The sequence below is a fragment of the Indicator indicator genome, chromosome 9 (assembly GCF_027791375.1).
Source record: "Indicator indicator isolate 239-I01 chromosome 9, UM_Iind_1.1, whole genome shotgun sequence".
NCBI lineage: Eukaryota > Metazoa > Chordata > Aves > Piciformes > Indicatoridae > Indicator > Indicator indicator.
The window spans coordinates 18,309,194-18,453,372 of record NC_072018.1 but is presented as its reverse complement, the minus strand read 5'-3'; the positions used below and the strand labels follow the sequence as shown (position 1 = coordinate 18,453,372).

The window sequence follows — 144,179 nt, the reverse complement described above, 5'->3', positions numbered from 1 at the left end:
TACATATCCTAAAGTCTAAGCAGCTCAGACTGTATCTCCCATAAGGCTGGTGCATGCACAGCTACCCTTCTTCCTCATAACTGCCTCCTAGCTGTCAGAGACCCTCAGTCTCTAAATCACCCCCTGAAGATGTGTCTGCTCTCCGGAGTTTTGTTCTCTATGCCTCTGGGATCAGTACAAACTTCAGGAATTAAGCTTACCTTCGTTTTCCTCTTCGGGTCCTTGGGCTCACCCTGGCCATGTGGCTGAATGCCTCATGGCTTTTAGCCCCAGTACAATGAAGCCATTCTGCACTTCAGACTTCAAGCCCATACAAAAAGGGTTAAATAGTCATCTCTGTCTCACTCCCTCCTGGAGACCTGGGCCATCCTTTAGCACATGAACCCCCTGCAGAGCTGGCATTGAGTTGCTTTTTCCTTGCCGTTCTGCAGGATCTTTGGCTTCTTGGTTTCCTGAGCGTACCCAAGTTATTTGTCCGTACTGCAAGCCTCCCAGCCATCATTCACTCCTTTGCTTGGCAAGCTGCTCTTCTGTTCCCAGCTGCAGCTTTTGCCAGTGCTGTGGGTAATTCAGGAAATGGAGCCCAGGGCAGGAGGTACTGCTGTACCAGAGCAAGAGCCCTGGCTGCCTCCCTCACTGTCCTTGGCCCTGTTGGACTATTACTTGCCATACAGATAAACTCCATATTTTTCTGAATAGAACCATGCTATGTTGCCCAAGCATCCAACAAATGCAAAATGTGACATTTCTATGTGATTTTTGGGGCTTCTTTCTTGGCTCTCTGAGCTGTTTATCAAGATATAGTTGTACCTAGAGGGCTTAATCTCTGACCACAGGAAGACTACAAACCACCTTTGCCCTACCTTTGATAATACTTCTTGTTTTGTTTTCTATACCCAGTCATGTGAATAGTTATGACTGAGAGACTCTCAGCAGATATTCTGTGCTTGTTCCTGGAAAATCCCAGGTAGAAATATAGGTAAGTCTATGATGTCAGAGTTATAGTAGCCATTGCATTCAGATTTTGCTTTATGTTGTCTGGGCCTACCAGACATGCTATGTGTTCCCTGATGAACTTAAAATCACATACTTGGTCAATTAACTGTATCCCAGGTCAGAGCTGTTGCTACAAGTAAGCTGCACACTTAGTGAAACTATGGAACTAAAAATGAGAAATAAAAAAGCAATGAGTCAGTTGCAGAGGTGGAGGCAAGGATCTGGGAGAAGAGAAAAGGGCATTATTTCATTTGCCTGTATTTTTGTATAAAACGGAATTAATCTAGTGGTTTAAGGCAAGGGAAATAATAGGCAACCAGGCCAGGCAACAGCCAAGACAGGGACACCTCAATATGCTATAGCCAGGCTTCCAGCTGTAAGGAAACTGCGTTAACACTTATCCTGGTGGTATAAATGTTGTGTGTTTTGTCAAGGGTGAGTGGGAGCTCCTGACGCTTTAGTGTGCTTGGTGCTCTAAAAGGGCCAGAGTTAAGCAGGCAGGGATGGGCCTGTGAAAACTAACAGGAGCTTCACAGCAAAAGCCAGAGGGAATAAGCTGTAAGCAGGACAAGGCATTTCCTCCAGCCCCTACGGGAAGCCCGCAAGCCTGGAAAGGAAAGACCAGCTCAAGTGTTCAGTGTCTTTCGGACAACCTTGGTGAGACGGTTCAGTCCCAGGGAGCTGGGCCCCTGCGATGTTTTTTAGCAGCTGTGAACCTGGTTATTGTGTGCACTGAGCCACTCCTTCTCTTTGCTATTGTTTCACTTTTCCGGCTTTGTTCCTTTCAACATCTCCATCCAATCAGGCTCCACTGTAATTAATACCACTGTAAACAACCGCTTAAGACAGCTCCATATGCTTTAGAAATAATGTAGATGTTTTTTAGTTGAGAATGACTGCATTGGATGAAACTTGCATGGGTTGTCCTGTTCTTCAGCAGGCCTTCCTGACCTTACAAGCACTGCACAATCTGGACAATGATTCAGTTAATCTGTGCATACTGCAAAACAGAGCAGTTTTCTTTTGCAAGATTTCCGTTCTGGTGCCAGCACTTGCTCTGTGAGCACTGTATTTTCTGTAATTACATTTACTGCAGCATGTGCCAGTGAAAACAACTTGCCAGAGCCAAGTGCGAGCATAAAGTAGAATTTATATGTACCTAGAGGTACTTGGTGTATCATAACAAGTCAAGGTGTATTCTACATAGTTACATCCTATCTAAGCTCCTATCCTTATGTATAGCACATACAGCTCCAAGAGGAAGCTGGTAATTTGTTTTATATTGAAATATCCTACTTTAGCAGTTTATTAATTTAGGAATAATGCTTCATAGTATTCTGCTTCCCCACCCAGTCAATGTGATTTCCTTTTTGAAATCCCAGCTCATTAAGAGATCTCCTGTCTCCTTTGTATTTTCACTGAACTAAAGAATCAGCTGCAAATATTCTGGAGCTGGCTGTATGGCAAGTCTACCTGAAAGCCTCAGTAGCTTGCTGTGTCCCCCCCACTGGAGTTCTTGCTTTCTGTCTCAGTTCGTCTGTTCTGTTGCACAATGATTTTTTTTTTTTAGCTTTCACTGTCTGCACTCAAGTATCTACAGTACCAACAGCTGTCAATATCTTTTTGAGAAACATAACAAAACCCTTTCTGTTTCTGCAAATTGCTACACTTGCTCTGTCTTGAATTTCCAGGGGTATAATTGGGAATAACTTATTTGGCTTTTACCTACAGTCCATTTTGTGGTTCTCCAGTGTACTCATTGCACTATCTAAGCATTTGTTGATATATACCTGCATCCAGCTACCTAGTAGCTCTTTGCCTCAATTTACAATTGAAAATATTGAATTTTGCCAGGAAAAAATCCATGTTTAATTCAAATTTCTCTCCATTGTTTCCAGTGTGCACTCCTCAATATTTTAGCCTGAGCTCCTGAATGGACTGCTTAAAGCCAATACCAGAAGAACAACAGTTGTCACCCTTGGGATGTTGGCATCTGTTCCCCTCCCCTGCCAGGGTGAACTTTGGAGTCATAGCTGCTCTGCAGCACAGGTATTGCCAGCTCAGTCTAAAGTGTGAGCAGGTGCTGGAGGCATAATGCAGCTGCCCCTGCTCCCTTCCTGACTCCAGACTATTCTGTGGTCCTTCTTTGTTCTGCCTTCTGCCTTGTTCTCATAAAAATCAGTGGGAAAGCTCATTTCCAGGAGGATGCTCCAAACATGTGATGAAGAGACTGAGTTTTTTACAGTCTATAAAACACATGCACACTTCTTAGTTAAAGACTTTTTACAACTCCTGTGACTCAAAATGCAGTCTTTTAGACATGCTGCATTTTATTCTCAGCAGTCTTTCTGCGGTCAGTCTGTCCCTATGTGGAAGGTTATTATCAGTAGCTTTTCACTGAAAATCAATGTAAAAATAATTTTTTGCTATTCAGATTATACTAAAGAGCATTGTACAAAGTCCATTAACAGATGCATTAAAATACTTTCCTTTTTAAAAATTTGGCGTCCAGCTTAGGACACAGTCTCCAAAGTATTCTATTAGTACTGCTGACTCCCCTCTATATTAAACTAAAAGCTGAGATAACGTGTCCTCATAGCAAATGAATGATGCAAGATGATCAGCATGCCAATACAGCTGTGCTGGAGTTATGCAGTTGGATTTAAACCACTAGTAAATTTACACAAGATTTCCACAGTACAAACTATCTGGTCTTGAGGCAGAGCATTAGTACCCTCCTCCTATTGATATGGATTCCATTAGCGCTGGAAAGAATGGGATCACCAGTTATTTATGCAGCAAGCGTTGTTCGTTTTAATGCAGAATCTCTGGCGTGAAAAAATAATTTCAAATTATCTAAAAACTTATTTCTAACTAAAATAAGCAAGTAAGTAAAGTCTTGTAAGCCGAACAAAGGAGTACTTAACTATTCCAAGGTTTCTTTGAAGGCTTTTGTTGAGACAACTCGGTGATGAAGACATTACGAACTATTTCTTTAGTCAGTATTTTGCTGCCCTCCTCTGGACCCGCAAGAGAAAATTCCCTGCTAAGACGTGCAGTGGGCTTCCTGCTGCTTCAAACGTGTCTGAGGCATGGTGTTCTACCTGAAGCAAGGATTAGATGCTTTTGATTTTTAAACTGTAACACATTAAAGCTCTGCCTGGTAAATCCGTGATCCATCTGCTATCTGGGAAGGTGTGGGCTTGGAGTTACGTTCAGGCTATAGAGGTGCTTACTCTTTCTGCCACAAACAGAAGAGGGATAAAGACGTAGGGTTTTATAGACACCTAGAAACAGGACATTTCTCCTTTCTCTACCCCTGTGATATATTGATCTATATATATGAGGAATCTGCAAGAATCTATGCTTGTGGATGGATTCTCTGCTTTTTGCTTCTAATGTCTTTTATGACAATGACAGTATGCTTATCTTGCCATTTATTCTTTAGCAACTTTGTACCGGTTGTATTCCTTGGCAGAGGACTACTATCAGAAACATTTACTATTAAAATACTTTTCTAATCTGAGTAATGTTTGAGAGGATAGCCTTGAACAACAGGAGACTGAGGCAGTCACTGGGGCTGAAGAGAAAAACATCATGTGAGAGTGGAGAAAGGACAAGTATTTGCAAAGAAATTAAAGTAGCAGCAGGCTAGCATGGACACTGGTATCAAAGTTTGTGAGGGTTGCTAAGACATCTGGAAGAGATATTCAGTGTGTACCTACAGCTGAGAATTTTCTTCTGCAGTGGAGACTTTTGTTGACCGTAGGGTTGATTCATGATAATATAGAGGATGTCCTTTGAACTCATTAGATTTCCATCCTTATAATGCAGAATATCGATACAGTTGAGCCATTGCTGCAAGGGATAGTTGTTGGGTTTGGCTATGAATGTTTGCACCATAGATTCTGTTCTGACATTTTAGTATGAAACAGAGAAAGTGGAACAAAAAATGAGAAGCGTTAAGCTGTTTGTTTTCAGTCCAAGAAATCAGGTGTGATTCTTATCAGGCAATAAAAATGAACCACATGGTAATCAAAACCTGAAGAGCCTGAAACTTGATGGTAGCTATTTCTGTGTGGATAGTCTGTTTTCTTCAAATGTTTCTGTAATTTGCAGGTTTTGTCTGAGCTACTACAGAACAGATTTCAATTGAAATCTTATTCTGAAGGCTACCTAATGGGTAGCATGCCGGATTTATTTTGTCCCAGTTGGTAGGCATGCTACTGCTCTCCTTATTCAAGCTTTACTTTACTACTTCTCCAAATGCTGTGTTTTGATATTGCTGAATTTTTGTAAGGAGTTCTCCCTGAAATGCTAACAGATCTATTAGGAAGGTACTGTACTCACAGTTGCAATAAAACTTTTGTGAAATCTAAAGCAACTTTAGACATACAGACTGAAGCTCAACTCTTCTTTGGTAATTTCAAAAGGAATAGAAGAGATCTCACTTTTGTCATTAAGGAGTCATAGGATATGAACTAACAGTCCTCAAACCTAGCCTGTGGACAAGTACACTACTTTGGAAAAAATACAGTTATAGTGTTTTAAGTCAAGAAATTAATGAAAGTTACACTGTGATTGTGCAAATGCCAGGGCTACAGTATGTGGGCAAGCATTCCATTCAAGCTTGTAAATCAGGAGTCTCAGTGTGACATTAATTCTTTAAAGTTTTGATGTAGGTGGTAAATAATAGAAGTTAATTAACACTAGATTTGCTTAGGGTAGGAGGGAAATTTCTGCTCTGGATGAAAGCAGAATAATTCTTAGGAATTTTATGTTCAAATGCATGTGGAAAGAGGTGGGTAGCTCTCACAGAAAGCACAGACTTGAGGTATCTGGTCTAGCATGAAGAAAAAATATGGAATTTTTCAGCATTTTAAATCTTGATGGAAGATGACAGTAAATGCTGCCACGTGTATTCTCTGGAATTCATTATAGAGTTGAGTGAGGAGATACACCTTAGGTACCATTAAGAGTTACCTGGTCCCCTGGGGGTGCTGCTGATAGTTGCACAGCCTAACACAATATAACCCAGGGAACACTCAAAACTGATGTTTTTGGTTGCTGGCAGCTTTTTCATGTATTTTTTTCAAGGATAATTTGATGAGGTGACTGGGGCACCACAAAAGGACACAATGGCTTATTTTAGGTTTACTCCAGTGTCAGCCATTGAGCCTTCCATTCCTCTGTCCTGATGCTCTAGGATAGCCTAAGGAGAACACCATCCTAGAGTTTCCTTACGGTGGTCTGAGAGGGAGAAATAAGTAAATGGTTATGGATGGATCGATGAGCTATAACACTGTTTGACTCTTACAGATACCATACAGAAAAAGAAACAAACAGCATCATTTGGAGAAAACTTCTGAAATCCATTCCACCCACATCTGATATATTTTTCTTGGATCTACCACGTCCTTGTAAAATATTGAACCTTGTTAGCACTCAGTGTCTCACAGGGTCCAGCAGAGTCTTACAGAGTTGCCTCAAATCAGGAGAATAATTAAGTACTGCTTTTTTTTTATGACTTCTCACTATCAGCAGAAATCAATTTTACTACAATGATTTAGGATTTTTATGAACTTCTGTTTTTTGCAACGAACAGGTAGCCAAAAATTCCATATGGAACTTTTTTGATGCATTATTCAAATTTGCTGCAACATCCTAATAGCATATTAATCACATAATCCTTGTTTTGATAGTAATTTCTGTATGTCAGTGCACACTTAGCTCTTTACTCCTCTGCCTTTTTTCTGTTTATGGCCAGAGACAGGTTGATGGGGAAGATAATAACGCAGGTTGGCTGCTGCAAAATGCAGCAATTGCAGGCTTGATGCCAGGCAGGGTGTAGCTGGGCTCAAATGCAGCGCTTGTATTCTTTTGTGTATACAAAAATCACTTGAGCAGCATCTTCATTTGGGATGCAATTAAACATTAAAGATTAAAATTGACAGGGAAAAGACAGTGCTCTGTGTCCAAAGATTACGCGATTTTATAAAGTAGACTACCAAATTTGTTTCTAAGACATGTGGGTCTTTCAATGTATTCTGAAATCATAAATCTCTTTTAGTAAATATAAGGTTGGATATTAGTATGGAAACACTCATACTGAAGGCTGTGATTAGATTCAAGATTTCTGCAGTTTATCCAACACTGACACAGTCTGCAAGCTACCAGCAGTGAGGCACTGCCTCTAAGATGACAAAACTGGAGCCCACATGTAAATTAAGTGGATGCAATTGTGTTTCATGCAGCTGGGTAAGAAACACATTTCCTAACAAAACATTCTCTTTTTATTTCTGATTTCTTATGAAATAAGCAATTGTGAAGAGCAGGTACTTTTTCCCATGGCAAGAATTCATTGTTAGAGTTGGGGAAGGAAATGTCTCATACCTTCCAAATAGTTTGTTGATTTGAAAGTGCATTTACTGCAAGAATGTGCCAGGTAGCCAAAATAAGGAAATTAGTAAGAATCACACTGAGCTTTCATAAAGGAGAAATTGAGTGATTCAGGTGCAGATGCAGAAATTGTGGGGTGTTAGGGCTTTGTGTTCTCCTGTCCAAACCATCATAAACTTACAGCTTTAGTAGGCCATAAGGAAGCAGGTTCATAATGTTGTCTTTGTTTGACTTCCGTCAGGGCAACCAATGCACCACTTTGTGAACTGCCATCAGCCAGAGCTGTGCATGCCTCTGGCATACAGATCTGTGAAAGAAGGGCAGTATTTTTGCTCCTTTAAGTTGCCCAACCTGAGGATTTTAAAATATAGGCCTGGAAATAATCACAACTATTACATTATCTACTGGCAGCATTCACAAGCCCGAAGTTTCTAGATAATCAACTACCTTTAAGGATCAATTCAATCACTGAAGTCAAGCAGATGGAGAGAGGATTCTATCTAGTGTGAATTTGTGTAGATCCAGGTTGGACAAAGGTAATAACAATATTTCCAAATTGCAGTATTTGAGCTTCTTCAGGGATTTAGATTGTGTGAAGCAAATGAGAGAAACACAGCTGAAGAATTCAGCTCAGGAATGGTAGCTGCACCACAAAAAAAATCCTACCGCACATCATGGGAAAAACTCTACATATGCCATAAATTAAGTTCTCTGGGGACTCTTTTTAGGAGATGAGACACTACTAAGCAAATAAATAGTTGTGTTAATTGCAATCAATACCTATAAAAATATCTCAAGATCACTTTGTTTGGACGTGCTGGCAGCTCACCTCAAAGGATCAGGTAAATGGGACAACCTGCTCTTGGTAGCATCAGCCTGATCTGTTCACTCAGCTGCTGCACAGATCAGTATGAACAGCAGCCCTGGTGTCTTCGGCAGAAGTTAAAAATGCAGATAGTGACCTTTTCTTCTTTGAAGTCCCCAGACACATGGTTAATTATTGTCAGGAAGCCTCATGTAGCCAAATCCTTTAAATACTGCTCTTAAAATGTATTCCCTAATGACTCTTGATGTGGGTATCTCTGCTGCATTAAAGTGCCATTAAAATAGCTATGTGAAAACCATTAGAAATGTGATTTAGTGAATAGATCTTTTCTGTGTTTGTCAGCAGGCAGGCTCTAACAGGCCTTACATGTATTTTTCTTACTGTATTGTTTATCTAAATGGCTTTCTATGTAGGTACTCTGTTATTGCAGCCTTTGAGGTTATAGAAGGCAGTCCATGGCTTGGGTAGAGTTTATGGTACATAAGCAATTCTGACAACGAAGACCACATTTACATTCATGTCCTGAAAGACAGGCAATTTCTGGGTGTCTTCTATACCATGCCAGATTAAGTGCTTATGCTCAGGACAGTCAAGCATGCAAAGCAAGCTTTTGATAGTTCTTGGCACAAGATAGCACCAAGCAAGAATGAAAGTAATGCAAACTTATTGCTCGATTGTTAGAAAGTCCAATCTATCCCAGTAAATGAGGAAAGCAACGCTTGCAGATGTTAGCATATTTTGCTACTGAGTCCATGGACCTTCTGTTTTGGTGAGTGGCTCAGGCAGACGGGTCAAATGTGCATGATGCTGACTGGCTTGACCAGTGAACCTTACTGGTGGGACTCATTAGTTGGTTGTTTCTGAGCTCAATCCACCTTCTTTTTACGAAATAAGATTTTTACAAGTCCACATTTTTCCATCATCCCTGGTGTGAACTGCTCCTTGTGTATTCTCTTAAGTCATGCCTTTTTTTCATTAAGTTTCCTTTAAATCTTGTGGGGTTTTTTTTGTGTGTATGTGTATTTGGTTTTTTTTTTTTTTTTTTTTTTTTTTAAGTCTCCCAGAAGCAATCTTTACATTTATGCTCTTCCCTTTTACTGGCAGTTTTTAATACTGTTTTGGCAGGCGCTTTTATTTTTCCCATGGGACTGGATGGGATCCATCCTAGGGTACTGAGAGAGCTGGCAGATGAGCTCACCAAGCCTCTCTCCATCATTTTCCACCAGTCCTGGCTCACTGGAGAGGTCCCAGATGACTGGTAGCTGGCCAGTGTGATGGCCATCCACAAGAAGGGCCAGATGGATGAACCTGGAAACTACATGCCTGTCAGCCTGACCTCAGTGCCAGGGAAAATTATGGAGCAGATCATCTTGGGGGCAATCACTGCACACCTGCAGGACGGCCAAGGGATCAGGTCCAGTCAACATGGATTTAGGAAGGGCAGGTCCTGCCTCACCAACCTGATCTTCTATGATCAGGTGACTCACCTGGTGGATGTGGGGAAGGCTGTGGATGTAGTCTGGACTTCAGCAAGGCTTTTGACACCGTTTCCCACAGCAAACTCCATGGCTTGGACAGGAGCACTCTGTGCTGGGTTAGCAACTGGCTGGAGGGCCAGGCCCAGAGGGTGGTGCTGAATGGTGCCACATCCAGCTGGAGGCCAGTCACTAGCGGTGCCCCCCAGGGATCAGTGCTGGGCCCCATCCTGTTCAATATCTTTATTGATGATCTGGATGAGGAGATTGAGTCAGTCATCAGTGAATTTTCAGATGACACCAAGTTGGGAGCAGGTGTTGATCTGTTAGAGGGTAGAAGGGCTCTGCAGAAGGATCTTGACAGGCTGGACAGATGGGCAAAGTCTACCATGATGGCATTCAACAAGTCCAAGTGCCGGGTGCTGCACTTTGGCCACAACAACCCCGTGCAGAGCTACAGGCTGGGGTCAGAGTGGCTGGAGAGCAGCCAGGTGGAAAGGGACCTGGGGGTACTGGGTGACAGCAGGCTGAACATGAGCCAGCAGTGTGCCCAGGTGGCCAAGAGAGCCAATGGCATCCTGGCCTGCATCAGGAATAGTGTGGCCAGCAGGAGCAGGGAAGTCATTCTGCCCCTGTACTCAGCACTGGTTAGACCACACCTTGAGTACTGTGTCCAGTTCTGGGCCCCTCAATTTAAGGACATTGAGACACTTGAACGTGTCCAGAGAAGGCCAATGAGGCTGGGGAGAGGCCTTGAACACAAACCCTACAAGGAGAGGCTGAGGGAGCTTGGACTGTTTAGCCTGGAGAAGAGGAGGCTCAGGGGTGACCTCATTGCTGTCTACAACTACCTGAAGGGAGGTTGTAGCCAGGAGGGGGTTGGTCTCTCCTCCCAGGCAACCAGCAGCAGAACAAGAGGACACAGTCTCAAGCTGTGCTGGGGGAGGTTTAGGCTGGAGGTGAGGAGAAAGTTCTTCATGGAGAGAGTTGTTAGCTCTCGGAATGTGTTGCCCAGGGAGATAGTGGAGTCACCATCCCTGGAGGTGTTCAAGAGGGGATTGGACGTGGCACTTGGTGACATGGTTTAGTAGTCATGCAGTCTTGGGTGACAGGTTGGACTTTGACGATCATTGAGGTCTTTTCAAACCTTACTGATTCTGTCTGTCTCTCTGGGTCGGTCTGTCTCCCTGGGTCAGTCTGTCTCTCTCTCTCTCTGTCCCTCTCTCCGGCTGTCCGGCTGTCTCGCTGGCTGTCTCACTCACTGTCTCTCTTCCTTCCTTCCCTCCCTCCCTCCCTCCTTCCTTCCTTCCTGGATAACACATGAAGGGAACCTCCTAGCACCAAATTTCTTTTTCCATTTGGTCTCTTTTGAGGAGAGAGTCTCAATGGAGCTTGCAGTTCTGGGCTAGCTCTTTCCTGACAGCAGTTACAGCCATGTCTAAGCACGTGGAAGAAAGGTGCTTTACAAGCCGCACAAACAAAAGCATTGGGGGCTAAGACATGAAGGGAACCTCCTAGCACCAAATTTCTTTTCCCATTTGGTCTCTTTTGAGGAGAGAGTCTAAATGGAGCTTGCAATTCTGGGCTAGCTCTTTCCTGGCAGCAGTTACAGCCATGTCTAAGCATGTGGAAAAAAGGTGCTTTACAAGCTGCACAGAGACAAACAAAATTCTTTCTTTCCTTTTCCCTTTTTTTCCCTTTTCCCTTTTTTTCCCTTTTCCCTTTTTTTCCCTTTTCCCTTTTTTTCCCTTTTCCCTTTTTTTTCCCTTTTCCCTTTTTTTCCCTTTTCCCTTTTTTTCCCTTTTCCCTTTTTTTCCCTTTTCCCTTTTTTTTCCCTTTTCCCTTTTTTTCCCTTTTCCCTTTTTTTCCCTTTTCCCTTTTTTTCCCTTTTCCCTTTTTTTCCCCTTTTCCCTTTTTTTCCCCTTTTCCCTTTTTTTCCCCTTTTCCCTTTTTTTCCCCTTTTCCCTTTTTTTCCCCTTTTCCCTTTTTTTCCCCTTTTCCCTTTTTTTCCCCTTTTCCCTTTTTTTCCCCTTTTCCCTTTTTTTCCCTTTTCCCTTTTTTTCCCTTTTCCCTTTTCATCTTACAGAAATAAGAAAATCCCCCAGATTTTTAGAGGCAGGATAACCAAGCTTTTAATAGTGCGAACTTGCTTGTCTTATTTCTTATTACGTAGTTGTCATTCTTAAGAGCTATTTACAGGAGCTACAGTCAGTTTTTTTCTCACAGATGGAATTGAACAGCATTATTTAACCAACACCTCCCTCTCGTGGTGACTGCATAGCTCAAAAAGGAGGGAAATGGGCTGCACAGTTCTGTGTAGTTGTGGCATCCTTTCTGTGTGCATCGTGGTCACTATCCAAGTATTTGTACAGGAGTTTACTGTATTAATGTTAATGGTTTTTTTTGGTAGACTCTAAATGGAAGGAATTAAGAAAGAAAGGAAGCAGTTAGATGAAACTTAGGTGTTATACTTTTAACACAAAGATGAACAACAATTCCTGAGAAAGCTGCAAACAGTGTTTGACTTGTAAATTTCAATTGCAAAAGCAAAATAATTTATTGCTGGAAAAAAAAAATCTGCAGAGCTGTAATCACCTCCTAGTCAGTATTTGATTAGACGATTGCAAGTTCTTCACAGGACCTGAAATCTTGTGCGAGGACCTGCTGGGGCTGGATAAAATAGGGGGTGAGGAAAATCAGTGGGGCAATGCCTGAGACTGTGTGGAAACAGAGGCTTCACTAGGCTGATGGGCATAGTGGCTGCTGTGCTTGCATGGTGACGAGTTGTCTGGGGGGCAGAACAGGGTAGGGGTTTGTTTTGTGGGTTTGCTTGGCTCGTGTATTTGTTTACTAATTAGTGTCATACTGTGTATAGTTGAAAGCAGTTCTTTTATGTGTCTCTCAGAGTATTAAAGCAACTTGAAATATACTGTAATGCAGATGAAGCCTGCTTGGAAGACTGCCAGGAGCTTCCTGATACAGTCAGGCTGTGCTCTCTTCCTGGTACTGTGGGCTTCCTCTCATGATTGTTTTCACTGATAATTACTTAATATTAGCTTTCCACTTCCCCCTAATTCTCCATGTTGTCTAAGAACATGCAACTTCTTTTCTGAGTGCACAGTGGAAACAAGATTATAGACAGAAAGACCAAGCTACACACTCCATTCCCTCGGCATATGAAAGGATCTGGAAACTAAGATGTTTTTTGTCAAAATGAGGAGGCTGATGTTCAGTATGTGCTGCCTGTGAAGGAGGCTCAGAAGAGAATTGTTAGCTGGAAATGGATCAGAGCTGCTTCACCCATGAGCCAGCCTGGTTCTGTATAGGTCATCTCCTGAGGAGTGCATGAGGTGACCAGCCAGTGATAACTGAGGAGGGCCTGCTTGATGTGGAAATTACAGGATCACCATTACATTGTGTCTGCCAAGAGACAGTTCTGCCATAGGACTTTACAGCCTTTCTAATGCACTCTGAGAAGCAGCAGCTTTGCAGTTCCCCCCACACAGTGAAATGACAACCAAAGCCCATTCCCAAGAGCTGCTTGTTGAAAACCCAGATGGCTACCAGTACTTGGCACAGCTGGGGGCTGTTTCCTCTCCACCTCCCTCTGCGTGTTCCCTGCCTGCTCAGGCTTTGCTCTGGAAATCATCTTTCCAGATACAGGGGAAGAAAAATCCTGCCAGCTCTCCACTTTTCCCTTCCTTGCCTGCAGCCACTAAAACTCTTTTGCTGGCAAATTTGCCTTTGAACAGAAATCAGAACTCAGAAAATAAATAACATATCTTTGCAGCTAGGATGGAAGAAGTGCTGAAGTCAGTGTCACTGAGTGCCAGCAGTGGACTGCATGGATGTGGAGAACCAGGCCACCAGGTAAACTTTAAACATAACTTGCTTTTCATGTCCATACAGAAATGCTGCTTATTCCACTGCATACCTCATCTATCTTTTAATACAACTACCAAAGGCAAAAAGGACAGTGATTGAGTTATAGTATCTACGTATTTCAGTTTTGATAATAAAACAAAGGTATCATCTGTCTGTTATGCAGCCAGCTTTGGAGTAGGATAGGAAGCAGAGCAGAAATGCCAGGGGGCAGGTGCTTTCCTCTGTCTATGCTGGGCTCCAGTAACAGTGTCATTTTACAGCTCCTTTGATGAATGAAAATCTGGCTGTCAGCACAGTTTTTGGATTGCCTGCACATTGTAATCCCACAAATACCTACAAAGGGCTTCCCACACCTCTCCCCTCTGGCTGTGGAAAAGCACCTGGACTCTAGAAATTTGGCTTGTGTAGGACTTGTTTGGCTTTCTCAGCAGGGAGGGAGCAAGGGCCATGCTCTGTTGAAGTGTGTGGTTTGAGGTGTGTGGCTGTGGGATTTGAGATTTTAACCATTCATTAAGACATCAACACACACTTAATGATTCTCTGGGGGTAAAAACAAAATTCCCAAGCCAAAGCATTCAATGGTGTTAGTCTGAGTAAGCTGTCATCTGAGCAGCCAAAACTAAAAATGCTTGGAAGAGGCTGAGAGGTTTTAATCATTGCTGTTGTGGTAGGCTCTGCCCCATTACATGACCTCATCTGTACTGTGCTGTTACATTTTGTGTATGTGTGATGTGAAGATTTGTCATGTTTAGCTGTCATGCTTGCCAGATGCCGTAGCCTGCATTAGAAGTGCTGGTTTCTCAGCCCTGAGTTTTGTCTTGGACGTAGGCTGCTCTGGGCATCACTAATGGGGTTACTAACAGCAGCATCTTTTTGCACCTACCTCCATGTCCTTAAGGACTGCATTGAGCAACAGGATAAAGCTGCAACATCTTCTGCCTCAGACTGTAACTAGAAGGTGATGGAAAGTGCCATGTTTCAGTGAAGTTATTTTAAAATATTCAACAATAATTATTTGTGTTAACAAGACATAATGCAATTATCTTGCTACTGGAGTTCTAGGTAATCCAGGAAAGTATGAAACTGTCACAATACTGGCACAACTGTACATTTGTAGTAGATTTTTATTTTCATAGGTCTCTGATTAATTTTTCTTTTGATTTTCTTAATTAAAAAAATATTTTTTTTCTTCAGGCAATACTGGTTGTTTAAGATGAGAAAGGTCTGAGAAGGTTGCATGTTGGATGGCATAGTTTTTGTTTTCTATTCTGCATGCTTTTAATTGTCTGACACATGGGAAAACCAAGCCAGCTAAACATTTTTTGTACGTTTTTAGATTAACTTTTAAAGAGAAAATTAGTACCTTAGCAAAAAACTATATCCCTTTTTCATAAAAATCTTTAGCCAGATAGTTTGTCTGTACATGGTAAATATAAAAGCATGAGAGGGGAGAGTTAACCTTTTTTTTACCAATAATATAAAGCTACATCCTTAGATGCTCCCTTTGCATAATTCCTTTAAAATCAACCAAACCATACTAAGAAACTCAGTCTGTACAATTTCCTTCAGCTATAAGTTATCAAATTTCTTCGAAAATTAGATTAAATCAGTAAAATAAAATGCTAATTTTGTTGACAGGCAAATAAATTCTGCTAATTATGGTTTAAAAGCTGAGGGAAAAAAATTGAAAATACTAGTTCTATGGTAGGAAAAATCTCGGTATGCAAGTTGTGATACCAGTGACTCAAAAGACAGCTCTCTTCTCTCTGAATGAATACTGTTATTGCAGGTTTTTAGGGAATGACACCTTTCTGGTGATGCCCTTTTCCTGATGACTTTCAGAATTCTGTTTCTGGTTACTCATGGCTTTTTAAATTCTCTTCTGCTTTTATATCCCATAAAAAGAGAGACGAAAACTTTCATTATTTTTAGATATGGAAGATTTTTAATTACTTCCCCAAAACAGATGAACTCCAACCATGGCTGTATTTTGGGTGCCTGTGTGAATTTGAAAACTCCAGAGAAGTATATGTAAAGTGTTATAGGAAGGTAAAGTTACATGCATTGCACTGAAGTCTCTACAGCAGTGTGCTGCATTAATGGTGTAGATTCCTGGGGAAAGGTAATACATCTGCATCTAATACTGATAGCTGTTATTCAATCTGTTAGGGAGATCAAGGAGAAATTGAGCTTATGGGAGTTTAGGGGCTCTAAGCTATAAAGTCTAAAACTTTATAGCAAAACATACAATGTTCACTACAAAACAATAATGTATACTAAAATTTGATGACATCCTTGTGGCAATACTGTATTTTAATACATAACATAGCTATCGATACATCCACAAAGAATGACTCCTAATTAGAGCAAATAATATCCAAGACATAGCCTCCTTTCTCAACACCGTGTTTAGTTGTCACAACTAGAAGACTTAAAATAAAAACCACAACATTTTTCTGGGACTTTTTGACTCCTGCAATGTGGTCAAACCTCCTGCAGTCATTATACCTCCAGTGCTGTGGGCTCAGATTGCTTTGCACTGTGCATCTTATTTGGATTGCATGAATAGATCATGCACAGATCTTTCTGCACTAGCAGGTTTATGCTGCCCGGAAGTGCCTGGTTTACCCATGCAGGCAATGCACACATACATGTCACGTCTACCTCACACATATATGTTTGTATGCCCTATATACAAATGCCTATATGTACACATACACATGCAAGTGTGTTTCTGTCAGGAAATTTCTAGAGAGAAATTGAGCATTTCAAAGTAGAGTGTGCTATCAACCAACATGGTTCTAGCTGAAATCATTAGACAACTGTTTATAGCACTTGGAAGCAAAATATAACAATTATACCACTTAAGGGAACACAGAATATGGATGTAGCTTCAGAAGGACAGAGATACCTGAAGCTCATTCAGGTTAATTCTGAAATTAAGAGCGACAGGTGAGTTGGCTGTATGCAAGCTGATTGGTTTTGTGGGGAAAAGCATCTGTTAGCTTGCAGGAAGCACTGTATGACTCCAGTTTCCTGCTGTGAACCTGAGTTGTTAAAGTTTATATAGTGCAGCACTGTGCCAAGAGGACTTAGCAGTTTACATCTATGCTTGTCCAAGAGCTTCTGCCCCAGAATTGTTCTTGGTGGAGCAGGGAATTACAGAAAAGGGCCTGAGGACCTGTCTTATACGAGACATTGCTCCTAGCTATGAAGATGATTAAGGAACTAGAACATCTCTCTTATGAATAAAGGCTGATGAACATGAGGCTTTTTAGCCTAGAGAAGACCAAGGGGGGTTCTTTTCAATGCCCGTTATAAAAGGTGGCTATCAGGAGAATGGTGCCAGTCTTTTTTTTTGGTGGTGCCCAGTGACAGGACAAAAGGTAATGGGCACAAACTTGAACATAGGAAGTTATATCTAAACATGAGGAGGAACTTTACTTGAGAGTGGTAGAATGCTGGCAGAGGCTGCCCAGAAAGGTGGTGGAGTCACCATCTCTAGAGTGACTCAAAGCCTGCCTGGACAGCACACTGTGCAACCTGATCCAGGAGAACCTCTGCTGGCAAGGGAACTGGGCTAGATGATCTCCAAAGGTACCTTCCAATCCCTATCATTCTGTGATTGTTTTCTACTTCTCTTATATTATCACAAGCTGAGTACCCATTAATTACTGTAGTTGATGAACATGTGATGTCTGATGAAGGTTTGAATGCAGCTGGTGGTTTACTGTGCTAAGTACAGTAATGGTGATTAACGCACAGAGTAGCATTATTTTCTTTGTTCCACTTATGCAATTATTAGTTATCTCTGTGTGCTCTGCTAAGAAAGAAGTTAAAAAAATATGCAGTAGCCCTTCCCTCACTTTTCAAAGTTTTTTTAAATTACTGATTATATTTACCAAACCATGTGTAGGAAGTTGGTTTGAATTTGTTGCAGAAGCTTGAGTGGTCAGTAGCAGAAAATCCTAATGGACGACCACAATTCTTCCTTTTGGTGCTGCAGCATATTTCACCTTCTCCTTTCCAAATCTGGATGTAATTCACGAATTTTACAGAGTTAGGAATTGCTTACTGTTCAAAACTTACTGTATGCATTTCCTAAAGTAAACTATTTAATATTAATGGCAAAATTATGTATTGCGTGGTCCCACACCTTCTTGCTGTTGCTGTTATCTTTGCTGAGTGTTCCCTAGAAGACAGTTTTAAAAATTTTAACTTTGAATTAATTATTTTTGCATTCTATACAAATAGAATGCAATCTAGGCCCACCAAATTCTATATACAGCTTAGCAGTATACAAAGAAAACAAAGACCTGGTCTTATCAAAGACCAGGCTGACTGGCCGTGTATAGTTGCTATCTTGTATGGTTCTGTCTATAGGGCATCCACATTTTTAAAACTTAATGCAAATATGCCACAAATTTGAATTCTTGCAAAGGGCAGTGGGACTGGGAAGGGCTGAGAGGAGGGCAAAGAAGGAACAGATTTGAAATCAGAGATCTGGCAATTACAGCAGCTAAAGTTAGACCTTCCTATGGAATCTGTGGCAATCTTATTTCCTGCAGTTGTGGTCAGAGCACAAAGTCTGCCACAAAAGCTTTGCTGCTCCATTTGTCTTTTCTGGATGACAACAGAACTACACTTTTTCCATAGCTGAAGCTGAAGCTCTGCTGGTGGAAAGTGGATTTCTTGCCTGTCATAAACGGAAACGCAAAAAGCAGAAAGGATTCACTGGCCTACAGGGAACATGTTCTTTTCTGTATGGATGAAAATTACTTAGGAAATAATGGAAATAGAAATTAGTGTGCACCCTCAGACCTCTTAAAGACTAGGAAAGGGTGTATATCCATGTGCAAATGCTAAGGAAACCTTGAAACTTCTTCCAATGACTAAATCTAGCTTTGACCAATCTTTGAGGCTTTTCTCTTGGAACCTCATTTTCCTAATTTGATTACAAATTCAGTAGTTCTTTTACACAAAACTTATTTTGACAGCTTGTGAAAGAGCAGGGAAAGAAGCCAATGTGTTTTCTGTTGTCAGTGTAAACTGGAAAGTGATTCATGGTCTATCGTTTTATCTCCATGACAGAAGACCAACAGTTCATCCCTGTGAAGCTGAGTTATTCTGATGGGAAACGCAGAAGTAACTGCACCACAGATTCACAGAAATATTCAGGTTGGAAAAGACCCTCAGGATCAGCAAGTTCAATCTTTACTTTCACATAGCTTTTCAGGATCATAAACAAGCTATACTGTTCTCATTAGCAAGTAAGTTCTGGTTACTGTTAACCTAGTCTTTAAAAGCTGAAATTTGCCACTGTGCATTGCACTGGGGAGCTCTTTTTTGTTGCTCGAGAGAGGGAGTTGCAGAACTGCAAACGTTCTGGATAAATTCAGCTCTTGTGGCAGTTTGAGGAAGAATTAGTTTTCACTTGTCATCTGTTTGTTGCTCATTTTTCTTGAACAGATGGTCACATTTCTTTAAGGTTTTTAAACATGAAAAGAGTGACAGACATTTTGTGATCCGTACATTAGAGTACACCTCTTTTTTTTTTTTTTTTTTTTAATGTAGATTTGAATTTTCAGTGGATGTTAGCATATGTGTGTATGTGCTAACAGATACGGGATAGCTAGTTGTCTGGTTAGGATCTTTGTAGCCCTGGCTTATAGCATGCTCTAGGTGGAGAGGTGGTCATTAGCATCTGAAAGAGCTCTTGAGAACCGCCCTTCTTAGAGCTGAATTTGCTCTACAAGAAGTGAAAGACAAGGAAAGAGAAGCAAATGGTAACTGTTTGCATGCTGGCTGGCACTGTGAGGTGGAGCACCGAAGCCACCAAAACAAGTACATCATTACCGAATACAGCAGAGAAACTCCCTAAAATCTGTGAGAGCAGGCATTTCTTTATCAAGAATCAAGAAGGTTGGAAGAGACCTCAAGGATCATCGAGTCCAACCTGTCACCCTACACCTCATGACTATCTAAACCACAGCACCACCAAGTGCCACGTCCAATCCCCTCTTGAACACCTCCAGGGATGGTGACTCCACCACCTCCCTGGGCAGCACATTCCAATGGCCAACCACTCTCTCTGTGAAGAACTTTCTGCTCACTTCCAGCCTGAACCTCCCCTGGCACAGCTTGAGACTGTGTCCTCTTGTTCTGGTGCTGGTTGCCTGGGAGAAGAGACCAAACCCCTCCTGGCTAGAGGAGGGGGTTGGTGCTGGATGCCTAGGGGATCTTTCCACCTAAGTGTGTCAATACCAGAAAAATTCAGATAATATACCTTATTCTTATATCTCATGCATTATCATAATTTTTCTAAAAAGTGATTAGTATATTTATATTATTTAATGGAATTTGATACATGTGTAATTCTCCTGCGTGCATGCTCATTATGTACTGTGGGGATCCTCTGATGGTTGTTTGGAAGTGTTCATCCTGTTCCCTTCTATGCTGTCCAGACTGCCTGATACCATTGGTGAGACAGACTGACCACAGAACTAATCTGCTCTTCTTAATTTCTTCTTTCCCAAGCCCACAGTTATAATTTCTTATACACAGTTAATGAGTCCTAGATACAACAGATACATTCTGTGAGGATTACATATTCCTGTTTGGTGAGGCTGTCCAGGGAGTTGGTGGAGTTGCCATCCCTGAGAATGTTCAAGAAGCATGTAGATGTGGTGCTTCAGAATATGGTTTAGTGGTCATGGTGGTTGGGTTACAGTTGGACTTGATGATCTTAAAGGTCTTTTCCAGCCTTAGTGATTCTGTGATTCTAAATGTTCCTAAGTTAGTATGGTATCAACACAACAAATGGTGCTTAGTAGTTGGTGATGACAGAATTGAGTCAGATTTTCAAACGTGAAACCGAACAGGCAGCAGCTGGCTCAAAAGCAACTGCAGCAGTTCCTGAAAGTCTGGGATTTACAGGTCTCTCTGGGGAAGTTGTGCGCTTAAATTGTTACTAATTATATGCAATCAAGTCAGTCAGTTTTGCAATCAACATGAATGGATGTGAGACTTGGGATTTCGTTTAACATGGGTAGCCATCAAGCAACAAAGAAATGTAAGAATAATTTTCATTTCCTGCATTCTGTGGCATAATGCATGGCTACCAGGACACCATAGACAGAAGGTAATGAGAGACAGTTTCTTATGAGGCTTTGCTTTAAATTGAGGAATAGACGTTTTGAGTTTTTTACTACAGTACAGTCAGCATAGGGCAATTAAGGTTAAACTGGAGAGGAAATACATTTCAGAGGTAAATAGATATGGAAAATAAATTAGCAGCTAGTTGGAAACATGTCCAGTTTCTAAATATAAGTGTGTGTGGCTGTAGGAAAAAAAATATGGAAGAAAATATTGAAGTGGGGTTTTTTGTTTGTGGTGGTTTGTCTGTTTTTTTTTAAAAACAATTTAATTCTCCCTTCTTAGGGAGAATTCTCCCTTCTTAGGGAGAATGAAAGCTTGGTGTGCTCACTGCCACTGCTCTTAATGGTGTCTCACAAAGAGCAGGTCAGCACTGCTGGCTGGGTCTGAGTTCCTACAGAGTTCTAAAACCCACCATTAGTCATTCCCACCTCTGTTAGGGCTGTTAAATGCTTCTGTGGAGCAGAACTGGTACAGACACACAAGGGTTGTGATTTGTTTCTGGCTCTTTTATTCTCTCCCAAGATGAGGGGAAACCTTCTGGCTCCTTTCATTGCTGGACAGATATATGTAGGAATTAAGCCGAGCCTGGCTTTTGTTATTTGACTTACAAAGATAAGAATCATAAGCCATAGAATCGTAGAAGAAAAACATAGAAGTGAAACAGAGGTTCACAGAATTTCAGTTCTTTACACATTCAACAGGTCTATGTATTTTGTATTTCTCCAGAAAACCTGGTAACAACACACATAACATGTTGTCTGCACTGACCACTTATGCCATGTTGTCAGCATGCACACACCTGTAGGCAGTGGGCTTCTGTGTTCTTGTCACCTGACTAAGGCATGGCTCAGAGTAGTGGCAAAAAGAGTGGTGGAAAGGATTATTTTCCTTGAATTGGTGATGTAAACACGCTCATTTAGCTTGTAAATCTTTTGCTTGAGGCTAAAATCTTTTACTTCTAATTTTGAATAATACCATCCTGAATATTTAACAATCTATATGTTTCAATTTGAGGTCCTCTGATGCCCATTCTCTGCATTTGTTCTTTGAAAACGTCCATGAAATTATAGACCAGAACTCAAGAACTCTTTATTCCTGCCACTCAACTATGAATTAAGAATAAATTCAGGTAAGCTATAACACATTTTGTGATTTGGGTTTCCTGTGTGTGTAACAGGACTAAACCTATTGCAAGTAGGAGGATATATTGAATACTAGGAATAAATATCTAAACATAGTATGTATTAAGATGCTATGACATTTACAAATGAAACTTGATAATTTAAAGCCAGATACTTTATTAACATGTTAAGAAAAAAAGCATTGTTTTCCAAAATCTTATTGAATAAAAGCCATCAGGATTGTTATAATAAATATCACCAGAGAACCAGCACACATCATTCGAAGTAGAAATTATCAAAATAATCAAGAATTTGAAAAAAAAATTCAAATTAATATTTATGGAGACTTTTAATGTTCTCCATGCAGGACATTTTCTTCTAGCTTTAGGGAGCATTTGATCTTCAAGGTATATATGCTAAAAGAGATGAAAAGATAGTTTGTTATGCATGTTTATAATGAAATTTAAAATATTTTTTAAACTGTTCTTGTGTTTAGAATTCAAATTTTACTAGTTTTCCACATTTGCTTTGTTTCTGTGATTTTGTAAAAATATTCTTCATGCTGTACAGCCAGAAGTTCTGAGAAAAATATTAGTGATCCTCCACTAACTTCATCATCATCACAGATGATTTGTAGGTTGGTTGGATGTCAATGATGATTGCAAAGTATTAATTACAAACACTGGAAGCTGGTGTGTAAACCAGTGAGTAGCTGGAATTTGAAATTAGATGCCCCAATATTTATATTTAATTTTAAAGGGAGACAGAGGTGTCGAAGGAACTGTAAGTAAAGAAATATTTTTGTTCCTTCCCCCTGTTGCATTCATCTAACCTGAACTCCTTGCAAAAACAATTGAATAAAGCCAGGAAGAGCTAAAGAACTCTTCCAATGGTGTTATGACAAGCCATAATTTAGTGCTACTAGAAGTGAGTTATTTGTTTACGATAGGAGACAAAGCACTGCACAAGCTTAAAGTGGCCATGCACAAAGCTGAGCAGGGAAGACTAGATGCCAAGGCCACTCCACAGAGAAAGGTGCTCCTGGAGCTGGCCGTCTGCCTGGCACTATTCCATCCATGGGACCACTTGTAGGACTTGTTGTTCTTTTTGAGCTAAAATACAACAAACCCCACCAAATAGTTAGAATGTGGAGAGGTATATGAAATAGACTGACAAAGCAGGAAATCATTATAGCGAACACATCAGAAGGATCTGAATAGGAACAAAATGGCAAAAAACTATTCCTCAGGCCAGTGAAAATGCACTAAGGAAGACTTGTGGCTCACTGAATCTGAATGTAACTTTACAAGGAAATTAGTTTATAACGATAAGATCACAGACATTTTCTTGTAAAGTTTTTCCCTACTTTTAAAAAAAGTTATGTTTAAAAATACTCACACTGGAATATTTGGACTAATGTAATTTTAGCCTTAGCTGGATACTGAAAGAAGGTAGTACAGCCAAACATTGTTAACCAGATAATTACAGGAAATTTAGGAGGTGTTTCGGTGAGATTTTTATGATGGAACTGTTTCTACTTTATTTTCCTAATGTTTCTAAAGCACTTCAACTACAGGGATGACTATTTCCAGAATGAGAAGCGTGTGAAAGAATATTCTTAGGCCAAACCTCATCTTCTGCCCACAGCATGAGGTAAAACTGTGTGAGTAACTGCCTCTTCTACAGAAACATGCTGATGAGTTCCCTGGGACCTAGGGATATTCCTGGATAACCTGGGCAAGAGGTAAATGTAGTGGGAGAAAAAATAGGCTATTTTCAGAAATCTAAATGTAGCTGAAGCACTGAATGACATGGAACTTGAATTATAAGGAACAGGAAAGACTTTCTTTGGTGTAATGCTGTGCTTGATTTTGTTCTCGCTGAACGACAGCTGAAGTGACTTTTCCATTTCTTTCAATAGGAATATGGGCATTTGCCTTCCTTCAGGGAAAACAAATACTGAATAGCTATGGAAAAAATTAGAAACCTGCAAAACAAAATACCCAAAGCAAGTGCTTGAGATGATCGTCACGATAACTTTAGACTTGAGAAACAGGCAGTGAAGTTATGGTAAAAGATCAGATAAATCCATTTTAAGGTTATTACAACCTGAGCAATAATTTAATAAACTTTTTCTAGAAATCTACCCCCAAATGATATGTAAGAGTCTTAAAATTTATTTGTGTCCATATTTTTAACAGTTCTGAAAGTAAACAGTGACTCATAACGAGAGTATTCATCTCCCACTCATCTAAAAGATCTCAAGGGACTGTAATTTACTTTTCCCTTTCCTGGACTGTTGAGGGATCATAATTTCATAGTTGATTAGTATTTGCTAGCACTTGCATCAAAGAATATCACAGAAGAGTAAATTCAGAAGTGGTTGTGTTCATTACTGTGCTGCAGCCAAAGACTTATGATACAAAAGAGGAGGGAGGGTTTAAAAAGCTTTCAGCAAAAATATCTGGGCTATTTATTTCTGCCTTTATATAAATTCATATATGTTCTTTATATATTTTTGTTACTCTGTTGCTGCCTACAGTGTCATGAACTCTAAACAAGTAAGATTTATTTTCCAAAACTTAAAATTAAATACCATGGTAATGAGGTATTTTTAGTTATGTTTTCCAAAGATAGACAAAATATTCCTGAGAGTGGAGTGAAATGGTAAGAGATCATGTGCCAAGTTTGGAAAACAACCACACAAATAACTTTCTTTCACTTTGCAAACTTTAGGTAACCACCTTATAGAGACATTAACATGTCATAACATGTCATAACCTAACTTCAGTATGTGGAGACCACAGTGCCAAACTGAAAGGACTCATCTCAGTTTATTTTTTGTGCAGTTGAATGTCTCAAGTTTTGTTATTGATTGTTGAATTGTATTGTTTTTGTTCTTTTAAACAAATGTAGAATGGCTTTATTGTATGCTATTTCTTTGCTTTAATCAGTCTTTGCCTTCCTAATCTCTTTGTTTTTCCTGAGCTGATTTTAATATTTCCTCTCTACCTCTTGCAACTGTGGTCTCTCTTCCTCCACATGGAGACGCCTCTCCCTATATCTCCACCCCTCTTCCAAGCCTCATGTGGGAGGGCAGCAGAGGTTTTGGACTAGCTGGCTTTGAAGCTAACCAAGGCCCACAAGGTAAGTTTTGTTCTTGAAATTTTGATTGTTAAGGGAATAAACAGACTTGTACAACAAGAAATTTTCTTTGCTCTGCAAAATGATATCCAAGGTAAAAGTAACATGAGAATACTAACATATATGCATTGTTAGCATATACATATGTGAATATAATAATAATAACAACAGCCTTGTATGATGGTCTTCTACCAAAGCCACAAGACGTATTCAGGTTACAGTAAAACTGGAGTTTTCGCAGATCCACCTACTCCAGCATGGCCCTAGGTATGCTGGGGCCATAAAATTGTTGGTTAAAATGTTTTGTCTCTTGTCCACTCTTTTTTTTTTTTTTTCCAGCACAGCCTGCTTCCTTAAAAAAACAACATAACAGAGATCTTTTGTTCCCAGTTAAGCTGTAGCACAGGATTGCCATTAAGAATAACAAATGTGAAGAAGTCATGCTAAGTGTGCTTACCATGGTGCTGTTTGCTATGCATTTCCCATACTGTCCTTTGTATTTCTTTGTTTGGGATGCCATGGAGATATACGATACCTGGCATCCCAACAGCAAAACTGGCTACTTGGATGACTGTTTGCACTGTTCATGAAACCCAAAGACAGAAATCTACTTTCTTGCTTGTAGTGTTTATTTTCATGGAACTGCATCACTTACACTGCTTTCTATTCTATACTTGTGGCCCAGAGAGCACTCTGGGAGACAGTTCTGCAACAGGTACATGCTAATATCTACAGCAATTTAATCTCACAAGGCTGGATGCACTTGTCTGCTGGGTCGTATATTTCCTACAAGAATATTTTTTCTCTGATGCATTCCAGTAACAGCAAAATGAAGAGCTTGTATGCTGGGTTGGAGCATTTTAAATGAGTTGGTATATATGAACAGTTAATTTCATTGCTTTATGCAGTGCAGTTTTTATACCATTGTATCCTCAAAGAAAGTGGTTTAGTGTTTTCAGCTCTGTTCATTATTTTTTTCACTTCTCCATAGCAGCTAGCTTCTCCTGCAACTTCTTGGAAAGCTCATGTCTGCAAAGCTGTTCACAGCACCCTGACCACAGCAGCCCTTCCTATGGGTGGGCAGCTGGGAGAGAAACACAGTATGTATTGGGGCAGGGAGAGAAGTATTTGAGGGAGGCTTTATAGTCTAGAACATGGGGTTGTAAACCAGACAATCTGTTAACATTCCTGATTATCATGTTATCATATGCAATCTAACAAATTGTGACTTTAGGTAAGTTATTGCTTGGCCTTCCTTTCCTTGTCTGTAAATGAAGTTGACATGATATGTTCCTATAGATCTTCATGGGAGGTAGAATATAAAAGTGTAAAAGTGCAGCACGGTTGTTTTCCCCCAGCTCTTCTATGAAGTAATGTCTTTACTCTCAGTTGCAGCTGTAAGGAGAATATGTACATACTGAATGTAATATTCTTGTACTCCAGAAGGACCAATCTATCTCTGTCTCCACTTTGTGCTCCTCAGTTGGAATTTGCTCTTCTTTATCAGTTTCTGAATCTCCCTCTCTTTTACCTACTATTTATTACATACAGAATATCAAAACTGCTCTTCCCGTTGCTCTTTGAAACTCTGCACAGCCCAATTGCTAAGATCCTGGTGTTGAACAAACCAGTAAACAAAAGAGAAAAGGTCATTCCTTGGTTGGAAAGCATCCTACACTTTACTGTCTTCAACATCTCTTGCTACCTAACAGCAGAACAGGACTCAGTTCATGCTTGTTAATACAACATGGGTATATGAGATCTAGAGAAACAAGGCCATGGGGTTCAGGAAGGGTTATATTCATGCAGCTGAGAGGCTCTTTCTTTCACTGTTTTGGCTGCCAGACCTGTTTCTGTAGAAACGACAGCTGAGATATTGCATTTTTTTGGATATATCTTCCAGCTTGAGTTAAGGTTTTCCCTGATGAACCATAAACTTGAAGCTACTTGACAAAGGGAAATGGAGGTTTAATCTTTTTAGCTGCTAGCAGACATCCCTCTGTTCTGGTCTTCTCAGCATCCCTCTCCTCAGTGAAGACTATTAAGGGAGAGAGGAAGCTGAGAATAACAACTGTTCCCAAACTTTCCCTGAGAATAACAACTGTTCCCAAACAACTTTCCCCTTGGGGATGCAAGGCAAACTGGAAATACGTGTCTGCAAGTGACATGAGATTGAGTTATGAGCATTAGAAGCAAACAGGCAAGAAGGATCAGCTGGTTTAGGAAGAAGAGGATGGCCTGCTGGTGAGCACAGGGGTTTTAAAGTTGCTTTAGCAAGGTAGATGAGGATATCCCCCATCCCCGTGAAGTTATCTGTTTGGAAGATCAATCAGAAGTCAGTGTATTCTACTCTGAACTTCTGTGTGTGTGCTGGCACTGCCCAGAACCGAATGCTATTTTTTCCAGGAATAACATATCTTCTTGTCTTAACCTCACCTCAGTAGTACTGTAGGTGCAATTTTTTCCACTTTGGAGGCACAAATGAATGAGTCAGACTGACGTGATGGTTTGCTGAAGAAAACAAGATGAAACAGTGATTGTTAACATGGATGCCCCGCATGACCTGAAGGTAAGAAGCATAATCATGGTGTTCTGAAAAACTATTGCAACCTGTTCAAATGTCTAATGATAAACAGCTAATGAAAACAGAGCTGAATTAAGCAATTCAGCTTTTGTATAAATATATGTATGTAAACAAAATGAAGGACATGCAATAGGATCAGATGCTTATCAAGGATTTCTCCTCTAAGGTTGTCCTGTATTATTCATTTGGGAAAATGAGAGTGAGAGCAATATGCATTTATACTTTCACATAACAGTAGTCTTAACACCTCCATTTTCCCATTTTAGTGAAGAAAAATTCAGTCATATACTGACCTTTGTCTGAGTGTGTAATAGGTGGAGATACAAGACTTAGAACATGCTTGCCTGTGAGTCCCTGTCCTATAAAGATTGAATTATTCGCACAACAACTGTTATGGCTGGTCTAATGGTCGAACTTCATGATCTGAAAAGTCTATTCCAACCAAAGAGATTTTATGATTCTATGATTTCAGAGCTTGACTTTGTGCAGAGTCTTTTGTAATACCTTCTGTGTTACACCTGGTCTTTCTGGTGGAAGTTAAAGTAATAGAAAGGATTGCTTCATTGATTTATATGAACTTTAGTAAGTTTTAAGAAGCTTTTTACATGGAAGAATAATTTAATGACTGTTTTAATGAAGAATGTCCTTCATAAGAATATTTTCTGTTAGTAAAGTTTTCCAATGTTAGGAAAAGCCCAGCTCAAGTCCAATTTTATTAATTATAATACAACTTTGCATTGGTTAATAACTCAAAATGCAGAATAGATAATGCTGCCTTAGGAATGGCTTTTAGAAGTTTTGTTGACTTCAGTAGTGGATCTAGCTGTTCTTACTTCATGATATTTGAGCTGCTGTTAGAAAACAAACAGACAACCCCCCCCCCCCCCCCCAACTTCCTGAGGACTTTTATCAGGCAGCTATTGTGGGAGAGTGTTCCTTGTACACAAAGTTGAGTTAGTTTTATTTCACAGTGTCACAGTACAATAGAGGTTGGAAGAGACCTCAAGAGATCATTGAGTTCAACTCCCCTGCCAAAGCAGGATCACTTAGGGTAGTTCGCACAGGAATGCATCCAGGTGGGTTTTGAAAGTCTCCAGAGGAGACTCCACAGCCTCAGGAAGTCTGTTCCAGTGCTCTGTCACCCTCACTGTAAAGAAGTTTCTCCTAATTTTGAAGCGAAATCTCCTGTGTTCAGGCTTGTACCCATTGTTTCTTGTCTTATTAGTGCTCATTATCAAAAAGAACTTGACCCCCATCCCTCAGATATTTGACAATATATTGTATGACAAAGGAATATTTTAATCTCTACTTCAAAGACATGAAACTGAGGAGTGAAAGGACCATGGTGGGGGAAAAAAGTCACTATTACGGTATTAAAAACCCACACCAACCCCCCTGAAATTTATGTTCCAGAGTGCTTGGCTGTATACAACATGTTTTCACTGTTCTGTCAATCTCAACTTTGATCTGTTACTCACACTGGAAACTCATGTTTGGTGGCTGTTCACAGAGACCCTGGTATTAGCTACCTGCTTGGAATCACACCAACATGGATATGTTTTCTAGGACATCTTTTAAAATAAAGCCTAAAGGGAGTTTTCATATGAGCTATCCACTGGGTGGCAGAAGTAGATCAGAAAAAGCTTACTCATAACATGGGCGACATACAAATCTAGCCACTGTTTAAACTAGCTTGTAACAGTGTTATAGGAATCCTGCACCTGAGCAGGACATATTTGAAAATAACATTTCTCATGGAATAATACATTAGAAAGGCTTTTTTTTGTTTGCTCTTTTTTTCTTACTGCATGTAACCAGAAGTAGACTTTTGCATGCATATTCTCATTCTTTTACATGTATATATGTTCTCATCTTTGCTCACCAACTATAGGAGAGCATTTTCAGAAGGGAGGATGGTCTGCCTTCACATTCTTTTCTTCTCACCTGTTTTGGTGGAGGATTTTGCTGCTGAAGCTGGAGGCTTTGCTGCTCTCCTGCTTCTGCCTTGTGCAGACTTTGCTAGTTTGGAAAAATGACACAAAGAATCTTTAATCTTTGTCTGCTCCAGTGTTGCTATAGCTAAACAAAACTGTTATTATTGCAGATAAGAAAATTTCTTCCCAAAGTACATGTTCCCAAGTGATCCAGATCCTTGAGATGATCACTTTTACCAGTAGCTGTCCCTTTATCTTGCCTGGATTTGCAACTCAAGGCAGATTTGCCTTCTTAAGGGAGGTGCTGGACTACTTGAAAATAATAGGTGACTAGTTAAGAGACTTAAGGGGGAACTGACAAATTTAATAGTGATTAACACCCCCTCACCCCATATGGTTAGTACCCCATAAGTTTTAGGTTAGCATAGTGAAAAATGGAGGTAAAGGGAGCAGAGATTATGGACTAGTTGACTTTGAAGGCAACCAAAACCTAAGAGGTAACTTTTGTCCTTGAAAATGTTCATGGTAAAAATAAATTTAGAATACAATCTATATGTTTCCTCTTGTATGTGTATTTCTGTCAGAAGCAGAAAAGCCTAAGCTATGATTGTGATCCAGTATGCTTCCCATGTGTGTGTGCATCCTGTTACAATAATAGCATCATTCTTCTTTGGTAAATAGTTTGACATAAATAATCTGTCCACTGTAAAGCCCCCAAGTCCTAAGACTGATCCAAGAGATATTGCAGTGTTTTGGTTTATCTTCTGGTTTTTTGTTTTTTTTTTTTTTTTTTTTAATGTCTTCAATGTATGTGAGAAAGAAATCTAAGTAGTGTTGTAACTGCTTAGGATTTTTTCTTTTTTTAATAGGGAATTTGGCCTTGTTGCCAGCACTTTTCCTTTACATCTGCCTGTGTCTGTGCCCCAAAGAGCCCTGCTTCAAAACTCCCTCTATTGCCCCTTCTTTTCCCTTTCTGATGATCCTGGTTTCTTCATCTTCCTGGGAAGATGCAATAATTAGTACAGTTAGTCTCAATGAATATTTTTATCCAATTCAACTCAAAGTCCAAGAATGTCTTTATTATGTGTTTTATCATTCTGAGGCTGCGAGGAGTGTGGCTATTTGAAAGACATACTGCCTAGCAGGTGGGCAGAGCAGGTGGAACAGGGTGAGCTCAGCATCTGGAGGATTACGTCTAACTGTGTGCAGGATGATTTATTTGGAATGCTTTTAATTTCCAAGGGTAGTTCCCAATAGTGTATTTCTAGTATTCTTTCTTTAGAGGACAATGAATGCCAAGTCATAATAACTAAAATGAGGTCAGCTATATCAGGCCTACGCTATTCAACAGCACACTGAAATCTCAGCAATGAATTGGATGAAAGAAACAAACTGTTGAATCTTATTCTGACATGACCCTTAGTCCCTTTTAAAGCTAATTATCGTGGTTTTATTGCGCTTTGAACTCCACAATACTAAGAAAGTTTACTTGTTTTTCTGATGTGCATGATACAGATTTTTAGACAAGATTTTTTTATAGCTCTATTTGATCTAATCTTAAAGATATGATACCACTGACTATACATGATGAAATACATAAAATTCTGAATTTTATACAAACGTTGTGCATCATCTAGACTTGGAGATAATAAAAGTTTCTAAATAAAAGTAAGTACTCTGTAAACAGATGTGATATGTACAAATAAGGTGCTTGCTATGTTGAGGATTTTTACTGAATGGTAATAGTCTTGGTATAAAGAGACAAGAACAGTGAGGGAAGGAAGGTTGTTCTCCAATTGTCTGTATATTTTTATGCCAGACATTAAGTAAGAAAGGTAATCTGCTGGGCACACTCACTGAAGACTTACATGTTAATCAGGTCCAGATTTACTATCATGAGTAAGATCTCCTAGCCAGTCTGAGATCAGGTTGTTGTGACACAGCATGACCATAACACCATTCAACAGAAAAAAAAAATCAAACTATTCATACATATCTTACTGGATTTATTGAATAATTTTAGATATAACTTTAATATTTTATGTCTGTACATCAATACTAGGTTAATTTATCAGGTCATCATATTTCGTGGATACTACACAGAAGGTGCCCAGTTTTAAAATCTGAATAGGAGTCAGAATATTGTTAAAGCACCTCAGAAAATTAACTCCAAGCACATCTTGTCAATATTGAATCTTGATGATCTGTAAAATACTCATAACAAAATTTGCATGAAGTAAAAGGAGCGTGCCACTTTAATGGACTTAAAAGTACATAAAGCATTAAATATGCAAGAAGAGAGCTCTAGTATTGGGATTTGATTCATTGGTTGTGGTTTTTTTAATTCTAAACATAGCTGGGGATACATGGAGTGCCCTACTGTATTTAAATATCAGACAGTCAGATATGCTTATTTTTCACCCTTGCTTTCTGTAGAATTTGAGGCAGACTACACTCAGTTATTGACATGGAAATTTTTTTTTCCATGGAACATACAACATTATTACCCTCTTTTTGTTTCCTTTACTGTTTAAAGAAACAACAGAAACTTAAGACAAAGTTTAGCCAGATTGGAATGTCTTTAATTTATGTAGAAACTGCAAAGTACCCATGGACTAATGCTTATTAGCCCAGGAGATGTTACAGTCTTAATGACATTGTATGAAGCTGACATGGACTTTGGATGTGCAGTGGTTTACAAAACTGCTTCTAGTAACTTGAGCATATACATTTTCCAAGGAAGCAGTCCAAATTTTCCAAATAAAAATTGAGTGGAAGGACATGCTGGAATTGGAGAAATAAGCCAGGGTGTGGGAAATGTTAGCTTGCAGAGCAATTGAGTAATGCTGGTTGGTTCTTGTCCCGTTCCCCACTGACCTTTCAGTAAATGAACCCTGGGATGATCACCCTGCAGTCCCACCTCAGCACCTTGTCTCTTTTCTCTCCCTTTGGGGCTGCTGAGACATTGCAATGGCAGTCACCTTCATTTGGCACGTTTATAACAGCATTTTGCTGTTTGGAGGATTTTTTTTTTTTCCCCTAGTTCCTGTGCAAAACCATCCATTCCCCTTCCTTGATTTAAGGTAGAATTCACTGTATTACAATGTAAAATTACACTCCTTAAAAAAGAAGCTCCTTTTCACTTCTGTTCTTCTCTAAGGTTCATCTTAACAGGTGTTTTTTTTGTTTTGTTCTGTTTCTTTAAAGTTCTTCAACTGAGTTTTGACTTCTCATCTACCATCCTTTTCCTTATTTGATGCCAGTTTACTGTGATGCATATACTACTAAAGAAAGACAGCTTAGTGTCACACATAACATCTTAGTGTTGCATATACTACCAAGGAAAAACAGCTTAGTGTCACACCTAACATCTGCTGTCTTTTTCTTGTACAGCAAAGGGCAGTAACCAGTGATTATAAGAACATTCACGCTGATCTTGAAGGAAAGTACTGTTGTTTCACTTCCTGAGTTTCCAGAAATCAAGTTCCCAAAGACACTAGGATCAGATTTTATGCAAGAATTACACTTTTATTGCACTAGTTTACTGCTGAATCTTGTGTAATAACAGGATGGACTTGATTATGCTTCAAGTAGTAGCACTTGAAACTACAGAACTGAGAAGAAAATTGATGCCTATTCTCTGAACTACCCAAGGTCCAGCAGGCTTGGAAAGGAGTCAGAAAATCATTGAGATATTGCAGCAAAGCATTAGGGAGCCAGGCAAGCTTTGCTGCACTGAGTCAGCATGTCATTTCAGGCGTCTGTATTTCCTCAAATGCAATTCAGTGCTAAGTACTGTTCCCTGATTTATTTTTTTTCCCCCTCCTTCCCCCATGCTATCCATGTTTTTCTGGCTCTGTGTTCACATTTTAGCTCTTGAAGGAGAAAGGGGAATAATCCGTTTACATAGTGGGAATTTGCGTGTGTTAGGCAGACTAAGGGGGAAAAGTTGCCATTTTTAGAGATGCCACAAGTTTGATATGGAGTTGTTCCAGGTATCTGTGTTAAGTATACCCACTGAATTTTAGACTGACTTTGAGCATTTCTGATGAACTCAAATTGATGACATCCTTTGAGAAAAACCTCCACTACCTGATCTATATAGTTATTCCTCTTTCTATTGCACTTTGACAGATGTTTTTATGTTGATAAATTGTTAGGAAGAGAAGTATTCAGTACAAAATTAACTTACAGTGGCTGTTTCTTGGAATTGGCAGGAGGAGCCTGATAAAAACTGTGTGCCTAAATGGAATAAGAATTAAAAGTCTGTGTTTCAGTTTTAAAATACTTTACTGGAAAATAATGCAAACTTCAAATCCCCTACACTATTGTTTATTGTACCGGAAATAATGATCTGTACTTTATTTAATATAAACTTAGGGATATAGAATCACAGAATTGCTTTGCTTGGAAGTTACCTTTAAGATATTCAAGTCCAACCATTAACCTAGCACTGCCAAGTCACCACTAAACCATGTTCCTCAGCACCTACGTGTCTTTTAAACATCTCCAAGGATAGTAACTCCACTGTTTCCCTGGGCAGACTCTTCAGTGCTAGACAGCTCTTTCAGTGAAGAAACTTTTCCTAATATCAACCCTAATCCTCCCTTGGCACAATGTGAGGCCATTTCCTCTTGTCTGTCATTTTTCACTCAGGAGAAGATACCAGCCTGCATCTCACTATAGCCTCCTTTCAAGTAGCTGTAGAGAGCCATAAGGTCTTCCCTCAGCCTCCTTTTCTCCAGGCTAAACACCACCAGTTCCCTCAGCTGCTCCTCACAAGACTTGTGCTTTAGACTCCTCACCAACTTTGTTACCCTTCCGTGGACATGCTCCAGCACCTCAATATCCTTGTAGTGAATGGCCCAAAACTAAGCACAGTATTTGAGATGCAACCTCAACGATGCTGAGTACAGAGAGACAATCCCTTTATTAGTCTTGCTGGTCACATTATTTCTAACAGTATAATGCTGTTGGCCTTTGTGGCCACCTGGACACACTGCCAGCTTATATTCAGCTGGCTGTGGACCAGACCCCTATGTCCTTTTAGCCAGGCAGCTTTCTAGCCACACTTCCCAGTGCATGGGGTTGTTGGGATCCAGGTGCAGGACCCAGCACTTAGCCTTGTTGAACTCCATGCAATTGGCCTTGGCCCATCAATCCAGCCTCTCCAGATCCACCTGTAGGGCCTCCCTAACCTCAAGCAGATCAACACACCCACCATCTTCAAACTTATGAAGGGTGTCCTCTGTCCCCTTATCCAGATCCTTCATAATGATATTAAACAGAACAAGCCCCAACACTGAGCCCTGGGGAACACTGCTTGTGACCAGCCACCATCTGGGTATAACTGTTCACCACCACTCTTCAGGCTCAGCCATCCAGCCAGCAAAGTGTACATCCATCCAAGCCATGAACAGCCAGTTTCTCCAGGAGATTTCTGTAGGAGATAGACTTTAATAAAGCTTTTGAACTAGGCAGACAACACATATATGAATTTTCAGTAGCAAATAAATACATGACATCTTAATCTTACGGATTGTACAATGTGGTGGGGATACTTTTCACAAAGTTCTGTTATACTTTCGTAATTTAAGAACTTTCATATGGAAGGCTAGAACAGGAACCAAGGAGTTTACTTAGGTAACAATGTCATTTTTAGAACTTAAAACTTTAAAACCTGAAAAAAGGCAAAAGCAGGAAAATAACACACAAAGAAGAGGGGCTTCCTGAAAAAACAAACAAACAAACAAAACCCCCAAACACTGGAGAGGGAGGAAAGAAAATGAAATACAAACCTGTTTTTAAATCAAGTAATTGACAGGTAAATACAGCTCCTTCTTGAAATCTTAGCCCTAAGAAAACCTATGGTATTTCTGTCACTGATTTTCAGGACAAGATTTCATCCATAGCAGTTCTTTCTCTATGTCAGCAAAAAAATTCTAGTATTGACCAGGCTATAGCATAAATGCAGTATTTTTCAGTGCCTGACTTGGATGTTACTCACTTTGATTTCCATAGCACTGATGACAGTGATACATAGGTTATGATAAGAACTTAAATGTTATTAATTCTTAATTAACATGAAAAAGACGGTGTTGCTTTTAAAATGCAAACCAGGATTTTTTTACTTGATATGTGCAAAGGCACTTTAGGTGACTGCCTCATGGAAATGACTTAGGACTGAGAGTATGATTTCCTGAGGTTCCCACCAGCTTCTTTTTCTTTTTTGACTCCTTGTACTTATTGTTCATGGACTTCCATGCCCTCAGCTTGCCTTAAGCTGTCTTTTTTTTTTTTTTCAGGAATTAACAGTAGTGGATGACTATTTAATTAACTTTCACTAACCATTTTAATAATTAGCTGAAATTTAGAAGTCCTTCCCTCCTTCAAGATGCATCTTTTGACTATTCCTCAGTCCAGAAAAGTAGTTTGTATTTTCTGCTCTGTAAAAGTTTTGTACAAAGCTGCTGTAAAAGTCACTGTGCCCTCCTCACATATGTAGGAACTTTCCATTATTTTATTCTCCATTTGGACACAAGGCTTCAGCCCACCATCACTGACTTTTTTTTTTGTACCAGGAAAATTGTGTGATCCTTTGTAATGTGCATTATTTCTTACAAATTTAAGTCTTGGCTCTTAAAGAGTTGGAGTACTTTCCACTTCTACCAGATGTTCCACCCATGTTTTATGGGAACAGATGAAGTCATTCAAGGATGTGAGGATGTTTTTTGATCCTAAGAACTTGGGTTTTACTTTTAACTAACATCTGAAATGTCCCTGGTGCATTCAAGAGTCTGAGAGGATCCTTTAGGATCTTCCATAGGTTATCATAACAGCTCTTTCTGTTACCCCATTTCTGAATGACAATTCAACTTGAAGAATATCCATGTATTGGATTAATTAAAATGAAACATATTTTGCTACTTGCCTTTCCCCCAATGTGTCACTTGTATAACAAGATGGATGATTTTGGCCTTTCTGTGAATGATGACTTTTGTAAACAGAAATTTTTACGTGCCTTCATGTCTCTATCTGATGTTTGATACAAGCATGGAACATCACAGTGATTGCTGCTTCAAGCTATCCTCTAGCATGAATTTATTAACCACTATGTGATATACTAGGAAATCAAAGGGGAGTGGGACTGCTGCAGCCAGCAATATTCACAAATTATGCATCGCTGCTGCTCCTCATTATATGTGTCTGGCTCTTAGTTATGCTTAGAATCATAGAATCAAGAAGGCTGGAAGAGACCTCAAAGATCATCGAGTCCAACCTGTCACCCTAAACCTCATGACTATCTAAACCATGGCACCAAGTGCCACGTCCAATCCCCTCTTGAACACCTCCAGGGATGGTGACTCCACCACCTCCCTGGGCAGCCCATTCCAATGGCCAACCACTCTCTCTGTGAAGAACTTTCTCCTCACTTCCAGCCTAAACCTCCCCTGGCGCAGCTTGAGACTGTGTCCTATTGTTCTGGTGCTGGGTGCCTGGGAGAAGAGACCAACCCCCTCCTGGCTACAACCTCCCTTCAGGTACTTGTAGACAGAGGTCTCCCCTGAGCCTCCTCTTCTCCAGGCTAAACAGTCCAAGCTCCCTCAGCCTCTCCTCATAGGGCTTGTGCTCAAGGCCTCTCACCAGCCTCTTTGCCCTTCTCTGGACATGCTCCAGCAATTCAACATCTTTCCTAAACTGAGGGGCCCAGAACTGGACACAGTACTCAAGGTGTGGCCTAACCAGTGCTGTGTACAGGGATACAATGACCTCCCTGCTCCTGCTGGCCACACTATTCCTGATGCAGGCCAGGATGCCATTGGCTCTCTTGGCCACCTGGGCACACTGCTGGCTCATGTTCAGGCGGCTGTCAACCAGTACCCCCAGGTCCCTTTCCGCCTGGCTGCTCTCCAGCCACTCTGACCCCAGCCTGTAGCTCTGCATGGGGTTGTTGTGGCCAAAGTGCAGCACCCGGCACTTGGCTTTGTTGAATGCCATCCTGTTGGACTCTGCCCATCTGTCCAGCCTGTCAAGGTCCCTCTGCAGAGCCCTTCTACCTTCTAACAGATCAACACCTGCTCCCAGCTTGGTGTCATCTGCAAATTTACTGATGATGGACTCAATCTCCTCATCCAGATCATCAATAAAGATATTGAACAGGATGGGGCCCAGCACTGATCCCTGGGGACACCACTAGTGACAGGCTGCCAGCTGGATGTGGCACCATTCACCACCACTCTCTGGGCTCTGCCCTCCAGCCAGTTCCTAACCCAACGCAGAGTGCTGCTGTCCAAGCCACAGACTGACAGCTTGGCCAGGAGTTTGCTGTGGGGGACGGTGTCAAAAGGCCTTGCTGAAGTCCAGGTAGACTACATCAACAGCCTTTCCTACGTCCACCAGGCTGGTTACCTGATCACAGAAGGAGATCAGGTTGGTGAGGCAGGACCTGCCCTTCCTAAATCCATGTTGGCTGGGCCTGATTCCTTGGCCATCCTTCAGGTGCGCAGTGATTGCCCCCAAGACAATCTGCTCCGTGATTTTCTCTGGTGCTGAGGTCAGGCTGACCAGGCCTGTAGTGAATACAAGGTAGTTGCTTGATGAATACAAGGTACAAAAGAATTGCTCTATTCAATTCCTTTCGCTGCTTTCAATGGACATTTCTGTTGGATCTGTTCCTATACTTTTTTTTTGATTCTCGTGTTGCTCTACCACTTTTGAGATCTGTCTTTTTATGAAGCTCTGAACCACCATCCTTGTTTCATGCTCCCCATGACTGCCTTTTGCTTTAGCTGCACTTCCTCCTAGACACTCTTTTCCCTCAGAGCTCAATCCTTCAGCTAGCTTCAATCAAAGTTCTGCAAAATAGCAGTCCCAGTTTCAAGGAGCAGTTCTTAGCCTTATGGAAGCACTTGAATGATGATTTATTATCTTTCTATATCTATTATGAGCCCTTGCTCAGAATGAGAGTAAGAAGGGAATGCCCTCCTTGTCACCCTGCATGGAAGCCCATTGTTTCAGGAGGCCACACCTCTTGCTACTGGCATTTAGCACCCAAATATTCAGAAACCACTTTTTTCTATTCACCAGATTTTCTTCCCCTATAAGGTGGCACTCCTCAGCATAGGCTCTTGTACCATCTGATGCCTGTGAAGCCTACTGAACCTGTAAATACCATGTAGCTTGGAGACAGTTGAGAAACATTTTTTTCTCACTCATCTGGACAGGGACATTTTTAAAGACCTCTGCACCTTACAGTCCTTCATTAATTTCCAATTACACTGACAATCACTCAAACAACTATGCCTCTGGAAAAGAAAATTGCTTCTCTGAAGTTTCCATGACAGTTTCTGCTCAATGCTTGCAACTCTTTATCATTGTTTTATGCACTGTATTCTCTCTCTTCCCCAGAAGCTGTTTACAAAGTGACTTTTCACTCAGGCTTCAGAGTCCATCTCTTGAACAGACTGTGACAGGAATTGCCCATCAGCCAGTTGCACTCCTGGACACCTTGTCTTGTCCTTGGAGTAATAACGGTAAGCTAGCCAGTTATTAAAGTTACAGCCTTCCCATATTAAGAATCATCTATAAATTAGGATTTAGAAGAGCTAGTAGTTAAACACACACCTTATATAAAGTACTTTGTAATTGCTGTTCATTGCTTCAGTCCTTTTTGAATGTGCTAGATCCAAAATCCTAGTCTCACCCGATTTACCTGTTTGTTTCTTTTCTGTGCAGAAGTTGCTATCCATAACTGCTGTAAATGGCAGGACAGCACTCTGAGGCAGCACTGCTGAAATCAGAGTGATTTTTATCCAGGAGAAATTTCTGTATGACTATATGAAAATTGTGTTTGTCAGACCAGATTGTGTATCCTGAGTCATACTGAGTGTGGTACTCTGAAAAGCTGTAAGGGTGTAGATAAACCTACTGAATTAACATAACACTATGCAGTGAAAAGAGAGGACACTACTTACTTACTTTTCCTGTGTTGATAAAAATCTGTAAGATTTCTGTAAAGTCCATGGAGTTAATTTTTTTTCCAAGTTCAAATGTTTTTCTGTGTTTTAAAGACTCTTGCCTTCTGTGTTACTAACTACAGATACTGAAAAATCAAATGTATTACCCCCAATTTGAAAGGCCTATTTCGTCCATGAAAACTGTTCACATTTTGTAATTTCATTTTGTATTTGTATTAGGACAAAGACCTAGTCTAAATGTTCTTATGTGTATCTTGGAGCAGTCTCTCTTTAGTGTTTATGTAGAGAGACAGTGTTTCTAAAGTGGACACCCAACTTAGTTTGTATTTATTGCCCAGAGTGCCTACATTACCACCATCAAATCATGAAACACAACTTTCCAAACATCAGGCTTTTGAAGCAATGGTTTAAGAGACAGGGACAGGGATTGTGGAAACTTCAGATTTTCAGCCTAGGCTCCAACTACTATTTTCCAGTTCTTCTCATGCATTATTTCTAGTTTCTCTTTTCCCATCCTCAGTTTCTGCTCTCATCATGATAACGCAGCATTCACTTCAGAATCTTGGCTTTGCCAATATGATAAACTAAAATATATTATTGAAGAAGTGAAGTAAAACACAAAAAACGTTAGTATGTAATAAGGTTGTTGAACTTCTGTCCCTTAAAAAGCAACCTGATCTTGTAGGATGGTTTAAGAATGTGGTGTGCTTGCTGACAGCACGATTAAGTAAATGTCTTGCATTGCCATTTCTCTATAGCATAAATTCTAAATGGTGTGATTACTACAGCTCATGTATCAGCTTAAAGTTGTCTAGAATGCACCTTCATTAGGGTGTGTGATGTGATCCTGGTGTCCTAAACATAGCCTAAATTTTTAGTAAATACTGCCATTCAGTCAAACATATGTTCATCAGAAGTGTACTTATGTACGCTTTATTTATTAGACATCTGCTAATGTGAAAAGAAGTATGGCTGTTTACCAGGAGTGTGATTGGTCTCAGGAAAACTATCTGTCATACACAGGTGTAAATTGAGCTCTTTCAGGCTCAATATTTATCCTGAGCTCATTGCTAACCTGCTCAGTTTTCTGAATGTGTGGTCAGAGTGAGGATGGGAAACAAGGAATTGCTATCAAAGATGTTCTTTTCAGGTGTTCTCAAATAGTGACTTTCTGGGATATGATGATTTAGAATGAAAAGCATCTTTTGATCCTTTGATGTGTTGGGATAGGCAGAAAACATCAGGGTTGGTGTTTTTTTTGGTTGGTTTTTGATTGGTTGGGTCTTGGTGTTTGTGTGTGGGTTTTTTTGTGTGTGTGATGTGGGGGTGGTTTTTTGTTGATTTCTTACTCACACTTAACTGGAAGGTGATAGGTCTTTCTGTCAAGTGTGGAGATGTTTGCCTGAACTTTGTCTGTATATTTGCACACACAAACATCTGCTGCTGTTCAGCAATCCTCCAAAGAGGATACATGTCAAAGCATGAACCCAGATTTGTCTCCTGGCTGAATGAACTATGCGAACACAAGCTTGTACATAGGCATTAGGTGTAAGGCAAGCTGGAAGGGTGTGTGGGAGAAGCGGAGATCTTTTAGTAGTGTGAACCCTGACTACAAAATAGATGAACTGGTCCTGTGTGCTGCTGCGCCCACAGTTCAAATAGGCCATGGTATCTTGGAAAAGTGCATTTACCATTAAGAAAACAAGCTGGCCCCAGATCCTGAAAATGATAGCCAAACCTCAGATCTGATGAAACCTGTCATTTCCACTTAATTAATGCTCTTTTCCATATGCATTCCTTCACAGAAGGCAGGGCCCACATGGCACAGCTCTGAGGTTCTGTCAGTGCCTTTATGGACATGTAGTGGGAGACATGATAGAGGTGGGATAACATCATAGAGGTACAATCTGTGCATAAAGAAAAATCAGAGCACGGCCCTAGAGATCTTAAATACTGCTCTGCCTGTGCCAGGCTTGTCACACCTCTGTCAGGTGTAGGAGTGCTTGAAGTTTGTGTAAAGGCAGCGAATGATGCCAGCACCTGGCTCGGGTAACACCTTTCTACATATGACCCTGGCTGGTCATCCACTTCCCAAAGGTGAAGTGTTCCCATCAGCCTCTCTCACAGGCACAGAGCAGTCAGTGAGGCCAGGGCTCACAAATGTCATTCTATTCCTTCTCCTACAAGAATAAGTGCCAGAAGAGGAGCAGGAATGTATTCAACTTTTGCACCAGCAGGGCTAGAACTATTCCTCCATCACAGCACCTTGCAACCATGTGATATCTGAGGGAGGCCTTCAGGTAACAAGTGCCGGTAGTTTTGTATGGATAGAAAAAAGGCTCCTGCAGCTGAGCTCTGGTATGGGTAGTGGTAGTGCAGATGTGGATGGAAGGGTCATACGGTGACTACAGGAGGTTTGTGGTGCAGCTTCACTTGAGATAATGTGAAACTGCATCTACAACAGGTCATTCAGGTGTATGGACAAATAATGTCTAACGTAGCAGCAAGCTCCCCCAAACAAATATTTCTGCAATGAATGGTATGTCAGCACCAAGTTACTTCAAACTACAGGTCTGCCTCTCTTTGTATCACACAATTTCCAAATCCCAGATGCCGTCTGGGTACGGGATGCTCTCCCAGACGGGGAAAGCCTGTCTGAACTCTTATCGGGGACAGAATGGGATGGCAGGGGACGCGCACTTTCGGGGGCAGGAGTGCATAGGAGGTGCAAAACCGGAACGGCGAAGTGGTGGGCTCGACTCGGTTCTTGCACCGGCCAACAGCCAACTCGCGGCCGTGCCAGGCTGTGGGGCCGGGTGAGGGGCAGACCCCGTCCGGGAGGCGGGCGGGGGGCGGTGCTGCCGGCGGGGCGGGCTCCAACTGGCGACGGGGGCCGGGGCGCCGCCGTCGAGCTGGCGTGGGGTAGAGCTGCGCGGCAGCGAGCAGAAGCCGACGGCTGGCAGGGCACGGCGGCTGGCGGAGGGAGGGTCTGCGGCCGCCGATAGGTCACCGGGGGCTGCCTGTGGGCATCAGGGAGAGAGGCAAGTGGCGAGCTCCCGGGTTGCCCTCGGTCTGGAGGGTGCGGCTGGAAGGGCAGGCAGGGGCGGGAAGGGGGGAAACGGGCAGGTGCAGCAGCCATCGAGGCGGACTCGGCCCCCTCCCACAACCAGGTTGCCCCGAGGGACCCCGAGCGTGGGGATGGTGGGCTCCAGAAAGCCGTGGGTCTGCCTCGTTTTAACGGCGAGCTGAGAGTGCGCGGTGTCACTGATGTGGGATTTTGGCAACGTGATTCCAGTGCGTGCAGGCAGGTTGTACTGGCTTGAAATCCTCGCTCGTTTATTGGCACAAAATGAAACTATTTATATCGCACTGTGTCCTTCTGTGCCATACAGAAATCTGTTTTATTCTCATGCTGCGGGTGAAACAAGTGACGGATTTTGTGTATTAACTTTGATAGTTTGTGGCATGGAAGGAAGTTCAGGCTTTACAATAGTAAGTAGACGTATTCATAATAACTGCAATTATATTTATTTCTGTACCTGGAAAGAAAAATTTGCTCTGTGGGCCACTTTTGATTGCTACTCTTCAGTTGATTAACGCTTTGATGTATGTGATACTTACTGTGCTGAAAGGATGTGGTCTTCAAGGATTTCACAGGTTGGAAAACAAATCCACTGGTTGATTCTGAAATACTTCCAGATTTAAGGCATTTGAGAAAGTGTTGTGGGTTTATTAGACTTAATAAATGTACTTTGAAGTTTTCCCTAAACCTTATTAATTGTGGGGGTGCTTATATATTTCTCATGCATTTATTGAAATGCATAACAGTGACCAAAAGAACAAGCAAAAAATACTTATTTGAAGAACTGTGCTAAGTATTTTCCTTAGGAAATGTACTTTTCAGCCTGAAAGTATACAGCACAACAAAGATGTGCAAAATCAAGCCAAACATCACCCTGGGATATGTAACAGGAATGTTGCAGATGTGTGATGGCATCTCTTGGTAGCTGCGACTTTGGGGTCTGTGTCTGGTAGCAGTACTGTCTGGGATTTTGTGTATAGTTCCATCAGTCTTGTCTGTTAGGCAGGAGATGAGTAGCAAAGGTGATCAGAGATCTAGAAAACATAATCTATGAGAAAACAGTGAAATAACTGGAATGCTACAGTGTAGGTAAGCAAGACTGATGAGAGATGTGATAGCAATCTTCAACTGGGTAATTGGTTGCTGTAGAATAGTGGGAAACAAATGTCTTCACGTCCAGTGGAGATGTAACAAGAACCAGCATGCTGAACTGAAAAAGGAGACATTAGGTTAAACGCGAGAAGTCTGTCTAATTGTATAGGTAATTGAGCATTGGATTGTCCAGGTAGAATGTGGAATCTCCTTCCCTGGAGCTTTTTAAGATGATATCAAACAAACATTTACCATAAAGGCTTAAAACAAGGTGACTGTACTTTCCTGTTATGATAAAGACTACATGACCTACAGGCTCCAGGATGGGCAGAGGCTGGAATGAGACTTCCTTTTCCCTTTCCCCCTTCCCCTTCCATTTCCCCCTTATTTGCTCAAGTTTTATTCTTCTGTGTTATTCTTTGTGTTGTTATTATCAATTTACATATTACTTCTTTTTACAATTATACTTCTTTTATTTTTCTTCCAGCACTGACATGTACCTTGTAAAATATGTTGTCTTGCACCGAGTTTTTCTGATGTGAGTTTGCTGCTCTTTGTGCTGTCAGTTTTTCAGGGCACAGTGGTGAGGGCTCCTCATGGAAAGGGGGCCAGGGCAGGGCCTGGGATCAAGGGTCCATCTCACCACCCCAGACATGAGCAGAGTGGCTGGGGGGCTGTGGGGCAGCCCCAGTCCTGGCATCAAGCACCTTCCTGAGGATGGACATCTCCCAAGCTGAGATTGTGGGAAGGACCCATGGCTTGGTAGTGCAGGGCTGCCACGAGCTGGAAACTGGCCTTGATGTGGCATCATGGGGAGAGGCTGATGATCCTGGAGGGCTGATGTAGGATCCTGGGCTGTGGGAAGAGGTAAGTAAAGGCTTGTTAGTGCCATGAGGGCCCTGACTCATTTCAGAACTTCACTCATACACATTTTGTATTGAAAATGTGTGAAATTACCCATTGGCACCCACATCAGTAGTAGGTATCTGAAGTATCTGAAGATGTGGTTTTAGGAAGAGTCATCCTACAGAGACTGAAAAGCCAGCTTTGCTATCTATCCCAGGGAGGCAGTCACAAGGAGATTTGCAGAGAGTTCATGTCCCCCAGTTACACAAAACAGCAGCATCTCTAGAAGCTTTTTGCAATAGAGATGTGTGTGTTTCAGCACCTTGCCCTTCCGCAGCACATGCCTAGCTTGCCTGTGTAGAGGCGTAGGATTTGATGCTCCCTGTGCATCCTCTGCCTGGAGAATCCAGTGCACTTCCCTCAGTGCTGCCAGCAGCCACACATGGATCTTTGCATTGGAGATGGCTCCATCAGTCAGGGTCTGCTTCTATGTAGCCAACACTAGGGATAAGCAGAAAAATTTAAGGAGGTTACTACACCACAGCAGTTCATACTGCTTTTTTAAATTAAAAAAAAAAAAAAAGTCTTGGCATTTCTTCCCAGCCCATGAAAATAGGCTGAACAGTGCAGGGCTTCTGTGTTGCTTCATTTAGAACTGGACTAGCTGTAGAAAAAAGCAATATAGGGTAGAAAAAAACAGACCTGTGGGTACACAGACAAAATGTGTTGAGAGGTATTTTTCCTCTCTAGTTTTTATGGTATCATGGTACTGTGAGACATACAAAAGAAATATTTCTAAGTTGCCATTAATCTCCTCAGACATTGTTTTAAAGCAGTGCTGATTGATTTAACTTTCCAGGGTAGGTGTCAGGCACACTATTTGTGAGTAACAGCAGATAGAAACCAGAGAGATGAGCGGTGTTGATCATAATGCTAATATGAATGGAACTAAGAGTACAAAATAAACAGATGTCAACCTTTTTGGAATATTGTGTGATTTCTATAATTTCAATGTTGGATTGAGTAATTGATGTTTTTTATCAGTGTATTTTATGATGGATCCTGCTTTATACCAGGGTTGAAATTGTGAGACGTTAATAGCTGTTCTAAGTCAAACACACAGGCACTGGAATGAGATGTGTTCTCTGTAACTAAGAACATGCAAAAATTACAGGGAAGTTTGTTTGAACTTGGTGTGGTGAAAAGTAAAACTATCATTCATGCCAGTGAGAGGTTTACGTTTTTTCTTGAATTCTCTGTCAGTTCAAAGGATGTCAAGAGCACTGCATTAGCACATAGGAAATCTAAATTTCTGCCTTTTTCATAATTCAGACTTCTATATTCCGAGGTTTTTCTCTCTCCCATCATTAGTTCTGGTAGCTTGCTCTGAAGCTCTGGTTTGAGGCATGAGATGCTAGACCAGTAACAAAGAGAGGCTGGAGACTTAGCAGTGTAGGCAGAAATAAATACTGATATGGCAAAATGAATGAGTTCTGGAGATTTTGAGGGGAAGACAAGGCAGGACTTTCAGGTCTGCTGGGATGTAAGGAGTTGAGCAGACATTGTAAGGTTCTTCTGAGAACTGATGTGGAGACAAAGGTATGAGGAAGGTTCAGGGCATTTTTTAGGATGGGAAGAGTTTGGGGGAGCTTTGTGGCAACAAGATCTCTCTTACTCCCTCAGGATTTTCCTCCACACCAGCTCCCCTCATTGTCTCCTTCACTGTCCTATGTTGTGGGTGCCTCTGCCACCTGTGCAGCCATTCATTTTTTCTCAGGCTCTCTTAAGCTTTCTCCCCACCTTACCAGGCTTTGGGAAAAGACCTGTGGATGATTAGGTGAAGTATGAAGAACGATTAGGGCACAGGTGAAGACAGCACTTCAGTCACCTTGAAGTGCAAGGTTTGCTTTTCTTGCAGTGATGTGAGTGAGCTGTATAGCAGAGGGGTGTCAGGTCCTGGTGCTGCCTCATGGACACACATTCCTGTCCTTAGAGGTGGTGGCAAAAGTACTGTGTAAATAGGTACTAATCAATGGTTTGGGATGTAGCTCTGTCATCCCCATCTTTGGCATAGGTATAATCTGCTTGTAGAAGTGGCCTATTTGCTTACAAGTGTGCAGGTTTGTGGTGGGCATAAAAGACCTTGAACAGTGAAGTGATTGTTGGGGTTTTGTACAAGTTAAGGTTGTCTGGGAGAGCTCTACATGTGTCTATCTGGATATGGCATACCACAGAAGAACTGTCTGTAGAACACTGATATGTCAAAACTGCTAGGATGTAAAAAAATATTTTATCTGCAGAACATGCTAGAAAAACATCTTTATCCAAACTGTCTTTGGAAAGGAGAATTGAGTTGGAATGAAGTGTCTCAAATTCTGTGATTGGAGTGTACATTATGACTTGTATTTGGCTACCTCAGAAAATTTTTGTATATTTTAAAGACCATATGCTCTACCTAAACCTCTGTATTTTTTTTTATATTTAGTTCAACTTATCAACTGTACATTACAAATGTGCATTATCCAAACTGACAGTTCTTTTCCCTTTTATTTTGTCTAAATATTCAGAGCCTTGGTGATGATAAAACGTAATCTAACTTGCCTAAACTAACTTATATTCTGCATGAACAAGAAATTGGACAAAAATCCCCTGAGCTCTAGTTTGAGATCAAGCCAACAATTTTTAAAGCATGCCAGCTTGTATTTTCCAGAATATTTTGTGAGAAGCTGTACTTTCTTCATTAAGTAGAGTTAATGATTTCCAGAAGTTTTCTTTTTAGTCAAAATTGTTGCATCATATAAAAATGAGCCCAGTTGATGGGATTTGAAGACACTTAAGAGTTCTGCAGTTGGTGTAACAGCAGAAGTCTAGGCTTAGCCTTTGACAGACACTTGAGAAGTCTTTATTGTTGGGTACTTTGTGCTTCTTTTGATCTCAGTAGGCAATTCCAATTTTCACCCCCTTATGAGTTGCTAATTCCATGACAGCTTGCAGTATTGTATGTGCAGAGGTCAAGACAACATTACACAGTTGTATCAACAGACCAGTTTATTAAAATACCAGATTATTGAGCTCAGTTTAAAATCTTGTGGTATAACCCTTGTTTCACTAAAGTGTGAAAAATTGCATGAACTTTTGCCAGACTAGCTGGAAACCTGCCAGGGAGGGACTGCATTATCCCTTGATGAGATTTCTAGACTATCACTTTAATGCATATATTTGAAAGAAAACGTATGAGTGGTACTCCAATTCCTTTCCTGATATCACACACTTAAAAGGTTCAAATTGCAGGTGCAATGAGAAAATTATGTACTGCCTTCAGTGTCCCCAAATGTAATAACTGATTTTTCGTAGTCTTTTATCCACCTGGGATCTCCTGGGTGGTCCTCTTGGTGCGCTGCCCCAGATAGTCTCCGTTAGACAGAGACTCAGGTAGAGCTGTTTAAATGATGTCTTTCTGTAATGACAGTTCTCTTTGACCATATCAGAATGTTCCTATGTACTTGTACTTGGGATCTGACATTGCTTTCCTACTATTTCTTCTTTCCTCATTGGAAGTAGAGAAGAGAGAATAATATGCTCAGTTAAATAAAATGGCAGAGGAGAAAATAAACACTTTTGATCTGGATTCACGTAAGGTATCTACCCTCAGAAGAGGTGTTTCTAGCAAAGGAAAAATTCTTCTTTGTGTATGCATGAGTATGCCTATTTAAGATAAGTACTCACTATACTATGAGGATGATTAAGGGACTGGAGTATGTGCCTTATGAGGAGAGGCTGAGAGACCTGGGGCTTTTTAGTCTGGAGAAGAGTGAGACGGGATTTAATAAATGTTTATAAATATCTGAAGGGTGGGTGTCAAGAGGGAGGGGACAGGCTCTTCTCAGTTGTACTCTCTGATAGGACAAGGGGCAATGGATATAAAGTACAGCACAGGAAGTTCTACCTCAATATGAGGAAAAACTTTCTTACTGTAAGGGTCATGGAGCACTGGAACAGGCTCCCCAGAGAGGTTGTGGAGGCTCCTTCTCTGGAGACTATCAAGACCTTTCTGGATGTGTGCCTGTTTGACCTGCATTAGATTGTATGGTTATGTGGGCCTGGGGCTTGGACTTGATGATCTCCAGAGGTCCCTTCCAACCCCTAACATCCTGTGATCCTGTGACTATAGGTAGACAGGAGTTCATGGTTTGATGGTACCTGACAGCAGGAAGAAGGTGGCATTCAGCAAAACTGTTGTGGAGCTGTCCAAGACAGAGCATTTCCTTTGCAAATGTTTTGGTGCTTTACACAAGAACTGGATTCTCTCTGCTCCTCAGAATGTGGCCACATGCAGTTTTGGATTATTTTCTTGGTTCATGCTCTCTAATTTTTAAATAGAGCTCAGATAATGTATGTCTTCTGCTCCTGCAGAATTACTTACAAAGTGCCTTCAGAAAGTTGGGCAACTGCAGGCAATTAAATTTTGCTCAAAAACTAAAGTGATCTGAAAACTCTGTTACACTAACACCAAAACTAAAGCACGGATGATTGACACCTGGAATAAGTATATAATCACTTTAAATCATTACCCTGTTTTCTTGTTTGAATAAAGAGGAGGCAGTCTTTCTTTCCTGAAAACGAACAGGCTAAGATGTAGAGAACATTTTGATACCAAAGAAAGTATTCGTAATTGTTACGATAATTATTATTCTCTTTTGTGACATAAACATTTTGCTGCTCTTTTCCTGAAGTGATTGTTTTCTAAACTCATTTGCTTACACATTTTCACTGGTTGGTATTTTAGATCTATTTTCATTGTCATGGAAGGGTATTTTTTAATATGGTTGAAAAGGGATTGATTTTCTGTCTTTTTTTCACCTTCAGTACTATTTGAGAACCAATAACCCTGTCTCTAGATACAGAGTTCACCTTTAATAAGTTATTTCCAAAAGATACATGACAGCATTTGATTTTAAAAACTTATATTATGAAGCAGTGCTTATGCATTATGGCATAGTTACTATGGCTAAATTATAGCTGAATTCTGTTATTTGCAAATTGCTTGTGAATTCTCGTAAATGCCCATATAAGAGCAGAGAATATAATCATACATCTTGGAATAAGGCTTAGATGAAAGGAAATCCATTTTATTCAAACAGTGCATCAGTTTCTTATAGTTTAAGTATCTTTGGCTATTGATAGTGCATCCCCAAGATTCCTCTGATGTGACTTTTTTTTTTTCCCCAAGAAGATTATGTTTTTATGCAGTCATTCTGAAGTGACAATACTTGCCTAATCATAGTAAATAAACATGATTTTCAGGTTTCCATGGGAAGCATGGGAACACAGGAAAATTGAAAGTGAACTTGAAAAGGAGAGACCACTGAAATCAGGATTTCTGGCAAAGCAGCTTCAGCAAACGGCATCTAAGTTAAATTTTGCATCTGTTTTGAGGAACAGAACCTGCTGTGGAGTTTCAGCGTTCTGCATTACTAGTACATGCTGGCTTACTTAGAAAAGGCTGTCCTCAGGTACAGAAATCAGTCTTGATTATACAATTCCTCAATCATAATTCCCATAATTCCTTATGGAGGGGAAGTTTGAAGTCATGCCTTCATTTCTGCTAACAAAAGTTTCTGCACACTTTTATGTCTGATGCTAAGCATGCATAGAACTGTGTGGCACAGTAGGTACATAGCATGAACCTGATTCCTAGAAGGACTTACAAAGTAGAAATTCCTGTCCTACCCATGGATCCTGATCAGGCAGAAAATTTTAAGACCTGTTTTTGGAACATGCTCCATCAGAAGCATTGTTTTTTACTCTTTATGTCTGGTTAGAGCATTATCAAAGAATACTAGGCTTAATTTCTTCCTCAATCTGAAGGAGTTTGAACCGTTTACCTTACATTTTTGGTAAATGATTAAATGGTGAGCTTCTGGATAGAGGTGGAATGAGAGAGAAGTATTTTCAGGTGATCCTTGTGGCATAATTAATATTCAGCATTAGGGATCTCAGATTTGTTTTGTGTGTTAGGCCTGCAAAAGCATACTGCATCACTCAGGAAGCATTTGTTGTTTATACTGGACCAATGTGAGATGTGTGTGGGTCAACTATGTTAGAGATTCTGCTTCTAAGTACATGGGGAGGAAAGCTATGTGAAAAGTCTGATTTTTTCAGGCAAGGATGATGACAAATGTGGATGTGTATTGCTGTATTGGAGACAAAGCTGCAAAATTAGAGGACACAAATGCATTGTTTGTACTTCTTTGAGCAACAGCACGCTCAGCAGCTTCTTTAGGGTTTTCCTATTCAAGATGCATCTGACCAGAACTGAAGAAGTGTCTGACACTCAGTAATGCTCTATGACAATGATAGAAAAAACTTGCTCAGTGGAGGCTGTGCCTAACTCCAGGCTATCCTTCACCACCAGGAGGCTGTTTCTGGTACGGAAGTTTCAACACCTATTAGTTGTACCATGTTCTTACCTCTTACCTTAGAAGATGACTGAAACACAGAAATAAATCTTCAGTGCATTTTAAGCCTGCCCTTTTTAATTAATGTTAATTAAATCTGCTAAAACTTTGTCTGTGAAGCAAAAGAAAACACATTTAAAATATCTTCCAGATCCATCTTGACCTCTTTTTGTGTGCATTTTCTAACAAATTATTTAATGCTATATGTTGCTTAAGTAGGATATAGAACTTTTTTGTACCCTCTTTATCTTCTGTGTTTAATGGTTGTTCATGCAGCTGGCTTACTGTATTTTCGACAATTTACAAATCCCACAATTTAAAAGCTAATAGGTATATTCTAATAACACTACAGAAAGGAACATGAATCTTATGTATCATGGAGAGCAAATATAAACCAATGTTTTTATGTTGTTACTCCATAGCATAAATGCAGGGACCGAACTGTGGCGAATCTGGAGGTTTTGGGTTGTACCATGACAGATGTACCTCATTTTGTAATGACTTTGCACCAAGTATTTTAAAATTAATTGGAGAAAAAAATGCAAAAAACCTTCTGGTATTTAGCTCCAGCATCTTTAGTGTTCTGGTGATAAATGGTCAAACTCTTAGGAATGCTTGAAGAAAGTTAGGAATTGGATATAATTAAATGGATCACTCCCAAAAGGAGGCTGTGGAAAACCATGGTCTGAAGAATCTGTGCTAGTAATTCTTTTAAACCATGACTTCTCATTGTATGAAACACAATTTGGAACTGACATTTAGCAGACGAATTTTTCTCCACAAGCCTTATTTGTATGAAGTCACTGAGACTTCGTGCATGGTGCTTTTGTTGATATTGTAATAGTTAGCTTCAAGTGCCAGAACAAACCCTGGAAAGAATTCTCTCTTGTATATAAATTCAGCAAACAAACCAACCAACCCCAAATCTACCCATTTTTCTAAGAGTACCAGTTTGACTTTTTTTTTTAAACGAAATAACTTGAATAACTCTGGAATATGTCTGACAATGCATCTGGCACCTTTAGAAATGTCAAATTTCTGGCATGAATAATAATGTATTCCTTTAACTTTTTTTTGAAAGTCACATATTAAAATTTATGAAAATACTAAAATGTGCTTTTTGTAGTTTAAGGGATTTCTCTGAAAGGGAAGTTACACACCTGTTTATGCACAAAAGCATGACCTCTAATTCTGATACCATCAATACACAGTGTAGGCAGCTTGTCGTAAGTCCTAGCAGGTGTGGCATGTTTTATTCTTTCTTTTGCAGCCTGTGACAGTAGACATTCCTTAACTGACTCCATGGAAAGTAAGTTACATATGATTTGAGATATAGGAACTGCTTTGAAAAAATTCATCTGTACTTTTGAAAGAAAATGTTATCTAATCTGCTCTAACCGCCACCTAATTCATCTATTGCTAATTTAAGTCAAGGATGTTCTGACCTAAGAGGAGCATCTGAGGGAGCTGGGGTTGTTCAGTCTGGAGAAGAGGAGGCTGAGGGGAGACCTCATTGCTCTCTACAACTGCTTGAAGGGATGTTGGAGGAAGGAACCAGCCTCTTCTCTTTGGTGGCAAGTGACAGAAGTAGAGGAAATGGTTTCAAGCTGTGCCAGGGCAAGTTCAGGCTGGATGCTAGGAGATACTTCTTCACAGAGCGGGGTTATCAGACGTTGTAATGGTCTACCCATGGCAGTGGTGGAGTTGCCATCCCTGGAGGTGTTTAAGCAGCATGTGGACCTGGCGCATGGGGACGTGATTTAGTGTTGACCCTTCAGTGCTGGGTCAAGGGTTGGACTGGATGATCTTTGAGGTTTCTGCCACCCAGATGTTTGCTGTGAATATGTGATTATTAACAAATTCTAGGCCCCTTAATGTAAGAAAGAAACAAAGGGCTTAAATGATTGTTCTGTTCTCTTGAACAGAGAAGTTGGAAGTGGAATTGCATGAAGAGTCTTCAGGTATTTACTGCATAGGCTTTAATAGTGTAAAAGACACAGTCTGTCAGAATGCCTTCTTTCTTCTGATTCTCTGGTGGAAATCTTAGAGGTGTGTGGGTGATAAGTGCTTGTAACTGTTTGGGATCTCTGCTGAGTATGGTAGCAAATCTTATCCCTGGGGCCCAGATGGCTCTCTGACCCATATGTTGAAGATTTCTTCCTAGACATAGAGTGGGAGGAAAGAATTTGCTTTCTTCCCATGTGCTGTAACCTAGCAAGATGGAACAGGATGCTGCCTTCTACCCCCACTCCCTCCTTACAGTGCCAGCTTGCAGGGAGTTGCATGCAATGGCTGAGGAATAACTTTTTGCTGTTTTGAACACAGATTTCTGAGATTTTCCAAGTGTATTACAAACTTTAATGGCTCCAACTGCTGTAATTGATTTTTAAACAAACACCTCTCAGACTAGAGGTTAGTTCTTCACTGTATACTGGAGATTTGGAATTGCACTTCTATTGTACTATTCAGATCTGATTAGTGAATGTCTGCTGATTGCACAAGTGGCCAACAGCACAGATTGTCGGGAGTGAAAGAAAAGTAAAAGTAAAGATATTGGAAGTAAATGGTTATATCAGTGTTACAGGGTTCAGAGACTTCTTCATAGGGAGAAGTGAGATGGTACTTTTGGTTCTGCTAGCTTAATAGTGGGAGAATCACTCCTCAGCATCACCAAGGGTATGGCTCACCATAAAATAAGAACGCGATAGCTGGGCAGTTAGGTTACAGAGACAGAGCTATGTATCCAACTATGAAGTATCACATCTGAAAATCCAAGCACAAGGAAACATTTTTAACATGTTAATGTAAACACTGAGCCTTAAACAACAAAAGATAAGAGGTGGAGTTACTCATGAAAGAGGGAAAACCACCACTACTTATTAAAGAGTCATAGGCAATAAAATGCCAGCTGTGAAAGTTGAAAGCTGAAGAGCTAGTGGGTGTTTGCTGCAAAGGCTCCTGTTGCCTCTGACCACAAGATGAATTCCTTCTTCAGCACCTATGAGGTGGCAAAATGAAAAATGCAAAGTTGTATCATTTGATACTGACTTCAAACTAGAAGACGTTTGGTAAGCATCTCACATGCAGGAATATGGCTGCATATTGTGTGCATGTGTTGGGAGGCATATGGAGTACTTGGTGGGTATATTCTGAATTTCCAAAGTCTAGGCTGAACTCTGCTGGTTGCTCAGCTGTCTCCTGGTCCTGTTGACAAGAGGAGAGTTCAAGATGTGAGGGGCGAGAATGGCTGCCCCTCAAGCCCCATTCTGCCCCATGGGGCAGCAGGAAGGCAGGGCTTTCTGGGCCTGCTTCCCCTACCCTGTCCCACCCCTTCCTCTTACCTGCTCTTCCTCATAGTCTCCTCTTAACTTCATGGGCCCTGTTCTGCAGCAAAACAGTTCAGAAAAGCAAATGACTTGGAGAAGGATGATGTGCTTGAGGGGTAAGAGCTGTGTACCTTGAGGGCAAGTGCCCTGGAAATTGTGCTCTGAAGAGTGAGAAGGAGGGGTACCAGAATGGAACTACAGATATGCAGATGGAGGTTGGAAGGGACCTTCTGGGATCATTTTGTCCCACTCTGCTTGAAGCGAACCCTTTTAGCTTAGACTGGCAAGGATCTTGTTCAGTGCAGGTTTGAATAACCACAAAGATAGGAGTTTTGCCACCTCTTCTAGTGTCTGGCCATCTTCCTGGTAGAAAATGTTTCCATTACACTGAGTTAGCATTTGTTCTGTTCCCACGAGTGCCCATTTCATCTTGTCCTTCCACTGAACAGCAGTGGGTGAGTCTGCCTCTGTCTCCTCTACACCTTCCCTCTAGGTAGTTGCAGAGTGCACTGAAATCTCCCTGCAGCTTTCTCTGCATTTAAGCAGGGAGTATGGGGATAGGGAGGAGAGGAAGAGGTCCTGGTTTTATTCCTGCCTCACACTTAGATTCCCTGAGCCCCAGAAAAATACTGACCAGGACTTCGTGCAGCTTCCCCATGCTGCACACCCTTCCCCCAAACAAGGAGCTAAATTGCTTCAGACCATTTTTTAAATAATTAGAAATAGGTTCATTAGCAGACACTTTGGGATATGCCTACTAATAACAGTGCTTCTGAGATCATCCTGAATAATCATTGCCAGTTTGTTCTTTGTAAGTTACTTCAGTGATGTTGTATTTTTTTGGTGTTGCTATTCAGTAGATAATCACCTCAATATGTGCTCTTGCTCCAGGGCTAGGACAAAAGAGACCAACATGTTTGGATGTGTACAGTGGCTTTGTGTTTGTGGCAAGGTTGGGTTTTTTTGGGAGGGGACTTCAGGGGTGGCTTCTGAGAGAATCTGCTAGAAGCTTTCTCTATGTCTGACATGGAATCATACTCTATCTGGAACTGTGAGTCTTTCTTAAAGTGCCAAATTTTGACTATATTTGAAACAGCGAATGTTTATGTTTTCCCTTTTGAGCATGAATGTGCTAAATTTTTGGTTTGTTCCCTTGGAAAAAAAAACCAAGAAAATATTAATGGGCTGGTTTAGCTTCACCAAAGACAGATGGAGTTCCTTTAAAGTTTTCACTTGTTCAGGTCCTAAATTCCTCTAAATTTCCTACTATTTAAATTCCTTTAGCAATCACAGCCTCCTTTTACTTGTCAATATTTTTGGTAAAAACAAGACTAAGTAAAAAAAACCCTTGTCACTGAAAAAAACATAGAAATAGAAACCCTAAAATTCTCCTTTGGCTGTTTACCTCTTACGTCTCTTCTTGGTTTGATGTCAGTGAGCTTATATATCATTAAAATGCTAACACATAATAAAATAAAGACCAGTCTACTGCATGATGGCTTTATATGCTGTTTAAAGGCTGTTGTACTAAATTAAATGCAATAAATATAGAATCATAGAATCATTTAGGTCGGAAAAAGACCCTTAAGATGATTGAGCTGACTTAACACTGCCAAGTCCACCACTTAACCATGTCCCTGAGCAGCATGCCTATACCTTTTTTAAATATCTCTAGGGATGGTGACTTCCATTTTTTCTACAGTGTGAAACAATAAAATTAACTTTTGAAGCCTGAACAGAGGTTTGAAACAGCTTTTCCAGTTGCTAAGGATTGATGGTGTGGTGTTTGTTTGTTTGTTTTGTTTTTTAGGGGGAATCTATTTTGCCTTTTGTTGAACGTTTCTGGGAATGAGGGGGAAAGAGAGAAGGCAGTTAAAAAATTGGAAAGGAGTAAGCTTTCAAATAAAGTTTTGAAACCTTCACGTACAGCAGGGGTCCATACCATTATTGTGGAAAAAGACAATGAGTAACACGGGGGCCTGATATGTTGTACTTAATGCTAGAATCCAAACTTGCTTGAGAGAAAACAAGACGAATATAAAAGAAGAGGAAGGCAAAAACTATAACTTCTATTTCTGATGCTGGCCCTTATTTGCAGGAGGCAAACAGAGCCTACAGTCACATTCCTTCCCTTACGGAGCAAACATTTTATCTCACCTGTTGTAGATTTCCTACAGCTTATCACATTTGCACAGCAAATGCAGCAGTCATTACTTCGGAAATAACATCCTTGCTAAGCCAGCCCCTCTTTTCAAAGTGGAGACCAAAAAAAAAAGAAAGAAAAAAAACCCAAAACCAACCAACCAACCAACCCCCAAACAAAACCCCAAACCAAACAAACAAAAAAAAGAAGATAAATGTTAGGGGAAAAGTGTATCTGACATATCAGTGGAAGAGTGTATCTGACATATCAGGACCTAACTGAGTTTAGTTCCACTGACGGTATTTCTGAATCTTCATCTGAATTGCTTTCTGAGTGCTTTGAGACCACAGCAGAAATGGATGAGCAATTCTGTGTATCATGTGTCACCTAGGCATGATCCTAACATAGTTTTTAAATGGCATTAGAAGTTCTTGGCTTGGATTAGTTCTGGTTTTATGTTGTTTTTATGCCCATTTCTATTATTTGTTGTTAAGAGATTGTTGTACCTTTGTCTTGGACTTAAGCTGATTTCTATAGTGGCTTCATTGCTAAATTATATATAATTATATTTAATTACATATAATTATTAGATATAATTTCCAGTTATTTCATTATGTGTCCCTCTCTTCTGCTTACAATAGCCGTCCCACCTGAACTCTACGTATCTTAGCTCAGACAAAAGTATCTCCCAAACTATTGCTCAGGTAGTAATTTGTATTAAATTATTTTCTGTTTTCTTGTTTGGTGAGATAGATACATATACATGTGCACACTCCTGATTTGAACTTTTGCATTTCCTGTAGAAGTAGGTTCAAATATTTCTTACACAGAATCCTATTATTGTATGCTAGGTCAATGACAACTATGTACAGATTTTATCCTATTGATTAGCTGTTTTGTTTTCCTTGAGTCTGTCTAAGGAGGGAAAATTCTGTGGAATCTCAAGTTGCTTGATAAAGAGAGAAATAACAGCACAGGCTTTTCACAGAAGAGATGAAATCATGGTTTCCAGGGAGTCCTCAAATTCATTTGTTGCAACCAGAATACAGCTGCCAACTGTGGTTGCTTACATAAGTTGCCCATCATAGATTGTTTTCCAATCAATTGTGTGTCTGTCCAGCAGTTCAAATGCTGTGGTAAGCCGCCTTTTACTTTAACCAATAATAACTAATTGCTGGCACCTGGCACGTCATCCTCTTGGAGTGGAAATAAATCCAACAATGTACAAAGTGCCAGAAGAAATTTGATTTAACAATACAAGCCCTTTGTGACTTCAGATGTTGGAGCGTGAATATAAACTTTCTCTACTGTAGACTGAAGGAGTTTTCTGTGCTTTACTGAATAATATGAACAATAAACAGTCAGCCTATTCCACTTAAGGGGATTCTTTGCTTTGAGAAATACCTATCTTCTTGCTTGGGTTATAATATCTATCAACTGTTTACTTTTGTCTTTGATGTACAGCATCAAAATCAATGTAAAGCCTTTTTACAGTTCATATAAACCCTGCTTGCCAAAATATGCCTAGAAGTTGATAATTTCTTTAATCCTCTCTGCTCATTTGTAATACTTTATGCAGTGTATATGTAAAAGCTGTAAATATGGAGTGTACTCTTACCATGTAGTACTGATTCCCGTGGTTTATTTTGTATGTATTGAAGACCTCTAGTAGTAGAAATTGTAACTATGCTGGAGAATAGTTACATTTAAACTAACAGTCCATTGGGGTTTTTTTCTTACCTATCCTTAAAATGTTTCTTGGAGTGAAGTGGTTTGCTTTGTCGGTAATTTGGGCAATATTCTTTTGACTGTTAAGTCAGCCATTTTTAATGAGAGATTTAAATTGTGGCTGTGGCACAAATGAATGAAGTATCAAACTTCAACTTGAAGTAGTTAGTACCTTTACTGAGCTTTGGGGTAGAAATCTAAAATAACATTTGAGCAGCAGGAACAGACCCTGCTAGTGTGTACCTGAAGGATCAGAGATGGGTATGCAGGGACATGTGAGACTGATTTCTGATGCTGCAAACAAGATGTGATGCTATGTAGGAAGATAGGAAACCTTTGAACAACTTCTGAGAAGGCTGTGTTTTGTCTTTGAGTTGGAAAGAATGTAAACACCTTGTAACTGAAGAGAAAGACTAGGCAGAAGTTGACTGCATATGTTAAGAATCTTTGTCAGTATTAACCTATTGTATGCTTTGCTTGGACCCATGTCAGTGAAAGGATAGCCAATTGGGATGTGGCAGCTCTGTATTAGAAAAGCATGTAAGTTGACTATGTAACAGAACAGTAGGCTTTGGCTTATGCTTAAGCTCTTGCTTTGCTTTTGCTTGTGCTTAGTGCTTTGCTTAATTGCTTAGGCAATAAATGCTTTTGCCTTTCACAATAAGTCTTCTTGTCTTGGTGTCACCTGGAAACACCATAGCACGCAGCCTGTGAGAAAAAAAAGACTGCTACAATTATAAATGGTGACCCCAACTGCTACAATTATAATGCTATGGTTTCTAAGGTCTCCAGTGTTCATTCACTTTCTGCAGGTGCTTGGGCATTCAGGCTAACCCAGGTTGCTTTGCTGTGGACATCATACAGCTCCCATTGCTGCAACTGTGGACTTGAGAAACTTACTCCACTGCAACAGGTCTTTGTCTGCATTTCTCCTCACTTCTTTTGTGTGTTTCTCCAGCTCTGTCTGGAGATCCATGTTCTTTAGCCTGTGTATCAGGTAGGCTTTTAAACTTTCAGTGGGAGGGGAAATAAAGCTGTGCCTCTAACATTTGCCAACGTTGTAAAAAGAAAGACAGCAAAGGTGATGGGAATGGGAGGAAGGGCCCAAGCAAAAGTCCTATTGGCCTTTTCTTTTTAAAGGAGTCTGGGCAATGCTTTATGCATGATTTCAGGGTTAAGAAATACAGTATCTTGAACTGTGTACTCCATGTGCTTTGTGTAGCCTTGTATTCTTGTGTAGACAAAGTACCAATATTGCTTATCCAGAATGGAAGCATTTCGCAACTGCTTTTCATTCTTGTTGCAATAGTATTAATTATGAAAAAAACCCCAAACTCAGAATATGTGTAACTTAAACACATAATTTTTTCTGTTAATAAAACCTCATCTGAACTGCTCTGCAATCATATATTTACTGTTGTAAATGTAAATACATTCCTGGTATGAATGTAATTATATTGATAATGATGCCAAAATAGTTCATTCCAATGTAGAAATAGAAAGAAATGGTATAGTGAATACTAAAGTACTTTTCACTATAGGAGATTTTATCTATTTATTTAGAATCTTGCAGTTATGCATATATGTGCATGTATAAACTGAGCCTAAATTAATGATGTCTTTACAGCCTCACCCTTCCCAGGAGAAGCCGTTATTCTTTTAAATGTTTGCAATTATAATATCCTCATCAGTTTTGCCCACCAAGAAAAATAAATTAAGAGGAACAGTTTGTTGAAACATGAATGCAGAATGGGACTGAAATCCAAATGGAAATAAACACATATTCAGATGTATTACCTGATAAAAGTAACTAACTCAGAATGACCTCATAGACTTTTTGAATGCTTAGGAGTGGTAGCACAAGGTAGAGGTAGGAAAAAATAGTTACAGGTAAATTGCTATAACATTTTATTTGTAAAACTTACTAAATTTGAAAGCAGAACAAATGTAATAAGAAGTTGATGCAATATTGCATTACTTTGCCTCATTTTTGATGTGTATAAACCAGGATTTTCAGGGTTGCTTTTCTTTCAGTGTACAGTTTCTCTAGTATTAAGTTTGGAAATGCAAACAATCTCCTGTATTGTCCTTTCAGTCATTATTGTTGTAATCTTTTAATATTTGTTCTTTTGTAGGCCAAGCCTATCAATCTCTTGCTGAATTATATTTATGCAGTGGTGTAATATGAGAGAAGTGTTAATTTATACTTGGAAGGCAAGATAATATATGTAACCTTTAGTCTGGTTATTTTCTCAAAATGCTGTAAAAGGTTAAAATCATATGCTTGGCTTCCTTATTAGGCAGTGAATAGCAATGGGAAGTGAAGAAAGGAACTTCTTTGAGTGTGGTTCTTCAGCGAGAAATCTTCATGCAGCAGAGAAGCCAAGATTTTCAGAGAAAGGAAATATCTCTCCATTCCCCAGTTTCAGTAGTGACAAAACTTCACTGAAGAGTGGGTAATTTTGATTCTGGAAGATTCCAAATTACTCTAAATAGGAAGTTTCTTCAGAGAGTATTCCTGGGAATAGTAAACTAATAGATTTATCTGGGCACTAGAAAGCTGGGTATGGAAAGACAATATCTATAAACCACCTTTTGAGATACAAAAGATAATGCTTTTAGGTAGCTTAAATGCAAAGTGGAAATACTGCCTAACTTGCTTAAGCACCTAAGTTTCCTAGTGAAAACTTAATTTGGATGTGAGTTTCTCTGTTGTGTATGCATATAGGAGACCATGTTGTTTGAACCTCTGTGCAAAGCTATTCTGGGAGTTCAGTGCCTTTGCTGTCTCTAAGACGCTGTCAGTCTTGAGCAGATGGCTGTACCACATACCCACTGTGTAGGAAACCTGAATTCAATTTCCTTCCCAGCCAGAGGTGTTCTATGGCACTGTTTGTTCAAGTGCTGCTGCACAGCAAAATTCCGCTGCCAAGAATAAAGCAAGGAATACACTGTGGGAACTGTCCAATTGGTTAAAGCTGCCTAAAATGACACAGCATGTAGGTGAGGCAGTATGTCACCAATTTCCAAACTTCACTGAGTTTTCTTCCTATATGTGACAAAACCTGAATGCGCATTTGGGAGGCTGTAATTTATCTGTCACTGATCATGCACTCACAAGGTATGGGATAATGCAGCCAAGCTTTGTTGTACCTTCTTTCTCTCCAGCCTGTGGTGAAGATGGAAAATAATACTCTCTTAACTCTGCTTTGGTGGAGAACAGGATCTTACACTACTGCTCTGTGGGTTATGGTTCAAGGACCTGATGCTTAGTAATTGTATTGGATTTGGCTGGGCTGGAGTTAGTTCTGTAAGACAGCAGTGTTTTGTCTTTTGCTAGCAGTACTCCCACAGCACCAAGGCTGTGCTTTTCCAACATTCCTTTCCCAACAGTAGGCTGAGGAATGGCCAAGATCTTGGGAGGGGACACAGCTGGGCCAGCTGACCCAAACTGACCAAAGAGGTATTCCATACCATATAGCGTCAGCTCAGATAGAAAAGCTAAGAGAAAGAAGGAAGTGTGGGGGCATTTGGTGATGGTGTTTTTCCTCTGGTGCAACCACTATGCATATTGAAGCCCTGCTTCCCAGGGAGTGGCCAGACATCATCTGCTGATGGGAAGCAGAGAATAACATCTTTGTTCACTTGCTTCTGCCACACATGGCCTTTGCTTTTGCTTCTATCTTGAGTTGTGGGCCTTCTGTTACATTTTTTCTCTCTCCCCTGTCCATCTCTGAAAGGTAGTGATAGAGCAGCTTTGGTGGATATCTGGCCCTCATCCAGGGCCAAACTACCACAGTAACTCTGCTATGTTTTACCTTTAATTTACTCTGAGATGCACAGAAACTTGTCTGAGTCTTGATGCAAGTCTCAAAGATATTCAGACATATCTGGTGTCCTCTACAATTCCTCATTTCAGGAGCCCAGAGCAGAGGCCTTTACGTAAGCTGTTTGTAATCCCTCTGTGACCGCTTTACCCAAGGGTACTGTTTCCACTCACGTCGAACATCTCTTCTGATATCAAAGTGACATGTAAAAAGCCAAGATGAAAAGCATACAGTGAAGAAGGAAGAATGGCTGTAATGAATCACAGTAAAGGTCCACCTAACTCGGTGTCATGACTTAGTTAATGTCTGATAGGCCTTTATGGCTTTAATTTAAACAGTTCTGTGAAGCTGGCAGTTAGCCAAAGGCTTACTCCTGCCACCCTGTGCATTGCCAGAATTACAAAGCCTCTGGGTCCAATTCACTGTCCCATTTAAAATGAAAATGAAAAAACCATGGGCAATGCCTTGAAAAATACAATAACACAGATGGTATTTCTCCATACTCTTTCAGTCCACAACTCTTCTTGAGCTGGATGCAACATGTGTATGTTTAGTAAATAACCTTCTATGGATTTCTCTTCCATGAGCTTCTATATATTGAACATACATGTTTAGTATAACTGAGAGGTGAGAAAACGTTTTGATAAATGTGTTTTCCTGGTTACATTTGGCAAAACCACAAGCTAATCACAAGAGATAATTTAGATTTTTTTAGTGTTTCTCATTGCTTAGCATATCATATAATATCTCAAGTTGGAAGGGATCTATAAACTTTGTTGAGTCTTGGCTACTGTGTGCAAATGCAGAAGAAACCCCACATTCCTCTGCTTGTGCAGTGCTGGGACAGATTCTCTTAGTGTTTACTTGCACAGTTTGATGCAGCTCCTGCAGCTCCAGCAACAGAAGTTTGTCATGAGGACCCTGACTTTTTGTAGAAGCCAGCACAGTTCTCAAGGGAAGAGAAGAAAGCAGTAAGCACTTCCATGGGCCACCATACAGACAACTTTCTGTCTGTTAAAAGTGCTGGAGATAGAAAGGACATGATCAGCAGTAATGAAATTTTGGCTTTTGGCAGTGTCAGCGGAGAAGATGCTGATCATTGCCTCTCCATGGTAGCAATAAGGCATTTGGACAAGTGCTTTCTGTAAGTAATTTCAAATACACTTCTGTTGCTTATGCTATAGTTACTGTGTTGACAGGATGCAGAAGTTTGGTCTCTGGAGTTGTTGGTTTGGCATCTCTTTTGACTGTTAAAAGTGCAGTGTTGTATCACTATTTTCCTTCAAATATCCCTGGAATCCTCATTGGCTGATTGCTTACATCTTGGGTTTGTCCTTTTAATTTTGGTTTCTATTAATAAGTCCATTTTGGACTACTAAATAGTTGTTTGGATTTATAATGAAGCTCTCAAGTTCAGTTTATCATGTTTTTCAGGATTTGTTGTAAATTAAATACAGAAGGACTCTTGCAAAGGGATGGAAAAATTGATTTCTTGAAGGAATACAATTTGATTCTGCAAATCAAGACAGTCTTGTTTTGCCATATATTCTTTTTAAGAAATAGAAGTTGGAGCGTGATTTTCACCAAAAGAGATCTTGCTCTCATGTAATAGTTTAATGGGACAGTGAAGGCTGTTGTAGCATTCAGTGTTTAAGAATGGAAATTCTTTACTGTGAGAAATGAGACACAGATGATTCCTGCCTTGTAATTCACTCCTGTGATCCCCCACAGTGATGCCTGATAGCTTGTGAAGGTATTCTCATTGTTACTTTTTACTGGTGGAGCAAAAGTGAGTTTGGATATGCCTCTTGAGCAAAGCCAGGGCTGCATGGTAAGCAGGTGTTCTCTCTCTTTGGGTAGGTGAGGCTGAGGCAAGGAAGACCTTGCAAATGTTTCTTCTCTTCTCTTTACCTTTTTTCTTTTGGGACTTCTGTTTTGCAGAGTTTTAAGTCAACCTGGTGAGAGCTGAGCAGCAGCTCACCAGGGGTGGGCCATTAATTTTTGCCTGTTGCTTAAAATATGTACATGAATGAGATGAATGCAAACTAATGACAGGAGGAGAACACAGAAATTGAAAATTCAAAGAACTGCACATTTCTGCTGGATGTATGAGTGCAGCACACCACAGCATATCCCAATGAGTTTTCCCTTCCTTACTTGCTCTCATCTCTTATTTGCAGGACAAGCTGAAAATGCTACTTCCACCTGTAATTTCCCATGGTGAAGTACTAGTATTTCTGTGGAGCACCTCCTTCCCCACAGGGGAACCTTGTAGCCCGCAGCTCTCTGCTTCCCACCCAGCTAGTTCTGAGCATTTCCCTCTTCCCTGTAGTTTCTCTTGTTCCTGCTAATCTGAGGGGTTCATCCCTGAAGGTGTCAGTGGGCAATGTTTATAGAAGGGTGAGCAGAGATGCAAGGAAGTGGTGCAGTTTAAGAATGGAATTAATGACTTCTGCAGCGATTGGTGAAAGGGGAGCTGTGCCAGTGACCATGATCTCAATTTGGGTTTACATGTCTGACTGACACTTTCTGGAACTGTGGTCTATGCCATTACAGGTTGACTGTGTGTCTGGGCTTGAAGGTTTGATTTAAGGTTGTTCCTCATGCACAGGTTTTCAAACACAGACGTTTGAATTTATTTTGTAATATAATAATATCTTGTCTTTTCATTTCTGCCCATCCAGTTTAATCTCAAGACTGAAAATACAACACACATGGCACAAATCATAACATTTTTTCAGATGTTGTTAATTCTGCTACTTCATGATTATGTCTCAGCTGAAGATGAAGAAACAAGAGCAAGTAAGTCTTAAATATTGTACTTCATACAAGGACAATTTCAAAACATGCTTTGAATTTGCAGTATCTGTTTTCAGGTCTACATGTCCACTTCTGTTGATGCCAGATTTTTTTCAATGTAATTTTTCTGATGAAAATCCTCTAATACATGCTAAGTAAATTAAATACCTTATTTCTTCTTTAGGAAGGACATATCTGCATTTCTTTTTGTGTCTTAGTAAAGCCCACATCTTGATTTAAACTTGTGTCTTGAGTATATTTTGATTTCTTCAGAAGTCATATTTTGAATAGCTTCATGTTATTTGAGAAACCAAATACGAAAAATAAAGGTCCTGTGAGAGAAAGCTGAGATAACCCCAGCTCTGGGACAGATGATCTTGCATATTCTTCAAAATTTGCATCTCAATCCCACCAAAGCAAGCTGCATATTCTAAATATGGTTTATGGAAAAGGAAATGTTAAAGCAAGGTAGATTTTAGAAAGACAAAGTGGCAGTATGGGAAGAGTATGGAAAACTCTACTGGTGACCATGATACTGTAAGGATATGTTCTTTTTCTCCAGTTTTGCTCTCAGTCCAGAAATTTTCAGTATTTCACAATAAACTCCATCAAATTCCTTTGGGCCTCTAGAAAGCTGGGCTTGCTTTGAGCAGGGTCCAACGACGTCCAGAGTCCTTTCCAACTAAAATTACTCTGTGATGCATATCCCTGGACCACAGAATGATGCATGCTGCTTGCACCTTGTTCCTTTTCCCACTGTCTTTTATCTTCACCACCATGTGCATTATAAAGCCATCACCCCAGCAGAATAAGGGCACTTACTTTCAAGGAAGTTGAAATCTTGACCAGAAGTGTCCAAAGGCAGATGTCATCACAAGGCAAAGCTCACTCCTCCAGAGCTGGTGTACCTGCAGCATTTCACAAAACAGAATGCACAATAATACACAGCAACCCTCATGACACTGTGCACCATGAGAGAGAAATAGTATCTCCTGGTTTTGGCTGTCTCCTTGGCACCTCGTATGTCAGTTATCTAAGCTCCTTCCACAGTCCATGGAAGGTGAGTCTCACCTCTAGAGTTCCTCCCTCCATCTGACAGTGTGCATATAAGATGAATAGGGCAGTCTAATGCTTCTATCAGTCCATGGCCTGCACTTGGCAGTGTAGTCTAAATGCTCCATTTGTAAGTGACTGTAGCTAGGAGACATGAACCCATGCCTAAGTCGTCATGCTGTTACATTATATTTATTAAATGCTTATGTGATCTTACATGCTGGAGATTGGGCTTGTTTAGCGAGAATTTTCCTCTGCTGAAATTTAAGTATAGTACCAGCAGCATTCGTCTGAGACTTGGGATATTATAATAACTAGTTCTGTAAGTAGGACTGTCAGGAGTCAATTAAATTGTAAAAGGATTTGAGATTACTGCTGAATTCTGGAATATTCAGACTATATACTTCCTCTGCAGTGTGATTGCTTTGCAAATAAAAATGGATTTTTATGTTTATAATTTCTGCAGATGAAGGGATATGGATAAAACCAAAATATATTCTTCTCTGCTTATTTTTCATAGTAATTTCTGGTGATGATATAAAAAAACTAGAATATTGTATGTTTTCAGATGCCAAGTTGGATCTATATGACTTACAAAAACAATCTTGTTTTCTTGGATAAACTCATCTGATTTTTTTGAAAAATTGAATGTATTTGTCAACATAGATTCTAATACAAACAGTAATTGATAGGAAAAGTATTTTCTGTGGAAGAAAGAAGTGAAAGAGTTCATCAAAGTATTCATTGGATACTGTTTTTTTTTTTTTTTTTAGGTTGCAGAACTGCCCCAGCAGATTTGGTTTTTATATTAGATGGCTCTTACAGTGTTGGCCCAGAAAACTTTGAAATAATTAAAAGCTGGCTTGTCAATATTACAAGAAATTTTGACATAGGGCCAAAGTTTATTCAAGTTGGAGTTGTCCAGTACAGTGATTACCCTGTACTTGAAATTCCTCTCGGGACTCATGAATCCACTGAGAACCTCATCAGGGAAATGGAGTCCATACACTACTTGGGAGGCAATACAAGAACAGGAAGAGCTATTCAGTTTGCTTTTGACCATCTTTTTGCAAAATCTTCGAGATTTTTAACAAAAATAGCAGTTGTTCTCACTGATGGAAAGTCCCAAGATGAAGTCAAAGACATAGCAGCAGAAGCAAGGAAAAATAAAATCACTTTGTTTGCTATTGGTGTTGGCTCTGAAATTGAGGAGGTTGAACTTAAAGCTATTGCCAACAAGCCTTCATCAACTTATGTATTTTACGTTGAAGATTATATTGCAATATCAAGAATTAAAGAAGTTATAAAGCAGAAACTTTGTGAAGGTAAGCAATAGATTTTTTTTTTTTACTTGTGCAGAATGTAGTTCTGTACCTGCATTTCTTTATTTCACAAGCAGAATGCATGGTTACTGTAACCTAATGGACTTGATAATTTTTGCTATGATCTTTCATTTTGAGCTCGTTTGTGGAAATCACTCCTTTTCCTAGGTGTGGCTGATACTCAACCACAATCTAGCATTTCTTCTTGACAGTTGGCAGGGTTGTCTTTCTGCAATCAGAACACTAGCATGTCTCGAAAAACCCAGAAGAAATTCCAGGCTAATGCACCTGGAATTGTAACAAGCTGTTACTGTCTTTTTTGAATGGTTTTATAGAAAAAAATCACCAATACTAACACTGTAAAATTAATGATTAACTTTAGAATGCTAGCATCACTACTGCATTGAATTTTTCTGATAACTTTGTAAAACAATGAGTTTCATATATATATATATATGAAAGTGTAAATTGCTTGTAAAATATATCACTCAGAAGGACTTTATTGTACAGTGAATATTTTGTACACGCTTTATTGCTAAGAATTGATGCAAGTCATATTTCAATTGTGCTGTATTTCTGGACTTAAGAATGAAAAATAGTTTTCATTTGCTCTCACTCTGTGGACTTGATTGAAAAAATATAGTGATACTTAGGTTGAGCATAATAGTGTTTATCTCTTGATATGCTTATGAAAACTATAATAATTCTTTGTGACTGATGTAGTGAGATGGTCAGTCCAAAAATTAAATCAGCCGAATTCTTTAGTAAAACTTCATGCAGGGAGAAATTATCCAAAACAAACACCCTGTTTTCTTTAAATAAAGTTTAGAAGCCACATTATATTTCATCAAGGTAGATTTTCTGCTTTCACAATTAACTTGCATCCTTTAAAATTCAGCTGTGATATTTGACATGACTTTTATAGCAGCAGTCTGTGAGTGGTGAAGACCATGTATGCAAAAGTGTTTTTACTATTTTAAGTGACCCTTTGCTTCCACTCTCCTGTGTTGTACTCTTCCCTGGTGTTAGCATTGAGATGCCTCTCTCAGTGATCAGAGACAGTTGACAGCTTCATTTATAACTGCAGTGTCTTTAGCAGGTGAACTGGAAGACTAGTAAACTGGAATTCTATATCTGAGAGGTGGATTATTTTATTCATGTTTTTAAGATTCACTTTGGGAAAGGAAGTTTAATGATGGGAAAGTAACAATGACTTGGTTGCAATCAGCCACATGAAACTGCCTGAAAAGTTTGCAATTCTCGCTTGATTTCTTTGTTTTAATGTCTAAAAAATGTTAGCCTTTACTCCAGGGCATTTTTAACTTTGTTATTATATGAACATCAATAAAGGAGTATAGGGGCAGCATTTCCTTTCTGTAAAAAGGAGTCTGAGGTTTGGTGATTTGTGTAGCAAGCCCTGCTATTACAAATAGCCTTGTGGATGGAAGGCTCTTGTGTGCATTTTGGGAACATTTCTGTTCATTTTGGAGTACAGAAGCATGAAAAACCACTGAATATATCATCCAGAAAGGACAACGTGGGCAAGAAATACTTAATATTAATTCTGGAAGTTGAATGTTCCTGTAGCATTAGTATTCTCTAGCAAAAAATATAGGGAAGATTGACTATCAGGAATGCATTAAAAAAGTACATTTGGAGGATGCTGAGGAAAGTTCCTTTGTATGGTATTTAATATTAGAAAGTTACTTCATGCTTTGGGAAGGAAACATAAAGTATCTGAAAACTATATATAAACACTAAAAGGGAACAAGAATTCAGTATATGCTAGAGGGTTGCTTTGACATGCTATAGATGCAACCCAGTTTCTCATGGAAACCAGCTCTTAGTTTTGCCACTGATTTCTGTATCCTGTACAATGGCTCTGTTAGTTATTGGCATATAGGTGCACGTTACTACTGGGTAGATTCCAATTGGACACAAGAGGAAAGTTTTTCATGGAACAACAGACCATTGGAATAATCTCCCCAGTGAAGCAGTGGATTCCTCAAAACTGGACAGTTAAGAGTCAGCTGGACAGTGATCTGGGCCATCTTGTCTTGACTGTGCTTTTGCCAGGAAAGGTTGGACTGGATGATCTTTGGGGTCCCTTCCAACATGGTATTCTGTGATCCTATGAAAATCATCCTGCCAGAAAATTAGCCAGAAGACCCAAAAGAGGTCTGCCTTACTGGGAATGTTTTAATGTAAATCTTCAAGGTGCCATTGGAAATTAAGAATAGTTTATTGATGTATAATTTTACACATGCTTAATTTGTATTGTATGGGTTTGAAGTTGTTGCTTTTGCATTGATCCAGAATAATGGCCCTCTCACATAAAGTAATCCTATTTCTGCATTTATTTTTTATTTTTACACCAATTTTCTAATACTGTAACTGATAAGAGATTGTTGTGTTAATTTTCATTTCAGTGTATATGGCTATCTGGAATCTCTATTAATGGCAATATAACCATTGTTCAGCTTTGAAATAAATAAGTTTAGAAAATGTCTCCATGGTAACAACATTGAAGAAACCTGAAAAAATGAAGTGTTACTACTCTTACTTAACATCATAAATATGTTGACTTAAATCCTGCATTTGTGTTTTGAGAAAAGTGTGAAGGAAAGTTGCGTTTGACTTTCCTAATACATATTTAATTTGGGGTCAAGTGATGTTTTGCTGTGGGGAGAAAAAGAAAACTAAGGGGAATGTGCATGGCTTCTTGCTGCTGCCCCAAGTACCTGTGGCTTGTCCCCTGAGGATGGATTGTCCTTTCCCACCAGAGATAGTTTGCGGAGATAGTTAGCTGAATTTTTTTAGAGTTTTTATATCCTGCATCCCCAACCAGAACAGGATAGCTTCAGACTGCCCTTGGGCTGGATAGAAAGAGATGCAACATTGCTGATATAAAGAGAAGCCAGTCTAGACCTTTGAGCTGATAATTCTCTGGCACTGAAACACATGTTTTCCGGCCTGTGACTGGTCCAGATGGAGGTGAAAGAAGTCTCCACCCATTCTGTGGAATTTATTCCTAACCTCTTCTCTTTCTGTGAGCTGATGCTTTTCTGAAGAAACAGTGGGAAATCGTGAAAATTTGCTTGTTGTAAATAGTTTATCAAAATTAGAACAAAATAAAAAAGTGTTTGTTTTCGTTGGTTCTAATACAGTGTTGGCTTTAGTATTAAATTCCGCTTGATCTCAATTTTTTGGAGACAGCGTAGGTCCACTGCCTAGTATTATTTTAGTGTAAAGTGATTATATAACGATGTTCAGCTAACTTTAGTTTCCACAGAAATTATATCACACACTATTTTTCCAATGAGAAGAGCTTCAAGCAGATTTCAGTGTAACAGAAAAAATAGGTTGGAGTTAATTTTGAGCAAAAGAAGGTGAAACAAATAATTGTAGGTAATTCTACCTTTGTTCGTTTTCAACCCAGTTTTACAGTTAGTGCACTGTGTAAATTGCATTTAAGATTTTGCAGCCTTTTGAAACCATACAATTTTAGATATTAAATGCAATATTTTCATTAGTCTGATACTGAAATACCTTTTAACTGCAATTAGTGACAATTCAAAATAGTATGTGAATGTAATTACAGTAAAATACGACATCTCAGTATTCTCACTCCATGTCTCTGAGGATTCTATATGCCATTTCTTGTTGTACTTAACTGGCTGTTCTCAATTCTCTTTTATTTATTGAAAGACAGATACAAAAAATTAGCTATAGAGGAGGTTGCTTTTTGAAAGTCTTAAGTCATATTTTGAACTATACTTATTACTTTGCAGAATCTGTTTGTCCAACACGAATTCCAGTGGCAGCTCGAGATGAAAAAGGATTTGACATTCTTCTAGGATTAGGTGTGAAGAAAAAGATTAAGAAGAGAATTCAAATACCAACCACTAATGCAAAAGCTTACGAAATAACCTCACGTGTTGACCTGTCAGAACTAACAAGGTATTTAAATTTATAAATACAGCTCTAAATGTAGTAAAATTTTGGTTGTTTGCTTAAAGTGAAAGAGACTTATTTTAGGATTTATAAAAATATTCAAGTACTGTATTTTTTTTCTTCCCCTTTCTCTCTTAGGAATGTATTTCCAGAAGGTCTACCTCCATCCTATGTGTTTGTTTCCACTCAAAGATTTAAAGTAAAAAAGACATGGGATTTATGGAGAATTCTAAGTCTGGATAAGAGACCACAAATAGCAGTCACTATTAATGGAGAAGAAAAAACATTATCATTCACTACAACAAGTTTAATAAATGGCACACAAGTTATTACTTTCACTGCACCTCTTGTGAAGGTAAGGAGTAAGTCATCATTGTAGTGGAATACTCATTTAAGTACACATTATTCCTCTGCCTGTTATGTTTTTTGAACATGTGTTTTAAGGTATGCATAGTTTGCAAGGCATGCATATTTGGCTGCTTAGGCATTTAAAAATAGATGAGAACTTTATTCATGTTCCTTTACAGTGATCATCACTCTCAATGCTTTGCAAGTGGTTTCTACTCAACAGGTAATTGTGAAGATCACAGAGACTTTTTTTCACACAGCTCTTTGCTAATATATGCTGGAAAGTATTTTCTGACTTTGATATGGAGGCTAGAAAATGTGAATGAAATAGTACATTTCATTCCCTGAAAATGCATGACAGAAGGTACTTTCTTCTCCAGAAGAACATATAGCAGCTTACAAAATCAGAGTTCAATCTAGATTTGTCCAGTTCTCTATTGGATAAATAGTTCCTTCACCTGCTTGTTTTTCTCACTGAAGGGGTTTCCCTCTTTGTGCAAACCAATTTTATTGTCTTTTAGTGTATTGTGAAGTTTCTCTTTCAGTCTTTCTCCAGCAATTCTCATTGAAGTATTCAACTTTCTAAGAAAGACTGTCTTGGTTGCAGGTGAGATAGAGGGATGGAGATTGAATGTCTCTGTTCATGCATCGGTAGCAGTGTAGGAATAAGGCAGACCAGATTCCCATTCCTTCTGCAGCGAGTATTATAAAGTGAATAAAGAGGGATGATTCAGCAAACAAAGAGTGGTAAAGATTTGCTGCTGGAGTGCATCATGGCCAAGTGGGTTCAACTTTTCTGGGAAGTGGTGGCCTGCATTTGAATCCTTAACTGCAAATCAGACTGAAGGAATGTGAAGGAAGAACTCATATCCAAGAGAGGGTCTTAACTACTAAGCTCTTGCTAGGGAGTGGTATTTTATTCTTCTGTTATTGGATGGAGATTTTTACTTTTTCTTTCCAAAGTTTGTTTGCCTTTTAATAATTATTGGTAAGTGAAATAATTGTAGGTTGTGTTTTTTTATTTTTTTAAAAAGAGCAGGTTAAACTTGATTTACTGGGAATTGTTAGAAAATTCAAGTCAATTTGGAAAGAATTGTTTCTGGCAGCTACAGCGACAGATCAGCCTTATTCCTGTATTATTGTTATGGAGAAGAATTCTATGCCCTTTTAAGAGCTCTATGTCTCTAAACACACCATAAGTGCTACTATGTTTTTAATGACCCTTTAGATTTAATAAACATTGGTAATAATTTATCACTTTTACTCAGGAAAATAAATGTTATATATGCTCATCTGTTTTTTTTATTTTGTCTTCTGAGAGCCATTCTAAATAAATGAAACCCTAACTTACAAATGAAAATAAAATAGACACAAAGGTGTTATCTAAGGGTGTATACTATTAAGTGAGGTAAGCTTAATTTCTTACAATTTGTTACAAAAGGTTAGAAATTTGTTACAAAAGGTAACAAAGTTCTATAGCATAATGAAAGGTGTATATTTCAGTTTAGTTCTATGTATACTAACCTTGTGTGGGATTCATTTCCATTAAATGTAGCTATATAAAAGTTCAGCATCTAGGCTAAGCTAGGGTAAAGAGCTAGAATGTTGTTGAAATTAATGGGTAGGCTCAAGAAGAAGACATGTTTCCATGTGTTGGATTTAATTTCTACTATAGGTGAGTCTAATACTTATTTAAAGGCTTCTCTCATTATTTGTAGAACTAAGGTATTTGTTTAAACTAGATCTTAAGCTAAAGAAATATGTGGTTTTGTGAGATGATGAATCTAATATTTGGCTTATTCGTTGCAATATTGTGATTCTTTCTGCCAATATCATATAATTTTTTAAGATTTTTTTCTTTATTTCATAAGAGATTGAGTAGAAAATACTTTCAAGTACCAGTTTGTTTTCACTGTGACTTAAAACCTGGGGTCTTTGAGATATTACACCACTGCTGAAAGAAAGGCCTCTGGCTTAATTTTGTAAACACATACACATTTGAACATATTGAAGATTATAGACTGAAAAACCATGTGAGTTATAAAATAATTCTGAAATAGGTATTAATTATTACAAAGAATCATCTGAATTGTAATAATACTTGGCAAATACTTGTTTCCCTGCATGGTTAGTATTTTTTGTATGACTAAACCTGTTACATTGATCATCTCAACCACTGACAGTAATTGAAGTGTTCAAAATGCAGATTTCTTATTTAAATTGAGGACATTTTATTTTAAACTATTCTGTTTTCTTCACTTTTCTTAGACATTGTTTGATGAAGGCTGGCATCAAATTCGTCTCTTAGTAACAGAAGACTTTGTAACATTGTATTTGGATGACCAAGAAATTGAAAGGAAGCCATTACATCCTGTTTTAGGTATTTACATCAGTGGCCTGACCCAAATAGGAAAGTATTCTGGAAAGGAGGAAACTGTACAGGTAAGCATATACTGAAACCACAGTAATTCAGAAATTCTGCTGTAAATTATCCTTGCACTGGCAGCTTCTGTTTTCTTGACCTTACTCTTCTAATTTACACTAGGCTGACATTTAATATATAACATTTTGATAGTGAAGAGGGAATAAAATTCTTTCAAGCATCAGGGATTCTTTCTGATGCTTCACTAAAGCTTGTATCTAGTAGAAACAGGTGAGTGTGAAAACTTCTTCCCAGGGCTGTTAAGGTACAAAGGAAAAGGTTGTTTTGGCCTGTGCTGTTGTAACTTGTTTTCCAATGATACTGGCAGGCAGTGTAATTGCATTCTTGGAATTATTGCCAAAGATTAGGAGCTGTGATTTCTATCATTTTAGAAAAGAAATCTTGGACTGATTCTTTTTCTTTCAATAATTTTGTTACAGAATGTTTATTGGTTGCATGTATTGATCATTGTGACTAGCCAGATTAAAAATGTTTCTACATTTGTAATTTTTTTTTAACTGTAGTGGACATACAGAGCTTTCAGTGTCTTTTACTTTTTAATATATTGTTCTTTTTTTTTTTAAACTTGTGGATGATATAATTTGAGTATAGTTTAACTTAATGTCAGATTATTAACAATGTTAACAATGTCTCTTAAAAAAAAGTCTTTTATGTTTTGAATTATAGTTCGATATACAAAAACTGCGAATCTACTGTGACCCAGAGCAAAATAATCGAGAAACAGTCTGTGAGATCCCAGGATTTGTGAGTAAGATAGATGAACTTTAGAGAACTACTTGGCAGTTTTTACAAATCACTGTTTAAGAAGCCCATTCAATGAACTCTTAAAATAAGTAATACTACATTGATTCAGCTGGTGAAACCAGATGCTTGTTACCTGTACAATATCAAGTGACACACAGAACTTGTCTGTTTTCAGCTTTATTTTTGCACAATTGTGCTGTAGAAATTCTTGTAGTTTAGATATTTGATGGTGGAAATTTGATAGCCGTATAGATGAATTTCAGAATCTTCTATTTCAAATTAGGATTTTAAACATGATAAGTAATATAAAACTACTAGATTACAGAAGTGTAAGCTACTTTAAATATTACTTTTTAACTGATGTGATATACTTCTTGCTACTTGTCAGATGATATAATCTCTTAAGTTTTTGCACATAACCCATAAATCTATGCTTTCAAACGACTTTTTCCTAGTAGAAGTATCTATGGTGATGTCTGTGTTAAATATCTCATTAACTGAAATGTTGCCAAGATTTCATGAAGTATGTTATTGATATTAAAAAACAAAAATCTATTCAGGATTATATGATTCATGTACATTATAAGGAAGCTTATGGAGGATTCTTTGACCATCTCTTTGCCCTGTTGCTTAGAGTTAATTCTGCAATGAAATGTAAATCCTGCACAAACAGATTTAAGAACCATTCATGACGCAGCCAGATTTTCAAAAGCATTCATCTCCCATCTCAAAATATAAGCAAGAGATTTTATATGTACAGTATCCTTCAAAATATCCTCCTTGTTTAGTGTCTAAAACAGAGCTAAAGATAATCAGTGTTTACTGTGCAAACCCATATTCCTGATGTTGTGATTTGGTTTAGTGTTAAGATAATTTTGACAATCAGAGCTTGTGAACCTTCAACATACAGATCTACTAGATTCCCATCGAGTCTATTTATTTGTGGCCAGTGTGTCTGTTGCATTCAGCACCCTTATTAGGGCTTCTTCAAAACTCTCATCTTTCATTTAAACAACCAGTAGGTGTCTGGATTATTAGCTGTTCTGAAATCTGACCATGTGTGTCAAGAAACAAAGGCTTCAGAAACACTTTTGTAAGGCTACCTTTAAATCCTGAAATAGATTGAGTGTTTGGCTATTTAACTGTACCACATACATTTTTGTTCTTTGCAAAATATAAGTAGGATATAAAAATTAAACAAATTAAAAGGAAATTTGTATAAAGAAAGCAAATGCCAAGTCCATCATACATTGCATTCTCTCTGATTTGGCAAGAAGTCCAAGCAAAGAGATTTCTTTTTGCCAGTTTTTATAGAATGGCTTAGGTTGGAAGAGACCTTAGAGATTGTCTACTCCCATCTCCCCACTATAGGAAAGGATGCCTCTCAGCTAGACTTGTCTGCTCAAGGCCTTGTTTTACTTGCAGTTGTTGTAAACTAAAGTTGGACTCTACCCATGAAATTCTGGACTCCTTCACAAAATAAAAACTTGGATTAGCTCCAAAAAGGAATGTGTGGTTTGGAATGTGTCAGAGCTCGTGAACTAAGCAGGGGCCATACGTACTAATTTTAGTCTGAATTCATTCCCTTCCTAGCTGCATAGTAATTTTAAGCTCCCTCTATTATCCATGGAAAAAGATAACTAACAGAGATTGACTGAGATGAAAATTGAACACAGATGAAGCTGTCTCTCTTGCATTAGAAAAATCCTGTACACAGTGCAGCTAATGGTGGCTACTAATCCATTAAAACAGACAATTTCATGGCTGATATGTGAAAATCTTTGGGGATAGGTTGTTCTGTGGTGTTGCAGATACTGGAAAACTCCATTCAATGGATAGCTGAGTCTAATGCAGTCAAACATGAAGCAAGGTAAAGCCAGCCTTGCCTCTATATTGCTGTATGTTTTCTCACTGCTGGAAGAGATCAGAAATTTTAGAAATATTTTGGTATATTCTTTGTCCTGAATGACTAAGCTGAGGATTTTTTTGATGACAAGTTAATCCTGGCAGAAGGTTTGATGCAAATCTAAACATTTAGTGTGTAAATATTTACATGGTGAATGACATGGTTTTGTCATTACCTTTTAAAAAATGTTACTGGTAGCTCCTGATCATTCAATGAAATGAACTAAAAATTCCTATACATTGATGACAGCTTCATGTAAGTCTAAGAAAGTCTAAAATTTTGAATGATTTCTTGACAGTTACAGCCTTGAATTCAGGATTGGTTTTGATAGTATTTATTAATTAATGCTTTTTTGCTTATTATGCATATTGCTGTATTCTTAAACTGTGTCTCTTCTTGTTTCAGAATGGAGAGGTAGGCTCAATCCTAAACTGCTCAAACTCAATTTCAGGTAGTATTTGACTTTATATGAACTTATTGCTATTCTAAGGAATACGCTCTTTGTTTTGAAAAGTGGACAGAGGTTTGTTAAGGCTAAAAATGCTGGATTTCCATTAATTGAATTCTAGCAAATAGACAAATTAAGAATCAGTTTCCTAAATAAACCCTGAATAACAGGATAATAATAGCCTTGATTTTTTTTTTTTACCCTGGTTCAATTCAGTTGCTCTCATTTGCAGGGCTGGTAGCTGCTGCATATTGAACAGGAATATACAGAGTCAGGTAGCTGTTACCTGCATTGTACTAATGGAAGTGAGGTGAAGGGGAGCTTGAAGGCTGAATAGGTTCCCTACTGATCCTTGTCACTCCACTCGGTACCATTGCAAAGGAAATGTGGATTTGTCTTTTGATCAATCATTTGACCCTGAAAAAGAATTCCATTCAAAGAACATTGTAAAAAAATTTTCATATTTTAGAAAATATGAGCATTATAGGAAGCATTTTAGATAATAAATACAAAATCTGCTCTTTTAAAAAATATCCATAGCTCTAACTTGATGGTTGAAAAAGAAGCTAACTTCAGCATATAGATTAGTACAGATGCACCTAAATTTTGAGTGCTTGACCTTAGGCAAATGGATTTGATCTAGTAGCTCTCCTCTTCCCTGCCTTGGTAAAACACTGAAATTTCATGTGATCTCAGTGACAAGAAGTAAATACCCATAAAACCAGAAGTCTAGAGGGTGATGTGGTCTGCCAGGGTTTAGTGTTCACATCTGTTTGTATAGGGAACACAGGTTGGAGGAGGTTACCTCTCGTCCTTTGGAGGATGGGCACCATGGGGCCAGGACTTGTAGGAGTTGCTGGTAGCAGCCATGCACCACTTTCCCTTGGGCTTTACATTCTTTTCAGGCTTGCATCATGATATGGTGCCCATCAGTTGTGGCTGTTATGATATACGTAATAGATTCTTTTAATACTTGATCATAGTTCAAATGATGTAAATTAGTTTAGGAGAAGAGTTTTGCATGTTTCCAGATTAGTAATTAATGAACTGTATGACAAAATGTTTGTGGAAAAGCAAATAAAGTGTCAGATATCAGCCTAGTATCAGTACTTAATTTTGTGTTTATTTTTCTTCTGTGTAAAATTATGAATTCACTCCTGCAAGGTAGTTGAAAGGCAGTATTCAGGTAAGCAGAAATTCCAGTTGAAAAAGTAGTGAAAGTCAGGACCTGTGCAACCTAAGAAAACGTATAATGCTATGATATGCTTGTTAAATGCTTTTAGCCTGTGTGTTGATGGCTGGTTTCACTCTTGGTAGTGCATGAATGGTCCTAGTGATGTAGGCTCCACTCCTGCGCCCTGCATTTGCCCACCAGGAAAACAAGGACCTCCAGGCCCTAAAGTAAGTTTCCATTCTGTCTTACTGAGTGTACACAACTTATTTTCCTTTTTTTTTTTTTGCTTTTTTCCAGATCTTATGTTGACTCATAGTCATGCACATCAAAAGAGTAGGGGACATGTTCTCCTAGTCCTTGATTCTAGTGGATGAGTATACTGATTAGGATCCTCAAGGCCAGGTTTAGGTGCTGTATTTTTTAAGGATAATATATATGTAAAATTGTGTTTCCTTGTTATTCTTCAGCAAATTATCTTTTACTATTAATTGAGAATGAAATAATTGGCTAACAAAAGTCTTTTAATGGAGAGTTTTTTTCCTTCTTTGTTAAAAAATATGCTAGGTGCCTGCTGGGAGAATTCCACTGTTCTGATGAACTCCCTTCAGTGTTGGTGAAAGATTAAAAAGAGAATTAAAATGAGAACACAACTAATATGGCAGACTCAAATCTCTAATGCTTTACTTATAGAGGTAGACAAGAAAACCCCAAACTGCTTGTCTTTCATTAAGCAAATAGCTAAAAAACTTTGCTCCAATGTAAGGAGTTAACAGTCTGCTGCAGCTCCCTCGAGTCAAAGGACTTTTTACTACAATAGTAAGGATTTCTAACCAGGAAAATTAAATCTGCAAGATGGAGATCACTGTTATCTTGTGTAACAGATTTTTTTGTGGTCTTTTACCTTTTATTTCTCTTTAGCATATTAGTTAAAAAAAAAAAAAAAGAGAGAAGAAAGTATTTATAAATTTAAAGACAATTTAAGCCTCATCCTGTAAAGTATGAGGGAGTATGAAATGTCAGAATTAGGGTGACCTGTATAATTTTATGCAGATCCCTGCTTCATGCAGAGACATTCAGTTGCATTGTATAATATTTGTTTGGAGACAGCTGAGTAATACGAGTGGCAAGATGGTGCCTAACACAAAAGACTGCAGAAAGAGTGAAAAGGAAGAGAATTTAAAATTGTGTAGGTTATCTTAGAGAATTTCTTAACCTTTTAATACTGGATTTTGGAACCATGTAACTGTAAACTTAATTTTTGTGCTATTAGTAGAGTGCAATAAAATCAATTCAATTAAAAGAATTTGAAAAGACAAGTAACTTATATTTTAACCTTTTTCAAGTTAAAGGTATACAATTTCACAGTTTAAATAATACATTTAAAAGCAGATTAATTTTTGCTCATCTCAAACCTGAACTACTTAACTTGGACAATAATAATTCTAGATAGCCTATTATTAATTTTGTAAATGATGCTTTTATAAATAGATGTTATTCTGTATCCTTTCCCATTTAGTTCAGCACTACATTGCTGTGGTTTACATGTGAAATGATGTTTTTTTTCACAGTCACTTTGAGTGCAGTTTTCCTGTTTTCCTCCTAATGTCCTCCCATGTTTAAAAGAATTTTGCAGTTGTAACTGCCCTGTTCAGGCTGAAAAAAGCAATACCTGCTTAACGCTTTTGTAGAATTAAAATGATTTTATAGATAAATCTGTTTGGAATTTGCTCATCTTAAATCAAGTCTGCTAGTAAAATAAACAGAACTATAAGGCACTACAGGAGTATATGTAGTGAGTAGGGAGTTGCTGCTTGCTCACCATAAACATGAAGCCTGAGGAACCAACTTTTTCTTTAACATGGCCATAAAAGAGGTTACCAAAATAATGCCAAAGGCCTTATAAGAAGAAGTCTAAAAGAATATACAGTTTTAGACAGCAGCAAGTGTGTTGAGAGGACTTTAGTATTTAGCAGGTTTTAATTTTGGTTCCTGCATTTCCATTTTATTTTTTTGCTTTAAGAACTGCACTCAGCTAAAGCAGGTGAGAGTTTTCGTGAGAGTGGAACTGCTAGGTTAAGGGGGTTTTAACAGAGATTTTTTTCATATATTTGAGGAAAAGTATTTTTATCTCTGTTAATTAACATGTTAAAATACTTGGAAGCAATTGAGATAATGGGCCAAACTTGTGCTATAACTGAGCATGGGATCATTTCTCCAAGTCATGCACAAGAAGCTCGTAAGAATTATCCCAGATGAGGGATTACAAGATCAGTTGTTCTTTGATGTAGGAATTAATCCTCAATAGCAGGGCTTGCAGCCACTATTTTGTGGAATGTATTAGGATTAAGGTTGCTCTTTGCTAATTTTAAAACGCTCTTTTATGTATTTTGTGTGTTAACATACGGCTTTCCATAGGGTGACCCTGGGCAGCCCGGGAATCATGGTTATCCTGGTCAGCCTGGTCCAGATGGTAAGCCTGTGAGTACTGAAAACTTAGTCATATAATGTAAGTGCAAAACTAACAGCAGACAAGAGATGTACCTCTGATGCCAGTATTTCAAATTTATATGATTTTTTTTCTTCATTCCTTGAAACCTGTCTATTTTGTTCTGGGTTTGCTTCTCATGTGTAAGATTTGTTTGTTTAATTTCTTTTTAGGCTGCCTCAAGTAGTCCATCAAAATATGTAGATAATCATATACAATGTTAAAAATATAGATATTTTGCTGTTCTAAGCATTGTTGTAAAACATGCATCATAAAAATACCTGTATTTTTCTCTTACCCTAGATTTTACTTTTTAACCTTGCATTCCATTAGTATGGATGATAAAGATTAGAGGAAAGTAGATGAATAACATATGTCCCTAAAAAGAAGAAAGACTGATTTGTTCAAGGCTCATCTGATCTTCATGGTTAACGGGGTTTTTTGGTAATAAAATTGTAATAAAAACAAATACTTACATAAATATAGCCTAAAGTTTCATTTAAAAAATATATTAGGTCTTTGAACCTAATTGGAATTCTCAAAGATACTGACAGCCAAGCTTCTCCACTGACTAAGTTTCTGTTAACAGCCTGCAGTCTGTGCATCACCAGTATGGTGTGAATGTGCCTCTAGTGTCTTAAGAGAGGGAAGGCCAAAAGCTGGGAGACTTGGCCACCTGTGTTTCTTCTCTAAGAATGTGGTCTCTGATATTGCTTAGTATTCATTAGAAGGTATTTTATTTATAGTTAAAAAAAAAAAAAACAACAAACCAACTAACCAACTGAAAAAAAAAAAGTGAAAGTTAAGGATAAATGACAGGAACATTAAAAATAATTTTCTTCTGAAACAAGTGTAATTTCTCTGCTTGGATAGCAAAAGCGGGAAAATAAGAGTGCACACACAAACCAGAAATTATTAGTTCATTGTAGCTTTTAATTTTTATTGTGAGGGCTATATTTTACAATTGAGTCCTCGGGTTGCAATGTTGTTTTGAAGTCTTTTGGAACAGAAGGTAGGCACCATCTCTGGAAATGGATAGTAACTTGTACATTTTACTGTGGTGTTTCCTTTTGGAAGATGAGTTGGTTTGATAGGAAAAAATTAGGCACTGAAAACAAGAAATGCAATTGCTTCTAAAAATTGAAGATTCCTCACTTTAAATTATGGGGCTTGGTATGCTGAAACCTGGCTGTGGTACCCATGTCTTGTATAGACTGGTACATAAACTGTCTCAGTTAGTTGCTGCATGGGAGAAGGTGTCCATCACAGTTTGACATGTTAACATAAAAAAGATTAACAAAAGTATCCCTAATGATTAGGAGAGAACCAAAAAGCCCTGCTAAAGGAGAAGTTTTACCTTTTTGCTGAGCTGAACCTCATACTTCAGTTGCTTGCAGTTAAATCCTATAGCTTTATTAATGGACTATTTTTTTTGAAACGTCAGCTGTAGGTTTTTGCACATGTTCTTTGTAAGGACATAAATGCTGGACTAATAGGAGGGAGTGTTCGATCATCTGCAGCTCTGGCCAGTATATTATTGTTCCTTATAGTAGATTCTTCAGTGCTTTCTATGCTAGGTTTTAGCTATGAACAAGGGGAGATCTTTCCAATATACTGTGCAGGAGAACAGATACCTCTCTATGCCTTTTTATTTCTGTTTTACTTATTTACTAATATGACTTGCACATTTTCTGTACTGTCAGTGATTTTCCTTATTTGATATAACTTTGCTCATAGGAATCTTTTCAGCTTTTTCACCCAGGGAACTCTGAAAAGCACAATAGGCTTACAAGTAGTTGTGTTAGTGTTGTTTAACCAAGTCACTTTTGCATGCAAAACTTTTCCTGGAAAGTCAGTCTTTTTTGTTCCCAAATACATTTTTGTGTTCTCTAAAGTTATTCCAGTCTGCCTATCTGGTATTCATTTTCTTGTAACAGTGTAACTGGTAAACAAAATATTTCTTCCCCTGAGAAAGATTTTAGGTATGCCTTTATATTACTATGTGTAGCTGATTTTTAAAGTAAAACATCAAAGAAAATTTTGTTTATTGTTTGACTGCTGGTTAGATTGTTGTAATACTTAAATTTAGTTCTAGCCCATAAACATTTAAAACAATTCCCCTGAATATCTTCACTATTACCAGAAAATAATATTTCGCCAGGTGTTACCTAGTAAAATTGTTTATTTTAATATTTGGGTAAGTGCATATAAACATGACTCCTTGTCACTTATTCTTTAATTATTTTTTAATGGTTTTGTTTTTAGTTTCTCTATTTTTCCCTTGAATTCCCACCTTTGTTTATTTTCTATATTCCCATACATATGGAAAAGATAAGCTGAAGTAACCGGAGAAAAGCATAAAAATGAGAAGCATCATATGTAATTAATTTATTTTTTTTCCATTAAAAATGTCATTTGGAAGCAGAAATGATTAAACTGTCTTGTCTTGTCTTGTCAGGAGTAATAACACTGATAAATAAGCACAAGGATAAAAGTATTTGAATCTCAACTGGAACTCATTTTAATAGGCATTATTAATCAGAAAGAAGCAGCTGATGCGGTTGCTGGCCCTGAGAGTGCCCAGCAGCCTGACTTTGTGGTGACAAAGCTGTTTTTTATTCCAAAGGGTGCTTTGTACGTAGTGGGGAGAAACTCAAGGGGAAAAATAAATGAACAGTTTGTGCAGTGATTACTTTTGTTTGATGGAGGTGATAGGTTATTGGTCTACTGAAAGAAATTAAAGAATACATTTATTTGTCAGTTTTGAACTTTAGACCTCATGTCCGGCAAAACTAGACGATTTTTCAGTGTTCCATCTAATTTCATTCATGGAAGTTTGGAACCATCTGCCTCGTCTTGACTGTGTCCACAAACAATAAGCAGTTTAAAAATAATTTGGTGAACCTGACTTTACAGATATACCCAGATACAAAATTCATATCAAAAGCTGCACTTAAGTAATTTCTGATTATGCCAATATTTATTTTTATAAAGCAGTTGAACATTATTTCAGCAATACTTCCTAGAGTTTAATATTTAGTGACCAACTAAAGGCACAATGGCAATGGCCAGCTATTTCAATAGTACTTTTGTAATAAAATAGTACTTTTCAATAAAAGTTTTAAAGTTTCAATAGTACTTTTGTAATAAAATAGTAATTGTAATAAAATAGAGTAATAGTTTCATGTGCGCTTGTGCTTTTGGATGGTTTCCCTGGGGATTTAAGTTGATATAAACTCTTCAGTTTCTTTTCTCAGGAAACTTTCCAGAAACACAGTTGATAATTCAGCTGTAAAATGCTGCTCCCACTTCCAGAAAAGTATATATTCTTCAGTAGCACTGTGACCTTGTTATTCTCAGAGGCAATACGTTTTCTCCATTCTGACTAACACTGTCATGTAATGGCTTCACTGAGACCTACTACATTGGTTACCTTTGTGATCTAATCACAGAATAGTGGGGATTGGAAAGGAACTCTGGAGATCATCTAGTCCAACCCTCCTGCTGAAGCAGGTTCACCTAGAGCAGACTGCACAGGAAATGCTGGGTCTGCCCTTTCTTTTCATGTGTTGGTATGTGTAGGCAGTGAGACTTTCATTCCAGAGACAGTTCTGGTAGCCTGCAGAAACAGATGTCGTAAGAAATCCTTCCACAGGGTTGCATTGTTTAACAGAGGGAGGAAAGCTCCTGAGCTATTTGCTTAAAAAAGTCCCAGAGAAAGGACTAAGGCATGAGCAACAAAAAAGTCCTTCTGGAGAAGACCAGCTGACTGATCCACATGTCCAAAGGGGCAGGAAAAAGATGTGAATGAGTACAGACATAGTGAGGTGTTACAGAAAATTTGTTGGGGTCAAGATGGGAAAAACCTCCTTGAGAAAAGGACAAGGGAGGACCTGAGGCAAAAACATTAGATAATAAACAACTTCTCAGAGAAAGGCTAAAACACTTAATTTAAACACTTCAAATACTGTCTAACATTTCTGTTGCCTGTCAGGATTTTAGTTACGGGTAATGCCAGTGAGGGAGAAAGTCATAGCATGACTGCAAATTTGGTGTAGAATTTCTGTCCTGTAAGATATAATGTATTTAATGAAAACAAGTTTGAGCACTTCTAAGGCTTTAGATAATTGTGCTTTAAGTGTACTAAAGACTGTCTGCAAAAGAATTCCACAAGAGGTCCACAGACCTTTCTCAGTCAGGATGTTTTTCTACCACCGAGCGAAATTTTTCTTTTTCTCTTTAATTTCATTATGCTTAGTTACATCACCCTAAATAGTGCTATTTACTTAGTGTTTGCAGTTCTTAAATATCTTTACGCTGTTAGTGTTGATCCTTGGTTATTTCCTAGCCAAATTCTGCTTTTTTTAACTTCTTCCCTTTTTTCCCAAATAGTCCTGTTGTCATGCCTTTGTTGTTTATGTTGTTCAGTGTTTCCAAAAGCTTTTTGGTAAGGAAGTGTGCAGTGCAGATGTTACTGCCTTTTCAGTACATCCTCTATTTTTATTGTTTTGTATTTGTCTAATGTGATACACCTGTGAATACTGTCTGAATTCTTGTCCTTTAGGCATGCAAGTGCATTGAAGATAAACTTCTGAGGTTTACTTTGTTGTTGCACCTAAAAATTCTTTGGAATTAACACTTGTCGTATGTCCTATTTGCTCAGTTTTTTTCCCTTACAGGTAAACTAAAATTCTTTTTCCAGCAAGGCTCTTAAATCACTGACAATAACAGTATTGCTAACTTGTTGGTGTCCTTTATGTAAGTTCCTTGGCCTAAGAAGTCCATTCAACTTTCCCCCTTAGAATTGTTTGTAAATTATTGCTGTTTTCTTTAAATGCCAAAGTTGCATTTTATCTGTGACTTCTTAAAATATCCAGTCATCTGGTACAAAATCGAACACCTCACTTTCTTGCTGCTTATCACTTTGCCTTTACAGATTTTCAGAAACTGGAGATCTATCAATACGCACATCATCACCCACAACAAATTGAGTGGCAGATTTTGCTTAATCCTCATTTTAGTGGCACTGGTGTAAAATAATGTATGACCATGTAAACCAGGTGCTGTGGAGTAGTGGTGACTGACAACATTGGTAGGTGGGATTCAGTTTAAGACACCTAGCTTTAGTGTTTCATGTGTGCAGAGACACTGGATGGTTCAATTAATGCATTTGTTAGCAGATGCTAACTAAGAGGTATGGGATTCTTGTGCTCTAAGATATTTTCTCTGCTTCAGATGGATGAATGCCTTCCAAGTTTTTTGTACCACTGTCTTCTGACACTCAGTGAGTATCTAGGGAGTGTCAAAAGGCAGGAGCCTGTTTTGGCAGCTGGAATCAAAACTGAGTATATAATTCAGGGTTAGCGGAATACTTTTCACACTATTTGTGTGTCTTCTACAAAGCTCATGAGAGAAGACCAAGTTAAAATTAAAAAAAAAATCTTTTTTTTGGTACCAAATTTAGTGCTTTCACCTTATTTGGCAGTGAACGTGTCTGTGTAAATCGAGAAGGAAAGTTTTGCGTCTCTTCCTTTTACATAAAACGTTAGCTTCAGCACAGCTGTTCTTGGAGCATATGTATGTCCGTCACACAAGTACTCCTACTGCAGGCTTTGATGTTAGGGAAAGGGGACTTGAGCTGGCTTAAGTGCAAAAAAAAATTGTAGGTGTTACATACAGATTCTGTACTGGAAAAGGAATTTCTATGAAAGTCAGTTTTCGTGATTTATAGAAAGCTTTTGTAACTTGTCCAAACAACTGCTGCTTTACTTGTGCCACACAGTGATTCTTATTTTTGTGACTTTTGAATCTTCAGTTCCCGCTCTCCATTAAACAAACACACAGACAATGTGTCTGATTTGCTTCAAAATCATGTTGCAAGATACGGCTTTCTGAAATCTTTTCTGCCATCTTCCATTCATATTGTGAATTTTGAAATTCAGTTCAGCCAGGAAACTGTCCTCCCCTACTTCTTTCCCTGGTCAGAAGAAAAAGGAAGGGAAATTGCATTTCAGAGATAACAAAAAGTGAAACAAAGTTTTATTTATATAGAATTATATCTAGAGGAAGTCAAGCAAACTTTTTGGTGTTTTTTTGTTTGGGTTTGTTTGTTTGGGTTTTTTTGAGGAGAAGTGGAAAGGGTAAACTTTTAAAGGCAGTATTTTTGCTTCATTAATTGTTTCAGTTACCCAGGAGGGAATTTAAGCAATCCGGGAATGCTGCACCATTTACAGTTAAAGCTGATTTTGCTAGAAGTGCCTTGAGCACTGGAAGTGAAATGCCTGCTAAATGATCCATCTATGACAGAGACCTAGAATTCTGTTTACTTGTATACTAAACATTACCAGCTGTCTCTTTGGGCATGTGCTCAAATGGCTTTTGGGAAGAGGGCACAGCAAGTACTTTTGTATCTAACCCAGCAAATAATTTGAGCTGTCTTTGTTATTCCCAGGACACTCTGACTGATTTAAAGAAATCAGGCATTCAAGTTACCTTTCATATATTGGAAAGGTTTTGTTAGCTCTTTTTTACCAGTGTTGAAATCTCCCCGTTAAATTTTGTACTAAGTTTTTAAGACTGAAACTCATTTTAAAATAGGATTATTAGTTCTTATCAAGATCAAAGTCTGGGTATTTGCAACTGGGCAGTCTATTTACTGGGATTTATCAAAATTTAGTTTAGTCTGCCTGTTGAAGTGTCTGAGCCAAATAACCTCAGAGTTTTGTAGGACAATTTCTGTTCTTGTTTATATGTTTTCTCCAAAAAAACAACCAAACAAAAATCTCCCTTTGTAGCTCATTTTGCCGGTTGGAGTAGACAATGTTTGTTGCATTTTCACTTAACAGTTCTAAAAGAATAGATTTTAGCATAGAGCCTGGAGTCTGCAAAAATCAGATGCAGAGAAGAAAGCTTCTGAAAGCTGAAATCTAAATCTCAGGTGTATGTTTGTGACAGCAGTTACTAAAATTTGTGACCTGAACTGACAGGGTTGTGACATCAGTTCTCTAGTAACCAGGAGGACTGTTCTTTACTTAAACAGGTGTTTGGAAATGTGTAACTGTCAATTATAAAAGGCCACAAGTCTTGGCGTCTTTTCTTTAGGGATATCAGGGATCAGCAGGAAGTCCAGGTATCCCAGGATCTCCAGGGATTCAAGTAAGTTTCTGTTTAATTTCTAGAGTTTGAAAATTTGAGACAAATCTCACCCCATTGCTTGTCACTGAAGGTTGAGGTGTGGGGAATGAAAAGAGCTCAAGCATGAAGTCAGGAGCCATCCATGGGTGAATTGCTTTGGAACTCACGTGGCTTTGGGATTTGTAGGTAGGCTGACAACAGATTATAGATCTAATCATTGCTAAGTAAGGCATGAAGGAGTAAAACTCAGCTGGGGCTATAGACATTTTCATCCTGATCCAGAAGCCAAGCAGTATTTCCTTCCATTTTTTTTATGAATCAGTAACAGTGATCTAAGTCTTGTCATGGTGATCACTGAAAAGAACGTTTCAGATAAAGCCCAGGCTGAGGGAGTAGCCCTTACTGGGACAGTTAATGGAAGCTAGTGCTGTATTTTCCTTGTGTCATGATCCTTGTCAGGCTTGATAGTTGGGGACTAATTTAATTTGTTGAATTAAATATCTGACAGCGTGCTGGGACCAAGAGCAAGCCTTCATCATGGCATATGTGAAGGCTGTTTGATGGACATTTGAAAGAAAGGGGACATCTCTGGTTTGGTAGAGTCTGTGTGACTCCTGGGTTAGTCCTTCGTTAGAAGAGAAGAATTGTTTTGATATTCCCCAATCATGTGTTACAATAGCGTGTCATATTTGTACGTGTCTATATGTATAATTTCATGTTTGGCTCTGCTTTAGTATCCAGTTAACAAAATGTGATCGGCCAGTTGATACATCAGTCCCCAGGTCATGCTGTATTACATTTCTATGTTTCCTTTTGTATCAGACTTTGTTAGTATTTGAGGTGGTTTTAATTTTTCCTCTTTTAGGGACCTCGTGGCTTACCAGGAATCAAGGGAGAGCCAGGGAAAGATGGGGCTAAGGTAAGGGAAAAAATGGATAGTAGATAAGAAGATTTTAGTCTTAACATTTATAATTTTTGTTTGTACAGTTGACAGTATCAATATTTTCACATGATGCTTCTGTAAGAATTGTTTACTAAAATATAATAAAGAAAGAATAAGAATCCTAAATTTAGAATGTAACTTCAATTCTTTATCTGGTCTGCTGTATTTAATAAAGTTTATATAGGCTTTAGCACTGCCAATAACACCTTTATTGCACTGAATATTTAGAAAGCATATTTAAATATGGGTAACTGGAAACACAATATAGGTATCTGTTGGAATGGTTTCTTTCTAACTCTTTTCACCCTTTTTCTCTTTAATTGAACATGCAGATAAGCCAGGTAGGAATTTTTTGGATGGCACTTTTAATCAGAAAACACTGACTAATTGAAACCAAGGCATTTTTGAGGAAAAAATTCTACCTGAGGTGTAGCCAGTAGCTTGGAGCTGCAGACAAACATGGAAGCTTATGTATAACTCCCTTCTGGTAATCAGGATGAACTCAGATCTACATCTCCTGTATACACAGTGAATAAACTAACCTTTACTTATTTGCAGATCTCATTGATATGTAAATATCTGTCCCCACAGATATTTACATATTTTCTCTCACAGTTTTGTCCTATGTTTAGAAAAGTTCTAAGTTCATTGTGATAAAATCTTATTTTGTTTTTAGTTTAGCAGATTTCTCAAATGCATAATTAGAGCTGAAACATGTGCTTATGTTTTCCGTGCTTGGTGATCTTAAATTTAATCTAATTGATCAGTCAACACAAAAGGGCCATGTGCAGAAAATGCGATACTGATGATGAAAAATTCTCTACTCTTGGCAGTGCAGGGTTGTAACAGAATATTTCCTAATGTTCAGTACAGCCTTGTTTAAATTGTGCCAAGAAATAGGGCTTCCACCACTGTTTTAGAAAACTTCTTCCATTATAAAATAGATCTTGCCATTAGAATTTTTTTCCTGATGATTCAGCCCAATTTTCATCTCTTAATTTTGTCCTGTTACTTGTAAAGTTTCTGTAGCAACTGATTTAAAACTGTTTCCAGTGTCAAATGTTTTAGTTTATCCAATAATTGAATCACTACTTCTGAGCAAGGCTCCATTCTGTTTCATTAAGAACAAATGGATGCATTAAGCATTTATTTTATAAGCTTTAATGATTTATTTATAACTCCATTCCATTGCCTTTTTAGTAGAGATGTTTTGATATCATTAGCCTGCAGTCATGTTCCCGTCTTCTGTGAATATGTGATAGACCTCTCCTTAGACGGGAAAGGTTTTGATAAATACCACTGAGACATGTTAATTTGCTCTTTGTCTTAGAACTTGGAAAATCAACACGCAACAACTTCCTTAGCATAATTTACTATTCCTCCTTTATGACTGAAGTATATTAAACAAATTGAAAAATATTGCTTAATATAAAGTTTGATATTGAGAAAACATTGTCACTGTCCAAAACCACAATGCTGATTGGCTCTTTATCTTGAATGAAGTAGATCCTGTATACTGAAGCAAGCAACTAAGCTTGATTTTATTGTTTCAGGTCAGGTAGTAGTTTCTTGTAATTGCCCTAGGGAGCTTGCAGACAAATTGTCAGATAAGTATCTTCAGCACCAATAGCAAAATTTTTGGAATTCCTGATAATCTGACACCTGTGAGGACAATAAAAAGATCAGATGTATTGTCTTGTGTTTTCCATTGTTCTTACCAAAGTGGATTCTTTCTTCTACTAAAATGAGATCTTGTCAAAGTGTCAAAGTTGTTTTATCAGTATATTGTGGGTTCATTTTGTTTATTTTTTAGAGAAAGTACTTAATGCCTTACCTTTTAATACTTCAGTCATCCAGAACAAGCTGGTGAGAAATTTGATAGAGTTAGTAGGTCTTTGATATTTTCTGTAAGATGTAGTAATAAAACTATCCTGGATTTAGGGGATTTCCTTATTCTTTGGAAATTAGGAGTGGATGATAGTATTACAGTTTCTACAGAGATTTTTTAGGATCTTTTGCAAAACTTTTATTGCTCTTGTCAAAGCTAAATTGCTATTTTTGCACCTCTATAAGCCTTATTGAGAGATTAGAGTAAATTTTATTCTAAAAATATAGTGATTTTTAAGATTTTTCTTTTATGTATTGGATCTCATTTAAAGATCAACTAGCTCTCATCAGTCAGCATACCAATAGTAGTTAATTGATATAGTGAAATGTAACATCTTTCAACTACTTACTGATCATTGAGTGTATGAATGTTATACTATATTGCTGCTATTTTAGATAAAAGGGTTTAAAATATGTTTGATCTTTTAGGGTGACAGTGGACTACCTGGTTTTCCTGGATTACATGGGATACCAGCACCAAAGGTTGAAATTAAATATTTCTTGTTACAATATTCATGTATTTCAACATACTTTAAAGTTTAATTTAAAGGAAAATTGAGTTTGTATACACTATTATGTCATTGCATTTGGTGAACTGCATGAAATCAATTGTTATTAAGCTGAAACTGAAGGAAGGTGCATGCCATGAGATTTCATCAAGCAATGGAAACTAGCTGTTTTTTTAGGTTTTGTTTTGTTCTGTGAGATTATATATTCATTATTTTGAACTTTTATTTTACTGCTACTTAGCACCTTCATCATAAAATTATATAATTGTGTTATAAAATTATATAATTTTCTTGAAGTAATTAATTCAGAGTGACAGCATTTTGAAGGATAATTCTGGTCTAACCCCATGAGTTTATTTCACGTGTGTATCCCCCAAAACACCATCTGTATCTTTTGCTCTTCTGTGTTAGTACTCAACTGAATTTACTTCTTACTTTTTCCAAATTGGTATGTTAAACTTTTCATATAAGGTCTTTAGAAGAGTGCAACACTTTTCAAACTGTTGAATTTTCACTTCAGTATCTATGTGTATTGAAATTCAGAGTGCCTTCCATTAAAAATAGAGGGATTAAGCCTGGGAGCTGCAGATTTTCTCTTCAGCAGTGCTGAACATTCTGGGCTTCCCCACTAGGAAAGCTTGGAAAGTTTAAGATTTGCTTTTACTGTCTTGAACATATTTTTTTATACAAGATAGAACTCTTTGTCTGCTATACATGTATGTAACTACTTCTGTTTTAAAAAATTAACTTACTCACACACATTATGTCTAGGGCGAAAGAGGTCCTAAAGGAGATCAAGGAGTGCCAGGAATATATGGGAAAAAGGCAAGTAAATTTATAATCATAAAATTGCATTGATATCTGTGGTGGGTTGACCTTGCCTGACTGCCTGAATGTCCCCCCAGACACTTTCTGATTTCCCCTCCTGAAAAATACAGGCATGGAAAAGCGTGTAGGTCCATATAAGGACAAGGGAGATCACCTGCCATTTAATGTTGTAGGCAAAACAGATTCAACTTGGGGAAAATTAATTTAATTGTTTGTCAACTTGTCAAGGGCTGGCTACTAAATGAATGACAGATGCTCTTTATTAGCCCCTGTCCCTTCCAAAGGGAAAAAAAAAGGAAATAAAGGAGAGACATTAGGAAATAGAAAACTAAAACTACTTTAATTAAAAAAATAAAATAAAATAAAATAAAATAAAATAAAATAAAATAAAATAAAATAAAATAAAATATATAGAAATATATACAAAACCAATACCAAACCCAGACCCCCAATGGCAATTTCGTCACCATCACCACTGATGCTGTGGGAGAAGTCCCAGACAGGACTCAGCAGCTGACAGGAACCAGTTTCAGGAGATGGATTCTGGAATTGGATTCAGGAATGCATGGATTGGGATTGCAGGCGGTGTAGACAGAGTCCCTTCCTGGGTGGTAGATATCGAAGAAGAGAATTTGATCCTTGGGATCCCTCAGCTTTATACTGAATATGATGTAGATGGAATGGAATCCCTGGTGATCAGTTTAGGGTCACCTAAACTGTCTGCTCCTCCCTGCAGATGTGACCTTTTAATCTGCACCCCCAGCATAGTACATAAGATTTAGGGTGACCTTGGCCTCCATACCAACCCTTGGTACTAACTATAAACATCAAGCTTCATCACTTCTAGAAGCAGATACTGTCTGCAAAAACACGCTGTTAACTGCAGAAAGTGCAGTTACTTTGAAAAGAATTTGTTCTGTTCTGATTCAAACCAGGACAAAACTAAAATAGATTTTGATAATGATAAACGACGACAAAGCCTAAAACATGATCCCCCAAACTTGGCTGGACTGACTGTGTATCCTCACAGGGGCAGTCCCAGTAGCCCTCACTGACAGTGTCTGGGCACGTTCACCCAGTCCAATATAAATTATTTTTATACTAGATGCATTTACAGAGAATTTAATTCTGTAGTCCTGACTCAGAAAAATTTCCACTGAAGTTGCTGAATATACTTGTATAGTAACATCAAACTTGTGCTCAGCTTAGTTGGATATTTTGAGAAGTCTCTCCATCCTTCTGTTAATGGATTAATGTCACTCATTTTAGCATAACACAAAATGCTTATAAATATATTTTCTGAAAATATGTCTGTGCCTTTTATATGGCATATATGTAGTAATTTTATTACTTTTTACATAGAAATGTACATGAACCGTATAACTGAATGGGAGAGAAGGAGAGGAGGGAGGAGAGGAGCACACAAAATGGAGTGAGACTGATAGTGGCCTGCAAGAGAAATGTTGTTTTAATCTGTAATTCATACAAAGCAGGGTATGCTTGTATGTAAATACTTATATTTTAGAAAGCACATTTTGTTCATCCAATGTTAACAGTTAATTTTCACCTGTCCTTATATTTTCTTCATGTGTTTATTGTTCTGGAGTTCTAAGCAATTTCAAAGAGGGTCTGTGTTCACATTTCTGTATTTTGGAGCGTACTTATGTTTCTGTAACAGAGGGTAGTTATTAACTGACTTGTGTTAAGAAAGAAAGAGATCATTTTCCAAATAAGATGTATCGTACATGAACTATAGATCAAATATACAGAATCTGTAGGATAAATATTGAGCGTAACTTTTTGTTTGCTCTATTTCCTAGGGCTCAAAAGGAGATAAAGGTGATCCGGGGTTTCCAGGAATTCCTGGGCGATCCGTAAGTTTTGTGAAAACAATTTGCCCTCATCTTTTGCTTGCCCAATCGACCAACAGATGACTGTTAACCCTTTCCACAGGGAGACCCTGGCAGAAATGGGAAGGATGGATTACCAGGAAGTCCTGGTTTCAAGGTATGTACAAATATATATAAATGTCTTGCCAAAGTCTTGAAAAGCATTGCTTTTGGTTTAAATATACCCAGTTTATTCTGTGGAGAATTATGGGAAATTAAAATAATACTGGGAAATGCCAGTTTACTGCAGTCAATAGTCAGATTTGTTGATTTCAGTTAGTTTGGGAGCAAAAAACCCAACCCACTCATCTGCTGAATGTTAACTGCTGTAACTTATGTGAGATCACTCTTGAGTTTGCAGTACTATTTGCTGGTTTTGGGTACACCAGGTGACCTGTAAGTGCCATTTCAGAAGGACACAGGTCTCTTGTAGGTGACAACCTGCCTGCATGATGTGTAAGCTTTGGCTTCCATAGAGCACCTCAAATAACAGCAGGTGTTTGTGATTAGGTAACTGAATCATTCCTCTGTTCACTGTAATGGGATCTTGCATCCCTAATGTATCTCTAGGCAACTCCAAGTAGAAAAACACAGGTAGGCAGCTTTAATTTGAGGTTAAAGGACGTGGTTATCACAACACTACAGTGCTGTTACTCAAAAAATTGCCCAACTTCAGTATATAACTAAGCGTCCTGAGATTAAAAAATGTATTAGGAGAACACATCAAAACTAACAGTCTTTAAAAAGTACATAAAAATTTAACTTTTACGATAGGTAAATTCAGTATTTCCTATTTTATTTGTTCTCTTTGGAAGGCCCAATGCAACTGTGCTAAAAGGTAATGGAATAACTCCATTTTTTTCAACTGCTGTTAAGTTTATGCTCTTAAAATATGTTAGAGAAAGAAGTTATAAGTCTTAGTTATGGAAAAAAATTCTTACTGCTCATTTTTTGAAGTTAACTTCAGCAACCAACAGCAGATTATTTCTTCAATCCTGAGAGACTTTCCTGTATTTGTTCCTTGGTTTAAATACTCTTACATTCATTTCATTTTGATTTTCGGATATCATTGATACCTGCCTACAAATGGTCATTATTAATATATCTCTACAAGAGCATGTATCTCTGACACTTGCAAACATGTCAGATAAAGACACTATAACAGGCATTCTTAAGGCACTCAGCTAAGTTTGTGTCTGTGCATGCAGTAGTCACTTGTGTTGCCATTAAAAACAGTGGTGGTCTAACTAATTGTAGTGGAGTCTGGAGAGCAATTCAGCTCAAAGGTGGCAGACTTGCAGCTACCGGTTTAGTTGCCTACATTAAAGTATCTGGTGTATCTGAGATTCGTTAGTGTCCAAAGCATCCTAAGGGAGTTGGCAAATATGACATAAGTCCTGTGGTAAGCCAGTGTCTTTTTGGAGTGGGAGTAGGAACCTAGATAAGACACCCTTGAGTATCTCAAATATGACCAAATGTCTGTGTGTGGGCAATGAAACTGAGCTCCTGCTGGCTGGCTGACTTCTATTGACTGTGAAGCTTAGTTGCCTACAAATTTTATTTCCAATTAATCCTTCATTTTTTTAAAAATAAATACATATAAATATATATATATGTATATATATATACACACACACATACACAGGTATCTCTGCTAAATTGGTGGAGAAATTAATATTCTGGTACTACAGAAAGTAGGGAAAAAAATTAGGTACTAGATTTTTCCTCTCTAGTATTTGAGAAGATGGAGAGGTAATAATCATAGTTCTTAACTGTCATTGGTGACATTTCAGAGTGAAGATTTATGTTAGTAATGCATGAATTTAGAGAGTATTTTGATCTGGTTCTATCCTTGTAAACTTTATTCAGATAATTCAATATATTAGTTATGTGAACCTGTGTACATTTAAACTGAAAGACATTTTCTTGACTATTTTCGTAATTTAATAACTGTAGTACAAAAATATGACATAATGAGTTTTTATTAATTTTATCATGTTTAACAGAAGTCATATCTTTCATTCAAATGTTTTGTCAGCTTGGCTTAAATATCTGCTTGCTATAAAATGTTGCTTCATTCTGGGTCGATAAGCAAATTTAGAGCAGTAACAAACAGGCTGTCTTTGAAGGAAATTTCTACTGGAGCTTTTGTTTTTTCCTTACACTTATTCATTCCAGGAAAGAATGTGGAAAAAAAATCACAGATTGAAACCCAGATGCTACTCACTGTTACTTCAAGTCTAGTTTTTGTAATTTGAAGTTGATTATACTCAGATTATTTTAGATACATATTAATTGATCTTTGGATTTGTTTAATGTGCCTTTATTTTTGGAATTATTCTTCAAATTTTCAGACTAATTTTGCTATTGTACATATTTTGAGTAAGAACATAAAGATTTGATCCTATCTAGTACTGCTGTATTCTGGAGTGCTTTAAAATGGTTTTCAGACTATTATTGTACTAACAGTTAGACAGTAGCAATTTATTTTTGGTTTATGCACTACTTCAACCTGTAATTGTTGTTCTGATTCAAACCAAAATTGTCTCACTCTCGTGTTTTTGCAAGCTGATTGACAAGTGTCTATTGAATGCAGCATAAAAGAATATCAGACTGACAACACTTCTTAATGTGTTTGAAACTTGTTTGAAGAGATGTTTGTTTGCTGAAGCCTTGATCATATGTATTGGCTTTACATTTTAATTATATTAAAAATAATAATTTACTATTTGAAATAATCGGTGCTTTGTCATGCAAAGGAACGTTTGGTGGTTTGTTTTTTTTTTTTGTGTGTGTGTGTTTTGTTTTGTTTTTTAATATCTTATTTAACAGTATTTTTTACTGTAAAGGGGGAAGTCGGACAGCCTGGATCTCCAGGCCTAGAAGGACATCGGGGAGAGCCTGTGAGTGATTAAAGTGCTGACACATTTTTAAGTTAATGAATGTTATACTCCCTGTTTTATCCATGTTGATTTGAATTGGTTGAAATGCCAGTTTTTGTAAAAATGCTTTTTCATTTTCTGGTGTTTGCCTTTAAATTTATATTTAGTAGAAGAAATATACAAGCCTTTAAATTCTAAGATGCCTTCTTAACGATATTGCTTTTACATACCAACTTACATATATGTTACAGAATTTACTTTTTTCCTATGGGTGGAAAGTTATGGCTATATATAGAATCATAGAATTGTTTTAGTTGGATAAGACCTCTAAGATCATCAAGTCCAGCCATCGACCTAACACCACCATGGCCATTAAACCATGTCCCAAGGTGCCATGTCCACATGGTTCTTGAACACCTCCAGGGATGGTGACTCCACCATCTTCCTGGGCAACCTATTCCAATGCCTGACCACTCATTCAGTAAATAATATCCAATCTGAACCTCCCTCCCCTGGCACAGTCTCGGGCCATTTCCTCTTGTTCTGTTATCTGATACTAGGGAGAAGAGACCAGCCCCCATCTTGTTACAACCTCCATGTTATTCCATATACTTGTTGATTGCACTTTTAAAGTTTATTTTTTCACTGGCTACCTCCCCTCTCCTTTACCCAGTTGTATTGGTCTTGCATCCTAGTTACACTGTCCATGTTACCTCTATCTCTGTTCTTGCTTAGCTGGGGAACATGCTGCTACATTGTTGTTCTGTGTGTTTCCAATTACATTGTTTCTCTTCTGGTGTTTGTGTAACTCCTCAAAGCAGTGTTTTTTTTCTTCTTTTTATATGTTATAGCTAGGCTTTGTCTTCCTTGTTTCCTTCTTTGGCTCCCTAAGGCCACCAGCCTTTGCTTGAAGTGGAGAAAGCCAAGAAGGCCACCAGCCAAGAGAGAGCCAGCTGTCTTCAAACCATCAGTAATTCTTCTGCAGGCTAGGAGCTGTAAATGGCACTCAGTTGGTGGAACATTGCCTTCCAGACAAATTACATTTTGAAACAGATTTTGAATTGCGAGATAAATAGATACAGTTTACTAGTATTGAATCTAACAAGAGCCAGAATGTGGTATATGGTACTGAAACCTGGTGGAGAATTTTGATAACTGGGAGATGGAAATAACATTCCCAGATAAAAACTTCTCAAGCTCTTTCATTTTATGTTCACCAAAACACCATAAAATATTGTGACTAGACTGTAAAACATAGGGCAGTCATTCGTAAGAGACTTTCTTCCCACATGGCTGGCTTAAGTGAAGAACACAGATAATTCCTCACTTGGCTTTATTTTTTCTTCTATTTATGTCCTAAATAACTGTGAGATGTATTAACCTTTTACAATTTATCATATCTTCAGCTATAAGGAAGATTGAAAGTGAACGTTAATTAAAAACCTAAAAGAGAAGTGAAGAGGTATTGTATGCTGTTAATTAGTACACTGTAACAAATGTCTTGAGATAATAACAAGGCTTCAATTATTGTCCCTAGGCCTGTTTTGTCTCTTGATTTTTAGAAAAAAAAGTTAGTTATTGTGATTTTTTAAATATTTTTTTAAAAATTTATCTAAAAAATAGGAAGAAGATGACATTTATGACCCAGAGAAAACGAGATATTTAATACTTCAACAACTCTCTTTCTGATTTATACATTTGGTTAAATCTGACCTATAACTAGTAAAGAAATACATTTTGGTTTAAAATTAACATAAACACTTCACAATATAACATTTTAAACAGCCACATAAACTCATCGTTTTGCTTTAAAGAAAGACAAAGTTGAAAATTTGAGATGTTAAATTCACTGTGAAGCTTTTGATGTCATAATAAAATTTTATAGAGGAGAACTTCCGATATATAAACAACTACAAAAGATGTAGAGTCCTTACAAGACAAGCAGATTGCACTATATGCTTCGTTTATAATCAACAGAGTTTCTTCTTAAGAGCAGAAAGTCAATGAACTGACCTGGTGATTGCCTCAAGGTAACCAATAGGAAGTCATAACTGCTTGCGTGCTTCTATTGCTGGTGTAGCACCAGACTGCATGTGCAGACGTGGTGCTCCCATTTATTTAGAGCACGGAGGAGGAGCGAAGGGCATTTCTGTGCAATTCATGTGTGATCTTCTCTTGTAGGATACCCTAAGTACTAATGTAGGAGAGAGGAACTGAACTCTGCTGGGCCCTCTCTGTGGTAGCCAAATAGGCTACCTAAGCTCAATACAGGCCTTGGATAATAGTGGTGAAACTGTATGACTCCATATTAACCAGCCACATGCAACTGTGGTCCTGGGACAACTCAGCAGGTTGCATGGATACCCCACCCACTCAAACACACATGCAAACAGTGTTTATTTCTTCCATTCAACACCTTAGTCTTAGACATGGCCTAATGTATTAAGCTGGTCTTGTCCAAACTCCCTCTTGCTTTAGCAAATATGAAGAGTGTGGTTACGAAATGAATGCATTTTGAGACCATGTCTGAGGGGCAGCTGTCTGAGATAGAGAACACAGCTGAACTGAACTCCCAGTGCCTCCAAACTCTGAGAGGTGTGTCTGTTTTCTGGTATATTACTCTTAGTAATCCCCAAATTTATGAACAGGAAAAAGTAGGTTGTAAAGTTAAGTAAATAATTCCAAGTGATGTGGTTGTTTTCCTTCAGTAGTAATATTTGGAACTTAAGTTATCCAGACCATCCTTAGCCCACCCACTCTGTGTAAGAATAGAATGTGACAGTATGGACAGATTAATTTGGCAACAGCTTGTAATGAAGCTAATTTTACTGATGACAAAAATAGGTGATACTGTCACTTAAGCAGTTTAATGGCTAGTCATCTATCTTACTGATGGCAGGCTGTTGTGATAAATACCCTAAAGGACAGAATAAATTGAAATTTATTTGAGCTTAATTTCAGCCTGGCTGTCCTTTTTAACATAGGTTGAGTTTTGTCAGAGTTTGATTCCATAAAAGCTGTGTTAGTATTCTCCTTGTGTTTGCAATCGTGCAGGTGGGAACCCTGAATTGAGTGATGGTGGGAAAAGCTGGAAGGACATTTATATCACTCTTCTAGGCCTAGCATATGCCCTGCCACAAGTGATGTGTGTGAACATTTGCGACTACTCTCCAGAAATCATATTTTTCAGAAATACAGCTGCAAACACTTAAAATGGCTGAGTTTGCCCTTAATATTTAGGTCACATCACAAGACTTCAGATGTGGCCATGTTCGTGCCAGCGACAGAAGCGTAACATGGCTTTCAGCTTCTGACCTGACTCCCACTATCTGTACTCTCAGTTTGTCTCCTGTAACTGTGTCAGGAATGCTGGATTTAGATCAATGCATACTCTGAAAAAAGCGTCTTTTATGTTAGGGTATGGTAGCAAAATTCTTTCTAAAGCATGTTCAAGATATGCTAGGGATATAGAAAGCTTCAGCAGAAGTTGCTGTATTTTTCTTCGTAAAGCAGAAATCTTTAAAATACAGCACAGAAGTCTGTATATTTGGAAAGCAAACTCAAAGTTAATGCATTTATACTTCATCTATAGCCAGGCTGAGATTAATAGAAATAGGAACAAATGAGAGAAAATTCCTGCTTTAGTGGTACCCCTAGAGTGCGAGACCTGGAGGCAAGGTGGCTTGTTACAGAGCCTTGTGTTTAGTGTTGCTTCTTTTGCCTTTCTTTTCATAGGAAACTATGAAAAAATTAGGCACAAAACACAGAACTAATGGTAACTGTGTTATCTGTATACTGTCAGTGTTCCTTAGAGGTCCTTTTCTTGTTACAAGTGCTTGGCAGCCTACTATCATCATAAAAATAATATATGAAAAAATGACATTTACTTATTAAAATGTAATGTAGCTGACTTTAATCAACTTTCTTCTTCAGTACAGCTTTATACATATTGCACACAATCACTGACTACTATTTCATAAACTGACATATATAAATGACAGAAATTCTGAAAAAATGACATTTTGCCTATATTTGCTTGCTGCAACAAAATTTTATTTCACTTTAGTTGCACCCTTTTATGCCTCTAGCCATGTGTACATTCTCATGTGAATCACTGAGGAGAGAAATTTTTTTCTGGTAACAAATATATTGGAAAATGCATGTGTGAATGCTTTGTCAGTTCTATCCTCCTATTTCACAAATAGAAGGAACAGTGTGTTAGTGTTGACTGAAACATGATGACCACTGGAAGTTAAATACTTACACCACACATATGCATAAAGGTATTTTCAGTGATCACAGTTATATGCTTTGCTTAATGCATATTATGCTGACGTTGGTTTGTACCAGTTTTTGTTAATAAGATGCCATTTACATGTGAAATTTTTATCTACATTTGTATACTAAACTACGAAATTCTTCACTTAGAAACAAACCTAAAAGCTCAATGCTTCTTTCTGAAAGTGTTACTTATTTTATATTTTAATGCACCTGGTCTTATTGTTGCATTTATAGTTTTAATCTCTTCCTAGGCTGAAGCATAAAAATCCTGTTGTATTTCCAGTGCTCAAAAGGTCATGTGTTGTGTGTATTTAATATTTGTGACACTGTTTCATAGACTACCAAATACTCATTCAAGTTCAAGCAGGCATATGCCATGCATCATCATTTCTTTACAAGTAGGCTTGGTTAGTTGAATTAGTTTTTATTGATAGTTTCTTTATTTTTTTCTAATTTCTGAATTGTTGTAGTAGACAGGGCAGAGTCTTGCAGATCACTTTCTGATTGCTGGAGCTACTATAAGAGATGTTGATCTTGTTCCCACTTGAGGAAGGGGAAGATGACAGCTTTGACAGCACAATGCTTTCAGTAATTGTTCTTTAATTGCACAATGCTCACTGTGCAATTTTTTATGCCTTTTTATACTGAATGAAGTTTTTCCTGTCAGTTATAATGTTTTCGTCCATTTTATGCACAAAATGCAATATATGCATTTCATGCATATATTTTTTCACAGACTTTATTTGCAACCTGGATTTTCTTCTTCATTCTAGCTGACAAATTTTTTTAATTAGAATAATTTCCTACTACATTTTCAGCAGAGTTAATTGCTGTTAGGAAGATAAGAATGGTGCAGTAAAAAACCCAGATAACTAAAGACTTCTGGAACTTCAGGCAAACTAGTCTGAACTATTCTATTATTCCCAGTTGACAAAAATTATATAGGACATGACAGCATAGTTGGAGATCCAAGGATATTGAAGTCAATGGAAATATTCCCATTGAATTCAGTCTGGAGTGGTGCCACAATAAATGCTGTAATAAACTTGGACCCACTGACCTAATGCAGCTTTGAAGGTAATGGCTGCTTTTCTAAGCTGTAAAACTAACAGCTCTCTCCCCTCTCCCATTTCTAATTTTTAAATTTTGTCTTCAGAGACTATGCAATTACACAAATTATGTTAAATTCCTACAATTATATTATAACTATTTCTATTTTGCCTACAGAGACAGGAAAGTGGGTGGGGTTTTTTTGTGTTGTGTGTGTTTGGTTTTTTATCAGTTAGTACCATTTGAAATTTGATAACTTTGGAAAATCAAGTGGAGAAAAAGTGACATACCTTGCTGCCATTTCTTTAAGACTATCATAGGTGCAGTGTTAACAAAGGTAACATAGATCTCATTCCTTCGAAGATATAAGGAAACACAAAAGGAGCTGTAGGTCTTAAGCCTATTATGGACATGAACAGTGTATGTTATAAATAGTTCTCAGTTTGTTCTATTCTTCTATGCTGTAGTGACAGTTTGTGAGTACACTGGCATTTCTCTTACTAATTTGTGTGCTGATAGAAGTTACACATGAGTATTCCTCCTTCTTTGCAGCTGGTTTGTAAACATAATGATGGAAGTAACCTCTGTCCAGTACATTGTAGGAATTTAAAATCTCCCTACTGACTTGCTGAGCTGTATTATCGTAAATAGATGCTTGTCATTTGTTAAAATGTCTCTCAATAATTTGAGAATCTTGTATAAATTTAAAAATCTGTTAAAACTGTGATTCTGAAAGAATTGTCCTGCAGCAAACTCTTGAAGGTGCAGTTTTGTTAGACTGCAGTAACTGTTTTCTAAGCACTATATTAGTGGCAATACTTATTTCTTTGTACTCCGTGAGTGATGCTAATGAACTAGTCCTGTTTATACACAAACCCACAAACTCTTCTGAAGAGTGTAATTTCTTCTGTGCATTAATATAATTTTGGGCATTTATGGGAAATTTTCATGTAGAGACTATAAACTTGATATTATACTTGTTATCTGTACAGGAAAATAAGCTTTGCTTCCCAGATGAAGTGCTTTGACATCAGCTTATACCGTCTGTAGACTAAGAGCTGTGGTACACATTGTTTCACCTGTGGTTTTTCCCATTGAGGAAATGATCATATTCACTTCATACTGCAGTTTCAGCCCTCAGCTGTGAAGTTCTCAGCTTGGCTATAATGGAGCCTAGAGACCTGATATGAAACTAGGAGTGAATTGGTTTGGCAATACAAACTTGTACAGTACACATCACATGTCCCCTCTAGTGGTAATGCTACTCAAAAACACATAGAAATGTTTTCCTATTTAAATGCTTGTACAGTTAGGGGATTGGAGACCTTCGTGTCAGTTATGAACACAGTATGCACATGCTTGCAAATATCACTAGCTTTTTACTGAATAACAGGACCTAGATTTTGTTAGTATCACTATTGCAGTGAGCCTTTATAGTGAGATGGATTGTCAGTATTAGCTGACTTTTAATGTGTTTAAGTGGGGAAAAGTCAGCTTAACTATCAGAAGCATTTCTGATTGTTTAATGCTATTTTGAACAAATGATGTATATATGCATTTCAAGTATATTAGCTAACATGCTACTGCTTAAATTGAAAAAAAGGCATTCTAAAATTTTACTGAATTTGATGAAGTGGAATTGTTGTGGGAGTTGAAGGAACTAATCCACACAACTGTAAATTGATCTTGTATTCTTACCAGAAAATTCTTTGCTCTCAAATCTCAGTTAAAAATGTAATTGGTTGCTGAATTGACTTCAAGAATTAAAACTATATAGTCTATGTGTGAATCCAATTTGGCTCTGTCTGGGTAGCTGATCTGAGTCTGAAAGCTTAAAGTTCTTTAATGATTCTTTGCTTTCCATGTAAGTTTACAAAATCATTCATTATACTTAAGTTTTCAATGTAAGTTTGACCTGATCTAATACTTTCCAGCCATAATTGGTTAATTCAGCCTGTGAAGATAATACCCACTCAAGTGCTTGAAACTTATGCTGGTGTAAAATAGATATGCTGTAAGTGATTAAGATTCACTTTTTTGGACATGTGATATTTAAATAAGAACTAATTCACATTATTTTGGGTAACACATTGGAAATTGCATCTTTAACAAAAACTATTTTTGTATATTGTTCAGATATGTTATGCCTAGGATCACAAAAATAAATATTGATATATATATAGTGAAATGCTTACAAATTTGAATGAATTGACAGATGAAGTACTCAACAACCCCTATTGCGTACTGCCTGTTGGGTAGTATCATTACATTATTTTGGCCTGATTTAGTCCTAGATGCATCGCCTTTATCCTAAATATGATATGACAAAATATATGATATAATTGAAGTAACATTTTTGCAGTTTATTGGGAAGGAAGAGCAAAAAATGAAAAAAAGTTATTTTGCAAAGGAGAAAATATTTGACAACCATTTGGAATAAACATCCTCTTTGTGGATAGTGGCAGAGGAGTTACAAGTAATATGTAAGATATATTTTTCCCTCTGTATTTCAACATTTTACAGCAATTCCAGCTTTATTATTTGTTTATTTGTCTATGCTCATTTTTTGCTCTCACATATTACAGAAGTAGGATATAAAATGCCTCTGTTTCTAGTATCTATGCTAATAGAACTAAAAATCTTCTAGTAGCAATAATTGGTCATTTAGACAGTAGATTTCATGCAAAAACACAAGACACAGTATGTAGTAATTTAGTTTACCAGATTATAAATAAGAATGCAAATTTTACATTGCTTTCATCTGTAATTCACAGCAATTGCATTCACAGTTATTGCTCAGCAGCAGTCTTCAGTCACACAGAAAGTGTTATGTATATTAGACTGTGTTAGGAGGCAAAAGGCATGAATGAGTATGCGATTCGTGTGTGCGTATCCTAAGTGCAAAGTCACTAAACACTGTGTTTACTGTTATCTTTCACTTTGACAGATCTCAGAAGCAAGCTATGAAAAATCATACATGGATCTGGATTTTTGGGCATTTTTTAACATATGCTGCAAAATTGAAATGTTTTAAATATTTAAATATTTGTCACAGTAAAGTTTTAGCTCTGAAATTATAATTTATGGTGAATAAAGGCAAGGAGTGTGTAGATACCCCACTCCCTCCCCGTTTGTGGTGCATACATGCAAATTATATCTTTGAAAATGGTACATTGGTAATCCTGTGTAGTCACAGGCAATGCTGTAGGAGCTAGTGCTGCACAATGCAGTTTCTGTTTGTGTGTGCAGTTTTGTATTTCATATTTAGGCATACACATTATTGATTGTCACTGGTTTGTATCATCACATTTTGGTGTAACAGTAATATGAAATGTGATTTCAGTCTTAGTAGTATGGCTCAGGAACAAATTCCTATATGTATTCAAATGTTGCTCCACAGGGCACAGGGACGTGATGTTTCTTGGTATGAATTGTGTCTCTGTTAATGTTCATACTAGAGCATAATCAGAAGAAGAGACATCTAAATGCCTTTAAGATATCCCCTAAATATTCTATCTTCTTTTCCTAATACACTATGAAGACTAGGAATTACCATTTTGATTAATGGCTTAGGTAAATATGTGCTGGTTTTCCCAGTCACTCTGGAGACCAAACATTACCCACATCCGATTGCTATACTTAGAAACCAAACAACGGCTGTAGGCTATGAAAGAAGACAGCACTCAGAAAGCAGCAGCAATAACTATATATTATTTCAGCTAGTTTCATTTACAAATTGCTTTTCTGTTCTGTGCTTCTTCACAGAATCACAGAATGTTAAGCACTGGGAAGGACCTCGAAAGATCATCTAGTCCAACCCCTGTGCCAAAGCAGGATAACCTAGTGTAGGAACTCATACAGACGGGCTTTGAATATCTCCAGAGGAGACTCCACAACTCCCCTGGGCAGCCTGTTCCAGCGTTCTGTCATCCTCACAGTGAAAAAAAAATTTTCCTCATCTTTACATGGAACTTCCTATGCCTCAACTTCCACCTCTTGCCCCTTGTCCTGTTATTTGGCATCACTGACAAGAGCCTGGCTGCATCCTCTTGGCACTCACCCTTTACATATTTAGAAACATTAATGAGGTTGCCCCTTAGTCTCCTCTTCTCCAAACTAAAGAGACCCAGCTCCCTCAGTCTTTCCTCATAAGGAAAATCCCTTAATCATTTTTTCCTCATTTCCTCTTAAGTTTCAATCCCTTAATAATTTTTGTGGCTCTGTGCTTGACTCTTTCAAGCAGTTCTCTGTCCTTCTTAAACGAGGGGCCCAGTACTGGACACAATATTCTTAATGTGTTTATGGTGAGTTCCTTAACCACGAGTGGCGTTTGACTTTCCTTCTTCTGATTCAACTTCAACAGGGTAGTAACAGGGTAGCCAGTTTTCTTGCTAGTCATCATTCTTCACATAAAACAAGCCAGAGCAAAGATTTGTACCTAGGTCCTCAGAAGGTCTGAGTTACAGCCTCTTCGAGAACTGTGGCCAGTTGTGGAGATAGAAAGCAATCTAGCTGTAACTCCTTCAGGGCTCCAAGTGCTGCATCTGAGCCTCTAGTCTACAGTCTATACTCTGACAATAATCTGGAATGCTTTTAATTTCACCTCACATAGTCAAGTGGACATATTTAGTCTTTGTCTTACGATTCTGCTCTGATAGGAAACTCGTATGTTTCCTATTGTGAAATGCTTGTCTCAAGTAGGAGGGGTAGTTTTCTTCTGAAGTTGCCTCCTTTTTAATTGGATTAGATACTGCAGATTTTTAGATTAGGTGAAGTTAGTTGGATTAAACCCTTTCAGGAAATATGAAAGAGTAAAAGAAGCACATTTGAAGCATGGCTCTTTTTTAATTTTTGTGTTCACATGGTAGGTGGGCTGGCAGACTAACTGCTTTCTTGTGCTTTTTTCCATGTGTCCTTCATGAGCAATTTTGTGCAGTATACTCAGTCATGCAAATTGTTCAAGGGTATTAGATCCACTAAGATCCAGAATAAAGAAGTGTACTATGGACATATTAAGGTATTAAAGAAACGACCTTTGACTCTTACTGTGCAAATTAATTTTTGTTGTAGTAATTGGTTTTAGTAATTAAATACAGGCATAGTGATTTCTGTGTTGAGTCAAGGTGTGGTTTTCCTTCTTTGTGCTCTGGAAAGATTTGATTCTAGTCTCTACACCAACTTTTCTTAGCTATTTCTTAAACAGATAAGGACTGCCAGACTTGGACTAAAGGAAATGTCACAGGACTTTGACAATGGATAGGAGCATATAGAATTTTTTTTTTTTTTGCCTGTGCTTACTGACATATCCTCCCTGTCAGAGCTTTTGGGACTTCCTTCGCCAAAAATGCATGCTGATCCATCCCACTTAATAGCCAGCAATGGACCAATTTTCTAGTAATTTTACAGTCCTTTTTGGAACACAGTTTTGCTGTTTTCATTTGCTACATCCTGTGACCAATTTCACAGTATGTACCATATGGAAAAAGTGCATGATTTATTAAACCTGCTCACTTCTAATTTAACCTTTTAAGGTTTTTAAGGCTTCTTCCTTACTTCAGGAGAGGTAGATGGCTGAAAACTGTGTGACCTGTGTGAACAGAACGGCAATGCTTGCAGCGTCAAATTGCCAGGCATTTGGGGTACAAAGAGCAGAGCACCAGTCAGCGCCCTTGGAGGAAGCTTTGCTGTTCTCAGCATGCCCTCTGTTATGTGTGCAAGGTGCTCAAATTGTGTGTAAGCTTTTCTTCATGATTTAATTAGTGGAGAAGTTTTAAAATATTTTGAAGGCATGTAACTGCTTGAATATCAATGTGTGGACGTGTAAGTGGGTCAGTTTGTCAGCTGTTAGAAGTCAGAGTAAACTTTTTAGATTGGATTTTGGCTTGCACAGACTATAGGGCTGGCAGACGGAGAGCATCACTGTGTCACTTGCAGGGCTGGGGGCTTGGGTTTGTCTGGCTGCCTTTGGATTCACACAGATCTGAGAAGTCTGATACTCAATATTATTTTGCAGGGTATTTACAGGAAATAGTGACACCAGTTTCAGCCTGTGGCAGGATACACACAGTTTTAATTTTCTATTAGCATTTCCAGCTCTCAAATTACAGTTTTCCAAGGTCTCTGTTGTTGGCAATGCAACAGGCGTCACTGTGTTCCACATTTAACGTACGTGTGTTTTATTTTTTAAAAGAGATCTGCCAAAAAAACAAAAAAGTGTTTGCAAACTCTGGTCTTGTAACTGCAAAGATCTTGGTAATGCTTTTTCCTTTCTTGCATTTAATTTAAAGCTGCTGTGCTGGTCTGTGGGAATATTTCTTTGTATTTAGCCCATTTTTCTTTGTCATTAGTTCCAATTACTCAGTAGTAGCAGATGCAGCTTCAGTACTTTTTTTTTCAGTAGGTTATGCTACTTGCCTCAGTAGAAAGTTTTATCCATTATCCAAATTTGGTTTGTGTCTTCCATTCTATTAGGATTATCAAGCATTTGCTGCAGTCTTTCTAAAAGGATCTTGACTGTTGTATTTTGTCGAAATTATGGCTTGACTTGTACTTTTTCCTTACACCTCCAGTAATTCTCATGTGTCATCAAGTATGCATTTTCAAGTAGGGATCGTTAATACATAAATCATTGTATTTTTCAGGTGTTTAAAAGAATCATGGGAACATCTGGGTAGATAGATACCTTTTCATGAATCTTGTTCTATTGCTATGATTTATTTATTGTCCTTTAATGTTTTTCCAGAATCGGTACCGCAAATTTTTCAGACTGGAAAGAGCTATTTGGTTGAAACATATTTCAGAGAACTCATACACACTAGAAAAAAACCACATCTTTTTAATGGTAGTCATGACTTTTGTCTGTTTTGAACCTGATTCTTCAGGTGACCCCTATTAACAGTTGCCCTGTTGAAGAAACAGTAGAGTCAAAATTGGCACCTTCTTAAAAAAAATCTGTGTGCTTTTTAGGGTTGAAACTCTGCAGTTTCTCAGTGCCTTGCTGAGAGTTTTTTGTGAGGCTTTTTTCACTGCCTGAGTTATGAATGACAGTTATGGATACAGTATAAATTTTGGTTGTGTAAATGGTCAAAAGCCTAGACTGTGACCACTTCTAACAAAAATTTCTAAATCTTACTCAATGGATTAGTTTTTAAAAATTAATATAATTTATACAAGGTGGAGTCACAGCAAGATAATCTCACATACCACCCTCATAAAAAAGAGAAAAAAATAATGAAAGCAGATGTTAGCTGAAGCCATAAAACAAACCATAATATTTACTAATATTCAACAACAGTAGGAGAGACACTGGTAGATTTTTCCCTCCCTCTGAAATAATAGCCTCTGAAGTAAAAGGTCTGTGCTTTCCTTACAATTTACTAATTTTTTTTTTAAGAAGATCTCACTGTTTAAACAGGAAGTGCTTTTTTCAAAACTTTAAAAATCACAATAATTTTAATAGAGAAAAATATATGTTATTTAATATATTTTTGTCTTGCTGTTGAAACAAGAGTGAATAGTTTAAAAAATGGATCCATAGTACTTTGTCCTAGATAGCATTTAGCAACTGTTTGACACAGTACAAAGTAAGTCCAGATGTACTGCATTCAGCAAGCCTATTTCATGCAGTGTGTTGAAAGACTGGAGTTTTGTATGCCTAACCTAATAAAATAAAATAAAATAAAAATAAGATAATTATGCTGAAGTTCTCTCCATCTTCTTGGGGAAGTGATTGCAAAACAGTTTGCTTATAACAGAGAAGCTTTTGGAAATATTCCAGAGAGACAATTTTATGATAATGGATATACTACCTGTAGTCTAGAAGCTCTTACTTTCCATACTAGGGCTATATCAGTTAGTAGTGAAGATTGAAGGTTTTCCAGGCACTGAAGAAATGGGGAATATTAAAGACGGCATAAGAAAATAAAGAATAAAATAGGCTAGTAAATATTCATCTTAGGAGTAAAATAGGTTTTGTCTTGTTCTGGAAAAAGTTTTTATGCATGGTTTCTTCTGTCATTTGCAAGCATGAAGTTAAGCATGAGGGAAATTAAAATTATCAATTAATCTAGCTAGGAAAAATGGGAGAAATATTTTAACAAATGTAGATTGTGGCTTAAGTAAAAATGTTTACACATTATTGATCTGTTGTATATAACGTCTCAGGCAGCATGGGGCAGCATGGAAGAAAATCTGGCTCTTTAATATAATCCAAACCAGAAATAAACACTTCATGATTAATGAAAGCTACAAGAAAGATCTTCCATGGATTGTGAAACCATGTTCCTTTTACAGTTAAATCCATTGTATCTGCCAGGTATTATCAGAGAATGGAAGATTTAATTAATTACTAACTGGGATAAAATAGAATGTTTATACAGAATCGTGTAAGTTTCATTGTTGAAGCTCATTAGCACAACAGAAACACGTTCATGCTTTTGTGTGTTCTGAAGCCCAAGGTGGGGGGCTGCAACTGAGGAAGACTGTCAGGGGATTTAATTGCATACCCAGATGAGCTTCATTCTGTGATGAAGATGTAAGACCCATGGCTAAGCATTGCAAGAAAAGCATGCCTGTAACTCCTTTTTACCTTTGGATATCCTAGTTTACACTTTTATGTCTCTTGTGATTCTTATCCAATGTGAAGACTTTGTCAGAAGCTTTTACCATCTGAGCTTATAAACCTATCACATCAAGCATATACAAACAAGCAGTGAAAGAAGCATATACAAACAAGCAGGATAGAAGAGAATTTATTAAACAGACAAAGCAATAAAGGGTAAAGCCAGCAGTGTCTCAATAAATACAAAAACTTGGTTAGCTGCCAGACTGATACATGATCACTTTGGTTTTCAGGCACAGTCTCATCAGTGTGTGATAAAATTGCAGTTTAGAATCTTTAGAGTAGACATGATTTTAAACCAAGAAATTAGGTTTACTTGCTGACTTTAAATTTTATGTCATTATAGTACTTGCTGATTAAGGCTCAAATAATGTTACAGGCTTTTAAAGGGTAAGGGAAGACTTCCCATTTAAGGGAACATTTCAGAGAAAGGAGGAAGGCAGTTGAATGAAATGAAGGTAATTGTGAAAGTCAGACTGATGATGCTGGAAGCACTGAGGCAGTGGTAGCTCAATGAACTTCATTTTGAAATAGGAAGAAAGATGGAATAACCCTTACAAGAAATTAGATGTAAAAGAAGAAGGGGAATAAATTAACTGATTCAGAAGGGTGAGGTGGTCCAACTCATGTAAGGACAGAAATAGATGGAAATGTTATGCTATGCTTTATAGATATTACATAGCTATTACATGTATGATAAATAGAAACTATATAAAATAAGTTTTATGGAAAGACAAAAGAATTACAACCTCTTTTTCTTCATATGAACAAAATCTTCCTTGACAGGATTTCAAAAGACATTTTTTATTTTGAAGGCCAGTGAATCATGAATTATTCCATAGCATTGATTCTGTTAATCCCAGTGGGTGGCAGTTTTCCCATCTGTAGTAGTTCCAAACATTGTGTTTCCCTTAGTGGCAAAAAAAGTGCATGATGAATCTGTTTTGTATTAAATTTTGATTAAACACAGGCATTTGTGGTAAGTTTAGTTGCGATATTCTCCTCACAAAACTTGCAATTTATCTTATGAATAGAGTGTAAGTAGTTGCTTCACCTTATGCTTTAAAGTAAGAATACATTCTCTGATAATTCGAGGAAGTTTTCTTTGATAGTTTAGTTAGTCTTATGTCAGCCTATTAAACATCCTATTAAAAGTGCTTTACTGCTCAAGGTGTAAGAAAAAAAAAAAGGGAAAGAAAAGCTTATATTTTGAGGATTTGTACTGTGAAATACCTTTTTAGGGGCAAGACACATTTTCAGACCTTGGTTTGGCTTTTGACCTAAAAGTTAGGGAAGAAATGCAGGATATCTAAACTACTTTTTGACCTTGTCTGCTGGGACAGTGCAAATAATTTTAAGAGGCATAACCAGAGGTTATCCATGTAAAAGGAAGCATAGATTTGGAACAGGTAGTGAGAAAGAAGCCAAATTTAATTTTTTAGGCATGCTGGAGTTGCTCCTACAGAATTTAGTCTTTGTAATTACTCATCTGTGGAAGCTATGCAGAAAAACAACACTCATGCAAAAATCTCATTCTTAGCACCAGGTTAGACACTTCTTCTGTGCCAATTGATGTGTGGAGAGTAACTGAAATTCTCTCTCTCATGTACTCTGGGAATCACTCACATTAGCATAAGTGATAGATTCATTCTCAGCTGAGTGAATGTCAGTGAGCCATAACAGTATTTTAAGTGTCTGGACAAGCTCCTACTGAAATAAGAGCCTAAGTTCCATGTAATTCAGTAGTGCAGTCAATCAGAAGAAAAGGAAATATTGCTTAGTTTTATGATTGCTCATTGCATTTTATCCTTCTTTGCCACTGATATAAAGGTGAAATTAAATGTCCTGTATCAGCAATTTCTTTTAGCTAAGAAAGTTCAACACAGCTCAGTGGGACATTGTATTTTAGGTGCTTGTACAATGGTAAATCATTTGCAGTGTTGGGTAAGTATGTGAAACCATCTTCTCTCAGGCCTGTAGAGTAGAAATGTAACCAGGGGAAGCTTTGCTACATCCTTTCAGTAAGAAAATATTGTGGGAGGATTTTTTTTTTAGCATATATGAAATTCTGTTTCATATTACAGATATTTATAATTTAGTTTTGTATTTTACAGCTAGAAGAATTAACTGTTAAATAATTATACTAAGAACCCATTGACAGGTTTGGAAATTTCTAAATGTGGTGATAATTATACCCTATTTCTTGTCTCCTTATTTGTGCAAAAAATGTTTTTCACAAAAAAAGTTAGCATGAAAAGTTAGGCTTCTAAGTAGAAGTCTCAGAATGAAGTATTGATTTCCAGATCTTTTTATTATATTCTTTGATCTCTTCTGCTAAGGCTAGGTATGTTGGAATGCTGATGACCTGTGAAATGCTCAGGATGTAGTTATTAACTCATGTCTATTGAATTTTTTCTGCTTGATGGGGTCATTGTTAACTAGAAGCTGGGTGTAAACTGAAAAACAATGGAACCATCTTTTCCAAACCAGTTGCACAGATGTAATCCATATGGAAACTATAAAGTTATTCCTGGTTGTTACATTCATGTTGTTTTTCGCATGGAATGCATTTGTTTTGGTGCCGTCTAGAATGGTCCTCTTGTTTTCACTGCACCATAATTAATTTCAATATTATGTTAAAATTTAAAGTCTGTAAGACAAATTCTTACTGCAGATTAATGGTGATACAAGTACAGATTAATGATGTACAAGTGAAGGTTAATGATGGTACACAGTAAGAACACTGTCTGATAAATTTGAGTAGTTTTATTTGAGGGAAAGAAATAGATTAACTGAATCTAAGTTACAGGTTTGGGTATATGTGGAGTTTGGTTTTAAAGCTCAAGTATGTTCAGTTAAATGTTCACTGAAAGAAAACTGTGAGATATACTGCAGAACTTTGTGAGCAGTGATGCTAAAGAAATGACAGAGATCTTCAAGTGTTTATGGAGGTGGAATCTAGAATATACCAAATATAATTATAGCTATCTCTTGTGTTCTCTTGCAGTCACTATCTTAGATAAAAAAGTAGAATTTGTAATAGTCATGGTACTGTTGACCAGGAATTTTGCTCTGTCTTATGTGGGAAATCTTACAGCTAATGAAAAGTGATTTCTTTCCCATAGTCAGAGTTTTCAAGTAAAGTGTTGTAGCCCTCAGTGGGCAACAAGGAGCATGTGAACCTGCTCAGCAGCAGGCATGGATTCCTGGCAGGAAAGCACTGTGGGCTGACTGAATGTTAGTGTTTCACTCTGTCCCCAGATGAAATAGTTTGCATGTTTTCAGATGAAGCTCTTTTCTCTTATACATTTAAAAATTTGTCTATTTCCTGTCCATATTTTGAACCCTAATCAAATGACAAATGGTGGATTTATGAGGACATAAAGCAGTGGGTTATATATTATTTTCTGGAGAAACTATTCCATATATTTAAAAGGTTCCTTTTTCCCTCTCAGGGAATTCCTGGAATCCCTGGAAATCAAGGAGCAAAAGGACAAAAGGTATTGTTAATAGTTCAGAACACTGTGCATCTCTATACCTATTCCAAAGTAAGTGTTCAGCCTGTGCTAGAGGAGAGTTTTTACGGTGAGGATGATTTAGAACATCAGGTTATGCTGCAAAATGGGTGGAAGTATGCTCCAAATTCTTTCTAGCATGTTTGAAAATCTCTAGTTAGATTTTATGTCAACCATCCTGGAAAGAATATATAATTTAAAATTACCAAAGTTAGCTTTATAATACTTTGCAAAATAATCCTAATTGAATAAATCTGCATAATTAAAGAATATTTAACAAGATTTTTAATAGCTATAGATTTGTTAATATATGAATCACAGAATTCTTTTTATGTAAAAAATATAGGGTGAAGTTGGACCACCAGGTCAACCGGGAGCAAAAGGGGTACCAGGGGATACTGTAAGTTTGCAAAATGCTGTTCTTATGAAGAAATAATTCTAATGCTTTCATTTGCTACTTGTAATAAAGAAACAAGCAGTGGCAAATATGGTAGCAAGGTAGCGTTTCCAGATTGGCAGATATGATCAGACCAAGTCTAATCTCTTAGATTAGACCCCAAAATATTATGCACCCACTTTTCTTTTAAAATTTATGGTTTCCTGACTGCATATTTGATAAGCAAATATAACAAACATATTCATCTGTTTACTCTCTGAATGAATTAACTTTGAATTAATTTTGAAAGTACTCAAGTACACAACACAAATGGTTGTGATAGCTCGTGTCTTGTTTTGATGGATGATAGGAACCTTGAAGAAAGAGGATGCCAAGGATCTCACTGCAGATGTTTTGATCTGATGTCTTTCTTGCTAAACATCTCAAAAATTAACTGGAATCCTAGGTAATGTTGCCATAAGGGCAGACCCAATATCAATGTTTTTTGGGGCTTACGGAAAAGAAACTGTCCTCATCTACTGGGACTTGTACGCAGCATTTGACAGTGTCCTGCACAACATCCTTATCTCTAAATTGGAGAGACATAGATTTGATAGAGGGACCACTCAATGGATAAGGAATTGGCTGGATGGTTGCATTCTGAGTTATAGTCAATGGCTAGATGTCTAAGTGAAGACCAGTGATGAATGGTGTTTGTCGGGAGTTACTATTGGGGCCAGTGCTGTTTAACATCTTTCTTGGTGACATGGACAGTGGGACTGAGGCACTCTCAGCAAGTTTGCTGACAGTATCAAGCTGTGTGGTGTGGTCAACATGCCTATTCCTACTTAACATATGCACAGTTGGTTTCCCACATGTGCCTCTAATAATTTTTATTGCTAATGCTGGAAAATTTTTTTCTCCATTTTTTTCTGAGCAAAGTTGAACAAAATGCCAGCTATAAAAAAGCCCTGTGGGATTCCAAAGCATACGTATTTATTCAGGTTAACTCACCTACCATGGTTTTGTCAAGTTTTATTTAGATAAATAACATCTGGTTCTTGATACACTTGAAATTAATTTACTTGTTTCCCATCAACTCATTTAATGTGTCTTTTGTCACCTGGTAAAATAAGCAGAAAATTGAAGCTTGGAATATTTGAATAGGTTACAAGACGTTAGGGAATTTTGACCAGAAAACATGGTGGATTTTCCTTGTATTAGTCACACTGAAAAGGTTTGTTCCAGAAAGAAACAGATGGAAAGGTTGTGGATGGTCTATTAATACCTTGGGAAAAGTCTTCAGTAACATGTTCTTCTTCAGTAATAGCTATCCCTATTACATTGCCAACATCAGTAATTTATTAATTTATCTGCCACATAGAGTCAGCTATGAAAATGGGGGAGTAATCTTCTTTTTATGTCCTTGAATTGTACTTTATTTTTATTCAGGATATGATCTTCTCTTTTAATTTCACATGCTATAGTTTTCAGATGATGTTCTCAAGCATTTTCTATATTGCATTGTACTAATTTCATGTAGTTGTCTTCCTGTATTTTTTTTAATGCAATAGTTTAAGTGTGGCCTAGTAATAAAAGTGCAAGAAAGGAAGCTGGGACAACTGGGGTTTATTTCTGCCTTTCCTGCAGATGGATGTCTGGCCTTTAGTTATACTAAATATATTGTCTGATTTGCCTTCTCTAGTGTGTGCTTGCAGGTCAACATGAATATATACACATATCACATTTGAAAAAAACCACTAAAACTATTCTGCACTAATAGTAATTCCACTTTGGTAAGATGGAATGAATGAGGGACACTTATGATGAACGTTTAGCACCACTTTTGTAATCCAAGGACTTGTGTGAGCATAAACTGCGGTATATGGTAGGTTCTCTGCACATCACATAACTTGAAACAAAGGGCTACAGTGGGGAGGCAATGAGACAGAAATCCCCCAGTTACACTTCTCATTGCTTCCCACTATCCTTCTCTAAACTTAGGCTTGCTTTCCTCTACTGATTAATGTGCTAGTAATGAGCACAGAACAGGAATCTGAGGAGAAGAAAATAATACTTTCACTGTGTTTTTTTTAAAAAGGAAGATAGCCTTCAAGGAATGCAGAAGAGGTCACACAGTGAAGAGAGCTGTATTTTGGAAATAAGCAGATCAATATATTACATGAAATTTTATTTAAAACAGCTGAGTTGAATTAAGACTTACAGTGAAATGAAAATTAGTAAAACCTCATTTTGCTATCTAAATAAAAAGCAAAAAAAAAGTGAAGAAGGCCTGATGTGCAAGTGAATTAAGACAGTCTTAACGAGAAGAAGCAGACCTCAGGAACTTCACTTCATGTGGAGAGGAATTTCTATTACAAAACTAGAAAAGAAATGGCATAAACCTTTATTTGCCTGGTAATAGATTACAGTAGATTAACTGGATCGCCTATGATCAGGTCTCTGATTTTCTATTAAGTCAGAGCAAACAATCTACTCTTTAAAGTTCAGGAAAGTGTTGGAAATTATTTGGTGTATGATATTGTTAATTATTTGAGAGAAATTGAAGTTTAATAGAAGAATTTTTATGAACAATTGACTGCACAGTCACAGTCTGACACTGAGGAAAATTGGAAGCAGCTGCTCAGGTTTTAGTCTGGCGATTGATACCATTTATTTGTGTTCATGGTCCTGTGCTTGTGGCCTAGAGAGCGAGTTGCTTTGCTTAATGATGGAAAGTTTTGGTGACCAGTACTTTCTTACAACACAGCAGGAAAGAAACCTGAGTTAATCTGTGCCTCAGTTAACAGTAAAGCACAGGTAAAATACTGGAAATTTGATGAAGTACTGAAAACTCTGGCTACAAAAAATTACCTCTTGTTTGAAATATTCTGAGTTTTCTTTTGAATTTGCAAAGACAAAGCCATCCTACTTTTAGCAAAGAAAATTAATACATTTTTTGGTGAAATCTGTGCAAGAAATTACTGTAGACATACATTTGGTTTTGATCATATATAACTTTTGTAGGAGGTCTGAGACAATGTCTTGAAACTGAATAGTTTCTAAACATTTACTACTAAATGGAAGGGGGGTTCTTTTTGTCATATGAAAGCAAAAATTGTATAATAACAATAGTTTTTGAAAATACTATCAGTTATAATAATTGATAAAACAATCTCTGACAAGTTATATTTCCAGGTCTTATTTAATTGTTAGACTTTACATATTATTATGCTTTTATTTTATGCTGTGCCTTAAGTACAGTCTTATAACAGACCATATTTCTGAGTATATATGCCAGTCCAAATAAAACAATAGCAATACATTGTTTTTATTGATACATGCTGTTCTTGAGTCAGACAAGTGAGATGAAGGGCTGAGGAAGACATCTATCAACACCAGATGTGGAAAATGCTACAAATGGGAATTCCTTCCTGGAAAGCATGACTTTTAAAAAAGATTTTTTTTTCAGATATATACTTGAGAGTAGCTTTAGACAGAAATCAAAATAGCCAGCCATTTGAAGTACTAACGCTATTAGCTCTTATTTTAGGTATGGAACAAATGCAACTAACCATGCCTTTATCAGCACGTTTCCATGAAGGGAGTCCAAGAGACTGTTTTGGCAGTGCAGTGGCTTTGTACATATGCTGCAGTGTCATAATATGAAGCTATTGAACACATCAGTCGTGGAGATCTGAAGAGGCAGAAGTGTGTCCCCAAAGTTTAACTGCGCCTAATAAATCTCCACAAAGTTTGCAGGAAAGAGTCAAGACCTATGAGGGGCACACAGTCAGAAAGCAGAACTATGAAATGTCACTTAACAGTTTTGCTGGTTTGGGGAACCTAAATAGAAATTAAGAAACATGGTGTCATGTTCAGTTATAACTAGCAACATGTTAAACTTATGTTAAAGATCAGACCATACAGACAGGGTTTGAGTTGCAGAATTTTTTCTCTTGGGGTAATTTAATGACAGTGCTGTGCTTTATTCCTGCATATTTTTTTCCATTGTACCATAGTCCTTAGGCCATGGAAGGCCTAAATAATCCACTGCGCTGTATCAGAGCAAAAGCCTGTATAGCAATGTGATGAAAGATGTTGTATTTCCTGTCCTATTTATTTCACTACAGAAATATTATACTGTTACTACTAGTAATAGGAATACAATATACTGAAACCATTACTCTAACTTAGTACAGAAATACCTCTGTCTTTTTCACAAATAAATAGGGTTTGATGGGACCAGAAGGCTCATTTGGTCTACCTGGAGCTCCTGGGCCCAAGGTAAGTGTTAGTATTAATTTTTTTTTGTGACTGACACATGATTGCTTTATAGATGTCAAAGCACCAGGATTTTTAGGAATGTTTTAGTATATTGAGTATTGGTGAATATCTGTTTGATTTTCCCTATATTACCTTATATGATAATTCAACTTTATATAACTCAGTAAAAGATGTCCCATGAGACTTGGAACAATTGAAGAGATGGTTGTGAGACTTTGTTTCAGCTTCGCAGTCCTGGAAAATGTTCTGCTATACTGGGAGTCGGATAATTCTCAGTATACATCAGAACTTTCTGCCAGTGTTACGTTTATTTATATTTTAATCGTGTTAAATACTGTTATGTGCTGCTTTTTCCACCAGAGGTGCCAGATTTATTTCAGATGTTCCTTTATTGATTGCAGTGCAGCTACAGCAACAATTAATTTACCCCGTGCTCTTAGGAACTACAATAGATAATATAAATCCAGATCTGTTAGTGTAACCTTTTAAATTAAACCAAGATGAATTTTGGCAGGTAAGCACTGAGTTGTATGTCCTATAGAGTATTTAGACATACAGGAACATTTTCCCTAACCTTGTGTTTACATTTAACTCTGTTTCTACTCATACATTGTTTTATATGCAAAAGTATATATGCATTTATTTAAAATTGTATACTGAAGGTAACATTTTTAAAGTGGTCATTGTTAGCTGTGATCAAGAAGCTGGAATACCTATGAAATGACTAAAGATTAAATAGCTTGCTTTTAATTTGTGAAAAATACTTTTATACAAAAGTATCTTTTATTCAGAATATAAGATTATTTTTGTAGAATGATTCTTAATAAGCTTATTCTTACAGAAGAGCATAATGAAGTAATAAGTAATTTTTAGATTTTAATGAAAATCCTTATGCTGAAGATATGCCCAATTCTATAGGCTGTAATAAAACCAAAAGCATAAGTAAAAATTTTTACTTATGTTTGAAAGATCTGAGAATTCTCAGTGTTTAATTAAATAAGATGGTGAAAATGTGAAGTTAGTACATTTACACATAGTAGGAATGGGTAAGAGAAGTTTGGCAGGTGGGGAAGGGAGCAGTGGCTGACAGATCACATTTTGTCATCATTATTTCATCTTTCCTGAGAGAAAGTTGAAACATAGGGTTTCCTGTAAGGGAACACAATTTATCCTTTCAGTCACCACCCATGCCTGGTTTTAAGTCTGTTTCCCAGTAGTGCCTATGTTATACCACATGTGACAAAACATACTGATATATCAGCCACCTTTCTTATATTGTCACATAGGGTGATAAAGGTGAACCTGGAATACAGGGAAAACCAGGATTATCAGGAGCCAAGGTAAATACGAATCTTGAAATTTTCTACTTGAAGAAGGAATTGATTTACTTTTCCATGATTTACTTCTCAAGATTTTCATGGCAATTTCCTTCAAGATAACAGAGCACTTAACATAAATTGCATCAGAATCTTTTTGCTGGCTTATTCTTACTATTTTTATAGTAGATTTTAGGCCAGTGTTGTTTATGTAATGTTCATGAAGTTCAAACCTGCAACCTTCAGATAGTTTTATTTGTGTAATATTGAAAAATCAACACAAACCACATTAAAAGATAGATAGTGGAAAACTGAGGATAAGAATGAGAAGTCTCTTTGTGTGGTTTCTCTGCATTCAACATCCCTTCAACATTGTTGAGACATTTAACTCATCCTCAGTTATAAAATTTCAAAATATCACAGCCAGAGCATACTCTGACCTTGAGAAAGCATGCATTGTATGTTTTTACACACAGCACACCACTGATACAGAGCTATTGTATTACTCAGGGAGAACTAGGAATACCAGGTACTCCAGGTGAACCAGGCTACCCAGGCATTCCTGGTACCCAGGGTGTAAAGGTAAGTCTTTTTTCCAGTTTTACATTAATTGCATCTTTTATTGGAAGTGCTTTTGTTACAAGTGAAATCCTTTTTCTAAATACATCATTATTATTAAAGAACAGTTGGCATATCTTGGAAGGCCTGTTCTATAGAAAAACAACCATTCTCCATGGGGAGGATAGAATAGCCAAAGTGGAGAAATTGTTAACATAAAATGCTATGACATAAGTGTTAATGAAATTTCCATTATGATTTTCAACTGAAGAGGCTTTTACAAAAGTCATTATTCATTTTGTGTGAAGACACAGGACAAAATGTATATTGCTGGTTAAGTGGAGTTACAAGTTGTAAGTATGACAAATTCTTGAGTTGTTCAGGAAAAAAAGGGCACTTCGGGTTTCTGACAGTCAAATGAAGCCTTTCAGCTGTAACTTATTTTAAAACTTGAAACCAAACCAAATATTTCACTTTTACATACAATACAACCAAATACAGCTGGCATAAATACCCTCTTATGTTCTAGAATTTTCAATCAGTAAAATATTTGCCATGGCCAAAATCTCCTTTTCACTGCTGTTTAGCATTCAATTAACATTCTCTTTTTCAAAAAACACAAACACACACGCATTTGGCTGTTACTGAATACTGGCAAAGTAGATTTTAAACCTTCCATCCTAATTATTTTCTTTATTAAATGGAGTTTTTTTACACCCCTTCACCCTTCCTCACCCCCAATCTGTCTTTTGTTTCCTGAGTTGCTATGTTCACATTGATTTGAGAGGATAGAATTAGGTCAGGAACCATCTTCCCTAACTTTAAGTTTCGTAGTCAGTCAGTGCAGGAAGATAGGTATGTTCTGGGAATATGTATTTTATACCTCTGTCATTAGTTGGCATGAATAGTTTCTCTCCAGTGTTGCTTAGGTGGTGTTCAGACGACTCGGTAAACCTGGATACCTGCCTTTTGATGTACTGCTTGCACCACCTGATTGCTCATCATCCCACTGATGTTTATTTGCTATAAACATCAACGAAAGTCAAAAGGAATGTGTAAAAGTGGAACTTAATCCTTACACAATTTTGATTAAGTATAGTAGTTGTGAGGGTTTTTTTCAGATAAAAAAATATATATTTGTTTTCCTTGGTATGTCACGTATAACTTCTGCATTCAATGGGTTTGCAGTACATGTTACAGAAATGAGTGATAAACTGTTCTCTGATGGTGAAGGCAAGCATACTTACTGCTTAGTATTCAGATGAAATTTAACCCATCAAAAACACTCTTCCTCCCTGACTACATTCTCTCCACTTGCATACACCAAGTGGATAAAATTCTGCTGGATTTGCCACCTCATTATGTTGTATTTTTAAATTTTCACTTGGTATATGAGTATCCACTTTTCATTTTGATATTTCTTTCTGTGATAGTTTCCGTCTTATTGTAATTTTCGGTACTTTTCTCAGTGTTTGTGTTCATGGGGATAAAGTGATTTGTTTACATTTAGTATAAATAAAAGCTATTAGATGCTTTGCTGGTATTTACTCTGTTAAAACACAGACTGCATGTCTTTGAGATGAATCATCCTACATTAGGGACTTTTCTTCTAATATTTTACAGGGGGACAAAGGAAACCAAGGTGAAAATGGTATCCAGGTATGTCAGCTTTGTTTCTAATGAAATAATCTGTCAACACACTTGTATATACAAGTCTTAGATGTTAATTCAGGAGTGTATTTTTAATGTGAAGCTCCACAGGTTTGCATGAAGAGCAGGGGTGAGCCCTAGCTCTTCTTCAAGGAAAACTCCCCAGTATACCCAGTTGTGTTTCTGAGGCTGCGCAAGCTATCAACATTTGGTGCAGAGTCTGTAATCCTGTCCGAACGGCAGGGTCAGGGATGCGGGTTGTGCTGCTGTCCCAAGGGCCTGGGAAACAGCCAAGCACTGTTCTGGGATGGATTCTGTCCCTGCCACCTCAGGCACTGTGGGATCAAATAAATGCTCATGGTCAGACTAATGCCACTTGGCTTCTGCTTGCCTACTGTATTATAATAAGTGAAGTTTTCCTTCTTGTTATCTAAAAGTCATGGAAATACCTACAAGAAGAGTATCACACAGATCCTAACATGGCTCCTCTGTATTCAGAGTAGAAATTGTATCCTTGTGCACAGAGTCTGCTCTGAACTCTTAAAGAATAACTTTTCAGATTGATTTGGCCTAGTTTAGGAGGAGACTTGAGAGTTTACCTTTTGTGGTATTTTTGATAGTTCAATTAAGTCTCATAGATTATTTTTTTTCCCCAATGCCCTTCTTTTCTTAAGGGACTGAAAGGAGAAAAAGGAAGACAAGGAAATCCAGGCTTACAGGTACTGTTAAAGTAGTGATCCTAGTTCAAAGGAGCTATGACACAGATTTTTTTCTTAAGATCTCTTCCTTCAATGTGGGTAGTTCTTTGCATCAGGTTAAATATATTTCTATATAACATGATTACATAGTTATATGAATTACCTCTTAAGTAACCTTAGTATTTTTAACATAAATACCACATATATATAGAGAAGATGAAGCCACACTTCTCAGCAGTGTGCAGTAGAAGAAGCATGATAGGAAATGGATGTGAGGTTGAACATGGAAAAGCATTATGTTTTGAGGGTGGTAGAACACTGGAGGAGGCTGCTCACAGAGACTGTGGCAAAACATGTCTGGACAGGATGTTTAGAAGCCTGCATTAGTTGGATCTGTTCTGAAAAAGTAGTTGAACCCATGGAGATCACTCCCAACCTGCACGTTTTTGCATTTCTGGGGTATTATAGCTTGAGAAACAGATTGGAATTATTTTCTTCTGGATTATTGTATTAAATCCTAATTATGCAAAATTTTTATTAAAGAGTTATGAATAACACTACAAAGCGGGTTTTGTGAGTGACGCTTACATTGTTAGCATTTTGCATATACCATGCTACTCTTAGACTACACTGGGACTCATTCTTGACATCTTCAGTGCTCATAAATTACAGATGTTTCCTGTTTCAGCTTCAAATCAGTGAGATCCCGTTGTTTCTCTTTAATTCTGGGCCAGTGTATTCTAATTGTGTCATAGTTGGCTATCTTGTTATACCACAGAAAAGAACTGTTAGTATTTATAAATACTTGTTAACTACATAATCTATGTTGTGTCTAAACAGAGAAGTATTTGTTAGAGGTGCATATCTAAAACTAGACTTGGAAGGAAGTCACAGTTGTTTTTTCCAGAATTACGACATGGATACAGCTGCCTGTCTAGCCAGGAGGATTCAGTTCCAGTGGAGCATGGGCAGGAGATCTAGATCATATGTTAGCCTAGTTTTATCACTCTCAGGGGTGTGTAGTTTGACAGGAGAGCCATAGTAAAGCTGAGCAGATACTTTTGAAAATAAATAGTTTAAACTAAATGGCTGGTAACTGGGTATAACAAATGTAATGATGTCCTACTCTAACATTTTACCAGTCAAACTTTCTAGTTTTTCCTTTTTCAAATAATGGACAAATATTTCACATAATTTATCTTTTTTTAATCTTAAGGTAAAACAAAGTGATAGTGAAAGAAAACATTGATTTTTTTTTCAGATGGAATGATGCAACTGAATTACTGTTGCTTGCTTTTATTTTTTTTTTAAAGAATGTTGAAAAATAATTCGGGCATGGTCTAAAATTGTTTCCCATGCTTATCTAGTTTGGTCAGTAACCAAAAAATCAGTCATTCAAATGCTTCTGGTAGACAGTGCTAGGTCCTTCCAAGGTTTTTCAAGCCTCCTGGACTTCTCAAAGATACAATACAGATTCCTTTGTCCATAAGAGTATATTAGAAAAGATAAAAAGCCTGCACTGAACTGTCATCTTGCCATGGAACTTAATGGTCAATAACATCATTGAACCATTTGGCATAAATTACTCCAAAACCATTTGACAACACCCAAAATCCAGCTTACAAACTGAGTTGATATTTCAAAGGCTCTGAACTTTATTTCTGTCTAGTAAGACAGTATTAAACAGACACAATGAGAAGTTTCCTTTTGCTAGCGCACAACATTTTATTTCTTTTGTAGAGTCAAAAAGGTTTTATCTCTAGGTCTGTATTTTATCTGTTTGTTTATAGTAAACATATTTCAAATATGTTCTTTTGGTATATAATATTACAGGTTTTGCTAAAATGTTAATTCAATATGATACACATTTTTCATCCTTATATAGAGTTTGGGTTTTTTTACATGTCACAATCACAGAATATAAGGAATTGAATTTATGATTGATTATTGAAAACAAAGGGGAAAAAAATTATTCCGAGTAATTTGGCTCAGCTTGCTTCTTAAATATTTTTTTTTTCATATTAATTCCTAAAGGGAGTAGAAGGACTGAGTGGAGAACGAGGAGAGGTAAGTATTTTGTAATGACAATTATTGTATTATTGAGATATTGACTCAAAAAATGCCGGACAGAACCATTTCTCTCTACTACTAAGTTTATACAGGAATTCCACTCAGCCTGAAACTTGAGGGGCGTAAAAGGAAAGCCTTCTTGAACTGCTCTCATATTTTCTTTCCTTTTTTTTCCCTTTCTTTCTTTTTTTTTTTTTTTTAATGTTTGGCTAATATTTGTGACCAGACCTTTCAATCTTTTTGTTGCATGTTGTTGAGAAATTGTTATTTAAAAGATTTGCCTCACTAGTTGTTTTTTATTTATTTCACTATTCAGTGAAATCAGGCTATACATTGTCCCGTTAAGTTCTCCTGCATCTTTAGTTAGAGAATTTTTAGTTCAACCCCTTTTGTTTAAAGCATTATTCCATATCAACAACTGAACATATTCACCGGAATCTCAGTTCTGGTAATTAAATAATTTTATGCATTAAAAAAATATAAATTACCCTATATGCTGCTGTTTGGTTCTATGAAATACTTAAAACTATAGCACTTACTTTTGTATATTTTGCTTGCCCTTAGCAAGGTTCAACATGCAAGGCCAGCCACACATAGACTGTGGCTTAGCATTAGAAGACCAGAGGACGTTGCAGAAAGGGTTCCCTTGGCAATTTCAATTGCTTTTTTGCCAGGTTCTGCAAGCAGTTGTGCTGATGCTTCCAACATTTTGTTCTGGTGTTTCTGTACTGTTTTTCTACAAGAGATGCCATTTTCCTAATACTTCACTAGTTGTTAATGAGGCTAGAAAGCATTAAGATTTTGTCCAAATAAATCAACTTGCAAGTCAGATGCCTTTTGTGAAAACATAATCCGTAGCTTTAAAAGCAATTAAAATTACAACCAACAATTTCTGGCTACCAGAACATCATGATTTTCATATCCCAGTACATAACAGTTTCTCGTACAGTCACAGGCAGCTACATTTGCTCCATGTGTTTATCTCTGAGCCTTGCTGACCCTGTTAAATGAAAAAAAGCATTTATAAATATGTAATAAAATTGAACAAGTACAAACCTGCATGGTGTAGCTAAGAATATCTGTTCTCTATGACTACAACATTTGAAGTAACATTATCAAAAAAGTAAAATGACAGCTTTGGAAAAAGTCAGTTCTGAATTGTTGTATAATTTGTATAGTAGGAATAGGGTAGGGACTGCTCTTCTGTCCACGCATGGCATCTCACTGGTGCACCACCTTTCAAGACAGACTGTTTGACATGTGATTGTCATCTGTCACATTTTGTCTCATTTCTCTGTTGATTTTTCATTGTTTGGGTTTGTTTGTTTGGGTTTTGTTTGTTTCCCCTGTACACAGCACTGGTTAGGCCACACCTTGAGTACTGTGTCCAGTTCTGGGCCCCTCAGTTTAGGAAAGATGTTGAATTGCTGGAGCATGTCCAGAGAAGGGCAACGAGGCTGGTGAGAGGCCTTGAGCACAAGCCCTATGAGGAGAGGCTGAGGGAGCTTGGACTGTTTAGCCTGGAGAAGAGGAGGCTCAGGGGAGACCTCATTGCTGTCTACAAGTACCTGAAGGGAGGTTGTAGCCAGGAGGGGGTTGGTCTCTTCTCCCAGGCAACCAGCACCAGAACAAGGGGACGCAGTCTCAAGCTGCGCCAGGGGAGGTTTAGGCTGGAGGTGAGGAGAAAGTTCTTCACAGAGAGAGTGGTTGGCCATTGGAATGTGCTGCCCAGGGAGGTGGTGGAGTCACCATCCCTGGAGGTGTTCAAGAGGGGATTGGACGTGGCACTTGGTGCCATGGTTTAGATAGTCATGAGGTTTAGAGTGACAGGTTGGACTCGATGATCTTTGAGGTCTCTTCCAGCCTTCTTGATTCTATGATTCTATGATTCTGTAAGAGGGACAGCTACCTGCCTTATTGTAGTGGCTGAGTAATCTAATATGGAACTTAAAGCTTGCTACCTTTTAATCATTCATGTGGAGAACTCTGGGCATTGTTAGTAGCACAGACCAAGCTAGAAATCATTTGAGTTTTCTCATGTGAAGAATTTTTATAAGGATTATATAGAATGATACAAAGTAATATAAATACAGTAATTTAAAAGTCAGTGTAAGTCTATGGAGGCTGTATGCCCAGGTGCTTCTTAAATATACATTTTTTACTCAAATATCAGAGATAGTAATCTTGCTGTCTTGTTTCCATCATTCCATCTAAAATAGTTGGTAAGGGTGAATTATGCAGAATCTGTGCAGAAATGGAAAGAAAAATCTCATCAGAGAGCAAACATAGTATACTAGCTTTAATCTTGGGCACGTACCAAATTACATTGTCCTGATTTTCTGTTGGCTCCAGCACAGTGAAAGAGTTCCATATGAACTATATCAGAAGGTTATTCCATACATAAAAGGTATTCCATGCATAAAAGAATCATTGCTTCTAAGAAGATATAGCAAAATATTTTCCAGTATTATGTTAACCTTTTCCAGTGAAGCAAATGGACTACAGTTGTTTTCAATCACATGGACTATAAATAAAGTCCATAAAAAAACCAACAACAAAAAACCCCTAACTGAAATCAAACTTTTTTCTGTGTTATGCGCTACAGACACAGGATAAAAGTAAAAATACTTGATTATTACAGTAAGTGATTTTCACTTCTAATTTTCCCAGCCTTTTAAGGATTTTAATATACTGTAACAAATTATCTAATTGTCATGAAAAAGTGAATAAAGCCTTTCCTTCCATGTATTAATAAGGAAGACTGATTTGTTTTATACTAATTAGTAAGTAAAATGGGTCCTTAAAGTTAAAAATATATATATAATGGTAATTTATTATATATGGTAAATTGTATCTGAAACAGTTACTAAAGCATCTGAAAACTTTGGTACATTTTAGTAAACTAGGTCTCATTGGTATCAAGGTAATTTTCAGCTTAAATTCATTTTACGAAGATCCTCAAAGCAGATTTTCTGAGAATGTGTTTGCTTGGTGCTACCTACCTTGGCCTGTGAAGGCACAATTGGCTTTCTGTTGGTTTCACTCCAGAAAGGTGAGAAAGGAGATCGAGGTATTCGAGGCATCAATGGGCAAAAAGGAGAAACTGGTGTCCAGGGTTTGCTTGGACCTCCTGGTCTCAGAGGTCAGCCGGGAGACAGAGGACCCCCAGGACCACCTGGATCAGATGGGAAACCTGTATGTATAGGACCTCAAAGTAACAGTTTTGGACACCTTAAAAACCCAAACAAATGCATTCTTTACGGGTTTTGTAAACTGTTCTCTGTTTAATTCAGGCACGAGAATTTTCAGAAGAGTTTATTCGGCAGGTGTGTTCTGATGTATTGAGAAGTAAGTTGGAAAGCTTCTTTATTTTCCTTGTTTGAAGTGCTGAAGAAGTTTCATGATAATTACCGATATGCTTTCTTGAAAGCAAGATTGATACTTTTGGTTTATCTCTTGGTTTGTTTCCACACCACGAGTTCCAAACTTTACTGTCTTGTTTTCCAAAGGTATTATATTCTCTAAGGAGGGGAAATTCTTTTGGTATGAGTGGCTAGGGGATAATATTTTTATATATTATTGTGACAACACTCTTAAGCAATTTTTTTGTTTGGATTCTCCTAGCCCAGTTGCCTGCCATCCTCCGGAGTGGAAGGCTACAAAACTGTAACCACTGTCAGTCCCAAAGTGCTTCTCCAGGACTTCCAGGACCACCAGGTCCAAGGGGTCCTGAAGGCCCAAGAGGGTTTCCTGGTTTACCAGGAAATGATGGCATTCCAGGGCTGACGGGCATCCCGGGTCGCCCTGGGGCTCGTGGGACAAGAGGTACTGTGTGTATGTGTGATGGTGCTAATACCCTTTGTTTTCTGCTTCCAGTTTTAAATGGGATTAGTGCAGGGTGAGGGTTGTAAAGATGGTGTGATGCGAATGTTTCACTGCTTGTGAAGAACGTGTCAGAAGGGAAGGTGCATGAACACAACACAATAGCTAGTGTTCAGTTAGAGTCAAACCGTGGTTTGATCTTTTTTAGAGATCTTAGTGTCATGTAAATATTTTTAACCGCATTTAGATTATTTTTAATATGTTTAGACATGAATTTCAATATATTTCCATGTTTCTTGTTTCTTTCTTCCAAACTTACTTGTCTCTACTGTTTTAAATACTAGAACTTACTCACTGGCTATTTACTGTCAGTTGCCCTCTAGGCTGATTTTTGACATTTAACAACCATTATACTCTGATTTCCAGAGGTTTTCTCCTTTTGTTCTTTTTACCTCATAAGATTTTTTTTTTCCTCTATGCTTTTCTTACTTAAAGACTTTTGTTTCTTTTTAAGCAAGCTATGGTCTATGCTTTCAGGTAACTCATCTTTTTGAGCATTTGAACTGAGTTCTGTGAAATATTTGTAGACTTAAAATATGCATATAAAGTTTGGAACTAGATCAGGAGGCTGAGTGATGGCTCAAATTTGACAACTGATCCAAGCAGAGCCTGTGTTTGCTATAGCATCAAAATAATCAGGAAAGGTGTATGAAATACAGCTAACACGTAATGCGACAAGGGTAGGAAGGCAAGTAATTGGTAAATGTTTACTCTTTGTGACTTATTATTTGTGACATAACACATCAGAATTCATTTTGGATGTAATGACTATTTGTAGTACTTTTATAATTTCATCTCCAGTAGGAGAATGTGCAGTTTTCTTCTGGAGCTGACAATTCTTTCTGACTATTCTGTAACATTTGGAACAATAGTCATCTGTTTCTATAAAGAAACTGAATTCATTTCAGTACTGTAAGACATAACTCTCTCAATATTACTTTGATGGAGAATATTGTCTATATATTCTGTATTCTACAGGGACTATGATGTATAACTTATACTTCCTTCATACAACTTAAAAACTTTGCCAGCCTGGCCTTAAAAACCTCCAGGGATGGGGCATCTACCACTGCCCTGGGCGCAACCTGTTCCTGTATCTCATCACCCTCATAGTGAAGAATTTCTTCCTAACATACAAATGGAATCTACCGATTTCTATTTTTTTTCATTCCCCCTAGTCCTATCATTACCTGACACCCTAAAAAGTCCCTCACCAGCTTTCTTGTAGGCCCCCTTAAGATACTGGAAGGCCACAATAAGATCTCCTTGGAGCCTTCTCTTCTCCAGGCTGAATAGCCCCAACTCTCTCAGTCTGTCCTCTCTGTCCACAGGAGAGGTGCTCCAGCCCTCTGATCGAACTCAGTTACACTGTGCAGTTTACAAGGAAAGACTTATTTTACATTTCATTATTTGCTTCTAAACAATAATATTTTTTATTCAATATGTATTATCAAATGCTGAATTCCTAACTAATTCGATGAAAATATACTTAGTTTGTAAAGATATACATGTCTTTGCTAATTCACAGGACTTCCAGGGAAAAATGGAGCAAAAGGCAATCAAGGAGTTGGGGTTCCTGGGATCCAAGGTCCCCCAGGACCTCCAGGTGAGGGATGGTTTAGCTATGCAGATGTAGTGCAAGCTAATAATAAAAGAAAAAAAAGAAAAGAAAAGAAAAGAAAAAAGAAAAGAGAAAATGTTTTTTTAAAAATGTTGATCTAATTTGGAAAAATTTAGTTTTCTTAGTTTTTACACATCTTAATGATTCTATATGTTTACAACTACTGCCTATCTCTTACATGCCTTTTAAATTTTCATGTAATACATTTCATGTAATACAAGACAAGTCTTGTAGGAATTGGTACCTGAAACTGCTGTTTCTTGATAAATGGATCTTGAAGTCAGTCACTGTCTAAAAACTGAGCCCTGGTATAATCATGTGACTTTCAAGTGTTGCTTAGTGAAGGAAAATGTGCTTCCTAACAGCAGTGTGTTTATTCAAAATGAAAAGGTGAGCATTTGGAGGGAATATTAAGACCTGATCCAAGGCCAGAGAAACAAGTAGAAATAGGAGGATTCTGATCATACCATGGTAGTTCCAGAGTATATGATAAAGTATAACGCTCCACTAAAGTGGATTTTTATTTTTCCTTTTAAAAGGTATTTTCATTTGAAGTGTTTTTTGTGTTCTTTAGGAAAAAAATATCTTAAGAAGGTATCATGTTTTTGTATAAACAGTTTGTAACAAGTGTCTTTTTCAGAAAGGGAGTTTTTCTTTGCATGCTTCACCAAAAAGCAAGGGGGTTTTGAGTCCATGCTTGCTCTTGTTTTCATTTTAATAAAAATACTCCCTAATATGTTTGTTTATTTCATGTGTATCATTAAGGTCCTGAAGGTCCACCAGGTATGAGTAAAGAAGGACGTCCTGGAGAGCGTGGGCAGCCTGGTAAAGATGGAGGTCATGGCAGTCCAGGAATGCCAGGACCAGTTGGACCCCCTGGAATTTGTGACCCATCACTATGTTTTAGTGTAATTGTGGGGAGAGATCCATTTAGAAAAGGACCAAATTATTAATTTGTGATACACTAATTTAGAGGAATAGGTATGGTCCTTGTCTTTTGTGGTCTTTCAAGTCTCAGGAAGGTGACCAGCAATAATCCCATAAGCCTGAACAAAAGTACCTCTGTCGTTATAAACATCATAAATAATGATCCCAGGGGTTACATGTTCCTTTAGAAAAAAAACTCCAATAATTTAAAAATAATTTGCATTGAGTGAATCTCAAGTGTTTTTAAAGAGGTGGTCAATTTAATAAGAATAAAATAAACTGTAATATTTGTTATTTAGTATTTAAGTGTCCTGTCATAGTCCTGTCACCACTGAAGTCCTCTGCAAGATTCCTGGAGATGCCACTGGGAGCAGGATGAGCCCTTAAATGGTCAGGTATAAATTACTGTGAACATTTTCACATGTAGCCAGCATACACAGTATTTGATTTTGAAAGAGTGTGACTGGCTTTGACTTCATATGTGTCTGAATCTTACTGGCTTGTGTACATTTCATATGTCATAGCTCCAAGTGTTCTGTGAGCAAAAGCATATATCAGATTTTTATAAATTAAGAGAATTATCTGGAATTATGGAAGTAATACCACCTATTCTGCCATGCAGCTCTGCTTACAGCCAAGGTTAAATGCAAGGGCAGAACTACTAGAACAAGAAAGGCAAAAGCTTTGTTGAAGATGGTACTGTCAGCTGCTAAAGATCAAAAATGATTCAACTTACAGAAAACAAAAAAACAAAAAACCCTCGTATAGCTGTCTTGTAGCTATGATTTGACAAAAAAAAAAAAAGTTCAAAAAAATCTTTGCACAACCCAAATGTAACAGTTCTGCCTAATTGTTCAGTTATATCAGCTTTGCTGTTTCTCCCCAAGGGCTGCAGTTGACAAATTGAAGAATCGAGTTTACAAGGAGAGAGGTCTAACTGCTGGCTGACTAGCTGCGGTGTTTGTTTTCCTGTTTTATTTTTCATTTTAAGCAAGCTGTGTGCAATTTCCATTGTATGCTTTGCTAATGAGGTGTATTGCTTGCTCTAATGTAAAAAAGCAAAGGCAAAGTTCCCATGAGAATTTAAAATCAATTTATTAAATTAAGGCAGAACTTAAATTAAATTCTTGCATAGAACTTAACTGATGCTTTTTCTAATGTGTTGATTTCTGTTGTCTTACTATCTGCGATTGGTAACGTGCTTGACATTCACAATAAAATAAAACTTTCTAAAGAACTGGTGGTAGCTTGATGAGCAATTAATTGCAAGAGTCACCTGTGTCCTGTGTTGCAGAAGGCTGATGCCTCTAATACATAGAAGGATGGTTCCTCCTTGCAGCTGTGGCTTTTCCCCCCAGTGTCCTTCCATTTTCTCTGGAGAAAGCACCATCCCTGGGAGCAGCACCTTTCAACTAGGTTTCTGTCACCTGTGGGACAGGAAGTGCCAGAGCAGCCACCTGCACTGTGCCCTGTGGCTGCTGACCAGAGCTGTGACCCACAGAAGGCTGCTTGCAATGAGCGGCTTAGCCAAACCACGTCCAAGAAGATTCTTGAAAGATACTGGCATGGACCTGAGAAATGAGGCTGTGTGTGAAATTTTCTCCCCAGACAAGTGTTCCTTGGTACACACTGTAGGACTTTGCTCATGTGAACAAGCATTGACTGAATTTGTGGAAGAAGAAAAATCTAGAAACCTCTATTTTTGTTGTGTTCAATCTCAGCACTTTATTTTTTAAGAGCTGGAAGTGAAACATGTCAGCAGGTCAGGAAGGAAACAGGTTCTCAGCATGTTTGTAAAACTTTTCTGAGTTGTCCACACTGTATGCTAATTTAAATCCACATTTAAGACACCTTTTCCAATAAGATGTGTGGTGGTGTGACTGATGAACCTGGGAGGAGGTAAAAAGAACTAAAAAAGAGCAAGTCAGAAGGACCTCTGACTGCAATCAATACAAACAGAAAACAAGAATTCCTTACTTGTAGAAAATCCCAGTATCTGGGATTCTTTCAACTTTTTTTGCACACCAGAAACATGGTGGAAAAAATGGATTTTTTTAACATCTCCTTTTAAAAATTGTTGTTTTTGATAATAACAATAGCAACAACAACAATAATAATAATGATAATTTAGGCAAGCATTTCCTCCTAGATCCATAGATTTCAGTTTTATCAAACTAAAGAAAAATTTTCATGCAGTGCAGTTGACAGGAAAAAAAGTCTTGATTTATCACACATATATCAAGCTTCTATTTTAAAAGTAGTGCTGCTTTTCTCACCTTATTAATGCTATTGGTAGCTTGTTTCTGAATGGCTTACTTAGGATCCATGTGTAATATCCAGTCCGCATCTATTAATGGCTACTTTATATACTATATCTATTATATAGTATATAATATATAATATATATATAAAACAATGTCTTTGGCTTAAGTTATTCCTTTTCTTTTGGCAGCTTTTGGCAAACCAGTGGCTGGACCTTACAATCTTAGATGTCTTTTCCAACTGAAACAATTCTGTGATTCTATGAAAAGAGGCTATCATACTTCCCTGTAAGGGGAAAGCATAGATCATAAATCAAAATACATTTACTAATCCATATTCATCAGAGATAGTAAACCATTTCAAGAACTATTTCTTTCTAGAGTGCTGTTAAAATGTTTAAAATTACTTAATATATCATGAATTAATATATCATTTATGCATCCTGAATAATCTTAAGTCCATTTTTACAATGCATCATTACTATGTGCTTCCTCAGTTTTTCTTTACATGCATCTTCCTTCTCCCAGTGTTTATTATATCTGCATAAAGTGCCTTATGGTAACAAAGAAATATTCTGGTAATATTCCAATATATTGTATTATTCTGTGGTATCCTTTCCTTTCTTGCCAAAAGATACACGAATTGGATGTTTTTCCAGAAGTGGTGTCTGGCCAGAAGATATATTGACAGGTTGGAGGCTCCTTGGTTGTCTACCATAGGCTTAAAGAAGTATTTAAGTGCTCTGTATTGATTTTCTGACAGTTTTTGAGAAATTTTCTCTTGTCACTGATAAAAGTACATAGACTTCTTCCACTTCAGGAAAAGTTAGGTGAGAGTTCATGGGAAGATTTAACCATGTGACTGTTATGGCATTATATGTCCGTATTGCCTGCAAAAAAAACTTTTTCATGTTGGACACTCATAAACTCCCGAGAGTGTTCCACGTGCTGCTTTCAGTTCTTACTTTTTTTTTTAAAGCATGAAAAAAACCCTGTGGTAACTCTTGTGACACATTGAAATCACATATTAAATATAATGAAAAAAGTCAATAATGCCTAGAAACTGTTTCAAAGAAATAACTTTCTTGAACTGTTGAAAAATATAATGTTTCCTGAGAAATAAGGGGAAAAAGGAAAGCTCTTCTAACTAAAACAGGATTCTTCAAGATAGTGAAGCACATGTTGATGTAGGAGTGAATGTTACCTTTAATGTAGACAAGAAAGAACCTGAAAGAAAATTGGCTTAAGCAGTACTGGATAGCGAATGAAGGAGAAGGTCCTTTATTTATTCATTCATCCTTGTATACTATGTTTTTAATTGATTGTGCTTCTCCTTGGTCTTCTAAAAAAAAAAAAAAAAAAAAAGAATTAGGAGAAATTACACCATGGGAGTAATACCCTCCTTGATCCCTCGATATGAAGTGGCAGACCTCCCAGAGGTGAAAGCTCACTATGATGTGTCCTGGTGCTGAGCACCAGGAATCTCTGGCAGCTGGGACCAAAGCTCTGGATGGAAATTCAAGAGATCATAACAATTGTCCCCCTCTGATATTATCTAACTCCTCCAGAAACTAGCAAGCAAATGCTAGCACTTAACAGTGTTTGTGTTATAAAGGTTTAAAGAGGTTTTTATATATACATAGTAAGTCTTTTTACAATGCTTCTTAGAAAAAAAGCCCTCAAAACCTAGAACTGAGGAAAAAGAATTTTGTTTTGTGTGTTGTTGTCCCATAAATCTTGCACTGAATGTCTAAAGGCATCTTTACTGGAGAACCATGTCTGTTTGCCTTCATGAGGAAAAGGCTGAACTGGCATTCACAAAAGCCCTCATACTTTCTCTTTTGTACCTTCACCACAGCATCTGTTACACAGCACAGTCCAGCACATAGTAGCTTTCTCATGAGCAGTTCATTCTTACTCAGGCTAATGGAAAGACAGAGTTCAGCATTTGTTTACAGTATTCACTCTAAACAGGTTGCTGCTAAATCATCAGTCCAACCTTTTGTGCATATCAGCGTCTGTTGGTAGTGCCTGCCGTATACCAACAGGCATATATGATTCGATGTCATAAAATAACTGGTACCCAGATTGTCTCTTTCAGAGATAAACTCTTAGATTTTAAGCAGAGTAAAAGGGAATTGGGATAATGTTAAATTAAGAGAGACAGTTGGTACTGTTACAGTGTGAAGTCTAAGAAAATGGAAATACAATCTGCATTTTGGGTTGGTATTTTTGTACCTTTTATGATTTCAAGAGATGATAGCTCTGTGGTAATCTCCTGAAAAGTACAATGCACTGAAGTTTCCTGATTTTTTTGGCTTTCTCTCTCTCTCCTTCTCAGGTCATATCCATGGCCTATCACCTATCTACTTTGGCACATGTGTAGCTTTCGTTTCATGTGGTAGATATGTTATTTGTTCTGGTTTGGTTTTAGGTTTGTTTGTTTGCTGGTTGTTTTTTTTTGGGGGGGGAGGGGCGGTGTGGGGTGTGTTTAGTTTTCCCGCTATCTGCAAATTCTTTTAATCTCACTCTCGTTTTCTCCTTTTTAAATTAGATTTTTGCCTTATTTCTACTGTGTCACACTGTGTGTCTTTTTCCAAGTCTGTCCTCTTCAGGCTCTCCTATGCTTACAGTGCTCCTGTAAATAGGAGGTCCAAAAGTCAACTATTTCTTTGGGTCTTGAGGTATAAAGTGAGATACTGGAAGATTCACAGGCTGTAGCTTGGGTGTTGAGAGCTGGATGCATATACCATTGCCACTACATGATTGTTCTCCCTGTGACTCATCTGGTTGCTGAGTTGTATGAGAGGTAGAGAACTACTTGGAAGGTGTGGCAGAGGCTGAGCAGATCTGCTAGCAGGAGGACTTGCATATCCAGTGTTTTAGGGAATCTTTAGCTGTGTAGTGGGAAGGAGCTCTGAGATACTGATGGGGAAAATCTTCACCTTTCTAGGAGCACTGCTTTTTCTTTGCAGCTGTTACCAGAGCTGGAATAATCTGGTAGTAAAAATAGTTAGTCTCAGGAGTACGTTTCTTGCCTATTTGAACTCTATTTCCTACATCATGCATGCAGCAAATACAGCTCAAAACATTTATTTTGTAGCCTTTCCTTTACTACTTAAAATGTGCAGCTGAGTGTTTCTTTTATTGCACAAGTTAGAGTTGGCTAGAGATAGAACTACATGCAATTTACTGGATTGCAATATATAAGATATCAACAGTCTCTATCCCTTCAAATCCAGAGACTTTGGCTTACCTATCTAGTATAACAAAATAAACCAAAGGGCTGCAATTGCCCTCTCTAAACATGATGGGGGAAATGGCAAGGAAGAAAAATAATTACTTAGATAAAAGGACAGGGTTACTGTACAATCAGATGAGTATAATGAGATCACAAGCCCTGGAATGCAAGTGGAGCTGCCAACTCATCATGCATAACTGTTCTTCTCATAAATACTGCTTATGGATCAATGAATACCTGGAATAAACCCAGATATCTATGTCATGCTCCTACCAATTCCTTGTAAGTAATTTTAAGTAAGTAATGGGGTTATGTATACAAATACTTCTACAGTTTTTCTCCAGAACTTGTACACTTTGTTTTATATGTGTGCTAATTTCTTGTACTAGTATTTATTAACTAAGCTGTACCAAAAAGTAAACTCCTGAGCAGAGGTAGCAAATATGTTTGAATTATCTTTGTTCAAATAAGATCTCTTGTCAAAATGAAGACTGAATGGGAGGGTCTTTGCCAGCTGAATGAAGAATGGTATTGTTTCTCTATGTGTGTGTGTGAGTGAGAGCCAGCAGCTCCCAGCTGTTTGGGAACTGAGTTCCCATGCAAGTTGTTGAAATTGTTGGTGTTGTACGATTGTTGCAAGGTATTCTCTGCTTCTCCATGCCAGTTCCTGCTGTTCTTGGCACACTGAAGAGGCTGCAGTAGACACAGGCTGGTGTTCTCCATTTGTAAACTCTGAAGTTCAACTTGAAACTGAAACACTTTATTTTTGAAATATTACATCTCTGTGAAATTAAAAGCATTTCCCATTTTGTTCTGTACTTAAGTTCTGCTTTTAAACAAATCATTAAGAATGTACTCCTAAAATGCTGTTTCTGGTAATGCAAATACTTTTCATATAATGTGGACTATCTGAGAGATAGTGGGGTGGTTATTCCTTTTCTCATCTTTAAGTCACTGTTTTGAGCTACTCAAAAAGTGAGGCTATTACCAGGGAAATGATAGATAACCTGAGTGGAGATCACGGATAAGAGAATTCTGTAGGTCAAACTCAGTAGTTAATTCTAATCCTAAAGTATCTGGGAAGGAGAAACTTATATTTTGTCTGAAGAGTGCTCTGTTATACATCAATCAAGATGGTATGAACATTTATTCCTTCCAAGAGTATGCAATGTATGCGTTAATGCTGTTGTGTACCACTGACTTCCAGGAACTCAAACAGGAAAATCAACGTCCGTTCTAAACTCAAACCCAAGAACCTTTTCTCAGCGTTCTAGCAATTTCTCATATTTACTGCATCTGTTGTGCCTGTGTGCCAAGTAGAGAAATACTGTGTTTGGAAGGAGTGAAATCTCAATTTCCAGTAAAAATATTTGGATTCTGCAGAACGTTACATATACACATAACAAAATGTTCCTCCATCTAAATTCTTAAAACAAATGTTTAAATGAACTGTCATCTGTCAAAATACCCTGAGAGCCCTGGGCACTGGGTGTTGACAAATGGAAATTCATTTTTATAGCAAGTACACTAATGGGAATTCTTTTATGGTTATGGGAGGTCTTCCAACATATCCCTGATGGTCAGCAATCTCTTTTGCCTTGCTGCATCATCAGAAGAAATGCACACTTCTGCATATTGGCATATAGATTTCAGACAACCTCATCTCATTTTCTTCGTACATGTAATAGCAAGGGGGATGTTTTCTTCAGTTCTTCTCTGCCCTGTTCTTCAGTTTCTTTCTGGAATCACTTGCCTTAAAGACTATGGGAGAAATTCCAGGTTAAATGAAGGATTTCTCTTTTTTCACATCTGCATTACAAGTGGTGTCAGTTGGTCTCTCTTTTCTGTCAGTCTTACCTTTTTCTTGCAGCTGTATGTGGAGTACACCAGCCTGCTATCCAGGAGAATTTTCACATCTATTTAGATTCAGAAAGCCATATAATCCATGACTCACCTGAGGCTCAATTCACTTGCCTCCCTAAAATGTCTCTATGTATGTGGTATATGGTTGGTTTGCAGATACCTGGATCGTGGCCAGTGCATGGCCTGTTGAAAAGGCTAGGGACTAGGTCATCAATGAGCCATCAGATACATGAGTTCTCAGAAATTACTTCCTTTCCTTATTTTTGTGTTGCTCATCCATCAGATCACTGTGTTGGTAAACCACACGTGTACATGGAAATAGATGAGTAAACTCCTTGAGGCTATTAGACCTGGGAGTACATGTGGGCTTCAGTCTAGACATGTGTAAGTTGTTTACTTATTTGTGGCTTTCTAACTAGCAGAATGAAAATTTCCAGGACCTGTATGTAGGAAACAATGTTTAATAGCAGCTTTGTCAACGTTGCAAACTTCTGTGCTGACATAGAATTACCTTGTAGTCTTCACTAACCAGTTGTATTCCACTCATGTAAAGGTCTTATTTGAAAATGTTGAATTACAGGCATGGTTGAGGACACCACATTTTACATGAAAAGATATTTTTCTTTCAAAATAGCAATTTAGTGCAGCTAAGTCCCAGGTAAGGAAGAAAATCAAGCCAACACGCATAAGCAAGATGGCACCAATGCATGCAACTTATCATTCTATATTATTTAGGACTGAGTGTATTTCAAATTAAAAAAAAAAGAAAAACACCCAGAATTTGGAGAAGAAAAGCATTTGCAGAGCTTCAAGCATCATTAGAGTTACAGCTGAAGGAATATTGCATTGTATAGTTCCCCTGTTCCTCATTAGAACAATTCTGTCTAGTAAGCAAAGGGTAAAATACAGGTCTGAAGGGATACTTACTTTTCTAGTTGCAGCTATTAGGTTGGTTTTGTAATTGATATATCTTCAAATTAGGGGAAGATACAAATCGATAAGCAAGTATTTCCTAATTCTTTGGAATAAAAATGAATCTTTTAATGTGATAAGTAAATTCACAAGGCCCAGTCCCTACAAGAAAGCAGAGACTGGCTTTAATTTCAATGAGAGATTTTGTCCAGACTGACTGAAGACAAGGCTTGACATTTCCCTTGTTGTGACACAAAACAGTGAGGAAATCAACTCTTCCAAGACGTGAAAACTATCTGGACTTACTCACCAAGCCACTCCGGGAATGCATATAACTGCTCAGGGAGCTAACATGAGGGGGTTCAAGGAGTGGAAGGGAATTAAGCCAGATCCAGTGTAGCCAATGGCCCCTAGAGCTGCCTTCAGAGCCATGGGTGAGGTACCTGGATTTCCTGAACTAGTAAATAGCTGTTGAGAGTGAACTGAGAGGGAAAGTGTTAGGAAGGAAGTCTTGGATTCTGCTCCAGAGGCACCTCTCAGTGCTGAAGAGGGGAACAAAGCATTCATCATGTTAGACCCACCTGAAGTCAAGAACATGAAGATTTTTTCTCGATACACACCACTATGAAGATAATTTCCCTTTCCTATAGAGCTAATTTTGGTAGTACTCATCCAAAATGTAGGTGAGAGCATGTGATTTCTGCTTGAGACTGAAGGGTTCAATTAGGCTGCAAGAAATAGCAGGACAGCAGAATTACTGTGCAGCCCAGGCTGAGGGCACCTACCCAAAAGCTGTGTGGGGGAAAGTGGAAATCCTAATCCTGCGTGCAGAGAAGTTTACATGTGTTTGAATGTGCATTGCCTACAGAAACATGTTAAATGCCCCTAGTCAGACCACTGTGTTGTACTCTCATCCTGGTGCAAATGTTTAGAGTGGCAAGAACTAAACAAGGAGCGACAGTACTCCTGGCTAGTCTTTAAGCTGGTGTTTTGGCTAGGAACTCGATTATCTCCAAGATAAAAAGATTAAAACTCCTTCCCATTTGCCAGACATTTCCCCTGGCAGCTGGGCTGGGATGGATGCTGCTGCAAACCTCTTACAAAAGGGTTGCTGCACTTTGAAGAAGATTGTGAGTGGCAGACCTGGATGCAGAAGGGATCCTGGACTGAGAGTCAGGGCAAGATTTTTGTGGAGGACAACCTAGCCGAAGAATCCTGCCTGGCTGAGAAATAAGCTATTTGCAGATTTTCTCAGTTTTGCTGGTCTCAGAGAACTCCTGGCACGTCCTCTGCAGCTACTGCCCTGAATCCTGGAGCCTGCTGAGTCTTTCATGCCAAACCTACTACCTTTGTAGTGCCTCCCAGCAACCAGAATTTGAACTCACTGCACATGTAGTCAAGGAGGGGAGTTTCTATCCCACCAGTGTGGGGAGCTCTGAGAGGATGGTGCCTCCCCAGGGATTATTGAGGTGTTTGGAGGTAGCTGGGCCAGGCACAGATCGCACCACAGGGCCAGCAAGGCTGTTTTGAGCCAAAACTTTCTTCTTGATACACCCACACATGGACAGTGAAGATAGAGCTTGAATTCGGGCACCAGACCAACTTCACATCTGCTTTTAAGAAGCAATATCGCTGCTGTCTGAGCAGTTGGGTAACTTCAAAGGAGAAGGTGTGGCAGTGCTGAGGCTGGTCTGCTCTCTGTATCAGGCAGTGTCAGGGAGGGTAAGGGGGATTTCAGGATTACAGGTTTTGACTAAAACATTCAATCAGTTGTTTTGTGGTTTTGGCCAGTTGCAGTCCTGGTCCTAAATTACTATCCACATAAAAGACAAAACCCTCCACCTCAAAGTTTATAATTGTCCTATAAAATTCCTCCCATGATTCCGTCCTGAAAGACTGTTAAATTGTTGTGTTTCCTTTGGTTCACAACCTGATATGTTTCTTTCATTCTAGAAAAATCAAACAAACCTTTTGGAGAAAAAGGATACAAAAGAAGAAGTGGGGAGGGAGAAATCCAGCAAAGCAGATAAACCCCATTACAGTCAAACAAATAAAAAGCATATGTGTATACAAAAGGGAGATCTAAAAAAAGGCAGTCAGAAGGCACAAAGCCTTATTCTTTGCTTCATCCAAAACTTTTGTTAAATAAAATAGTGCAGAAAATGAGACAAGAAATTAGTAGTAGATAAACTTAGTAGATAAATTATTAGTAGATAATTATTACATACAACTTAATTATGCGACAATCTACATGAGGTGAAAACCACTTGGATTTAGTAGTTGGAGGGAGTTGCTATTTTCCCCTCCTCTTTTTTTTTTTTCCCCCCTCAAGAAAAGACATATGACAAGAACATAATTGCTGTGATAGAAACTGCAAAGAGGGTTTTACTCGTGCCCCTTTTCTCGCTCAGCTTTCTCATTCACTCATCCGGCCTCCGCATTTTCTCCAAACAAGAATGGATTGCTCACTGAACTTATCTTTTTTACTGTTTGAGAGACAAATTGTTCAACTTTTCTGTAGATCACTACCACGTCCTTCCTCAAATACTGCCTTCTCAGGTCCTAATCTACTTAATCTACTCCTATCATTTGCACAGAAGTCATCCTCATAGCCTCCTTTCCTGAGCTTTTCCTGAAAGGAATGATGTCATGTCATGATGCAATGCATTATGTTTTCTATATTATGTTTACTGTTGTGTTTCCTTCTTTTATTTTACCAGTAACAAATTGTATTTGCCTTTTGACTGTGGCTGAGCTTAAAGTTTTTAATAAATATGTTCAGATTAAGTTTGAGGTTTCAAGAAGTAATAGGAAATTCACACACACCCCTTTCTGTATCTGTGGGTTTGTTGCTCTATTTCGCCAGTTTTAGATTTGATGATCCTAAGTATTTCTGTGTCATCTGTGTACTTGGCAACATTTGTGAACTCATTTATTCCATTTTCCAAACAACTTCTGAAAATGTTGTGCAGTAAAAAAGACTTCGGAGCAGACTCTTCCCATCTCACTATTTATATATTTCTGCCTAGCTTTCTGTCTTTAAACCAATGACTGTTCTCCTAGAAGACTTTTTCTGGTGGTGCAGGTTGGTTTCTTATCTTCAGTTTAGCAGGAGATTTTGCTGAGAAGCTTTGAAAAAAGTCAGGCATACTAAATTCCAATGATCATACTTATCTGCATTCTTACTAATGTTTTTTGGTGGTTTTCCTATGGTTTTACATTTACAATTTTAATATTTTTCCCTCTGGGTGTTGACTTAGTTATTTAAACTGTTCTCTTACTTTTAATGTATTTATTTTCTCCTTTTCTACTATCTATTTTTTTTTTAATTTCACTTTGATCCTAACTTGCTAGTTAAAATGTCTCCATTATGCCTGCAAATCTTTTTAGCCATTTATTTATATATATATATATATATAAATATTAGTTCTGCTGATTAATTGTTCTCCTCAATAAAGGTAAAGTAGATCTGGGGGGAAAGAGAGAAGGACTTTTCCATTCTAAAAAGGTGCTGAATATACACTGTGCTTGTTATGTTTGTCTGTAGCTGCATGTTGCTTTTTGTCCTATTAATTACTCAAGAAACTCCATAGTTACTTCTTATGCATTTTCTGCTTACATTTTGGCAGTCATGTAGTTCCATCTTGTTTCACTTGGAATTTAATGGGGTTTTTTTTCCTATTTCCTCCCAAACCCATGCTTTAAGTTATATAAACTTGTTGAAAGCATGAAAATAGTAAACAAGATTTTCTCCATGGAGTATTTTGAGACTTCTGTATTACACAGTCCACATGTATTATAAAGTATTAATGCTATCATCCAAGTCAAATGTGTTGTGAGTGTCTTGGAGAACATCTTTAACCAATAAACCTTTTGTATTTCTTCTGTATTTCAATGTGCAATAAAATACCTTAGATATATTTAAGGCATCTCAATGTTATCTCTGAATATAAGTGGTTTTCTCTGTGCTTTGGAGATATGCCTAATAATATTCTGATGCAGAGGAAAAAGGGAAATACAGTAAGACACAAGAAATATAAAATATTCTTCAATGACTGGAAAATTGAAGAAATCCCACTGAAAGCAGGAACACACATATTTCAATGAACTAAAGTGGGCCTGAGGGTGCAGGTGTAAAGTCAGAAATGTGAAGATTCAAGTAGACTTAAAATTATGGAGAAGAAAACAAAAAAGAAATCTTCAGGCTAAAACTCTGCTGCCTGGGAAAGTACTGGCTCTTGTGCTTTTGGATATTTGCACTGGCTGACCCCAAAAAACCCCAAACTTTCATCAGTTTGTTAC

The 144,179-nt window shown here is 37.9% G+C and overlaps 2 protein-coding genes across 3 annotated transcripts; one reads left to right on the top strand and one right to left on the bottom strand.

Moving 5' to 3' along the window:
• Positions 1-42,059: 42,059 nt before the first annotated feature.
• On the bottom strand, positions 42,060-42,638 carry LOC128969088 (uncharacterized). Its single transcript, XM_054383776.1, has one exon. It carries the CDS (start codon positions 42,636-42,638, stop codon positions 42,060-42,062), a length of 579 nt encoding a protein of 192 aa, XP_054239751.1.
• A 22,077-nt stretch (positions 42,639-64,715) lies between these two features.
• On the top strand, positions 64,716-131,644 carry COL21A1 (collagen type XXI alpha 1 chain). Of its 2 annotated transcripts, XM_054383574.1 has the most exons (29): positions 64,716-64,803; positions 66,627-67,178; positions 70,967-71,135; positions 71,268-71,484; positions 73,746-73,919; positions 74,587-74,664; positions 76,976-76,984; positions 78,336-78,419; positions 80,608-80,670; positions 87,779-87,832; positions 88,677-88,730; positions 91,071-91,124; positions 91,922-91,975; positions 93,799-93,852; positions 93,932-93,985; positions 96,717-96,770; positions 114,156-114,200; positions 114,562-114,615; positions 118,825-118,878; positions 120,165-120,218; positions 120,705-120,776; positions 122,376-122,411; positions 123,077-123,121; positions 125,135-125,167; positions 128,219-128,365; positions 128,464-128,518; positions 128,795-128,995; positions 130,581-130,658; positions 131,439-131,644. In XM_054383574.1, the coding sequence occupies exons 1-29, from the start codon at positions 64,716-64,718 to the stop codon at positions 131,624-131,626; spliced, it is 2,874 nt and encodes a 957-aa protein (XP_054239549.1). In that variant the 3' UTR covers positions 131,627-131,644. The 2 variants fall into 2 exon arrangements, with proteins under 2 accessions (XP_054239549.1, XP_054239548.1); XM_054383573.1 differs by lacking the exon at positions 76,976-76,984.
• Positions 131,645-144,179: the final 12,535 nt, after the last annotated feature.

Coding starts and splice junctions, on each gene's coding strand:
- LOC128969088 (XM_054383776.1), bottom strand. CDS start 42,638: ATGGCTGCTGCACCTGCCCGTTTCCCCCCTTCCCGCCCCTGCCTGCCC.
- COL21A1 (XM_054383574.1), top strand. CDS start 64,716: ATGGCACAAATCATAACATTTTTTCAGATGTTGTTAATTCTGCTACTT. Junction 87,833..88,676: donor CAGGATCTCCAGGGATTCAA/GTAAGTTTCTGT, acceptor TTCCTCTTTTAG/GGACCTCGTGGCTTACCAGG. Junction 123,122..125,134: donor AAGGAAATCCAGGCTTACAG/GTACTGTTAAAG, acceptor TAATTCCTAAAG/GGAGTAGAAGGACTGAGTGG.